Source organism: Zalophus californianus, chromosome 11 (assembly GCF_009762305.2).
Source record: "Zalophus californianus isolate mZalCal1 chromosome 11, mZalCal1.pri.v2, whole genome shotgun sequence".
Classification (NCBI taxonomy): Eukaryota; Metazoa; Chordata; class Mammalia; order Carnivora; family Otariidae; genus Zalophus; species Zalophus californianus.
The window spans coordinates 112,413,321-112,540,715 of record NC_045605.1 but is presented as its reverse complement, the minus strand read 5'-3'; the positions used below and the strand labels follow the sequence as shown (position 1 = coordinate 112,540,715).

General features: G+C 58.5%; 2 protein-coding genes across 5 annotated transcripts; both read right to left on the bottom strand.

Moving 5' to 3' along the window:
- Positions 1-5,923: 5,923 nt before the first annotated feature.
- MOB2 (MOB kinase activator 2) lies at positions 5,924-83,285 on the bottom strand. 2 transcript variants are annotated; one of them, XM_027581512.1, is made up of 5 exons: positions 83,173-83,285; positions 15,987-16,147; positions 15,326-15,419; positions 7,672-7,796; positions 5,924-6,976 (listed from the first exon to the last, which is right to left on the bottom strand). In XM_027581512.1, exons 1-5 carry the CDS (start codon positions 83,187-83,189, stop codon positions 6,678-6,680), a joined length of 696 nt encoding a protein of 231 aa, XP_027437313.1. In that variant the 5' UTR covers positions 83,190-83,285; the 3' UTR covers positions 5,924-6,677. The 2 variants fall into 2 exon arrangements, with proteins under 2 accessions (XP_027437313.1, XP_027437312.1); XM_027581511.1 differs by lacking the exon at positions 83,173-83,285 and adding an exon at positions 23,446-23,566.
- A 22,510-nt stretch (positions 83,286-105,795) lies between these two features.
- On the bottom strand, positions 105,796-121,554 carry DUSP8 (dual specificity phosphatase 8). 3 transcript variants are annotated; one of them, XM_027580934.2, is made up of 7 exons: positions 121,425-121,554; positions 115,138-115,477; positions 113,337-113,475; positions 108,477-108,643; positions 107,781-107,940; positions 107,463-107,586; positions 105,796-107,192 (listed from the first exon to the last, which is right to left on the bottom strand). In XM_027580934.2, the coding sequence occupies exons 2-7, from the start codon at positions 115,366-115,368 to the stop codon at positions 106,133-106,135; spliced, it is 1,881 nt and encodes a 626-aa protein (XP_027436735.1). In that variant the 5' UTR covers positions 115,369-115,477; positions 121,425-121,554; the 3' UTR covers positions 105,796-106,132. The 3 variants fall into 3 exon arrangements, with proteins under 3 accessions (XP_027436735.1, XP_027436736.1, XP_027436737.1); XM_027580935.2 differs by lacking the exon at positions 121,425-121,554 and adding an exon at positions 119,756-119,948; XM_027580936.2 differs by lacking the exons at positions 113,337-113,475; positions 115,138-115,477; positions 121,425-121,554 and adding an exon at positions 110,977-111,483.
- Between the last annotated feature and the right edge of the window lie 5,841 nt (positions 121,555-127,395).

Below are 127,395 nucleotides of genomic sequence, written 5' to 3'. Positions count from 1 at the left end.
CACAAGCCCCAGGGCTGCCAGCCCCATGTCACATGGGAGCTTCTGGGAGTCCACCCACCACACAGCCTTGACTTGACAATGGGTGAGGAGCAAACCACGCCGCCCGCAGAAGCCCTCCCAGGCCCCCCACACGGGCACCCTGTCCCCGTATGTGAAGGAGATCAGGCACAGCGTGGCCACGGGGCTTGGCGGCAGGACCTGACTGCACCCAGGGGTCTCTCCAGAGCAGGGTCCCACCAGCACAGCACTGACAAGTGGGGCTGGATGGCTCTCTGGGGCGGGGGCTGACCTGCGCTCCGTACAATGTCAGCATCGTCTCTGGTCTCCGCCCAGCCCCCCCACTGGCACTAGATGCCCATAGCTGCCCCCCAACCCTGCGTGACAAAACTAGTCCCGATGTTGCTGTGGGTCCCCCGGTGGGCAGAATCCGCTCCACGCTCTTACCTCCTGTGCCATCTTGCTATAGAGGGGAGCGCTGGCTTGACTCTTAAGTGTGGCGGCTCTGCGGGGACGGCGGCTGCCTCCAGCTCTGCTCAAGGCCCAGCACGTGAGGAAGCATCGGGGGACCTGGGACTGGGTGGGCTCTTCCTGGATCAGCTGTAGAGCGGCACCCAGCCTTTTGGGAGGTGGGCGCCCAGAGGTGCGGAGGGGCCAGGCTCCGCTGCAGTCACTGAGCTGCATGCGTCCCATTAGCTTCAGCTTAAAGACCGGCTGGAGGAGGGGGTCTGGTTGCTGCAGTTCAGCCAGGCCTGGTCATACAACCGCTGGGCTCCCGGGTTGCTGGCCACGGGAAAAGTCTCCCTGACCGGTGGTTCTGCACCTGCATCCGACACAGACTTCATCTTCCTCTACTCGGCCCTCTCTAACACCGGCAACGTGTCAGCCTTCACGGCCTACACGGCGGGAACCCCCCCGAGTATCACCGCACACCCAACAGACCGGCCGGCCTTCCGCCTGCCCGCCGCCACACCCCTTCCGCAGGAAGGCCACGCCTTGCAGTCCCACTCCTGACACCAGGCTCTCTCTCGGTTGTAAGAAACAGAAACCAAGGCAAGTGAAGCCAAAAACTGTTGGTATTAACATCCACTATATAAAGTATGTATAAAATAAAAACCAACCCTAAAAACTATGTAACAGACACTGTCCTGAGCACTTTACACTGAGCATTGAGCCAAATGGTCCTCATGCTATTTCTGTAAGGTAGAAATGGAAATGGGTACTTAAACCCAGAACGATATGCTGGTGGGTCTAGCACCCGGTGAGGGGCTGGCCTCTTGGGCCTGACGCGTTCCTGGGCACTGCACACTTTGGGTGCCGGCCGCTGCTGGCCTGGGATACTGGTGAACAAACTGGTGGTTGCACAACCACCAGAGTCACGGCAGAAGGGAGGTGGAGGAAGGGAACCTGACGTGTGCCCATCCTCAGGGGCTCTGGGTGCCGGCAGGTGGCAGAGGCAGGGCACAGACACCCGCGAGGGGCACGTGCTGGGCTCTGCGGAGAGCCGGCCCTGACCCTCTCCCTGCTCTCAGCTGACGGTGGAGGCAGAGGGCCCCCCAGGCTCCTGAGCTGAGGTAGAGCGACTGCTGGTGTGTGAGGCCAGCTTCAGGGAGGGGCGCTATGGCACCCCTGCTCACGCATCTCCCACGCCAGGGCGCTCAGCACCAGAAGTGGCCAGGCCCTTGCCGGTGGTTCTGCCCTCCCCCTCTCCCTGGGGCTCAGGGCCCATTCCCCTCTGCCCTCGCCCCAGGCCACCAGGGGTGCCATCGAGTCCAGTGCCTGCCCCTGCCCCCGGCTTCGCCTCCCCATTCATTCTTCCCCCTCCTTCATCCAGCCCACTCCCCACCATCAACCCGAATTTCTTCTGGCGTGATTCCTCGAGGGGTGGAGGTTAGCAGGGAGCAGAGGAGATGGCCAGGGACAGGAAGAGCATCAGGGCGGTGATGTGGGCTGGAGGAGAAGGGCAGCTAGGGCTGATGGAGGCAAGGGAGGGAGCGCCTCCGAGCCGGGGGACGTGCCAGCCTTGGGGCCCGCGCGGGACAGCAGAGTCTACACTGCTGGTTACGAGACCACGTGCTGCTCTGTCAAACTCCTCCTCCGTGTTAGGCCCTGGACTAAGTGTCTTAGAGGTCATGTCCTTGTGCCCCCAGAATGACCCCACGAGAGCTCTGTGGCTCATCTTCAACATGTATTAGTGCCCTACCGCGGCCCTCACAGCACAGACCTAAGACACAAACTGCTATCTTAAGTTCTGGAGGTCGAGCACTGGGTCTCACTGGGCTAAAATCACCGTGTGGGCAGGGCTGGTTCCTTCTGGAGGTTCTGTGGGAGGACCCACTTCCCGGCCCTTCCCAGCTTCCGGGGGCACCTGCGTTCCTTGGCATGGGGCCCTCCGCCATCCTCACCGCCAGGGACGCCAAGCTGAGTCCTCGTGCTGCCTGCTGGTCCCTCTGGTTCCTTCTTCTGCCCCCCCTCCACCAGTTTTAAGGAATCTTCTGACTATACTGGCCCAGATAATCTCTGCATTTCAAGTTAAACTGATCAGCAACTTAAGTCATCTGCAACTTTAACTCCCCTCTGCTGTGGAAGGTGTTACGCTCACAGATTCTGGGGACTAGGGTGTGGATATTTGGAGGGGGCATTATTCTGGGTGTGGAACTGCCCTCTAGCAAGTTCCACATCTATCTCACATGGAAAACACACTCACTCCAACCCGGGTCCCCCAAACTCTCAGCAGCATCAAGTCAAGCCCCAAATGTCATCTAAGTCACCCAAATCAGGTAGGGGTGAGACTCTGAGTATGATCCATCCTTGTGCAAAACCCTTGCCTTCGAAACGAGAAGTGCTACCTGCTTCCAGAATGCAAAGGTTACAGACATTCCCATCCCAAAAGGGCGACAAGGGAAGAGGGTGCGCATCACAGGTCCCAAGCAATTTCAAAATCCCGCCAGGCAAACTCCACGAGGTGCCGACGAGGCCTGGGAAGCGCCGTGCGGCTCCAGGCCCTCCCCTCCGGGCCATGCTTTCTTCTAGAGACTCGGCGTCAGTTTGCAGCTGACGGTTCGCCAGTGCTCCTGCCCACGGGGCCTGGGCGTCCAACAGCCTTGTACTTCATCCTCCCTCCGTGCCCTGCGGGCCCAGCTGCCGGGGTTTCTGACGGGGTGGCTCTCCGTGCCCTGCGGGCCCAGCTGCCGGGGTTTCTGACGGGGTGGCTCTCCGTGCCCTGCGGGCCCAGCTGCCGGGGTTTCTGACGGGGTGGCTCTCCGTGCCCTGCGGGCCCAGCTGCCGGGGTTTCTGACGGGGTGGCTCTCCCGTGTGTGTCACGGGGGTCTGCTCCGTAAGACCGGACGCACCTCCAGATCCTTACGAGGAAATTGTCTTTTCTGTTGTGGCTTTTGTGGAGACGCGTGAGGTGCCTACTAGTCACACACACGGTCTCTTCAAAGTTCCCTCCACGTGACTGACACTGAGCTGAGGTATCAGCAAAAGGCTGTCCAGCTACGGCCTCGACTTGTTCTCTAGAGCACATTTTTTCTGGCCATGAACCTCCTGATTTTAGTGTCTTCTGTCACTTGGCTTGGCTACGAAGCTCCCAAGTTGTCAAGGGTCAGGCCCCTTTTGTTCAAGAGCTCTGCCTTCTGATGGGCTTCCCTCTCCCACGCCACATGAGCAGCAAGAAACCAGGCTGCCCCTTCCACACTGTGCTTGGCAACCTCCTTGGCTAAATACCCAGGCGAACGGCTCCCGAGTCCTGCCCTCCAAGAACGGTGGGGCAGAACTCAGCTGGGCTTTCTGCAACGTGACACTACGCGTCAAGGGTTCCCTTTCCTCCGCGCCCACGGACACGGTCGTCCCTTCCCTGCGCCCGTCCCAGCAGTGCCTGTCACATGCCTGTTTCTGCGGACAGGTGCTCATGACGGTTTTAGGCGTTCCTCAAGGTGACTCTGCCAGGTCCCCCTCTGTGCGGTTTACGTGTGAGTCTTTGGTAGCGGCGTCAGGAACACCCATACTTCCTCCTACTGATCATCTGCTTCAGAAAACCTGGACTTTTTCTTCCGTGCCCCTCAAAATTCTTCCAGCCTCAGCCCAAGGCCACATCTACGTTTGTGTTTGCTCCGGTGGCGCCCTACCCCCGGGACCACAGTCTGCAGTCAGTTCCTGTCACCGCTACGGCAGGTCACCACAAAGGTAGTGGCTTATCTCAGTTCTGGAAGTCAGGAGTCTGAACTGGGTCTCACTGGGCTCCAATCCAGGTGTCGGCAGGGCTGGTTCTTCTTGAGGCTCAAGTGGGGGAAAAAAAACATGTCCTTCTTCTTCCAGCTTCTCAAGGTTTGGCACCCCCTGGCTCATGGCCCCTTCTCCCAGCTGTGGTGGCCAGGTCTTTCTCATATGCCACACACTCCTCTGCTGACAAGGACCCTTGTGCTGTGTCTTGGCTGCCAGGACAGAGCTAACAAGTAGGCGGGGTGGGGGGTGGGAGGGACAGGGGGAGATGGGCTGTCCGGGCAGAGCTGAGACGCCACTGAGAGTGCTCACCAGCAGCTGAGTTTCAGCACTGAGCCCAGCTGCCGGCGGGACCCAGGAGCGCCACATGCAGCCACCTCACTGGGTGGGCCCAGAAACTGCTGCAGAGGCCAGGAGGCCTCCCCACAGCCCAGGTGGGCCAGGATGCTCTGGCTCTGGCAGCAAAGAGCCCGCTAGCTGGTGGAGAGCACCGGGCATCGCCCTCACCCTCGGAGGAGTACAGGCTGCTCCTCACCCTGGCTGCCTGTCCGTTCCTGGGAGACGTTCTGGGGCCTGGTGACCAGTGCTGTACCCACGACCCCCATGTGCCCAGGGAGTCCACAAGTCCTTCCTGAGTCAGAGAAACATGACCAGGTGTGCCCCAGACACCTTTCTGCAGACACGCACGTGCACGTGCACACACACTGTACCTCCGACTCCATCGAGCAGCTTGAGCTAGAAGGCCCCGTGTCCTCCCCGGTCAGCCACAGAGCCCCCGCCTGCTCTCGGGCCCAGTCCTGCCACCTCAGGCCTACACGCAGCGGCAGGTCCCCACTCCTAGAGACACACTGGACACAGGTGTTGCCTGGCCTGCTCCCTACCCCCAGCCTGGGACACTGCCCAGAAAGGCCAGTGGAGCCAGGCCCTGGCCTTCTGCCTTCCCCCAGGAGGTGGTCCTCAGCGCCTCAGGCCAAGGAAGACCCCTACCTTTGGCTCCCACACCCAGCCCTGTGGTCAAGTTCCTGAGGCCTCTACTTAGGGCGTGCATGCCTAGAGAAGCGAATGACCTGCGGGGGAGGCGGGGGAGGGGCTGGGGCCCACACAGCCCAGCAGGCTGAGGTCACAGTGAGGCCCAGACAGCAGAGGGGAAGAGAGCATGAAAGGGACAGGGGTGACCTGAAGGTGGCGCCGGGGCCAGGCCTTGCTCAGGAGGGGCTATGACCTCCCTGCTGGTCACAGAGCCAGCTTCAGGGTTTTGGGAAGCAGCGGGGTAGTGTGGCTACGCTCGGGTCAGAGGAGCCCAGCCCTCTGGGAGTGAACATCTGCTGGCTTCTGTGGGAGACGTCAGGGCTAGTGAGATAGTGAGGTCTCCTACCTGGTGACAGGTGCGGCCTGGATGCTGCAGACGTGTCCAGTGATTAGGGGACAGAGGGAAGGAGGCTTCCCCACTACCTGGAGCTCCTGACCAGACAGGGACAGAAACATGAGCTCCAGTGAGATGGCAGCAGACCCTGAGGGGTACAGCAGGGCCCAGGAGCCTTCCTGCAGGGCAGGCAAGATTGCCCAGGGGTTCAGAACATGAGTGAGTTCAGCACATTAAAGTCATGTTGAAACAATTCTGATGTCAGGCCGCCCTTGGTATCACACCAGCCCTGGCGCCCTCAGCACGGGTCTCCGAGACGCCGAGGATACACACAGGCACTGACCTGAGCGAATTCTTTTTATTACGACCGAACAGGTGAGCGGAGTGGGGACACCCAGCCTTCCGCCAACAGCCGCGTCTCCACACAGGCTGCCCGCCCAGGCACCTCGGTCCTATAGGCCCAGCTAGTCCACGGGCCCTCGTGGGCAGCAGGGCAGGAGAGGGGGGAACGAAGCCACAGGGTCAGGGCCCCTATGGGGTACCCCTGGCCACGCCCACCCCACCTGCGCTGAGCCACTGGCAGCCAAGATCCAAGCAAGGCCAGGAGAGGGAGGCCTGGGGGGGGCGGTGGGGAGGAATCTCTAAAGCAGCCCCACCCTGGAAACAAACCAAAGTGAGCCCAAGTCTCTCCTGGGAAGGAGCCCCAGCTCCCACGGGTGTATTTCTCTCAAACAGCAGAGCCCCGAGGGGAGGAGTGGGGGCCACATGGAAGACCAAGGAAAGGAAAGCCCCACAGGAGAAGGAAACTCAGACCAGCAGTCCCATAAACGTTTGTTGAGCGAATGAATGAAATCCAAAGGTCCTTCTTGACAAGCGGCACTCATCCGTCCAACAGGAAAACCCCGGCAGGGGGCCAGTCCGATGCACGGCCTGCCAGCGTCTGGGGAGCCCACACTCAGCGCGCCCGGGCCGGGTGGGGGGCAGCGGCAACCTCTCAGGCCTCCCGCCGCGCGTGCCCGGTGCGTGTGCGCACACACACAGGCACACGCACCACCGTCTCTCTGCACAGGTGCGCGCCTGTCCGGCCGGGGGCTCACCTCTCCTTCCCGTGGTTCTGTGCCCCCGCGCCCCCGCTGCTGGCCCCCTCCCCCCCGCCCCCGCCGCTGCACAGCACCTCCGTGAGGTCGTCCATGACGGCGGTGTCTTTGGGGTCGAGCAGGTTGAACTCCCTGGCGAAGAGAATGAAGTGGACGTAGAGGGTGTTCAAGTGTCCGTGCAGCTCAAGGGCCAGGGTCTCCTTGAAGTGGGACCAGTAGATGTGCGCCAACACGTGGAACAGGTACTTGCAGATCTTCTTCACCAGAGACTCGAAGGAGCTGGGGAATTCTCTGCCTGGGGAGAGAGTCCACAGCATCAGCCTGCACTGCACTCCACCCACGACGCGGTACCTCTCAGGGGCCTGGGCTCCCACCATCAGGAAGGAGATCATCTGCAGGACTAGCCTGGAGGGCTCCTGCCTGCCACACCCTCCCCACTGAGCAGCCCACTGGCAGGTATACCCGAGTGACCTGTCACCCTGGGCCTGGCCCCAAGAGGTAATCTGCGTCAAGGGGCCCGAGACCCTGCCATACACCACCCAAAGCCTGGACTCGGCCCCGGGGTCACATGTCCTTCCCTGATGGATGCTCTTGGGCCTCTACATGGCCTGGGCCACAGAGGAGGACAGGAACCAAGGTGCACGGGTACATCCTGCTGGCTCCGTATTGGCCTGGAGCCCCCCACCAGGACCCGCCCAGGTCGGGACACAGGGCGGCTGTTACTGCTTGCTGGCTGTCAGGTCCCCAGTGAGGTGGCCTGCAGCGGCCCCACTGTACTGGGGGTGGAGCGGGCAGCAGAGGGAACAGGCCCCAGAGCCTGGGGTGGGTGTGATCTTGATCTAGGCTGGGCTGACCCCTGCCAGAGCGCACCTGCCTGGCCTTACAGCCCAGGTCACACAGCTGCCCCCCCTCCATCCCGCAGGTCTGGCACCTTCGCATCGGCAGCCACAGCCGCCCAGCAAGGAGGCGCACAGCGGGGCAGAGACATACCGTATTTCGTGGGGAACACATCCTCGTCGGTCACCAGCTTCTGCACGGAGCTCATGACAAAATCGACATACTGGGGAGCAGTGCACTTGACCTTCTTCCCCCGCTCATCGTACCAGTAGTACTGTCTGTGGGGACAGAGAGGGCCGGTCACGGTGCCCCAGAGACACCCAGCGACTCTTACCCGACCCCACTCCGCCCCGGTCCCAGGGGTGGAGGTGTGGCAGGTGTCCAGTTCTCCTCCCAAAGCCCCCAGGGGAGACACACTGCTTCCCACCACCTGGAGACCCTCAGCTGCATCCCATAAGGGGTCTGCCTGCACCGATTCTGAACGTCCAGGACAGAGCATGCCGTCTGAACGCACGTGTACAACGTCAACAGAAGGCGTGTTCATTTTCTCTACCGCGTGCCTGCAAGTTTCATTCCTTTAGAGGGACGCGTGTTTTGTATGATTTGAAGAGGCATGGAGGGCACGTTGTTCACTGCTGCCCTGCCTCTTCCAGGGACACTGCTGTGACTTATCAGCCAGGCCTCGACCCTTGGGAACACCCCTGCTGCCCCTACTAGGAGCCACATGCCCTCCACTGGCCCAGTGGGGCTGGGTGACCAGTCTTCAGTGAGAACAGCTGGAGCACCTGCGGGCAGACACCCAGGATCTCTCACTGTGCGAGTCTCCCAGCTTGTGTGAGTGCAGACTGCCCCCTGCCCCAGCGCTTCTCTCCCCAGCAGAACACACACAAGTGCCCGATGGGCACTCATCTGGCAGCCACTCTGCTCTCCCCACCCCTGCTCCCGTCTCCCCCAGAGGGCTGCTGTGCTCCTGCAGGCTGGCTCACCAAGGGCTGGACCCGGAGCCACAGGAGAGCAGAAGTGGGGGGGGGGGGTGGCCTCTAGTCCGCTCAGGGGTGTGGTGCATGTGGGTGTGGGGCTTTCCCCGTGAGTGACTGAGTGGCCTACACCCGACCCTCTCAGCCCCCTGCCCCAGCCAGATGACGGGCCCCCTTCGGGCACAAGGCTTCACACAGACGTTTCCCTTTGTCCAGCACCACCCACACCCCCCTCACCCCCCTCACACAGCTGGCTTTACTTGGCCTCAGAATCGGCTTAGACTAGGTTTCCCCAAACCTCAACATCCCACCTTGCTCGGGGACCCCAGACTGGCTCAGAGTACCCTGCCCTGATTTGTTGAGTGTACCAAGTACTCCTGGATGACAGCCATGAAGGCTAACCCACTCCTACCACACTCTGTCAGGCCTGTCCTCGGGACAGTGGGGGTCCCCATTTCCCATGGCCAGCCTGACCCTGGCCAAATGACCTCAAGACAGCTCCACGGCCACTGCCTCTGCTCCAGCAAGCCCACCTCCACTGAGTAGGAACTGGGGCTCCGCTCCGCCCCAGGCAGGGTGTGGGATTGGCCAGGAAGATCGGGAATGCACGGTCTCCACACTAATGGACAGGCCCTCGGAGGAGGCCAGCCCTTTGTGGATAAGGGGACATGGCCCGACTGCCACTCAGCACCAGACCTGCCCACTTGGGGGTGGAAGGTCTGGGGTGTGACTGGGGTGTCGGGGCTTTGCAGAGGGCTACTTGGCTACTCCTGGGCACTGCCATGCACCCACAGGGAGGCCGGGCTTCACAAGAGCCTGGTGCCAGGTGCCCCACAAGGCCCAGAAACATGAGCAGGCAAGGGAGCTAGTTTAGACAAAGCCCTAAGAAGCTTGCCAAATTCCCTGCTTGCCCCCAGGAAGTAAAAATCCAGCACGGCGCTCCTGTCCATTAGAACACCTGCCCTAGCACCCTCCCCGCCACAAGGTGGCTCTGCTGACCCTCCTCCCGCCTGCCCAGACACGGGCACGGGCACAGGGCGGGTCAGATCACCTGAGGACGAGAAGGCAAAGCCCCTTTCTGTGTCACTCTGCACAGCCTGAGGGGGTCCCTGTGCGGGGAAGTGGAGCAGCCCGGCCTCTGGAGCCAGGCTGAGGCCCACATCTGCAGTGAGGTCCAGAGGTCAAGGCCCAAAGGCCAGGCGGGTGTCACAGACTTCCGTTCCACCAATCCCCCCGGCACCGCATGTGGATGCTGATGCACCTGGCCAAAGGGGCCAGAGGGTCAGAAAACACAGCTGCAACTAGAAACTGGGACACGTGTCTCCCCAGCGTGCGGCCCAGAGAGACTAGCTCCTGAGGGACAATGAGGACCGCCCCTCTGTTTGAAAGACGAGACACTGTGCTCTCAACGTTCCGCTTGTTTTCATTTTTAAATTACCGTGCAGTACAGAGGACATGTTCTGGCAGGCAGGCCTACAGCTTCACCTGTCCAGAGAGCCAGGTAGCTCCCACCCCCTCTCCCAGTAAGTCCCCAGCACACCAGGGATGGCCCCAGGGAAACGCCACAGGACGTCCTGAGCCGGGTTCCGTGCTCCAGCCACATTTCCATGTGCGCCCCGCGGCCCCCGCCCCCACCAGCGTGGAAGGGCCAGCGCGCCCAGCCGTTCGCCTGCTGGAAGACACCTGGCTCGTTTCCAGTTTGGGGCAATTATGGCTCCGACTGTTATAAATGCTCCTGGGCAGGTTTCTGTGTGAGCACAAGCTCTCACTTGTCTAAGAGGAATGTTCACGATCTGCACTGCTGGGCCCGTAAGAGGCCACCAAACCACCGTCAGACTGGCTTGTGCACCGCTCCGCCGTCACATCCTTGCCAGCATGGGGCCCGCTGTCCCCACCTGCTGCTCTAGGGGCTTGTCTGCTCTCCTGGGTCCTCTCTGCTGACCTCTCTGTGTCGAGGCCTGGACCCACTGGGGACCAGCTGCTGTTCGCACGCCTGCATTGTGAGGGATACTCACACGCTGGGCGCCGGTCCCTTCTTGGGTATATGACTATAGCCCGTAGTTTGTCTATTCTTCCTCCTAACAGCGTCCTTCTCAGAGCAAAAGTTCTAACTGTTGATTATGCCCGACAGTATTACTGATTCTTTCTCATCAATGAGCGTGCCTTGTGTCACGGCCAAGAGCTCCTCCCCTAGAGCTAGGTCATGAAGATTTCCTCATCTTCTTCCAGAAGTCTTAATAGTTTCACAATTTAGAATCCATTTGGAGTTAATTTTGGCATAAAGGTTTCGGTCAAGATTCACTTTTTTTTTTGCACACAGATGACTGGTTTTTCCACCAGCATCGGTTGAAAGGACTATCCTTTCTGCACTTTCTTCTTCATCTTTGTCAACAATCAGAGGGCCGCCTTTGTGTCCTGAATAGTGGGACCAGGGACTGTGCCCGTCCACGCACAGTCAGCCAGCTTGTCTCATTCTGCAAAAACTCTGCTGGAATTCGGACCGAGAGGGCAGGAAGGGGACAGACGAACCCGGCAGAACTCCCACTTGGCACCCGGGCAGGCTTCTCCACGGCTGCTCCCCAGCACCTCGCCCTTCGCAGTGTGCAGACGTGTGTGTGCTTCCCCGGGTTTATCCCTGAGCATTTCGTCGTCTGTGGGGCTGTTGTAAATGGTGCGGTTCTCTTAGTTTGGGGCTCCAACTGTACACTGCTCGGGGTTTTCTACACAACCATGCCGTATACAGTAATTGGGGCACTTCTAGCTCTTCTGCACCGTGGATGCCTTTCATTCCTGGTTTCTTGCTGTACAGCACTGTCCATTTGAGTGAATTTTGGTGTTTTGTTCCTACTAAGGAACTGGTCCGTTCAAACTGTCCAATTTATGTATGTAGGGATTTTTGGTATGTTTCCTTAATATCCTCTTAGTATCTGCTGAGTTTACAGTGACATCCCTTTCATTCCTTATACGGCACCTTTTCTTTGTGATCTTGTAAAAGGCCTATCAATTTTATTGATCTTTTCGAGAAATCAGCTTCTGGTTTCATTGATTTTCCTGTTTTCAGAAATAAATTTCAGTGATTTCTACTCCATTATTTCTTTTCTTCTGCTCAATTTGGGTTTATTTTTTCTTTTTCTAGTTTCTTAATATGGAAGCTTAGTTCCCGATTTGAGATCCTTCTCCTACAATAAACACATAACCCTATAAATTCCCCTCAAAGCTTTGCTGTGTCCCACAAATTCAGGTACGCTGCGTTTTCATTTGTGCTCAGCTTAAAACGTTTCAAATTCCCTCTGACACTTCCTCTCTAACCTGGGGATTATTTAGAAACGTGCTCATTCCCAAGTGTTTGGAGATTTTCCTGTTATCTTTCTGTTACTGATTCTAGTTTAATCCCATGACAGGCAGATAAGGAACGTAGTATGATTCTGATTCTTTCAAATTTGCGAAGGGCTGTTGTGAGGTGGGATGCCATCTCCTTTGGTGACTATTCATTCCATGCGCACTTGAGCAGAACGCGTCCTTTGCTGCCAATGGTGAAATGCATCCAGCCCAGCTGGCCGACAGTGCCATTCCGTCCTGTATCCCTGCTGACTTGCTGTCCACCAGCTCTGTCTTGCCTCCAAAAGAGGAGAGCTGAAGTCTCCCACTCTGAGGTGATTTCTCTCCGTTCCTCTAAGTTCTGTCCATTTATTTTGTGTAAAAGCGGCTACTTGGTGCACATTTAAGATCAATACTTCTTGATTAACTGATTCTTGTAAATATGCAATCTTCTTTATCCCCCGTGGTTTACTTTGCTCTGAGGTCTTCGGTATCTGGGATTCACAGAGCCATTGCAGCTTCCTGCTGTTCTGTGCATACAGCTTCTCTAGCCTTTTAGTTTTAACCTACAGACGTCAATGCGCGTGAAGCATTTCGTGAACGCTTACAGTTGGCTCAGCTCAGAAATCCACTCCTGCACAGTGGAGCCCCTTCACCTGTGGCTTCACTTTCCCTGGTCTCAGTTCCTCGTGGCGGCCGCCGTCCAGAAGCAGACACTGCTCCTCCTTCGGACGCAGCGTCAGAGGCTGAGAACGATAGAATGGCGTACCACGCCGCCTGCCTCAGTACCCCCCTTCGCTGCCCCATGTGGGCATCTCATGGTCGCACGCTATCACAAGAAGAAAGTGGGTACGGTGCAGTAAGAGACCTTGAGAGACAGACCACGTTCACGTAGCTTCCGTGACGGCACCCTGTTGTAACTGTTCCGTTTTATCACTACTTATCTCTGTACCTAATTTATCAATGCAATTTTACCACAGGGTCTGATGCAGTCCGGAGCTTCAGGCGCCCGCGGGGCTGGAAGCACAGCCTCCACGGCTGGTGGCCGACTCTGGGAGCTCTATTTGGCCCTCTGACATTTATGGGATTTCTGGTGTGTTTGAATTTTTTACCATCTTTTGTTTACCGCTTGTCCCTTTTGCTTCTCGTCCTAGTATCTCCTCTTTCCTGCCTTCTTTTGGGTCATGTTTTAGTCCTTCCTTTCAGTTTACCCATTACGACTTCGACTACATCATTTACACAACTTTTCAGAGGTTGCTCACAGGAGTATAAAATACATACTCCACCTGCTTTCCACACTGTCCGTTGCACCAACTTCCCACCACTCCGGCAGGAGCACCGAGAGCCCAGCCCACCGCCGGCTCCTCTGCTGTGACCCAGCACATGGGTGTGGCTCAAAGCGCTCCAGAGGGCCAGTCCCCAGGTCCATCCCTGTCGCTCGTCCTGCACAGACAGTCCGGTCCCCTCGCTCTGGGACTCCCTGCAGCAGCAGGTCGGCTGGCTGTGGATGCTCTTAGTCTTCCACCATCTGAGAAAGGTCCGTATTTCACCTAAACCCTTGAAGGACATGTGTGCTGGAAGGAGGACTGTGGGGTGGACTGCTCCTTCCTTTCGGCGCTTTACAAACGTGGCAGGGCTTCCTTGTGGCCCAAGGCTTCTGATGAGCGCTGCAGTCACTCGCCCGTGTTCTCGAGGGTTGGCTCTGCTCCGGGAAGGCCTTCTCTTTGCCCAGTTTTGTGATGACGTTTCTGCGCATGGACTCCTCAGTTTGTCCTACTTGGAGTTCATTCAGCTCCTTGAATTTGTAGGTTTGTGTCTGCCAAGCTTGGAAAGCTTCAGCCATTATTTCTTCAAATACAGTCTCCGCGTGGCCCTTTCACGTCACCTCTGGGACTCCAACGCGACCCTCTGGTTTCCATGTCTAGGCCCCACTCCAGGCCCCAGGCAGACATGTTGGTCCTGGGGCAGCACTCAGCTCTGGGACCCCTGGTAAACCCGTTTTCTTCTCTTCAAGTAATTTGACATCAAACAACTGCTAGGAAGGCAGTACAGTACGCCAGGCTCCATAAGCCTAAAGACCCTGTGAAAGCAGCTGCAGTCGAGAAGAACGAGAAGTGGGCACCCCAGTCTCACACCAAGCTCTGCGTGCTTTCCAGGAGTCTCTTCTCAAACACAGGGATACCGAAGGGCACATGGGAGCAGAGGAGACGAGCTTCCCCACCCGCCTGCCTTACAGGCCACCTCTGATACCTCTGGGTCGGGCAGGGCCAGCAAGTGTCCTCCTGAGCGTGCCACACACACGGCAGCTCTAAAACACTGTCCTCACCCGCCTCCAGCATCTGCCGCTGGGCAGTCTACTCTACCGAGGGCACTTCCCTCCCATGTCACTGTCCTCCAAGCTCACCAGCCCCAACCTCCGCTGGGGCATCCCTGCCTGTGGCCAATGGGGACACATGTAATGCCTGGGCTCCCATCAGTGGCCTTTTCTGGGTGACAGAGTGGAGAGCCAACTACTGTCTACATTTGCTCACACGGGACCTAGCCCTGAGCTCTGACCTGCTGGGGCCACAACAGTGGGGCCTGGCGGGGCTGAGAGCCAGGCCTGTGCCAAGGCTCAGTGGGCTCTCAGTGACAGGAGAGCTCCACGTGCCTGCGTTTGAGCTGGGTCTGTGCCCAGGAGCCTGGCCAGCAGCATCTGTGGGCAGGATGAACTCAGGACAGCACACAAAATGTGTGTTCGCCAGCAGGGGCTAGCAGCTCATGCGTACTTGCATTGGCCCCTGACCTGCAGCCCCGACAATAAAAAGGAGGTGTGAGAAAGGAGCTTCCGTGCCGCCTCCTCAGTCACAACAGCCCCAGGCTGAGCCCCAGCACACCTGGCCTCCCGTCTGAAGCCACCTGCCATCCCTTCTGCTATGAGAGGCCAAAGGCAAGCCTGTGCCGTGCAGGGGCTCTCCTCCCCGCACCCCAGTCAGGAGCTACTGCAAATCCAGTGAGGTGCCTCGAAGCCCCACTGGGGTACCTGCCTACTGAAGACACGAATGTGCACAAGCCTCCAGAAGAGAACGAACAGCACCCAAGGCCCACTGAAAACTCACCGCGAAGGCACCCCGGTCCCACAAAACCAGCCAACGAGGAAGGCAGCGAGTGTCCTCCTCCACCCCGTCCCTCGCTGTCCCCTTCTTCACTCCCTCCCACAGGGCGGGAGCTCTCGGGAAAAGCCATCCTTCAACTAAGTGAATTCACGACGCTCTGCTGTCTTAGGAAACCAACCTAGGCGTGTTCACCCCTACCCCCAAGGAGCTCGGCCACCAGCCTCTGGCTGGCTCCTGGCACCCCGTGTCCCAGTAGGACCCACACCACCGAGTGCCTCCCCTTGCTGGGCTCTGCCTCCTGTGTCCCTGCCCCACGGGGACAGGAGGTGCAGCCCCAGCCAGGACACAGCAGAGGAGACCCCGCACGGGTGCCATGAGATGGTGCAGGGGCTGGGCTGCAGCCCGGCAGAGACTCACGTGTTGCACACGGCCATCGTCTGGCAGGCCTCTCCCGTGCAGAACTCTGAGATGGTGCTGTACTGTAGGTTGACGTGGTGGAAAAACGTGGTGGCTGTGAGAGAAGAGAAGGACCAGGCGTGAAAACCACCACTGCAGCACTGCTGTGTATCCCAGTGCCCTGCAGGCCCAGGAGGCCCAGCACTTCTTCCTGTGGGCCCTGGGGCAGCCAGCACGCACCACAGACCAGAGACACACGTCCCAGTGCAGAGCACCGGCCCTGGAAGACGGCCACCAGCCGCTGTCTTGTGGGCTGGCATGTGTTTGCACAGCGCCAAGCTGGGCAGAGAGCCAGCGGCCATCCAGACGGAGTCCCCTCCACAAGGGGTGGGGCAGGCAGACATGCTGTGAGCCCTGAGCCCCAGGCCGGCCCAGCGCGTGGAGGTGAGAGCCACCCTCCCCTCCCACGGGTCATGGCCTTCCCATGACCTTGGCGCTGCCGGCCTTGCAGCTGCACACCCGCTCCACAGACAGTCCCTGGCACTGGCGGCCCATCCCTGGTACCCTCCCCGGTGGAGACCCTAAGTGCACTGCAGGGCCGGGCTGCAGCTCCGGGGAGTCCTCGAGGAGGTGACCACCTGCAGCCACTGTGGTGCCCTTCCCCACCCCATGCCACACGCACTGTTGCTGGCCAGCCACTCGTTGAGGTCGATCTCCCGGGGCAGCACCACCAGCTCCTTGAAGCCGATGTCGGTGATTCTGGACTTGGTGTACTCTGGCTCCAGGTACATCTTCTTCTCCTCGGCAGCAGGCTTCTTTCCATTGGGCTTTGCTTTAGACTTTCTGCCAGAGAGAAGGGAGCAGAGGGTCACTGCACGACAAACACAGGCATGGAGGCCACGAGCCAGGTCCTAGGACATGAGCGGGGCTGTCCCTGCCAGTGGGACAACCGGGGGGCTCTTCCTGAGACACCCCAGGAGATTCTGTTCCCAGTTGGTGCCAGGAACGGAAGGAAGCTGCCTTTGTCCTCCCCTGCCACTGTCAGGGGCCCATGGCCTGACCAGCTGAGCTCCCTGCCACCACAAGGGGCAAGTGGGATGCAGAGACACATGCCAGAGGCCCAATGCCGCAGGGCCAAACCTGGAATGTACGACAGGCAGGCAGCTCTGGGCCCAGTGAAGGGCTGGGGTGGTGACCACACTAGTCAGGTTCCATCCCCATGGATGACACTGCAGCCACCCTGGCCCGCGGGGTTGCCGGGTGGGACACAGGGGTGAGTTTCCCTAGCCCAGGGCCCCCACCCTTCTGTGCAGCCGATCTGGCTGCCTGGCCTTCCAGAGCCCTTGCCGTGTGCCGACACGGGGCTCCCCTGCACAACCCTGTCCTGCTCACCTGGGTTCCGTGCCAAGCACACAGTGCAGGATCTGGGCAGGGACAGACAGGTGGGCATGAACCAGGCCAGGCATTACAGAGATCTGCTCAAATGACCACTCTGCACCAAAAGGTTTGTTTGTTTGTTTGTTTTATTTACAAAAATAGTTACTTTCCATGAAAATATACTGTCATACAAACAGAATGGGCTTGTTATAGCTATTTTTATAGGACTAAATACATATATTTGAAATGTCTGTTTTCATTCAAATCCAGTATCGGTACCTAATTAGCCCACAAACCAAAGTTCTCGGTGCTGAAGAGGCCCCCTCCTTGGTGGGGGAGCCGTGGGCCCCAAACCAGTCTCCTGCCAGCCGCCCAAAGGCCGGAGCCAGGGCCATGGTGTGTGCAACCTAGGTCCACAAACAAGATGGAACGTCCCCTAAGAGGGAAAAGTGACCAACACGGTGGCCCAGAGCCCCCAGCTGGGAACACAGCCCAGGCCGGATCTGTCATTAAGTCACTGAGTGTCACACTGGAGCCCACACTGGGCACACGGGCCTTGGAACAGAGGACCCAGTGGAGGGCCGTGTGCAGACATGGCCCTTCCCAGCAGCAACCGCCCAACAGGGAGGTGTAGCAGGGTATAGGCTCCCCGCCATCTGGGGAGCAGCTCAGAGCAACGCTACAGTCCTCCTGCACATGCAAGGACTCCCCAACCTTTTAAGGGTTAGAATTGGGTTCCTGGCGGAAAGTTTGAGAAACTGAAGGAAAATGCCTAATAACATGAATGAGTCTCTTGGTTCTTAGTTGGACGACTAAATTCTTTAATGGTACACACTGTGACTTGTAGAAACAAACTGCAAATCAATACTGTCAGGACGTCTTACTGACCAGAAAAGGCCACCTTTGGCTATAAACTCTCAAGGAGGGGTCACCCCCGCGCCGAGAGCAGAAACTCAGGGGAAGTGTGTACACCTGCCCTGGGGACAGAATAAGGCAGCCAGGGGTCTCGGAGTTCCAGGAGACGCACCCTCCAGAGCCCCCAGTCCTGCTCTGCAGTGCGGAGTGAGCAGGCCCCCACCACGGCAAACCCACAGGCACCACTGTTGGGATGGCCACGGGCCCCCTGCACACCTGGGAGGGCTGTGGTCAGGGTGCTGGCTGGGCCGGAGGGCTGGGGGCAGGCAGGCTGAGGACCTGGACTCGGGGGGCCGCCACACTTGGCCCGGCCCCACCCGCCTACGGCGTCTACGGAGGGAGCAGCAGACCAGCTCACAGCTGGCCTCGGTCTGGCCCAGCTGCCCAAATGGGAACGCTCCGCGGGTCTTGGCTGGGGCCCAGCCTAACGGTGGCTGAGCTGGACACGGCCATCCTAAGCGCTCCGGGCACCCAGCTCCCTGTGCCCCCCTCCCCCGCCAGCCCTGCTCCAGCAAAAGGGCCAAAGGTCCCCGCAGCTCCCTGACCCTGTCCTTTTCTTCTTGTTTTGAAAAGTTGCTAGTGGTTTATTTAAGAGAAACAGGAAGGAAAAATGCTCCTTGAATGCCAGGGAAATGTTTTCCCTCAGCTTCTCAGCAAATCTTCTCCTTAAAAGGCGACGTGTTCTCAGCCTCCCGGTGCACCACCGGGAGTGGCCAAGGCCACGCAGGGCCACAATGTCCTGGGGACAGGGTGGGACAGAACCCCTGACCCGGAGCAAGGGCGTGGATGTCTCTGTCTCTCTTGATCTCTGTTAGATACACAACCGCAGTGAGCACTTCAGGGGTCCCCTTGGCTGGGGGTGGGGGGAAGGAGGCTGTTCACTGGGGGGTATGGCTACAAGCGTGGACACACGCTTCTCCGGGCCCTGTGGTCCCCTGGCCCAAGACAGCGAGGCTCCCACCCTTCCCCAGAGCATGGGAGGGATCAGGGAGCCCAGGGGCTCTGCTGATGCACTCAGACGCTCCACCAGGAAATGGGTGGGCAGGCCGTTTTGCTCCCTGCCCCTCGCCCTTCTCCTGACCCTGGTCTCTGCTACTGAGTCACACGCCGACCTGTCAGAAAGCCTGAAGTTGCCTAGAAGATGTCCTGTGCCTACAGCCCCAGGCATGAGGGGCCAGCCCACGGGACGCACGTTCAGCCTGAGCCGGTTCTGCTCTGCTCACCCCCCACCAAGTGTCCATCTGCTGGGAAGGTTCTCCACTCTGCATCCAGGCCCAGTCTGACCCCCGCCCCTGCCTCACCTTGACTCACACCTGGCTAGGACCACCCCCGAGCTGGCCACACATGCTGGGCCTCAGCTTCGGGGTCTAGAGGATCCTATGACCACACGTGTAGGGATGGGGCCCGTGGGGGCCTGTTGTCCAGGAGCCATGTCACAAAGTGACGAGGACCACACATCAGAACCAGCCCAGGGGCAGCTGTTAGTGGAGCAGCAGCAGGAAGCGGCCTGGTGCAAGACGTGCCCAGGGTGACACACAGGCCCACTTGGGGATGCCACCCTCGTGCTGGCAAGTCCATCTCCAGGGGAGACCGGGAGCCCCTTTGGGCCCACTCTATCCAAGGGCCAGGCAGGCAGCCATGGGAAGACGTGGGCTGTGATGTGTATGTGGTCAGAAGGCCTCAGCCTCCTCACCCTTCTCCCCTGCTGCTGTCCGCACCTGTTCTCCTGCAACAAACAGGCCCAACAGGCAGGTGCACACCAGGCCCGCCAAGCTCGACTGCTCCAAGCTGGTTCCCCTGAGCTCCCCTGTCCCCATCATCCAGAGCCGGCCTGGGACTCCTGGACTGCCGTGTAATTTGGGATGACCCCTGTGCCAGGCCAGCCAGAGCAGACGTCTATGGAGTCTGGTCATGGGCTCCTCTTTCCTTCAGTCCCACAGGCAGGCAGCAATGATGGGCAATGACCCAAAGGCAGCAGGACAAGGTACAAGCCAGGGCCCTTGTGTGGAAGTGGTCGCACAAGCCCAGCCACACGGGTCCCTTCCACCCCAAGTTCTGTCCGGGCCACTGCCAAGCCACTTGGCTCCTCTGGGTGGCAGACATGGCCCTGGCCCAGCCCCGCTCCTCTGCCACTGGCAGCAACAAACCCGAGCTTTCAGAAAACGCCCTGTGGCTTCCAGGTGGAACAGGCTATGTAACACCGTCCCTGTGGCCACACGCGTGAGCACAAGACCGTGCACCCCCACCCCACAGGCACTGAGCTCTGGAGCAGGTTCTGTCCAGCCAAGGCCCAGAGGGCTGCCCGGGGGCCACACGCCTGGGCTCCTTCTCTCTGGCTCTCCCCCCACACTGCTTGCTGGGACCCCCACAGCAGCAGCAAAAGGTGGAGTCCCTGGCATGGAGCTGCACTGAACGGACCAGAGGGTGGACACAAGGCTGTGGCCTGCCACAGGGCCTGCTGGCACCTTGCGGGGGGCGGGGGGTATGGCTACAGGCACATGCAGAGAACCTCCAACAGAACCCTACATGCTCTCCTGGTCTAACGGGTGGGCTCCAAGGCTGGACCACCCATTTGGGAGGGGCCCAGGCTCCACCAAGAACATCTTCCTACTGTCTCCTCACCCTCCCCTGCTCCTGACGCCTTTACCACCTCCGCAGGAGTCCCCAGACCCCACACATGCTTGGCCTGACACACTTTCTGTCCAATGTCACACCACCAGTCCCACCAAAAAGGCCCCTCAAGTTGCTCAGTGTGAGCCGGCACCAACATGCAACCCATCCACGCCGAGCAAGGGGACACAAGGGTGCGGGAGTGACGCCTGCCTGACAGCCACAGGAGAGGAGTCTCCCCTAGGGAGGCAGATACACTGTGAGGGATGCACCTGCCCGGGAACGCCTGGAAACACTTGAGTGCCCCGTGCTGACGCTCCCCACCAAGAGCTGGCCCCCACAGGCAGATGTGGGGCTGTCAAGGAGCAATCAGTAACTGTCAGGTTTAGAACACGGATGCCTCCTCAAGGCCTCAGTCATGCTGAGGCAAGGGCCTGGTGGTCCCCAGGCACAGAGCAGGGCCAGCTGCGCCCAGCGGGGGGCACACTGAACCAGGAGAAGAAACTGCAGGATAGATGGAGACCCCCCCTTCCTCAGAGTCCTGCTCAGCCTTCTGTCCCCCAATCTGGCCCCTGCGGTGCTCACTGGATGCTAGCATCCCAGGACAGCTGAGGTTCTGGCCAGGAATGAGGCAGGGCAGATGTAGGAAGTCAAGGGAAGTGTGGAGACGCTGACCCTGGAGGAGGTGGGCAGTGGCGGAGGCAGCCTCATGGGATGGAAACCAAAGATCCGGGGGTGGGGAGCAGCGTTATGAGGAACCATGGATGCGTGAACAGTGGACCCATGGCACGCAGAGGCCCCACAGAAAGTGCTCCCACGGAAACAGAGCCTGTGCTGGTGGTGGTCTGGGAAAGGAGGGGCCCATGGAGAGGGCATCTGAGGACTCAGAAAGCACGAGGGTGCCCACCCTCCTGGGTGCAGCCCACTGCTCCCCACACCAGGCTAACGCAGGAGGGAGCTCCCAGGCCCAGGCTTGACAAGCGCAACTATATGGGGTGGCATATGCTGGGTGCAGCAAGAGCGGCCTGTGGGTCCCGTGTGCACAGGACCCACCTACTCCCCAGGGGGCAGCAGGGCCCAAAGTCCAGGCTCCTCCTGACCTCCTTCCTAGGACACTGATGAGGGCAAAGGCTCCGCAGGGATTTCACTGACAGCCCTGTCACCTGGGTGGTCAGGGCACACCTGGGCCCACCACCAGGGCCAGACATGTCCCTCAACCCCGGGCCGAGTGAAAACACCAGGGCTTGGCACCACTCCCAACCCGCAAGTTTCTGATGCAGCGGGCCTGGAGCGGGGCCTGAAAACCACCTCTGACACGTGGAGGTGCCCTGCCTGCATCACGTTCTTGCCACTCCTAGCACCCCGGTGTCACTGTACTCCCTCCTGTTGCAGAGCCTTGGAAACCAAAAGCTAGGAAACACCCCCATGGGACCCCCATCAAAGCCCCACGGGCTACGGCCAGCCGGATGCTGTGGAGAGGGACGAGCAGGTCATTTCTCTTCTTGGTTTAACTGCCTGGAGGTCAGCACCCCCAAACAATGCATGCTTTCATAAGCCTTTGTGTCCCCTACAAAATGAGACCCACCAAGACGGAAAAAGCCAAGGCAGACTGAGAAAAGTAGGCAGACACCATGGACCCAACGTCCACACGTGTCAGGCGCTGTTGCGTGCTGTCTGACCCACAACTGGAGCCACAATGTGGCCAACTATGCTCAGAGTTCAAATTTTACTTTCACTTCTCCATTGGTGAAGTAAGTGCTCTTCCTCTGATGCTGGGCTGAAAAGTCACCTCTGTCGGGAAGTCCTCTCAGATTCCCCCAGTAAGAAGGGCCTGGGCCTCTAGTCTCCCACAGCGGCACGCTGGTGCTCGGCCGGGTCAGTCTTGCCTCTGTCTTCTGCAGAACCCGCTTCAGCTTTCGGCTCTCTCCCACCACGCACACACGCACAGGCGTGCCCGCACCCATAGTACACGCACCCACGGTTCCCTACACGTTGCCAGTGATGGTCACTGTTCCTGATTTGAACCAAAGACCTGGAGGAGAGCACCCACACCTTGCCAGCGGTTCTAAATCTCACACCCTAACATTATGAAAGGACAGCTTTGGCCAGCTGACAGGTGGGATCTCTGGTTTCTACTTAGAATTCACTGTGAGTCCTCCTGTGTGGCACACAGGTGACCAGCTGTGGGGAAGGAGCCCATGGAAGAGACAGGCAGAAGCCAGAGGTGCCCACAGACAGTCAGAGGCACAGACACACACAGACTCTAGAACTGCCTCGGTCACTCCACACGAACCACCAGCTGGGCCTGGCTTCCCCTCAGACCGTCACACCAAGAGGCCTGCTTACTTTGGTTACAATTAAAGACATAATTGGAAAAGCAAGAGACATTCACTTTCAATTTTAAAAATGACCCACTGAAGTCTCAGGCAAATGCAAGATGTTTACTGAAGGAAGACAGATCTGAGTCTACAGTGTGACCCATTCTGGGCTCAGGCTCTGGCTGTGCTCCTGACTCCTGCGAGCACAGGTGTCCGGCGCCCCTCGGAGCCCCACTGCACCAGAACAGGCCTGCCCATCTTTGAGGGTCAGGTCAGCCTGCTGCTGCAGCCCGCCGCCCCCACACCCTCCCACCAGCAGGCTGCACTCGCTCGACCCAGAGCCTGAAGCAGGCTTCTATTCAGACATAGACCCGGGACTGGAGTGAGTTCCTCTAGACCCCTCTGCAGGTCAAAAAAGAAATTTAAAAAGTGGTCGGAAATGGCTTTTCTGGCAGCCCCCAGTCCCTAGAGCAGACAGCTGTGGCCCATGTCAGGTCTCTGGACAAGGCTACTCCTGGATAGGTTCCGGTCATCCCACCTGGGGACAACGGGACAATCACCCTGCCGCTCTGGCAGGCTTGGGAGAGGGCAAGGCAGGACTGCCGTGGTCACAAAAGTGGTTAGCCACAACGAGGGAGACGGGTCCCCTGTGGGCCCCCTGTTCTCATCCAGATCCTCCAGGGCTGCACTCCCTCAAGGAGCATGAGCTCCCTCCCACAAGCAACAGAAGTGCAGGCATTTAGGGAAAACCTGGCTCCAAACGAAGTTCCTGGCCAGATCCAGCCCCCCGGCCCCCAGCGGCTGTACACCACCAGGACCTTAGCTGGGAGGCGCGGCAATTACAGCCACTCCTCCCCAGGCTGACCTGGGGTAGGAACTAGGGACACTCAGACCACCCCCACCACCCCCTGCCCAGTTCACCTGAGCACTTTGCCGACTGCCTGGAGCACCATTTTGCAGCTGAGTCCAGTTTTGGGGGGCTGGCTGAGCAGAGCTCGGTCTGTGGGGAGACTGCTGCGATCTCCAAGCATGGTGGGGCAGTGCAGAGATGGGGCGGGAAAGTGGGAACCAGGGCACCAGAGAGCCGCTCCCTCCTTCCTCCCCTCCCTCTCTCCTTCCCTCCAGGAGACCAGCCAATGAGGACAGCAGGGGGAGAAAGAAGGGCTCCGGCCTGGCAGAGACAAACAGCTGCTCCTTTACAGGCGAAGGCTGGCCAAGTCTGGGTACATGAGGGAGTGTCTCAATCGCCTTTTCAAAGTGGCGCCTTGTGGGCGCTGTGTGGGGTTAAGGCCACTGTCGAGGAGATGGACACCACCCTTGGGAAGGACCGATCGGCAAGGCCCCAGGGTGGTACCACAGAGCAGGAAGCAGCTCTGCCCCAGGAGCTCGGAGTGGGGTGGGGGGCAACACACACCCCTTGCCTGACCCCAGCCTAGCTGAGACAAGAAACTGGCGGCGGGGTGGGGTGGAGGCTAGCTGGGCTGCAGACAGGCTGGCCACGCACCTGCAGAGCATGGACATGGGCTTGAGGCGCACCTACACTGGTACAGCCGTGGAGAGGTAAGGCTGGCTGGCTCCCAGGGCGTCCCAAGCAGGCACTGGGCTGGAACTGGGCAAAGGCTGCTCTTGGAGGGCAGCCCCACAACGCCTTCCTGTGGGGGTACAAGAAGCTGAGTGCCCAAGGCCTTCTTCGCAGCTGTTGTAGACAAAGGAGGCCATGAAGTACTGAAAAACCAAACATCTCCAAGAGGATGGTGCTCTGCTCAGCCCTGGTTTCAGTTCTGACCACAGAGACAGTGACAGCCCATCCCCACGCTCCTTGCGAAGCCCCACCCAGCACAGAGCACAGCCAGAGGTCTGCCAGGCCCCTGTACCCATATGCCCAGGATCAGCTCTGCCTTCCACCCCCGAAAGGCCACATCCCACAAAGGGCCCTGCTGACCTTCTCATCTGTCCAAGTTCAACCCAACTCTGCAGGGACCACCCCAAAGCCACCGAAAGGACAGATCAATGTGCAACGGCGAAAGGCAACCTCTGCCTGGCACAGCTGAGGACACCCGCAACAGAGCTCTGGCCACCTGGGAGGCAGGACAAAACAGGCCCCTTCTGTCCTGGCAGGACAGTGTCTCCGGGGCCACCCTGGGAGTCGGCATGACTCCTGTGCTACTGCCCAGGGGAGAGGCGCTAATGGGGTGACCACACAGCCCCTGGCAGGCAAGATGCGGAGTCCCCGGGAGGGGAGGGCCAGCCTGCAGCGGCTGCAGCAGAGCACTAGAAGGTCGCTCTGGGCTCACCTTGTTCCACTGCCTGCCCTGGCGTCAGAACCAGCTGTTTCTCCAGGAAGCCCTGGTCCCTTCTATTGGAGATGAAAACCTGACACTTGGCTGCTGGGTGGTACTCTCCTCGGTCCTCTCCGCTGACAGAGAAGGGAGACGTGTGTGCGCTCACCTATACACCTAAACCCCCATCTCTGTGCACATCTGCATCTGTATAACCCTGTGCATGTGTTCATCCCAATGCCCCGACAGATCTGTCACCTGTGGATCACTCCAGCCTCCTCCCCTGGCTTGTCTATAACCTCTCCCCCTCCAATCGGGAGACACCTCTGAGAGGCCACCAGGGTCTGAATCACTTAGTCAAAACCACGGCAGGGGAGCTCCAACGCTGTGAAGGCAGCAAAGCAAACGGGCCCAGTACCCTTATTAATGGTGCAGGCAAGCGCAAGCTTCGCTTAAAAGCAAATGGGAAGGGGCGCCTGGTGGCTCAGTCGTTAAGCGTCTGCCTCCGGCTCAGGTCATGATCCCAGGGTCCTGGGATCGAGTCCCGCATCAGGCTCCCTGCTCCGCGGGAAGACTGCTTCTCCCTCTCCCACTCCCCCTGCTTGTGTTCCCTCTCTCGCTGTCTCTCTCTCTCTGTCAAATAAATGAGTAAAATATTAAAAAAAAAAAAAAAAAGCAAGTAAGAAAAGCATCGTGGCTGAGTCCAACGAAACAGAAGGGAACAAGACAGAATAAGCCCCCCACTGAGAACCAAAACACCCCAGAAAGACACATGCACAAGACAGATGAAAACTATAGCCCAACAAATTAGGCAATCTCAGAAATTAAGTGACTTAAAGATTTGAAGAGAGAGGCAAAAGAACTCAAAAGAAGAACCAGAAATGAGAGCCCCTGAAATGCAGGCTAAATCAGAAGGAACACAAAGCCAACATGGCAGGAAACACAGGATGGAAAGGAGCAATTTTTTAGATAAAAAAGGAACGAAGAGACATTCACTTGCATGATGACAGGGTGACAGGTCCCGGGCTGACCTCCACCACCAGCAGCTACTAACTGGGTGAAATACACAAAGCAATGGGTTTCAGATGCCGGACAACATGCTGGTGGTTCAGGACAGTGCCCAAGAGCAGGGAACCCAAGGGTGAGCAGCAATCCACTGCCTGCTGGAGGCTGGGGTACAGGAAGGCGAAGCCCATGCAGGTCCCGCAGCCTCAGATGGAGGCAAGGATTGAAGCTGTAATGTGCAGTGAACCAGACGAGTTGGGCTGCCCAGAGAAGGGATGCCAGAAAGGACAGAGCCAGTTAAGCCTCTGGCCAGCTACTCAGATGGGGGCATGCAGGGCCCCTCCGAAGGCCTGGCAAAGAGCAGCTATGGGGAGAGCTGTAAGCTCAAGGGGTGTTGTCAAGACTGTCAGGCAGAAGACAGGCACAGCCACTCCCAGACTAGAGAGAGAGAGGGCACTCCACCGAGGCTCCACAGGACCTCCACTGAAAGCCACGCCAGAACAGGGCTACAGCAGCCCCAGAGGAAGGTTTCTCTAGACCTGCCCTCATCAGGCTTCACCAAGCCTCAAAGGGTCCTGCTGAACCAACAGCAAACGAACTGCATACTGGAATAACCACAGCACTCTTTAAGGAAGGACAACGAAAACCAGAGCTTTAATAACACTTGCCATCACAATGTCTAACGTGGGCACACACATGCACACACGTATGTGAAGGAGCAAAAAATGTTACCCACAACCAGGAAAAATAAGAGTCAACAGAAACAGACCCAGACACAACAAAGATGCTGCAAGTAACAAAGACTTTAAAGCCACAAGAATAAATACACTGGATGATTCAAGGATTGACAGGCAGTAAACCACTGAATGCTGACAATAATGAGACAGACAAGTTCTTTTACAAATATAAGTTACCAAAACGGACACAAGAACAAATAGAAAATTTGAATTTATAATTAAAAACCTTTCTACAAGGAAATGCCAAAAGCAGGTGGCTTTATGAGTGAATTCTACCAAATACACAGATGAAATAATACCAGGGGCGCCTGGGTGGCTCAGCTGGTTGAGCGTCTGAGTCTTGTTTCAGCTCATGTCATGATCTCAGGGTCATGGAATCAAGCCCTGCTTCAGGCTCTTCACTCAGCTGGGAGTGTGCTTGAGGGTCTGCTCTCCCTCTCCCTCTCCCCCCACCACTTGGGCACTCTTTCTCTCTCTCTCTCTCAAAAAAAAAAAAAAAAAGAAAGAAAAGAAAAAAAGAAAGAATACCATTCTTACAAAAACTTTCCCAGAAAATAGATGAGGAAACACCACCCAGGTAATTTAATGAGGCCAAATAAGAACATCACAGGATAAGATAAATTACAGAATATCATCCATGAACACAGATGTAAAACTCCCTAAGAAAATATTAACAAAACAAATCCAGCAATATATAAAAGGAGTAGTAGATCATAACCAAGAGAGGTTTGTCCCTGGAATCTAAGTTTTGTTTTTTTTTTTAAAGATTTTATTTATTTGACAGAGAGAGACACAGCGAGAGAGGGAACACAAGCTCGGAGAGTGAGAGAGGGAGAAGCAGGCCTCCCGCTGAGCAGGGAGCCCGATATGGGACTCGAACCCAGGACCCCGGGATCATGACCTGAGCCGAAGGCAGACGCTTAACGACTGAGCCACCCAGGCGCCTCCCTGGAATCTAAGCTTAGCTAACATTTAAAAACCAGTCAATATAATTCACCATATTAACAGACTAAAGGAAGAAAAGACGATCATCTCAATTAGACATAGAAACAGTACATGGCAAAATGTTCATATCCGTGCCCAGCAAAAAAGTAATAGAAGGGGACATTCTCAACTGGAAAAGGGCAGCCACAAAAAAAGTCTAAAGTTAAGGGGCACCTAGGTGGCTCAGTCGGTTAAGTGCCTGACTCTTGATCTTAGCTCAGGGTCTTGATCTCGGGCTGGTGTGTTCAAGCCCCATGGGGCAAAAGACTAGCACACTTTACCAAGGAAGCTATTGGAATAGCAGATAAACACAAGAGAAACTTCTCAGCATCACTGGTCGGTACAGAAATGCAGATTAGATCCATCCCTGATGAGATTCCATTAGGCTGGCTAAAATTTAAACACACTAAGAACCCAAGTGTGGGTAAGAAGGCAAAACAACCAAAACTCTGACACACTGCTGGTGAGAGTAGACAACAGCACAACTACTTGAGAAAAGAGTTGGAAGTTTGTCATAAAGTGAAACGTGTCATCTATGCTATGAACCAGCAAGTCAGTGCCTAAGTATTTACCCAAGAGAAACGAAACCCACGTCCTCATAAAGGCACACAAGAATGCTCCCAGCAGCATTACTACAATAGCCAAACACTGCAAACAACCCCAAAATCCATCAACAGAAGAACAGGCTGATTATGGTCTATTCATACAACGAATACTACTCAGCAATCAAATGCCTAACATCACTGATAAGACGCATCATGTGCTCAACCTCACAGACATCATGCTGGGAAAAAAAATGCCAGAAAGAAAATCGTAGGTCCATACAGTTCCATTTATATGAAGTTCTAGAAAGGTGAGGTTGATCTTCGACAAAAAGAAATCAGAATGGTGGTTGCCCCTCGGGAGGGGAGCAGCAGGGAAACAGTGAGGACAGAATTCTCTGGGCTTGGGGGTGTAAAGCACAGGGTGTTCACATCCGTCAAGACTCAGCCAACTGTACACCTGAGGTCTGTGCATTATACTGTCTGTAAATTATACACCAATTTTAAAAGACTGAAAGTTTTTATAAAGGAAGATAAAGCATTTTAGTGAAAGAAGACTCGACACTGCACAGTGAACAGGCCCCCATCAAAAGCACAGCTGCCCACGGAGGACTCACCATCCATCAGTGCACTTGGGACACTGAAAAATCCTTCCAGAAAACCACTAGCTTGCCAGGGAAGCTGTATTTTCATCAGACTCCCAGTGATGCTTTCTGTCAGAAGGCTGTTGTTACAGACAGAATGCGTGTGTGTCCCTCACCCCCCAATTCCTACATTTAGGTCCTGCCAGTGAGGTGCTGTCTGGACCTGTAGCCTCTGGGAGGTGATCAGGGGTGAATGACGTCATGAAGGTGGGCCCCACGATGGGAATGGTGACCTTAAAAGGAGAGAAAGGGATCTCCACCCCCCACCCCCCCAACACACCCAAATCAGCCAGGACCCTGATGTCCAACTCCGGAACCGTGAGACTAAAGGGGTGCTGTCTATGTTACCCATCTGTAGTGTTCCATTCTGGTGGCCTGAGCTCAGACAGCTGAGTGTGGTCCAAGAGGCACAAGGAAAGGAAAGGTGAGCCGAAGACTCCGCATCTATCCAAAGTGTCTTTCAAGTCGAAGTTCTCAGCTGGGGGTGATACTACCCCGGGGAACACTGGGTAATATCTGGAGACGTGGGCCAAGGCCAGGGCAGCGCCCCCCGCCCCATGAATCACCCGGCCGCACACACTGATCCTGCAGAGGCGAACAAGCCTGTATGCAGGTGCAGACAAGGAGCTCGGGCCCCGTGGTGCCCACCAGGCCTCTCTGCACGTCCATCACGGCTTCTCAAGCTGCTCCCAGACTAGCAGCAGCAGCAGCATCTGGGAGCCTGCCCGAAACACCAGTTCTCAGGTCCTCCCGGCCCCACCAGCCCGGACACTCTGCAGTGAAGCTGGCATGTGGCTGAACAAGCTCTCCAGGTGGTTCTGACACAACCAAAGTGCTAAGGACATCCGTGGCACGACCACGTGAGAACACCGAACCAACAACAGGAGAGGAGTAACAGCACTCCAAATCAGGTGTAGGAGGAAGGGGAGCAGGAAGAAGTTTTGGGCTAATTTAACATTTCTCACACGAAGACAACGGGACTGGGGGCTTTACAAAGGTAACTGCAGAAAAATATCAACATTTAAAAAAATTTTAATTTATTTTTTTCTTCCAAAATTTTATTTAAATTCTAGTTAGTTAGCATACAGCGCGATGTTGGTTTCTGGAGTGGAATTCAGGGATGCATCACTTACACACAGCACCCAGGGCTCATCACAACGGGTGCCCTAATTCCCATCCCCCACTCAGCCCATCCCCCACCTCCCTCCATCCACCCTCCGTCTGTTCTCTATCATTAAGAGTCTCCTATGGTCGGCTTCCGTCTCTTTCTCTTTTCCTTCCCCTACGCTCATCTGTTTTGTTTCTCACACTCCACATATGAGTGAGATCATGTGATCATTGTCCTTCTCTGACTGATGTATTTCACTTAGCATAATGCCCTGGGAGCTCCGATTCGGGCTCTGTGTTCAACTCGGAGGCGGCCTGTCCCTCTCGCTCTGCTCCTCCTCTCGCCCAGGGGCGCATGCTTTCTCTCTCAAATAACTGGATAACTAAATACAATCTAAAAAAAATAAAACCTCTCTAGTTCCATCCAAGTCATTGCAAATGGCAAGATTTCATTCTTTTTGATGGCTGAGTAACATTTCATGTAAATATATATGTATTATATAAATATTACATATCATACATACACACTACATCTCCCTTATCCATTCATCAGTGGGTAGAGACTTGCACTGTTTCCATAGTTCGCCTATTGCTGACAATGCTGTGAGCACTGGGGTGCATGAGCCCCCTCAAAGCTTTATGTTTGTACCCTAATGGTGCAACTGCTGGGTCACAGGGTAGCTCTATTCTTAACATCCTGAGGAACCTCCACACTGTTTTCCGGAGTGGCTGCACCAACAGCGTAGGAGGGGTCCCCATTCTCTGCATCCCCGCCAACACATGTTGTTTGTGTTGTTCATTTTAGCCATTCTGACATGTGTAAGGTGGTATCTCAGTGTGGTTTTGATTTGTACTTCCCTGATGATGAGGGAAGCTGAGCATCCTTTCGGGTGTCTATTGGCCATCTGGATGTCTTCTCTGGAAAAGTATCTACTCATGTCTTCTGCCAGTTTCTTAACTGGATTATTTGCTTTTTGGGTGTTGAGTTTGGTAAGTTCTTTATAGATTTTAGATATTAATCCTTTATCCTGCAGGTCATCCGTAGGCTGCCTTTTAGTTCTGCTGATTGTTTCCTTCGCTGTGCAGAAGCTTTTATCTTGAAGTCTCAATAGTTCATTTTTGCTTTTATTTTCCTTGCCTCCAGTGATATGTCTAGTAAGAAGTTGCTAGCGATGAGGTCACAGAGGCTGCTGCCTATGTTCTCCTCTAGGACTTTGATGGTTCAGTCTCACATTCAGATCTTTCATCCATTTTGAATTTATTTAAAAGATCAAAATTTCTAAACAATCTTTTTATTGTGGCAAAATACACGTAAATGTACCGTCTTCACCGTCTCTAAGTGCACAGCTCAGGGGCATTAAGCACATCCACAATGTTCAGCAGCTGTCCTCACCAACGGTCTCCAGAACTTCCCATCTTCCCAAACGGAAACTTTGTCCTCATGAAATACCGACCCCCATCCCTCCCCCAGTGCCCAGCGCCCACCGTCCACTCTCTGTCCCCCCGAGTCACCGACCCCTTCCCTCCCCCTGCGCCCGCCGTCCACTCTCTGTCCCCGAGTCGCCGACCCCCCTCCCTCCCCCCCGCGCCCACCGTCCACTCTCTGTCCCCGAGTCACCGACCCCCATCCCTCCCCCGGCGCCCACCGTCCACTCTGTCCCTGAGTCACCGACCCCCATCCCTTCCCCGGCGCCCACCGTCCACTCTCTGTCCCCGAGTCACCGACCCCCATCCCTCCCCCCGTGCCCACCGTCCACTCTCCGTCCCCCCAAGTCACTGACCCCCATCCCTCCCCCGGCGCCCACCGTCCACTCTCTGTTCCCTGTGAATCTGGAGACTCTAAGGACCTCATGTGGGGGCAATCCTGCAGTATTTGTCCCTCTGCGTCTGGCCTGTCTCACTCAGCATCACGTCCCCCAGGTCCACCCACACTGTGGCAGGTGTCAGCGTGTCCCTCCGTGTTCAGGCTGAGTGACGGTCCGGTGTGTGGACGGACCACGTTTATCTGCTTGTCCGTCGACAACGCTTGGGCTGCTTCCCCACGTCAGCGGCTGTGAATGTGGGTGTTCAGGCATCCACTCGCGTCCCTGCTTTTGGCTCTCTGGGTCAATACCTAGAAGAGGAATCGCTGGAACACACGGTCATTCCATTTTCAGTTGTTTGAGGAACCGCCACGCCGTTTTCCACGGCTGCTGCACCGGCTTCCATTCCCGCTGAGTGTGCGGGAGGGTCCACCCTGCACGTGCTCCCACTCGCGGGGTTTCTGCTTTCTGTGCTCCTCTTGTGGGTATGGCTGGCGTGGAATGGGCACAGGGGGGTGGTATGGCTGAGAACGGGCTTTGCGGTGTCGAGATGCAGATGAAGGGGAGGTCCTGAACCTGGATTTGAAGGACCCAGAAGAACTCATGGGTCCTCTACACTCACACCTTTTCTACCTCTGTCCACTGAGAAGGCCAAGAAAACATAACCAGCTCAGAAGCGGAGAACACACCTGATGTCCAGACTGTGGCCTCTACACGTCGCTGCCCCTGTGGCAGCCAGGCGGGTTCCCGAACACGGATTCCAGGTGTGTACCCTGCCGTCAGGGGAAAGGACTTCCACAGTGTCTGATGCCAGTAGGGTCCTGTCACCATGACTCAGAACTAGCCTGAAGACATTCCATGGCCAAGGGTGGGGCAACTTAAGGATACAGGGAAGGACAACACCCAACCCTTGAAACAGAGCTGTTCAAACCTTTGTCTAATGGTATTTTTCACAAAAACACTTCGTTGTTTACCTTTGGAGGAGGGCAAAGAACCAAAGCCTATTTTGAAGCGCAGTCAATGAAAGGACAGAGTGAGCACTCGTCCCGCTCCTCAAGGAGCCTGGTTAGTTGAAGAGGGGAAGGTTTTCTTTATGCAAGTATTCCATCTGACCAACGGGGAAGAGAGGCCGCGACGTGGCCTTTGTAATGACCAACAAAGGAGTGATTCTGGGCAGTGGTCTAGAGTCCGCAAGCAAGTCACAGACAGCCTGAGAGTACAAGCCTCCGACTGGAGAGACACCACCCTGCCGAGGAGTCCTGCCCCCAGAGCAGAACTCCATCCAACTAGTGTCTCGGGATAGCTGACAACTTACAGGACACACGGAGGAATGTGCTAAACTCTCCCAGAGGAATGGCTGGGAAGCAGCACAGGCAAAGCTGCTGGGTCTCCTCAATGGGCCCACAGGGAGAAAAGAGACCGCGCAGAGCCTGCGGACTGAGCGACTCGCTGAGTCAAGTCTGCAACCTAGTCAACAGTGCTGTGCCAACGTCACCCTCTTATACTGCAGTTGTGTGCAGTGTCACCACTCAGGGGCTGGCTGAATGGGACACTGGATTCTCCGGGCTGTTTCTGCAATTTCTTGTGAGCTTATAATCATTTCAAAATACAAAGCTAAAAAAGAATTATAAAACCTGTCATCGAACTGCAACATATGGACTTTCCTCGACTCCATGAACACTGGATTATGTGACGTTATTATAAGGACTGCGGCTTTGATATAACAAAATGCTCTCTGTTTAAGGAAAAGCAGTCCTGTCCTGTCACAGCGTCCGGAATTTGCTTCAGAGTAGCTCGGGTGATGGGGTGAAGGGAAGAGAACAGGAAGATTAGGGTCTTACTGGGTGTGAGTGAGGAAACAGAGCTTAGAGCCCACGTGCCCACTGAAGCCTCACCCTGAACTACACACTCCTCATTTAAAATCTGGACATGGATCCAGCCTCCAGCCAAGAGACAGGCTTGCTCGTGAACACCCGGGCTCACGGAGTCCTTGGCAGCACCCTCCCTCAGTGCGCAGGGGCTGCCTTGGAACAGCTAGCACGGCAAAGGTGTGGTCACTCCCGGTCAAGCCCCAGGCCGCAGTGCATTAGGATGTCACACACGGTACAACAGAGCCCATGTGAGTGTGAACTGGTGTGCGAGAAATCAGGTCCATAGCGACATCCCTGGATAACCAACAGAGGCAGTGCTCTGCCAGGTCAGGGGCGCCACACTCTTGTCCACAGTGACAGAAAGCATGTCTTCCTCCTTGCATCTCCACAGACAGCAAGGGCTTCTGGCTCTGCACGTGGGGCCTTCCAGGGGGACCTGGGGCACAGAGGCACGTGGCAGGGGTGACGGTGCTCCCTGGGCCCCTCCAGGCATGGTCTGCCTTTGGCCAGTGGCACCAGTGGCTTTCACAACAAATGGAAGGGGGCCCTTTGTGGGGCAAACGCATACTTTTTAAAGCAAAGTCTAAGAACAACTAGTGGTGATTGTCCTGGCTTCCCCAGAACTGCCCAGCGGGTGGGAGGGAGGCATGGAGGGAGGCAGGTCTCTGCTGCCAAGACCCCGTCCTGTCTCCTCACACCCAGGCCCACCTCTGCTTGGCCTGGGTGGGGACTTCCATTCCTCCAGAGAAGGCACGGGAGGGAGACGAGCACCCTCTGGAGTTGTCCCTCTAACCTGCGTGGGTCACAGGTCAAGTCTTGCTCCGCACGTGTGCTCCAGGAGCTTCTGGAAACCCAGTAGTCCTGACTCGTGCAGGTGCTCCATTGGGGTGGCCCTGTGCTGTGGCAGGGTGGGAAGCTGGTGGTCCCGCCAGGCCTGGCACTGTGATCACCGGGTGGCCGGGGGACATGGCTGGAAGCTCAGTGGGACCGCAGGGCAGCCAGTGTGCACCCCACCCCCAAACACACACATCACACCAAAGGAGCGAACAGAAACAGGGCTTTCCCATGCCAAGAGCTGCCTTTCTCTGCCACCAAAGGGCCCACTGCTTTCACACACTGAAGAAAGCAAGAATGGGGAAATAAAAGCAATTTCAAACCTCACTCGGTTTTGCTAAGTGTGCATACCTTTCAAACCAGAAGGTCCTCAAAACAGAACTTCCAATCGGGGCATCCACCCTGGTCAAGGTGCAGTAACAGGGACCAGACTTTACCTCCTGCTTGAAACAACAGGACACCGGATAAAATGTGTGACGGCTTTCGAGACCCTAGACACCAGACAACAGAGCACAGCAACCCTGGGGACGGAAGCTGACGAGGTAAGTCTGCACCACAGGGAGAAGCCCAGTGGGGCCCTGAGTTGACCGGTCTCCACCAGGAGGCTGGGGAGGCCAGAGCAGCCAGAGGTTGAGGGGCAGGGCACCCAAGAGGAGAGATGTGCTCAGGGCCCCAGGGGGGTCCTTGGCCGAGCACTGGCTGGGCTGTGTTTGCAAGGGAACTACTGAGGGGTGGTATGAGCCACCTGGGAGGGGTGGAGGGCCAGTCCTTGAGGCTCACGTGGGGGCTGGAAGGAGTCCCTTCGCCACCGGTCAGAGTGGAAAAACTTGGCCCGTGGTGTCAGGTGTAATACTCAAGAAGGTGTGCATCTGCTAGCAGTGAGAAGCATTAGCTCTACGTGAAATAGCACCATAACCCCAGCAAACAAAGAACACAGACAAGAACTGAAGACGAGCAACCGTTTCCAAAAGGAGTCCAAGCAACACAGCTCAAGAATAGCTATAAATGTACAAAAACATGCAGACCAAAAAAGGCAGAGCTCACATGGTCTTTCATCTATTCGGGAATGCCAAGCCTTCAAGGAAGGAGGAAAATGCAACCCATTGTTAAGAGTCAAGCAATCGATGGAAAAGGACCCCAAAATGACCAGGTGACAGAAGACGAAGACAACATGCGAAGGTCAGCACAGTTGTGTCCCCACCTGCTCCAGAAGCTGCAGGAAAACACTGAGCATGTTAGGGAGAGACAGGGAAGACTTGCTTTAAGATCCAAATTGAGGGCACCTGGGTGGCTCAGTTGGTTGGGTGACTGCCTTTGGCTCAGGTCATGATCCTGGAGTCCCTGGATGGAGTCCCGCATCGGGCTCCCTCCTCGGCGGGGAGTCTGCTTCTCCCTCTGACCCTCCCCGCCTCATGTGTTCTGTCTCTCAAATAAATAAATAAAATCTTAAAAAAAAAAAAAAAGATCCAAATTGAATTTCTGGGTAGGATTAAGAGCCAACCAAACACAGCAAGAGCAAGGACGAATGAACCTGAAGACGTGGCAAGAGAGGCTTCCCAAAATGGAACCTAGGAAAAGACTCTGAAGCAAGGAGCAGCCCCCTCCACCCCACCGTGAGCCCACACCACCCAGCAAGCCGCGTGGGGACAAGCTGCAGGCCGAGGCACACCCTCTTAAAGCACATGTCTGACAAAGGACTTGCATCTAGGTTTAATGCCCCGTATGACTCAACAAGAAGACCAAACCCAGTAGAAAACAGGCAGAGTCTGAGTAGACCCTCCTCACCACAGAGCCGAGCGGGCACAAACAAGGCGCTGGAGGTCATTAGGTTCCGAGGAAAGGCAGCATAAAACCACACGAGCCACAGCCTTGCTCCCTTTGAAGGGCCATGACTGCAGGGCCTGCGGGCACGCACCTGGGGCTGACGAGGGGCGAACTCCGGGGCTCTCACTCGCAGGTGGCACTGGGGCCGGGGGGCAATCGCTGCACAACATGGCTCAGCAGTTTCTTAAAATGTTTAACATACACGTGTCGTTCGACCCCGGCACTCCAGTGAAGAGAAAGCGTGTGTCTGTACACAGACCTGTGCGCACGTACTCAGAGCAGCTTCGCCTGTACCAGCCAACGTGGGGAAATAGCCCTCACGGCCCCCGGCAGGTGGACAGATGGACCAGCTGAGGCCTGCCTGTGCCACAGAGTCCCACCCGAGGACACGGACGAACGACCTCCTGACACACACAACAATGTGGGCAATCGCAAACTCACGCTAGGGGGTTTTGTTCACATAAGTGGCTGGAAAATGTCACTAATCCGTTAAGGAGAGAAGCATGCCGGGGTTGCCTGGAAGGGGCTGATGGGTAGGTTCCCGTCCTTGACTGTGGAGAGGGCTCTGTGGCTGTGTGCACACACGGGAACACGTACAGGCCTGGACCCTTTCAATGCGCGGAAAACGTGTGTCAGGTACGGCCGGCAGACCCTGACGGCTCCCGTCACCCCCCTTGCCCCACCGTGCTGATGGGCTCCGTACACTCAGCCTGCCCTTCCAGTGCGGCCCCTCCTGGCTCCTCAGGAGACACGTGCTCCACTGTCCTGCTCCCGCCCACACCCGTCTGCGAGCAGGGCCTCCGGTCTATGTACAGAGTGCATCGGCCGGGCCGCCCTGGCAGAAGACCCCCGTGCTCTCACTGCAGGACGGCAGTGGCCGATGGGTCTCCCTCCTCCCTCCCATGCCCCTCCAGTCTGTTCTCTCTGTCCCAGGATGTTGCCCAGGTGCTCACTCACCCACACAAGGCAAGATGGCAATGCTAAACACACGCACATGCCTGGAAGGGAGCCACATCCCCTAAAACACCATGTCGCCCCACAAGAGGGCTGATGCAGAAGGACACCCGTGGGCCACGGTGCCTGCCTGGGGCCAGGGTCCTCAGGGGAAAGGTGTATTGTCCATCTAAAGTAAACTGACTCCAGCTGAAAGCAGCAGCAGGCCCAAGGCCGGGAGGTGTTAAGTGCCCGTGATTCCTGCTCTGGGTCAGGCACTGTGACATGCAGCCAGCCCCCCACCCCCCACCCCTGCGTCCTGCCAGCACAGTTGTGTGCTGCCCCTGCCTCCTCCAGGTGCTCGGCCAGGAGCCTGGCTCCTCTCCTGGCTCCTGCAGGTTGCCTCCGCCCCCAGTGCCTCACCAGGACTGGAGCAACAGGGCCCAGGAGCCCCAAGTGCACTGCCACACCGAGCCAGCATCATGCAGATGTCCCCTGGCGCAGCATCCAGACCCTGGCCAGGTGCCTGTGCATGCTCGCTGCTCCTTCCACGATGGGAGACGTGGGGCGGCCACAACAGAACAGTGATTCTGTCTGCAAATGTGGTAGACACCAGGAGGGAGCGAGGGTGCTGGGCGGGCACCACCCTTCCCCCCGCCCCTCCCACAAGTGTGGATGGAGTGCCAGTCTATGCCGGGCTGGGCTGAGCTGCACAGAAGTGCGTGGCTGGCTCTCCCCGCTCCCAGGAAATGCCAGATTGGGGGGCTGGGGTGCATGCTGCTTCCTCAGCGCTACATTCCATTACTTGGAGAGCATGACTGGCACACTGAGGGCACAAAAAGAACACGTGTGGAGAGAGGCGGGCCGACCAGCCTGTTGTTAAATAAGGAAGGAGGACAGAAAAAGGTCTTTCTGATGTGGTCATTCTGGAGAAGACCCGCACCCCATCAGGGCTCTGCTGCCTGCCACCAAAAGCCCCAATCCCCCTCAACTGCACACAGACCCACTCATGTGCGTTCTGCCCGCCACCAATCTGAGGCCTTGCAGGCCACCATGAAAGCCCGTCCTCCACAGGACTGCCACAGCCGGGAGGTTTGGGTCACTCTGCCACAGGGAGGAAGGCCTGACATTCAGCCTCAGAAGAGCCCAGGAGTAAGCGGCGGCCTCGTAGGTGTCCACACACCCCTTTAACTGCACAGTGACTTGGACAGGACAGCATGTGTGCTGCTTGCCAATGTGGGGAAGGTGGCTTCACCCCCAACATGCCCTGCGAGCTCCTGGTGGGGGGGGGTTCACATTTGTGCACACTGGTAATTCTGACCCCTGGCGCTCTCTCCACGAGCCAACACCTACTACAGGCAGCGGACACGTGGCCAGGCTGAGGGTGCCCTAAGCACTGAGCAGAGCGTAACTGCACGGTGGCACTGGGCTTGCTGAAGTCCCCCCTGGCTCCTCCACACCCACGATGCAGCCTCAGGCCAGAGTACTGCTCCCCAGTAAACGGGACCACCTCCTCAGGGAGCCTGTCCAAGGAGTGTGCTGGGCTTACATGTGGTATGTGTGTGTGTGAGAGAGAGAGGTGCACTGCCCACACTCAGGCTCTGCGCATCTGTGTGCCCTTCATTCAATAAAGGTGCACTAGCGCCTAGTGGAGCTCTGAGTGGGGCAGTGAGTGAGCTCACCTAGCCCCGAGCACACATGAGCACCTGACCCCAACATGCTGTGAGGAAGGGTCCAGATGGGCGAGGGCTGAGGGAAGAGGGGTCAGGAGGGCAAGGAAAAGAAGAATCTGTGCAGGGAACAGCCCACGCAGAGCCCTGGAAAGGACAGTGTGCAGAGAACAGACCCTACCCCCAGGAGAGCGACGTGGAGAGGGCTAAAGAGACAGGGGGCAGCGAGGCTGAGGTGTGAACTGTGCCTGAGGCATGTGGGAACCCGTGAAGGATGTGAGTGGCCATGAGCAGAGGCCCGACCTGTGTGGAGAGGGCGGGACGGCCAGTCTGGGATGGGCTGGCAGGAGGCCCGGGTCATGGCACAGGACGGGGCAGAGGACAGAAGCGGATGCAAGTGCAGGGCTCCGTGAACAGGGCTGCCCCCGGGCTGTCACAGAGCCGCCCAGATGCCCTGGGTGACCATGGTGCTGGCACTGTCACCTCAGGTGACATCTGTCTGTCGTGTGGAGGCACGGGACCCTCGGCTCAGTCCAGCGGCCCTGACAAAAGCCCCGTCCAGCCCTGAAGACAGGGATGCAGCAGCCCCCCTCAACCCTGTCCAGGCACCGGTCCGCTGAGCAATGCCCCCAGAGCACGAGGGCGTGCTCAGCCAGCACCGCCTAGACGTGGCCAGCCCTGCACGGTTCCAAAGGCAGGTGAGCCTCTCCACAGGTGGAGGACCTTCTCACACTCAGACGTCTCAGGCCACCCAGGCCAGGGGCACTGAGCCACCAGAGCTGCCTCCTTGCTGTCCCACTGCTTTGTTCCCAAGTGAGGGCTGCACCTGGCAGGAGAAGAGGCCCCACCTGACGAGCCTGGCCAGCGAGGGCCATTCCTTACAAGCCTCACTTGTAGGGAGCTTGGAGGGAGCACTCTCAGGAAGAAATCCAGAACGGGCTGCCACCAACTTCAGCTCCACAAGAAGGAAGCCCCTGCTCACCAGACCTTTCGGATAGGTGGCTCTCCCAGGGAGAGAGAGGGGCTGGGTATTTCAGGAAACACGCATTCTGCCTTGGACCTTGGTTCTACGGACCGCAGTGGCCTTCGAAGCAGGCAGATCCCACGGTCAGAAGCTGGAGGCAGAGACACCACTGCACAGAAAGGGGCCCTCGAGCAGGTAAACAGTGGGGGCTTCTCCCCAGTGTCTCCTGGAGCACAGACCGGCCTAGGCCCGCCAGAAGGAGGGAGCAGGGTTCAGAGAAGAGCCAGGCCCTGGGAGCCGCTCCTCTGACACCCTCTCCCGCTGCTCCAGACCTGTGACCCTGCCTGCCCTCTCGGTAAACAAGGCGAGTCACGATATTTAGTTCAGGCGCGCCGGCATCCTGGGTGAGAAAATCTTTACAGCACTGAACAGTCAGGGTGGAGAGCTCCGAACCTCCCCAGAGGCCTGGAAGGCCAGAGACAGGATTATTGCTATTTTTAAATCCAGAAGAGCTGGCATAATGCTGCCTTCCAGAAGGAGCCCAGTCAAAACAACGGAACCTCTCCGGGCACCGCCCCACGTACACGATCTCAACAGGTCCTCCTAACCCAGCGAGGCGACCAGAGTGGATACTTTCATACCCCTTTTATGCCCAGAAAACCAACGATGAAGAAGATCCATACTAACCCCTTAAAGACATTATACAGGGCAGATGCCAGGTGCATGAACACAAAAATGTCTCTACAAACCCCCAGTCGAGTGGACCAAGAAAGCTTTCCAGCCATTAATCCAATGTGTCTACTGCTTTTCTCTACGAAAGACAAGAGTCTGGACTGTCCAGCCCACACATGGACTCCTCCAGGGGCCACATATTGCAAAGTAGTGTGTATATATTTGCATATGTGTGCACAGTGTGTTCATTTGTGACTGTGTGTGTGTGTGTGTGTATTATACGTGAGTTGTGTGTGTATTCACGTACGAATGTGAATGTATGTAGGTGGGTGTGCATGAGTACATGCGAGTTGTGTGAGTGTGTATGTGAGTAGTTGTATGTATGAATCAATGCAAGTTGTGTGCGCACATGTATACAAGTACGTGTGTGTGTGTGTGTGTGTGTGCGTGCCGCATGTGACCACTAGGCAACTGTGCTCCTTTCTTCCTACGGCTCCTGCCCTCACCTCCCCAGCCCGTGACCCCTGCACTGCTGGGCCACGCCAGCCCCTGACAACGCCCTTAAGAGCAGGAGCTCACAGGCACCTCAAGGCTGAGGCACTCCTGCCCTCCCTCGACTCTTTCTCCTGACCTTTCAGGTTCTCACTCGTCAGCTCCCAGAGGCGCCTCCCCCCACACCACAGTCAACCCCCACTGTTCTCCTCGCTCTCTGCTAGCACACAGCTTACTGGTCATGCCCCTCCCCTCCGTGGCCACACCAGGACTCACATCAGGAAAGCCGGGCATCACCAGATTTGTGAATGGCCGTGTCCCAGCAGAACACGGTGAGGACCCAAGCACTTTCTCACTTCTCCTGTGAACTGTTTCACTGGCTATGACTTCATCTTGTCATCTTCCCAGAGAGCTCTTACCACCACAACTTGCAGACAGAGTTTCATGACTGATGCCTCTGGCATGAGGACATGCTCCTGACAGCCTTCCAGCTGAGATGAAGGGTCACTACCATGCTAACTTCACCCTGCCCTTTGTCTGCTTTCCTGGCATTTCTGTCAAACTGGCACAAGAAGCAATAAAATTTTCAGGGGTGCCTGGGTGGCTCAGTCATTGGGCATCTGCCTTCGGCTCAGGTCATGATCCCAGGGTCCTGGGATCGAGCCCCACCATCGGGCTCCCTGCTCCGCGGGAAGCCTGCTTCTCCCTCTCCTACTCCCCCTGCTTGTGTTCTCTCTCTCGCTGTGTCTCTCTCTGTCAAGTAAATAAAATCTTTAAAATAAATAAATAAAAATTTCAGAACACTGGATGAGCCCTGATGTCTGTGTAAAGACAAGGAACCTGGCAACCAGGCTCCTGGCTGGCTCAAGTGTTTCCACTGCCGGTATATCCACATCCAAAGAGGGTGCAAAAAACAGTTTCAGAGAACGGATCCATAAAGCCCAAAAGCATACGCAGTGAAACAGCTGGTGTCAGAACGTCTCTCCCCTCGCCCCCCCAGCTTTGCTGCGTGCACACCTGCTAGCTTGAGAAGGACACAGAGACAGACAGGTGCTCACACCCAGCCTGGCACCCTGCCTGCCTGACCCTGGCCCCCTGGGAGCTCACATGACACAGAGAAAGGAGCATGGACAAGCCTGGAAATTCTTCTGGGAAACAGCAGGAGCAAGACCTCAGGGTCACACGGAGAAAAGCCAGCACAGTCCCTAGAAGACAATGACGGATGAGCTGGACGTCACCAAACGCTCAGGACATTTGTGTCTCAGAAGAAGCTGGACGTCACCAAACGTTCAGGACATCTGTGTCTCAGAAGACACCGGTAAGGCAATGAAAGGACAAGCCACAGACTGGAAGAGAGGATGAGCAAATCGCAAACAGACACAGGACTTTCGTCCACAACAGATAAAAGACTCTCAAAACTCTAAAATAAAGGGGCGCCTGGGTGGCTCAGTCGTTAAGTGTCTGCCTTTGGCTCAGTTCGTGATCCCAGGGTCCTGGGATCGAGCCCCACATCGGGCTCCCTGCTCAGCGGGAAGCCTGCTTCTCCCTCTCCCGCTGTGTCTCTCTGACAAATAAATAAATAAAATCTTAAAAAACAAAACAAACCTCTAAAATAAAAAGACAAAGTACCCCATTAAAAAGTGGGCAAGGGATCCGAGAAGACGTTTGCCCCAAAGAAGGAAAGGAGGGCTGAGAAGCACGTGAGCAGCCGCTCAGCATCAGTCAGCAGGGAAACCACAAGGCAGCACCCCCTCCCACAGGGTGGGGGTCCGTGCGCTCACAGGGGATGAAGAGGCCGCTGAGAGGCGAGCACTGCCGGCGGGAGCTTCAGGAGCGATGCAGTCCTCCCCGCTCACGCGTGCACCTCCTTGCGACCCAGGTCTACGGCCTCTGCAGGAGAGGCGAAGACGGGATCGGGACGGTTCACGGCGGTGCTGCTGGCGGTCGCCAACTGCTGAAAGCGACCCGAATGCCCAACCAAGGCAGGCGGCTAAGCAAACTGTGTCTCATCTGCGGAAGGGGCTACAGCTCAGCTGCAACGAGGACCGCAGAACAGACACACACAGCCTGGCCGGGTCTCGAGCATCGGTGCCACGACAGAGGCAGAGCCCACACACTTGGCACTCTGTGATCCCGTGGACACGAACTGCAGCAAGAACAAAACCACCATGCTGGGGAGAAGGGCAGTGGTGGCCAAGGGTGTGGCAAAGGGACATGGAATGCTCCATACCGTCACTGCGGGGGAAGGAGTTCCCACAGTGGCACACGATGTCAGAGCACATCAAAGTGCACACTTCAGACTGGCAAGTCTTGATGAATGTAAATACGTGCCCATCACACTGATCAGAGGCACGCATACACAAAGAACACCATGTGCCAACAGGGAAACAGGAGCTGCTGCCTGGGACACCAACTTCGAGTCCCACACAGTGGAGACTACAGGAAGCCATAGACCAAGGTGGGGGGGGGGGGGGTGGCGCTGTGGGGTCTCAGACACCCGGCGCACAATCTAGAGTCAGGAGGGGCGGACAGGAAGGGCCGCAAGGGCCTCTGCATGCTGCCCCTTTCCAGTTCCGGGACATCGTGGGCGGCAATGTGGTCTATTCATCTGAAAGCCACACGCAGACACACTTGCAACTTGCTCTCCCCACGTGCTATGCGGTGATGAACTATTCACACAGAGTGTTTGTGACACCCTGTCTGTACACTGGGCAGCAGCCCCGTCTTCTCAGCCCCTTTCTGCACGACTCCTGCACAAGCACCAGTGGTCCTGCCCATGCCAGGGGAAGGTCCCACCTGCCCAGCTGCTGGTGAGGCCTGGAGAGAAGCTGCCAGCCAGCCAGCCCCCAGCGACCCCCTCCCCAGGGCCACATCCAGGGGCGCAGCAGCCCCCCAACAGCACGCATGGCCAGGCAGGGCCCATCCACCGCACCAGGCTCCTCCCCTGGAATGTAAGCAAACCTTCTGTGGCAGGAAGCTTGCTGCCCCCATTAGTGGAACCGGCTAGGGAGGGACCCGAAGAATGCTACTTCTGTTCTTTCGGGCAGCCGATGTCATGGCGGTTACCACCCACGTGGGGTCAGAAAGAGGGAAAGCTTGGGGCGCCTGGGTGGCTCAGTCGTTAAAGAGTCTGCGTTCGGCTCAGGTCATGATCCCGGGGTCCTGGGGTCGAGCCCTACATCGGGCTCCCTGCTCTGTGGGAAGCCTGCTTCTCCCTCTGCCACTCCCCCTGCTTGTGTTCCCTCTCTCGCTGTGTCTCTAATAAATAAAATCTTTAAAAAAAAAAAAAAAAGAAAGAAAGAAAGAAAGAGGGAATGCTTGAATCGTCACACAGCTAAACCAGGCTGGAACCAGGCAGAGAGCACCTGGGGAACCCTCAGCAGCAGTGGGAGAAGGAGCACTGGAACCAGAGAGGAAGTGGGCTTCGGGCTGGGGGGCGGTGGCTGGCTTTGGGGCAGGTTTCCTGTGGCCAGAGCCCCTGGAGCAGGGGCTGACCCAGTGCCCTGCAGCCCAAGGCCCCCACTCCACACTGTGCAGGACACAGAGGACGGAGGCACAATCCTGCCCACAGTAGGCCAGGTCCACTTAGGCAGGTGCCCCTGCACACAAGTGGCCAGGATCCGTGACACGGCTCAGCGTGCGCCAGGCCACCGGGCCGTAACTTGGGGCACCCTGAGCTGGGTAGAAAGAGCCTTCATAGGCTTCCCCGACACCTTGCTGGGCCAGGCGCCCTGTGCACACAAGAGGGGAAGGACAGCAAAGAACAAGCCACTGGAGCCCTGGGACTCAATGTCCCCACCCCATCCCCACTGCCTCTGCCACAAGGGGCGATGCTGTATCTGGGGGTGATGCCTGTGCACAAGGCCGCAGCAGCCCCCCCCAGCACAGTGCGCTCACCTCCAGGTGTCTGGACATCCCCTGTGACAGAAATCTGACACAGGGAGTCCCCTCCAGAGCCCTTGCTCTGAACCACCCCCACCCCCCAAGAGGGGACGGGCACATCTAGAAAGGAAAGAAGCTTATCTCCATGCCGGCCCAGAGCTCAGCTGTCCGAGCAGAGAGCTGGCCCCAGGCGGCCTTGTCACAGCAGCGCTGCTCCCCTACAGCCCCGGCAGCAGAGAGAGGAAGGAGGGAGAAAGCCCCAAACCCACCACTGCTGCACTACCATCTCGCACCAAAGAGAGGAAATGCCCAACACAGGACACCCGTTTCCTATGCACACCGGCCACGGAAAACAGGAGCCCCTTCCGAGGCTCACCCTGGTGCTGGCGTCTGAGTGGGGGCCAAAGCTGCTAGGGCAACGCAAAAATGTAGACACAGGGGTTGGAGGAGAGCTAGGCCCAGGCCTGGGCCCGTGGCCAAGTGCGGCTCACCCTGCATCCCTCACACACTTGCCCAACACCCCTGTAAACCAGGCTGAGGTGGTCAGGGAAGAACCTCTGGGTGGCAGGCGAGGAAGACATGCAGGGATCAGGCTGGAGGTCAAGCGCTCTCCTGGAGCCCAGCACCAGGGCAGCCATGGATTACCAGGTCACCAGGGAGCAGGTGTGCGGTCAGGCTGAAAGAGCCACCTGGGTGGGAAGAGGAGGCAGGCTGTGGCCCACACAGGGCTGGGCGCCAGGATATTAGCACACATCCAGAAAGCAGAGAAATGCACCACCACACCACCAAAATCGTTCTGTTCCAAGTTCAAGTCAAGCCAAACTCCAAACAATGAAAGTGGCTGTTGAAGCCTGCCTAGTCACCCCGCCTGGCCCCTGGCCACCACTGACCACAGAGGGCAGGGGCGTCCAGGCCACGTGGCAGGCACCTCTGGCAAGTCTTCCCTCCTGATCCCCACACCGGCATCTGCCAAGACAAGCGCCCGCTGGCCAGGGCATAAGCAAGGTGGCCTGCTCGTGGCAGGCTGGCTGAGACCCACTGACTCAACAGCACCCCTCTGATTAGCGCAGGAGAGCCCACGTGCCCCAGCCCTCCCCTGCCCATCTCAGGGCCCAGGTGAGTGCCAGACGTGGTGTTTACAAACAAGGGGCAGGCGCATCAGCACTGACTCCCCCGGGGGGAATGCATGGGCTCAGGAAGGCCCGCACGCTCAAGGCAGGAGACAGGTGACTTCCTCTCTTCACCCCCTAGCCTCTACAAGCCTAAAAGGCATGCAGCCCAGCCTGCCTAAGAATAGGGCACTGTGGGTCCTGCCACGTCGCCCCGCCCTCCCTGCTGGTATAAAAGCCTGGGCTGCAAGATTTAGCCCAGGCTCAGTCCAGGAAGGAGGCTCAGAGGCCACATGGGAGGGGAGCAGAGCCCAGTGAGATGCCGCCTGTGCCCCGGCCCCTCCCAGTGCCCTTACTCCCTGCAGGGACTTCAGCACAAACACTGGCAAGCATGCCCCCCACCCCAAACACTGAAATAGAAGGAACAGCGTTTTATTAGAAAAATGCCAGAAAGAAACAGAAGGCCACCTCTACAACATGGAAAGACAGAGGGAAGCCTCCAGAGATGGGGGTACTTTGAGACAGGCACAGACCAAGGAGCCAAAGGGGGGTGGGGACAAGCTCTCCCCCACAGCACCCCCAGGCCCATGGGTCGGCCCAGTTAGTCAGCTGAAGGGTCAGCCCGCCTCTCACAGCCCTGCACCATACAGCCCAAGAGCACTGCACACCGCAGGTCCAGGGAGGACACAGGGTGCCAGGAGGTACCGAGCTGGCCCAAAAGCCTCACAAGGCAAAGCCAGTGGCACCTGGTTACCCTGTTAATAAGAGCATGAGTGTCAGAAACCCCCAGAACTCCATCCACACAAGAGCACTGCCGGCAGCCACCCTGTGGCCAAGCACCGTCCACATACTGTGGCGGATGTGGGGCCTGGGACAGGCCCGGCCCTGCAGCTGCAGAAGGGAAGACCAAAGCTGTGCTGGGAGAAGGGACCCTGGTCCCCTCCCCCTCCACCTGCTCCCCCACAGCACGTTCCCCTCTAATTGGAAGTGCTGTTTTCTTCTCTGAGATGAGGAGGAAGGCATCAGGTATGGGAGTTCCAGAAAGCGAGAGGAAAGCCAGAGTCTGACATGCCAAGGCCCATACTTCAGATTCCTCAGTGGGAGGCTCAGAGAAGCTGTGGGGAGGAGACACTCAGCACAGTGCGCCGATCTGGGGACAGAGGGTCCAGACAGGAGCCTGGCCTCCTGCCCTGGTGCCTCCTTGGCATGGAAGTTGCTTGCGGCCCCCCACAGCCACGCCACTGGCCCCCCCACCCCAGTCTTCAGAAGGCGTGCCTGTTCATCTCCCTTCTTAGCTCGAAGCCCCCCAGGACCCCAACTGCGGTGAAGGCTCATGGACTCTCAAGGGTCTTCGAGGCCCCTCATGATGTGTGCCCCTGCCCAATGCCCGCCATGCCAGCCTGGCCCCAGGGACACACACAGATGGCCACCTCACAACCCTTGTCATGCTGTGTCCTTAGCCCCAAAAAGGCTCAGAACAGACTCCTCCCTCTCAGCCCAAAGTCACCCTCAACCCTCAACCCTCCAAAACTCACACAGTTCCCTACAGTCTTCCTCTGACTCTGCTGCATCTACATGAGCTCAATGAGAGTGGGAAATGGGCCTGTCATTTTCTGCGACCACCTTGGTGGACAGCACTTGGTCCAGCATCAGCAGCGGTGTTAACACATGCTCCTGAATGAATTAATTTCTAATATGCAAATTAGAACAATTGCAAATCAGCAAGAAAAGCATGACCACCCTCCCTGCCTCCTCCCAGAAAAACAATAAATGGCAAAGAAAAATCCATCCGTAAGAGGAAAAAAAACTATGAATGGTCAATAAACATAATTAGAAAAGATCAATTTTCCTAACTCAGAAGCAACCCCACAGAAGACAAGATGATTTTTTTTTTGTTTCTGATCAAGGACAAGGGCAGCCAGTGCTAGGGTGGATCACCTGAACCCCCCACCCACAGGCTGCCTCACAAAATGTTCTGGAATGCACAATGAGAAGACCCTGTGACTGGAAAGTCTACTTCTAGGAATTTATCACCAATACTCAAACTCAGAACAACTTACAAATAAGGAAATAGAAAGAAGCACTGCTTGAAACAAAGATGCTGGAAACTGCCTAAGCCTGTGCCCGCGGGGGCCTGGCTGGTAAGGCACGGTGTGGCCGCAGTGTGTCTGCACGGGGTGCGCGCCAGCACGGATGGGCCACAGCACAGGGTAACTGGAAGGTGCCAGAAGGTGTGGCCCGGAACAGCTCCTTGGGGGCAACATTTGATGTAGATTTCACTTTCTTTATAAATTTATGCATTATTAGAATTTCCCATATAATCAGAAGGGGAAGAAAAAGTTACTGTAATTTTGGATAAAGTCATACATGAAAATGCCAACAAAAAAGATGCTGATAAAAGGTGATTTTTTTCCCCATGTCTCCAAATATTGTTACCTTACTTTTATAATTGAAAAAAAAGTCACTATGTACATCCTAATAAAGATCTTCAAAAATGAGATGCAGCTAAAGCTTTGGCAGTTTCCCAAAAAGTGAAACACACACTGGGCACCCCAGGACAATGTCCCTCCTAACTAGCCCCCAGGGGCAGAACTGACAGCCACAGGAGGACCTGGAAAGCTGCTCAAAGGAGCTCTGGCCACAATGGGAAGACGACCCCCCACTGGCCACCGGCTGGAGAATGCAGTGCCCCTGCCGAGGCCGCCACACCGCGGACTGCTCGGCACTCGAGAGGAACCATGACCCTAACCACTAACTCACTGCTACACGTACAGCAGGTGACCTCGAGGCAGACACCGGACAGACAGCACCCAGGACAGGCTCTGTAGGCACAACATAACGGGGTGGCTGTGGAAGGCACAAGGAGGTAGTATCCGAAGGGAGAGAAATGCTGACAAGAACCCATGCCTTTGTCAACACTCATCCAACTGCCCTGGGGAACGTGAGAAGTGGGGCAGGTATGGATGCTGCCCACCCGCCCCCCACAATGCACACGCGCACACAGCCAGGCCTTCTGGGCCGATCGGACCCACTGAGCCGAGGGCGAGAAGACAGGGCAGCCACCAGCGTCCAGGGGACTTCCGTTACGACCACCTCGCGGTGACCTCTGGGGTTGTGGGTGAGCCTCCCTCTGCTGTTCCTGCCTCTTCCCAAAAACACGTCTTCAGAAACTAAGCAGCACGCACAGTGAGAAGGGGGGAGCGGACTGAAGGAGCGACAGGCGTGTCGACACCACTCGCCCAGATCTAGGTTTAACGCGGCTTTTTCTGAAAACCTGAAGCCAGGAATTATTAATGAGGAAAGTCAGGGACAGGAGGACGGGGCCCAACCAAGACGTGGGACTGGATCCAGCCCCCTGAGCGAGCCCAAAGCGCCCCTCATTATGTTCCCCGGGGCTTCCTGCCGGCCACCCTGGCAGCGAAGTCTCCGCCCTGTCCTTCAGCTGTGGGCAGGTGTCCCGCCCCGGTGGTGCCCAACGCAGACCATACCCACTCCCCAGCTGTCCACAGGGCTGCACCTCCTCCCCCTCAGCTTCAGGTCTCCTCAGAAACTTCCTAAAAGGGGGTGCAGGGAAGTAACCCTTTGTTTCAGAACGCGCGAGAAGACTTTTATCCCAGCCTCGCAGATGACTGATGGTTTGACGTGAAGCCCATGTTGAAGTCCTTTTCTGACAGTATCTTGAAGACTGTTTTCTCATTTCTAGGTTGGAATTTGTGCTTGGATTCCTGGTGTTTTGTTCTGTCTTGTTCTCTCTGGAAGTTTTCAGAATCCTTTCTGTACCCCTGGTGTTCTGAAATGTTGTGGGAACAAGGGACATCCCCTGTGTGGGGCACCGGGCGAGCCTATTCAATGCGAACTCACAGCCTTGCAGTTCTGGAGACAGGCTGGACGGCTTTGGTAACAGCCCCCTCCTGCTTCCTGCTCTTTCTGGAACACTCCTCCGTGGCAGGGAGCTCCCTGCAAAGGCGCGGACACTCTTGCACTCCGGGGGCCCATCCCTGACTTTCTGTTCTACTTGCTGGGAAATGCACCCAATCTTTCCTCTTATCCCTTGGCCTTTTAATCTGCTCTTGCATTTCTAATTTCCAAGCATTCTTTTTAATTCTTTGGATGTTCCTTTTTTGTGGCATCTACTCTTTTCGGGGCACACAGTCTCTAGCCTCTGAGGAGATGAGTGATGCCCTGCTTTATGCGCTTGCTCAGAATGTGTGCCCTTTTCCTTCCTTCCCTCTCTGGTTCAGGCATTCCTCAGCGTGTCTGTGGGTCCCTGGCAGTCCACTCCCATTTCAAAGGAGGCACCGAAGAAAGCATCGACGGTCCCATGTGCTTCACTGGGGGCCATCTGACTCCCTGGTGGGAGCATGGGGGAAACCCCCATGTCAGGCTCTGCAGGTCTTCTCCCTGAGGCTGCTCAGACTCTCCTTCTTCTGCCTGGAGGTTGGGGTCCTGGAGACAGACCTCGAGTGGGGAGGGGGATCTCGACACCATGGCTTTAGGATGTTCTCAAGGCTTTCCCTGCCTGACAGTGCCCCCTGGTGCGTAGTCCTGTGACTCATGCCCTCAGGAGGGGTGGGGGTGTCCAGTCGCTTCTGAAATACTCCTCCAGACCTCCAATTACCCCTTGGGAGGTTCCTAGACTCCACCAATCAGGAGCCATTCTGAGCTTCCTCAGGACAGCTGGTCTCCTGCCAGCCAGGTCTCAGCTCTGTTGAGTCTGCACCCAGTCTACCAGCAGCCGTCCCAGCTTCTAAAACCAGATGGTTCCAAAACCATCTACTATCATCCCATCCCCCATCTTTGTCTCTGAGGGCTTCTGCCTGTCCACAGTTCCCTTGGCTCTCACTTCAGCAGGGCTGGGGAGGGAGCAGGGTCCATGCAGAAGTCCAGTGCGTCTTATTTAGGCATCAGGGCCAAGTGCAACCCAGGATGCAGGCAGATGGCTCCCGGCTCCCCTTCCCTCGAGAACCCACTATGCTATTCCCTTCCTAAAGACCCTCAGGAGCACCTACCAACTGAGGCCACATCCACTTCTCCATGTGTCTGAGAGGGGAGTGGTGAGGCGTCTGAGCAGCCTGGCTAGTGCTGGCCCATACCATTCCCTGGGTTCCGTGCGGGGCCCGGGGCCTCTGGCACACAAAGGAGCTTGCTGGCATTGTCAGTCCTACGCATCTGTCAGCAGGACTTTCCACCCAGCTCAGGTAGATTCACAGAGGCAGCCCCTGCCCCACCTGGACGCACCTGTACTCAGCGGTAGGGCCGGCCAGCCTCAGGGGAAACGCACCCTGCTGGCCTCCCCCAGGCAGCCCAGTCTGCACCTCGGGATAACCCCTCCCTCTGTCCCGTATCCCCAGATAGTCAGAAAACCATGGGCTTGACCCTACCCTGAGGGTCAGCGAGTTGTTCCCTGTCCAAGGCCATGGGCTATATACCCCAGTCCCGGCCCAAGGCTTCCAAACAGACACCCGCTGTCTCCATGGAGGTGTGCTCAGAGGCCAAGGGCAAAGCACAGATCTGTCAAACCTGTTGGGACCCTCAACCCAGAGCCTGGCTGAGGTTGCTAACTGGGTCTCACATCTGCACAGCAAGAGTGTGGCAGGCAGGGGAAGGCTCAACATGCCTGCTCAGAAAGGGGGTCCCCTCTGACTAGCTTCAACTGCCACCACTCACACTCTACCTACACGGAGTTCCAAAACCACGTGGAGAGTGCTTGTGTGGCTCAGAGAGGTCCCTACCCCATTGCCCCCTTGCAGCCACAGGCAGAGTTCCTATCTTGGCAGTGACCTGGCCCCCCACCCCAGGCCTTCATGGGAGAGTGGGCACAAGTGGATAGTAAGCTCTGAACAGGGTTACTATCTTCATGAAGAACCCTGAAAAGCAAATACTTAACTCAAGGTAAACCATGTGGCAAAATGCAGACCCCTCCTCTTGGCGCCCCCTTAGAAAGGTACTCAAACACTGGCACCTATTATGAGCCAGACACGGCTAGTCACGTGCATGCAGCCAGGGAGGAACATGCACCTGTTCTGCAGAGCTCAGAGCCCAGCGGGGAACCCAACACAAGCACAAAATGCACATGTTCCCCAGAAGACCACCACACTGGCAGGCGCTCCGAGGCAGGGTAGTCACAGGCTGCCTAGACTCTCCCAAACAAAACTGGGGGGGAGGGAGGGGGCTAAAATAAACGAGATCCAAGGTGGACCAGGAAGGACAATAAAAGACCTTTTTCATCTACAGCAAAGAGTCCAAGACTGAACCGTCAACGCCCCCCAGCGCTGGCCGACTAAGAGTGCACGACATTCCTGTGGCTGTGGGGGAGGAGCAGGGACAGCAGGTGAGCCAGCCTCGCAGGGGGTCCTGCTGGCGGCAGCACGCCCTGAGGCCTCTTGTCCTCAGGACAGGTGCGTGCACTCTGGAGGCAGGCTGGCTATTCTGGAGTGCAATTTCCACCAAGCGCTCGGTCGGTTCCAAGCTCCTGGGGAGGACACTGCACCAGTGTGCGCCCAGCAGGACCCCTCTGGCTCCCAGGAGCCCACAGCAGGCATGTGGGGCAGCAGGGCAAGGACCAGTAACATAACAGACACGCACAGAGCGCCTCTCTCTCCAGCACTATGACCCCACTCGTTTTCATGGGGACCATCTGGCCCCAGACCCACCTGCGTGATCACCTGCGCCCTCTGGTGGATACTGGCCCCTTCTGCTCACAGCGGCTCCTTCAAACCCTCGTCCTGCTCCAAGTCCCAGTAAGCTGCCACTAAGTCCCACTGCGGGCCGCATGGTCTGGACCTGCTTTCTCCACCGCAAACGCCCCCTCAGCTCAGAAACACAGCAGGTGTGCAGCTCAAGCCTGTGTCAGGGGGTCCAGAAGGCAGGTGGGGGTGGGCAGGAGTGGGGTCAGCCTGCCAGAAGCCTTGGCGAGTGGTCTGGTGGGCTCCAGAGCAGAATGGGCACATCAATCCCCAGCAGCTACTCAACCTCTCTGGGCCTCCTGTTCCAGTGTGTCCCGAGGGAGCATCTGACCACAGCTCCCGGATATCCCCGGGCACAAGAAGGCTGGCTGCCGCAGAGGAGGGTGCCTGGGCCTCTGAACACACCCGGCGAGGGACGGTCTCTGAAACTAACAGAACTGAGGTGACAAGGGAAAGCCTCTGGCAAAGCATGGCTGTGAGCAGGAAACTGGAGTGTTCCTGCCATGCAGTGGCCAGAGCAAGGCAAACAGAGGGCACCAAGCACTAGCTGCTTCCACGGTCTCGCCACCTCTGTAACACTGCCTCCAGCCACCCGGAGGGAAGTCCTCTGCATGGTGACCACGGCTAAAGGAATGAATAAGAAAAATGTCCTTGGCAGTGACCACACCAATCAACACAGCACTTTGAGACTGCAAAGAGCAAGTCAGAGAAAAAATTACAAAAACTTATGTCAGAGGAAGACATAAAAATTGGCTCAGCCCCACTACCAAAGAAACACAGAAGACAGTGGAATTATGTCCCAGCACACTGGCAACCCCCCACCAAAACAGGCCTCCGGCCACCAAGCAGGCAGGAGGTAACAGAATGTGTCACCAAGGGAGGGGACAGCGGTGACTCCCCCGGTAAAAAATAAGCAGCCAAGACAATGGGCCGAGATGGCCCTGTGACACTGCTCATGACCACCACCCACAACAGGAATGACAGCCGACCTGAGATCAACAGTCACGTAGGCTGGGGGGCGGGGCGGGAGGCCCGCGGCACCAGAAGCAACATCCAGAATACAGTCGCCCCGTTTTTGTTTCAAACAAACAAAACCAGGAGAGAACACTCCATGTGTCCAGATCTAGGGGTGGGTGTGCCCCTGGGAGGGAAGTGGGCGGCGGGGGGATGGGATGTGGTGATCTTCCACCTCTGCTGCTGAAAGGTGACACATGCGTGACTTGACTTTGAGTCTCCTTCTACAAAGAAGAAAAGCATTACATGGAACAGCGTACAGCAGAGCCTCCAGACGAACTTTCGTGAGGCAGGCAAGGTGCCGACACCTCTAATAGCTTATGCTCTTGTGTGGTTCTCAACGACACAAGAAAAAATGCCAAGAAACGCAAGGAAGACAGAGACAAGGAGAAGTGCCCAGTAGGGAAGCCAACCCAACAAGCCCCACTGTCTTCAGCTGTTCATCACCAAGCTTCTGAAAAATCACATCTTCACCCCCTGGCTCCACCTCCTGACCTTCCCTGAGGTTCAAACACTCACTTGCCCATCCCTGTCCCCCAACACACACCAAAACAGCTCTTGCTAAGGTCACCCTCAGCCCCACACTCTTCGGTCCAGTCCGGTGAGCGCAGGCCCCCACGCACCAAGTGCTCCCCACAGCTCCTCCCAACCGAGCACCCAGATCCTTGGAGCCCAGCCCTGCACCTGCCCTTCTCCCTCCATCCTCCCTTCCTCTCCCCCTGCCCAGGCTTCCCAGGCCCACCTCACACCTCTGCTCCACCACACGGACATACCAGGGCACCTCCAACTCACCATACCCCGAAGTACAACCAGAACGTGCACGCCTGCATCTCAGTAACAAGGCTGTGCCCTGCCCGCTCATGTCTATGCAGTGCCTGGCCCCCATCACACTCCCCCAATCCGAAGCTTACTGTCACTTCCCTCAATTAATTCTCAAACCCAACGAGAGGACCTTGGAACAGGCTGCAGCATGGCTGTGCCAGGCTGAGCTCCAGCACCCAGACTCCTAGTAACTCAAGCAGCTTCCTACCCACTCTGTGCCTGTTTCTGTCACCTATAACATGGGGCCACTATGAGAACCCCTGAAGGCATGCACTGAGGAGGGTAGGAACAAGGCTGCCTGCCACACTACTGTCATCTCCACCCCCACCTCAGTCCCCCCAAGCGGATCCTGACACCTGCTGGGACCCTGAGAGGTGTCCTAACTGGCCTCCTTCATGAAGTCCTGGCAACGCAATCCTCTCCCTGCGACACCCGGAGGGTTGTGGAAAAACACAACGGGGCCACACTAAGTCCCTCCGAAGGCTTTCTGATGTGCTTAAAACAGGCCTCACCTCTGAGAGGCCACCTTGAAACCTGTCCCTCCGGCCTCAAGGGAAGCACCCACTCACGCCCTCCTTGCCCACCACACCCCATGCCTCCTGTGTCCTTCAGAACTCATCTCCGCCCAGTGCCTAAACTTCACTGGTTTAAGCATACTTCCTCGGGATCACCCCCAGCCCAAAGGGCCCTCTGGCAGCCCGTGCCTCAGTGGGGCCCTGTCCACAGCACGGTCCACACAGCCTCTCTGCTGCTTGCAGCTCTGCCTCGAGATGGATGCCGTCACCACTCCCATCCACGGTGGGGTCTCAACTGGTACCAGCCACAGCTGGGATGGAGCCCTGGCCCCAGGGGCCCTGACGAGGCCCCTCTTACCATCCACTCCCCGCCTGGGAGAGTGCCAAGGGCGGCTTAGCCAGCAAGACTCGCCATGGAGGCCTGGCCCCAGCACAAAGACTGGCGGCCTTGGCAGTGAAGGGAGGCCTTTGCCATCCCGGCCACCCACAGGCTGATGCACAGCAGCAGGGAGGCCCGGGCAGGGCCGCGGGGGACCAACAGGCAAGCCGATGTTCACTCTGCCTGCACCACACTAAGCACTACAGACACTGTGCTTGGACTGCTGTGGTGTCAGGAACGTGGCTGAGTCAGTCATGTTGTGTTACCTTCCGCTACACTGTGCAGCCTTCCCCGTCTCCAGGAAACGGGACGTTTCCAGGGATGGAGACAAACTTGGAGAACTCTGGTGCTCTCCGGTTCATATGTGCCACAGAGAAGAGAAGGGTGAAGAAAGGTGGCGATAGTAGGGCAGGGAGGGAGAGTTTAGTGGAAGCAGGAAGTCAGGGACAACGTCCTGGTGAGGGTACATCAGCATTGAGACCTGAGTGATGTAAAGGGACAAGCCAAGCAAAGGTATGGAGGAAACAGCAAGTGCCAAGACCCCAGGGCACAGAGGAGCCGGCCATGCAGTAGGCAGGAAGCCAGCAGAGCGGTGCAGCAGAGCGGAGCAGGGGGCGAAGGCCTGAGAGTCCAGAATCACAAGCTGCCACGGAGTCTGGTGCAGCAGAATCCCAGGGGGCCCTGGAGGCCGTACCGTGGCCGATGTGCTGCCACAGAAGGCCGTCCAGTGCAAAGGGGGAGAAGCAGCAGGGCACCAGCCACGATCCCGTGGAGGTGGCCCAGGAGCAAGACGCCAGGTTCATGTGCATGGCCAGAACCCAGCAGACCTGGGCTGTGCCTCGGCGGTAGAGCTGACCTCCCAAGGTTGGGGGGGGGGGACCAGAGACGCAGGCTGCAGCTGAGTGGGCCAACGAGCAGTACTTGCTGAAAGAAGGCCCACAGGGGCACCTGTGCCGGGGAAACAAGGAGCTCGCTTGTAGACACACCGAGTCTGAGGTGAAGACTGGCCACATGGGTAGAGACACGGGGGGCAGCAGGCACAGGACGGGAACTCGGGGCATGTAGGAGGCAGCGAGCCTGGTCCAGCCAGGGCACAGGCACACCCAGAGAAGAGTGCAAGGCTCACAGACGTGGGAAGAGAAGGGGCCTACAGAAGTCCTCCAGAGAACTCTCAAGAGCCCAAAACGACACTTCTAGAAATAACCCCTAGCGACTCACTACTGAACGCCTAGCAAAAGCGGGGGGGGAGCACTGGCTCCTCCACTCTCGGACAGCTCTGAGAGTAACAGCAACCCATCCCTGGGAAGGCCCTCCACCGAAGTGGAGATGGGAATCATTCCCACCCAACCCTTCCTGCTGCTCTCATCCCCCTTCACGCTGCACCCGAGCAGAGGCCTGAGGCTGCTCCCTGCTCTGCTGATGTCTTCCCAGCAAGGCTCTGCATCCTGAGCACCCCCAAAAGAAGAGCCGCCCCCACTGCAGAACAAGACATGGCTCTGGCACTGGGGCCACCTGCACGGCTGGCGGCTACCTGCTGCTGACAGCAGGGACTTCTCTGCCCTCAGGGCCAGACACCCAGGCATGGAGGGGGCCCCCCACTTCCAGGCAGGCACCACACACACTTGGGGGAAAGGCCTGGCCCACAGAGGGATGCCAGGTAAGACTGTCCTGCTTGAGAAAAGCCTTTGCGCATTCACTGAAAGCTGGATGCTCATGACAGAGAATCACACCTGCACTAACAATGTGAGGGCCTCATCTTCTCAAAGGAGTCCTGACTCTGGTTGCTGACCATGGCCTCATCACTCGGTCCCCACAAGAAGAGGAAATAAAAGGCAGAAGCTGCTGGGCCTGCTGAGGGTCAGGGTGAGCTGGGGACAGGGAGTGGAGGGAGCTGCCTGGGAAGGGGCACAGAGAGAGCAGGGGACACGGGAACCCACATCCTGCCCTCTGCAGCCCAGCAGCAACCAGGGACTGCAGTGAAAAGCCCAGGTCCTGGTACTTCAAGAGCCAGGGACCCCGACCCAGGGGTGAGGCTGTGCTTCGTGCATGCTCTTCCCTACAGCACTGGCTTTAGGACCCCCACCCCCACAGTGGCGGTGGGGAGTCTTGGCCCACCCCAACCAGCCACATGGCACAGATCACTAACTCAGCAGCCCTTCCAAGAGGCACCGCCCACCATGCACGGCAGGTGCACAGCCCACACACCACGCCCGTGCACACGGTGCACACCCTCCGTGGTGCGACGCAAGGGTCCGTGCACAAACTCCTGCGAGTGCCTCAGTGCACTCCACTCATAGGGTCGTCCCCATCTGTCTCCTCCTTTAAAGTACAATGTCCTTTTTTGTTAGGAAACAATTCTGAGTTAGTAAGCCTGCATTTTCTCACATTTTAAACAGATCTCCTTGCATGTGTGATTTTTCTTCCACTTTCTTTTTATTTCAAAGTGGAAAGGACTCTGGAACTATGTTTCTCAAACTATAAGCTGAACCCACTAATGTGGGTTGTAAAATTGCCTTGGTGGGTCAGATCTTTAAAGAACACACAACAGAAATGATCACTGGCACATGCACCAGACTAGTCTGTTTCAGTTGTACACACAGACACCCCCCCCACACACACACACACAGCGTATTCTAAGTCATTATAAAATGAATTTCATGATCACAAAGTTTCAAAAGACTGTTCTGGAACAAATGGTTGCTGTGTCTGGCCTATCATCCGGGATGATCTGTGTGGGACACAGGGCCTCGGCAAGCCCAACTGTTGAGATCCATCTACTGGAAGGTGTACATATTTTCGGAACAACAAAACGTCCAAAACGTACATATTTTGGGAACAACAAAACGTGGCTGAAGAGGCCATTCCGGGCGGCAAGAGAGCAAGCACGCACGGGTTGGCCACAGTCCTGAGGAAAAGGGATTGCTGGACAAAAACAAAACTACACTTACAAATAAAACCGATGGAAAATGCTTTCCAAACACAACACAGTTAAGTGTGTTCACTGAATCGGTGTTTTTACAAGCTAGCCATAAACTTTAAATGAGGTCTGCTATTTTTAGAGCTGCTTTTCAAATTCTGCTCCAGTTATTCAAAACTTCACTTAACAGAAGTTATTCTAAAACATGTCTTATAGAACGGATACCCCAACACCACCCAGGCTCCTAGCCAGCTCTGCAGTCGAGGTACCCGTGGATTTCCTGCTTCTGTGGGGGCCCTCAAGCATCATCCCATGACTGAATTCCCCATCCCTGGAACTCTGCCTATCCAACAGGCTGTGGCAGTTAAGAGAGAAGCTGCATCGGTGGGGATGCTCAGGGAGGGGATGCTACCCAGGGCCCAGGCCCCTTCCTCCCATGTCCTCATTCCGTCCTAAGTGGTTATCAAGAAGCATAACACCCTGCCTTTCATTCAGGTGGCCTCAGCTCAGTAAAAGTCTGGGATCTGCCACTCTGTGCTTTGGCACCGGGACGTGAGCACCTGGGGCAGCTGCTCTCTCTGCTCTGAGCCCAGCACCCAGCTCCTGGCCTCCTTGGATCGGGTCCCTTCTGATAACCAAATCTGGCTCCTAACCCAAGTGATCCTGCTGGGGTCTTTCCCCAACACAGACGATCAGAAATCCTGGTGTCGCAAACCCAGGGCCCGTCCTCCATCAGGTTAGGAAGCTATGTTCCCAACAACTACCCCAAGCAGAGCAAGAGGGAGGGAAGCTAGACCACTGTTCACACACAGAGAAAGGAGGAAGCTGAGACAGGAGGGGCGAGCCAAAACCAACAGCAGGGCAGCAAGGGGACGGTCACTCAGGGCTCCACGGCCACCCAGGACTCCTCGCCTGTCCCGCAAAACCTCCACGGGACAGAGGACACTGCCTTGTGCTGCTGTCCTCAGAGAGCTTATACAGAAACATATGAGGAACATCACAGGGCAAACACACAACGGTTCGTTCTTCACATTTTATTGTATAATGTAATAAATGACTGGCCAAGGATGTCATGACCAATGGTTACCCTGCCACACCCAGGAGAGAGCCACTCAAGAGTCGACGCCTCACTCCCAGGTGCAAGAGCACCAGGATTCTCCTCCCCAGAGGCCAGCCTGGGCCCAGGAGGTGGTGGTGAGGCCACACAGCCCCCCAGACTGGAGTGGAGGGCAGAGCAGTCCACTCAACCTTGCTGAGGGGGTGGGGTGGGCACTACTGACCTGCTGTGAGCAGGCTGCTGCCGGGTTCCGTCTCGGGGCCAGCGTCTGGACTATAGTCACAAAACGGGGCAGCACGTGCCACAGGGGGGAAAAGGGGGAGGCCACCAGGCTTTGAGTAACAGGGAGTCAGCCCACTGTTGACAGCAGGTGCCCCTGGAAAGCAAGGCAGGACAGTCTGGGAAAGGAGTCCAACCCGGGAGGCAGTCTGCAGCCCCCAGGCCCCAATGCAGCAAGGTCTGACGGTGCAGAGCCATCGCACAAACACTAACCACAGCTCCTTTCCAAGTCGGAGCCTGGACAGAGGACAGAAGACTCAGCTCAGACAGAAGCAGCAAGGAGGTTAATCCAGACAACAGAAGAGGGGGTCCTCTAGAGCACGAAACTAAAAAAAAAGACATTTTAGGTGCTCCCCCCACACCACCAAAAAAAAAATTTAAAAAGCCCAACCAAACAAGAAAACTTGTTTTACTTAATTAGAAAGAGGTCAACAGAAAAGGGTGGTGGGTGAACTGTACTTGGTCACTGAAGGACAGAAGGAGCGACCAGGACGGGAAGGACGCCCTGCACCATGAGACGCCTGCGCCTCAAGTAAAAACCGTAACTCACAATTTCAAAGCCCTTCTAACAATTAGGAAAATACAAGCAGCCTGAGAAAACTGTGCTGACACATCAGAACTAGAGACTCAGCGCCTGAGGCAGAGGAGCTCAACCGTAGACCCGGGCCTCGCTGTTCCCTCCAGAAAGGCGCGCGAGTGGCTGGTGCGCCTGGACTCAGAGACCAAGACTGCTTCAATCCATTAACTCTTTTTGAAATACGTAGGACTGTAAACCCTGCCGGCCGCCCAGAGCAGATGCTAGGGAATCAACTCCTTAATTCTGAGAGCTGGTACACAGAGGGAAAAATCAAGCATTTATCCTGAATTTCCTATGTTGATTTGGGATATCTTGGGGTAACCAAGTCATTGACAAGAGGTCTGTGGTCAGAGCGCTGCGCTCCAGCCTGCCTGGACACAGGCATGCGACCTTCAGCAATGCGTCTACACCACCTGCTCTCTCCCTCTCACCCAAGGAGGAGAAACAAGACACCAAGTGAACAACAGCCTGTGCCCAACTCGGACCTCAGTGGCACGTGGGGACCACGCAAAAGCTGATCTCTGCAAAGGGAGGTTTTCTGGCCAGCACAAGGAGAGACTCATGACACCAGATGTGTTCTGAATCGCACTCCCTCCCTGCCCATGGCCGCTGCCAGAACCTATCATCTCTTGTGGGGTGAGGCCAGACCCCTCTGCCGGGCCCAGCACCCTCCTGGAGTGCGGGAGGAGGAGGTGCTCAGTGGCCAGACAGGGCCTCATCCATTCATCTGTCCACTCACTCTGACGGGGCTCAGGGTCTGTTTCCGTCTCCCGGGCATCATGACTTCAGGGCGGCATCCCCAGTTACCCGGGGTGGGTCAGCAAGCCGGAGGCAGCACGGCCACAGTACCCACTACAAAACCACAGCTCCCTTCACCAAGTGGCTGCTTTGATGCCCCAGACCCCAGCCTCTCAGACACCTCTGCAGGGGCCTGGGTGACTCACCTCCACACAGGGAGCACAAAGAAAGCAGCCTCAGGGCTCTTCTCACTCATGCCCGACCCAGGAGCCCCGTGCCCTTGCAGGGGCCCCTCCAAGACAGATATGGTCAGGCAGGCCTGTGCTCCCCGGGGCCTGCGGTCCCTGGCGAGAGGTTGGGTGAAGGCAGCAGAGGAGGCTGAGGTGGCCCAGTGCACGGGGCTCTGTGCACCCACGGGACATGCACCGCCGGGCACCTGCCCTGGGCCAGCCCTAGAGACCCTGGGACATGGCACCCAAGAATTCACTGCCCTGCCTCCAAGGGGATGGCCAGCAAGTGGAGCCGACAGAAAGGAACAGAGGCTGGAGAGAATCCAGCACACTGCGGGACCCGAGCAAGAGACTGGGGCTGGGACCTGGAACCTTTCTGTCCTGGGCAGCCTCAGCCACCTTGGTGGGGAAACGGAAGACAGGCTGTGGCACTGATGGGGACGTTGCCCCAGGAGAGGGGGCGGCTACTGGTGGGGCCCGGCGAGGGTTCCGGTCACGTGGGCCTCACGACGAAAGAACAGGTTTGTTTTAGGAAGGGACGCCAGAGCCCAGGCTCACCGAAGGTCACGGCGAAGAGGAAGCTCACTGGAACAAGGACCAGCTCCCGGAAGTCCCAGCTGACCCCTTCTTCCACTCTGCAACCCCAGACTCAAGCATCTCCAACCTCACAGCTGAGGCGAGCAACACAGAAGCCAGAGGGACGGCTGCAGATGAGCAGCAAAGGCGATCTGATGTTCTTTCTCAGCAGCCTGAAACAAAGTGCTACTGAGCAGCAGAGACAGGAAAAGCAAGGATCCTACTGATTTTTGTTAATAAAGGTGGCTTTAAAAATCTCCCAGAGGAAATCCAGGCTGTGACAAACACTCAACGAATGCATTTATTTGGGAATACCTACTGCTTTGTGTTACTGTGCCTCTGACCCCAGAGCCGACCACCAAACTTCCCCCACAGGTCCCATCCATTCCCTTTCCCCTGCCTCCCAGGAAGGGTCTGGTCTCTGTGGCCTCAGGAGCTAGAGAGTGGACACACACCTCCACGTCAGTGGGGCTTTCCGAGGGCAGACCGGCTTGACGACCCCCAGAGACCTTGGCCCTCCAGGGCCCCTGCCCCCGCCTGGACTCTGCTCCATGGGCTTCAGAGGCTAGCAAGCCCTGAACTGTTTTGTGTTTTTTTAAAGATTATTTATTTGGGAGAGAGGGTGAGAGTGAGAGAGCAGAAGCAGGTTCCCCGAGGAGCAGGGAGCCCGACGCAGGGCCTGATTCCAGGACCCTGGGGTCCTTCACCGAGTGAGCCGCCCAGGCGCCCCACCCTTGGACTGTTTCTCACCCCAATACCACATCTCCCTCACCTCTGCCTCCCCCTTCCCTGTGGCTCTTATCCAGTGACTTCAGACCCTGTTTCTCAGCTACACGGAGTGGGGCAGAGGCAGCGGCCTCCTTCACTGCGTCTTTTAGAGCAGCGCGGCCAAGCGCCTTCAATGTGAAAACACGTTCTGTCTTATTTTGGGTTGAAGAAGCAAGTCACTCTCAAACTGTTAAGAAAAAAAATATGTGTGGGGGGAGGGAACGAGAGCACACACCTGCATGTGATGTTCGGGAGTCTGGGGGGAGTGTTAGGAAGTACTGAAAGCATTTCTGCAACCTAACTGTGAAATTACTGAAAATAAAATCTAAACAGTGGCAGCTGGGGGTGGGAGAGCGGCTCATGTCCAGAGGAGCAGGAGCTCCCTGGACAGTCGGGTTCTCAAAGCAACACCAGGGACCGGAAGCCAGTGGACAGACATCTAAAACGGGCAGGAAGAAAGCCAAGCAAAACTGCCCCATGCAGTGAAAACGTGTGTCAAGAATGGAGGCAGTTTCAGGCTGACAAAGATGGGGAGCCCCTCACCAGTGGCCCAACACTGAAGAAAGAAAATGGAAGGGACATCCTTCAGGAGGGAGAAAACCAGCCATGGATGGGAGCAACAAAAGCAGCAGATCCACAGAAATCTGCTATCAAGAAAATACACAAATCTAAATAAATACCAAGCATATGAACCAGAGATAACACTTTCGGGGTTACAACTCATTAAGTGAATGAGCGTGTCCGTGAGTGCACGTGAGTCCCATGACCGCACAAGGGTCTGAGGGCTGGGTGCCGCAGGGAGGGGGACAAAGTGGCTCATCAGCATCAGGTGTTAAGTTTAGGGTCTGCGTTGTACGTAACCTCTAAGAGAAAGGAACGTTGAGTGCATAGCTCCCAAAGCAGAGGGGGTTAGGAGGAGGCAGGATTTAGAAGAGTGAGAGGTGCCCAGATGGCACAGTCGGTTATGTGATTTCAGCTCAGCTCACGATCTCAGGGTCATGAGACCGAGCCCCACGTCAGACCCTATTGGGCATGGAGCCTGCTTGGGATTCTCTCTCCCTCTGTCCCTCCCTCCCAAAAATAAAAAATTAAAGAATAATAAGCATATTCAAATGAAAGGCAGATGAGCAGCACTGCGGGCAGGCCTGGCGAGGTGGATGGTCTGCCCACACATCCAGCCACCATCATACACATTAAGGGGAAATGGGCTAAAAGGAAAGCCGATCCGTGTGCCACCCACTTATTGTGACCATTACCAGACCTACGAAGTCTGCAGTGCAGAGCCTTGGGGCAGCCCCCGCTCCAGGACTCTCCCACCTGTTTCCTGCTCTTCCTCAAGGTCTGGCTGCGCCCCTTTCGTCCATGCCGCGGGCCACCCGTTTCCCTGGGGCGCTGGCCTTTTCATTCTTCTGGGGCTAACTTTTGATGAACAGAGCTTCTCAGTCTTAATGTAAACCAAATTCTCTTTCCCTTTATGATCAGCACTTCCTGGCCCTATTTAGGAAAACCGTTCTTAACCCAAAGGCCAAGAATAGCATCTTCTGTGTTATCTTCTAGAACAGTGCTGTCCGAGAGAAATACACCACAAGCCACAAATGCCAGCCACGTCTATAATTTCAGATTTTCTAGAAGCCACATTAAAGAATAAAAGGAAACAGGTGAAATTAATTTTTACTAAGTCTGCCCAAGTTATCGTCAACATGTATACAAAACATTTTACATTATTTTTTTCCAACGTCTAGGTGTTGTACACTTCCACACATCTGAAGTGCTCGGTGAGCACGCATGGCTCTAGAACTTTTATATCTACACTCTTCCTGGCTCAATTATTCTTTGTGTGGTGTGAAGTATGGACAAAGATTTTTTTTTTTTTTTTACTATATGGATATGCAGTTGACCTAGCATGCTTTCTTACAAAGACTCTCTGGACCTTCTTTTTTTCTCTCTTGAACACTCTTGCCAGAGATTTTCACTTTATCCCTAGGTTTAAAACATCAAGCTCTGGCCTTGATGACTCTGCTGAAGATCCAGTTTCTGTCGCATCAGCTGCCGCTCCCATGCTCCCACCCTGCCGTCCGGTCCTCCACTTCCTCTGGCTTAGACCACTCTGCAGGTGACCCCCTTCCTTTCTGATCTGTGCATCCAAGGCTCTGAACTGCTCTCCGGTCTACCTGCAGCCCAAAAGTCTCAATAGGTAGTATTTTTGTTATCTTTCAGCTAAAAATATTTTCCACTTTCCATTACAAATCATTCTTTGTCCCCCTGGTTACTTAAAAGTATACATCCTAACGTCTAAATATAGGGAGATAGCCTCTCTTTGCTGTTGATTTCTGGTTGGATTCCACTTTGGCCAAGAACACACCCTGGGTGGCTGCAGTTGGCTGAAACCTGTTGAGGTTTCCGTCAGTCTGGGAATGTTCTCTGAGCGCTTAAAGAGGTGTGTAGCCTGCGTTTGTTGGGCTCCCTGTTCTATTGGCTCAAATGTGTGAATCGTGGTTTTCAAGTATTCACGCCGGCTGGCATGCATGCTTAAGGTACAGCTAAGCTGAGCTGCTGTGACAAGGACCCTTCTGTCCCCTGATTAGTGCAGGGCAGCCTCCCAACACCTTCCCAAGGCCGCAGGCCAGCAGGGCGGCTCCACACCCTCCCCAGGAGCTGTCGAGGGACCCGGGAATGTATATAGGAGCAAGAGGAGGGGCAGAGCCAGGACAAGCATTTTCTTTCCCCCTAAAATTTTGTGTCCTTTTACCAAACTCTCCCTATCTCCCCCAGGCCCTGGCACTACTCTATCACTCTGTTCCTGAGTCTGACTCTTTCTTTTTTTAGATTCCACATGTAAGTGATACCATGCGGTATTTGTCTTTCTCCATCTGGCTTATTTCACTTAGCACAGTGTCCCCCAGGGTCACGCATGTTGTCGCCAATGACAGGATTCCCTTCTTTGTTAAGGCTGAATGGCATTCCACTGTGTAGAGATACCACATTTCTCTGTCGACCCACACAGGTTGCTTCCATACCTCGACTGTCGGGAATAACGCTGGAACAATGATGGGAATACAGACATGTCTTCAAGATCATGATTTTGTTTGGATAAATACCCAGAAGAGAAACTGCTGGATTATATGGTAACTCTGGTTTTAATTTCTTGAGGAACCTCCATACTGTCTTCCCCAGGGCACCCCCCCACTGCACCAACTGACTTTTCCATCAGCAGGGCACTTCTCCCCCACCCTCACCAACACGTGGTATCTCCTGGCTTTTTTATGATCCCCACTCTGACAGGTGTGAGGTGATAGCACAGTGTGGTTTTGATGTGCATTTCCCTGATGATGAGCGATGATGAGCATCTTTGTAGGTACATCTAAACAAAGGTCTATCTTTGTTGGCCATCTGTAGGTCTTCTTGGGAAGACAGGCAGATGGGAGGCTCTCCGGGCCATGAACATCGCGTGAGCATAGGCCAGGGTTCTCAGCTGGAAAGGGCACATCAGAGGGTTGACCAGGCTGCAGGCACCCCTGGGGTGGGAATGGGGGTGGGGCTGGAGGGAGATAGGAAATTTGGACAAAGGGTCTTTTGAGCAGGAATATGACACGAAAGCTCTCTGGTGGCTTTGTGGAAGGCTGGACCCAAGCCGCCCCTGGTACCTGCATTTGGGAGAGCCGGGGGCCCCAGGGCCCGCCTGGAGGGAGCCCAGCAAAGCCGTGGCCCTGACGAGGTCCTGCAGTCTAGACTGGCCCCTGGACCAGGCCCGCACCCAAAACCATGAGGTGTTTGAGCAGCCAGGACATGGCCTGCCCTGGCACACAGGCCAAAGAGTACAGTCTTCACCCTAGACCCCTGCAAATGTCATTTCAGGGGACGTTTTATTATTTGTATTAGAAATCAAAGGACCCAGACTTCTGGGAAAGAAGGGACACATGGAAAACAGTAGTGCTCCTATGGACTGCTCCTGGCAGGGACATCTGGCTCTGGGGGGCAGATTGGCCCCATAATTACTATTCTCCCAGCTGCCGTGTTACCAGGAGCACTCTGTGACCCCAATTACAGCAGAATTAGCGTAAAGCACTACCAGGACAACTGGGGATATCTACAGGCACCACATCTTGATCCTACATCTGAATCACTGGTCTGAAAACAAACCATCAGAATAAACTCAAAGGCCTGAGTCCCGTGGGCCCTGGCTCTGGCCCCTAGCGCTCCAGCTACACTCCCACTGCCTGGTCCCATCCTTGCTCCCCCAGGGGACAAGCCAGCCCAGGCCCGGCACCTTCGTCACCTATGGCACTGCAGGTACTGGCTGCTGGAGGTTGAGAAAGTACCTTGCCAGGTCAGCACAGGGCCAGGACACTGTGGAGACCCCAGCCACCGAGTCCCACACAGCAGTGCCTGCTCCTACAATGTGGTCACCACTGCAAGCGAACAGAAACGGGTGCCACCAGAGCCAGACACCAGCACGTCGCCCCAGCCGCCAGGGTACCACGGTCCTCCCACGTGGGTGTGGCTGTAACTCCGGACCCAACAGGAGGGCCCACATACACACCGCTGGTGGCAGGAAGGGGCTGCAGCTAGTCTACGGCACAGCAAAGACAGTGCCTCTGACCACACCGAGCCTGCCACCAGCGCTGGCCCCTGGTCAGCCCTGACCCACATGTCCCTCCTGTACTGACAGGAGCAGGAAGCATGCTGCACGCAACGGGAAGCAGACTCGGGGCAGCAGAGAACATGGACAGCAGGACCCCTCAGGCCCCTCGGCCTGTGTGTTACTCCAGCAACGCCCCCAGGGCTTGGCCAGACGCCAGGTACAAGGACCGCCAGCACATGGCTGAGGTGCTCCATCCCGAAAAAGCACGGCAGCTCCCCTGAGGTCTCCATCTGGGAGTTCCCCTGGAAGTGTCCAGGGCCGTGGCACAGAGCAGGGAAGGACCTGCTGGGCAGGAGGTGGTCTGGGCCCCAGCGCTGGCTGGTACAGACCCACCTTCTGAGGCCTCCTGGGCTCCCTCATCCATCTCAGGCCCCAGTGGTCCAGGGCGAAGTCTGAGTCAGGGCTGGGCAGGGCCCTGGAACCCAGCTGAGAGGGATGTGAGCTCCATCCACAAAGGCCACCAGCAGGGCAGTGGGCTGTGCCCTCACATGGAGCTTCAGGAGAGAGGACACTCTTCAAGCAAACCAAGGACCACCGCCACCATCCTGGTGACAGCTCAGACCGCAGGGGCCAGCAAACCACAAACACTACTCCTTTAAAACCATGAGTCCAATGAGGAGACCAATATGGAGCACAAACCCCCCACCCACCCAGGAAGCAGCACAGCTCGCAGCCGCAGCCCTGCTCCTCCCAGATCGCCCTGAAGACACTGAAACACCTCGGGGGGACCATCCGCATCACTGAACAACAGCTGCTCTCAGTCGGCCTTGGAGGAAGTACACTAAAGCCAACAAGGTCACAACAAGACAACACATTTATTTTCACATGAATTATAAATGCCAGGAACTCTCAACAGAACTCAGCTGAGCCCAGCACTTCTTCAGCCAAAAAGGTAGAAGGCCTTCCCAGCAGGAACAATAGAATGTACTTGAAAACAAGGATTTTAATTACAAAGCGTTTCAAAACCCTGGCGGGCAGAGAAGAGGCATGGGTCTCCACCCTGACAGCCAGGAGCAAGCGTGCATCCCAAGACCAAAGCCCAAGGCAGAAACAAGTCCCCTCTGCCCATCCCCATACAGAGCTCAGCCTGGATGCCCGGCTCCCAGGAGGCAGCAGGGACAGCCTGTGTGGTGACAGAGTGACCCATAAGACACACGCCCGTGTGCCCTTGGTGCCTTTGAGCTCTCTGGGGCTTAAGCACGTCTGTCTCTCTGAAACCAGAAACTTGATGACAACAAGGTGCATGCCGACCACACACCAGGCACCTGCTACAAATTCTGTCCCAGCCAAAACCATCCTGTCCTGCAGGGCAGGAGCTGTGACCCGGGTGCTGAAGCGCAGGGGGCAGTCGTGATGCCCGAGACCACCTGGCCTGCAGATGGCACACTGAAGGAGCACCCAGGCCTCTGTGCCGGCACCCCCTCCCAAGAGCGGTGCCTACAGGACACGTGCCCGCTGCCAACTCACCTGGCCAGCTGCCCACTGGCAGGCGCGGGGTGCCCCAGCATGGCCTTCTCCCTGACCACACCATGTATGGCAGATGCTCCCTGGGGGTCTGGGGAGAGAAGATAAAGCCCAGGCCCTGAAGGGGCAGCACTCATAACGTATTTTATTCTGGGTGTGGGAAACCCAGTGCAGCACAAAACGCCCCTCTTATGGAAGGGAGGGAGCACAAAGGTGCCAGCTCCATTCTCCTGCTGAAGCCACAGTCCTCAGCTGCACAGCCCGTATTAGGGACTCTCAGGAAAGCTCAGGCAGCCTCAGGCCGGGCGCACTTTCCGCCCTGGGCCACTACCCAGCTCACCCCAGCATGGGAAGGAACGTCACATCCACAGCAAGAAGTAAACACGCTTTGTCCGGCACTGCCGAGAGGACACCAGGCCTCCTAGGAGGACTCCTCTCTGCAGCCCATCGTCAGCTGGAGGCCAGGGCTGGGGGGTGAGAACAGCATCGGCGGCCTAGATTCCTTCTCAGCCCTTCTTTGTTCATTCACCAAACAGCCAAGAGGACACCGGGCAGAGGGACTGGGAAGAGGGCTGGGGGAGAGCGGAGGGGAGGGAGTGTGACTCGCCCACGGTGTGAACAGTTCGCATGATGATCCTCCTGGGGACTACTCAGAGCCAGGACTCCTACTGTCCACTGAGCTTCCAAGAGGACCCCAAACTCATCCAGCACCTCAGAGGATGAGTACTTCTTGAGGGGCGCTTTGAGAAACCCTGTTCTAGGTTCTCCACGTTGCCTTCTCAATACTCTCTGCAGCCTCAGCGACCAAATGCAGTCCCAACGGGCACTGGGCAAGCAAGGGGCTCCTGAACAGTTCATGACACCAACGTGAACTGAATTTCTTCCCAAGAGAACAAACCAAATGGTACACACACTTCCAATAATGCATGCATGGGTGTGAGTGTGCGTGTGGGGGGGCAGTGAGGATAAAGACTGTACGAGAAAGTATGGAATATGCTGAGATCACCCCGCACACACAAGCCACAGGAGGAAAAGGGCAGGGCACAGGGCCGAGCTCCGGTCTGTGCCTACGGCCCTCCCCAGGCTATGCCCCGGAGCTGCCAAGCCAAAGGCTTGGGGCTCACTCTCTCGGCCCAAACACGCTCACACCCTGAGGCATCGCTGCTCCCCAGCCAACGCTCTGGTCTCCCAGCACACACTGGACTGCTCTGGGTTCTCTGGCCAGGTTCCAGTGCAGCCGAACGCACACTCTGCTCAACTCACGAATGGATGCCCTCGGGAAACACAGCAAGAAGCAGAGTCATGGGGGTAGTCCCACTTGGGCGAGTCTGAGCATCTCCCCCACTCTGTCTTTCCTCTTGTTCCTTTGAGAACAAACTCTAAAATCTTAATACTTGGGATTAATACCCCTAAAGTATACAGGCCTCAGGCCAGTCATAAGAAAGCTAGACCACTCTGCACACAAAGAGCAGACAGATGATTCACTGAGGACACAGGGTCCTCAGTGAATCGAGTACGAGAACGTCAGCCTCAGCCCTCTTCAAGGAAACGGGCACTAACCAAACACCCCTCCTTACTTACCAAAGCGGCAAAGATTTTTTTCATAAAAGAGTAACACAGGCAGCTGGTCACAAAGCGGACATGAGTGCACGCGAGTGCTTTCAGGAATGTGAGTGTGCAGAGCCTCTCCAGGAAGACGCTCACGGGACCTCTCTCGGAGCCCACCAGTCCCCTTCCAAAACCCTACCGGAGGAAATGCCAACGTTGGGCAGCAACTGATGTACACGGATGCTCAGAACCGCTATCCGCTGGGAGAAGACACCCTAAACACCCCGCCATGGAGGACTACGGGAGTTACGGCACACCCACAGGGGCCACCCTAATCTCCTGCCACAGACACTGACTGCTGGGGGGAGTCCGCACCCCGTGTGACACCAGTTTTCAGCGTCAAGTCACAGTCTCGAGGTGGTGGGATCACTCACTTTTTGATTTCTGCATTTCCTGTGTTTTTATGTTTCTACAATGGACTTGTGAAACCAAGTACCACGGGAGCAGGGACTGTCTGCTCCCTCACGCCACGCCAGCAGGGGCCACAAAGGAACAGCCGGAGGCACTCAAAAGGCAATGCAGGAGTACGCGAGTGTCAGCATATCTATACTCAGGAAACTCTTCAGAGTGTTTAATTAAGATCTTGGGATTCCTTAGAGTCCCCGGACATCCAAGTGGACCTCCACCTTCTTATGCACTTTGGTGGCCCAGCGCCCCAGTGCCCCCTGCACCTGCCCCCACTACTCTCTCTCCTCCCTAGGCCTCAAAGAGCACTCTCCGTAGAGGTCATGGTATTGGTTCAAAAGGGTGCAGCCACTAGAAACAACAAATGCACACATGTCCACTCTGGTGGCTCCGGGCAGAGCCCCCCCAAGACAGCCCCCACAGCACATGGGAAGCCTTTTACCCATCCACGTTTCCCCTGTATATCCCAAACCAACCAGCGGGGGAAATGCACCCATGCTGCTGTGACAGGCCCCTCTGGTCTGGTTCTGCAGGGCTCTCTGCCTGCCAAGCCACACACATGGCACTGAGGATCACCAGCACTCGCAGACAGCAGTCAAGGCCGGGGACAGCCCTACACCAGGGCCGCAGCTGCTCAGGGCACCTCCCGTGACTCATGGCCTGCAGCCGTGTGGTCTTGGCCTGGCCCAGGCTGGCTCCCCTGCACAAGGCTGACACCTGGAGCCGGATCGTTCCCCCTGTGGGGTCATCTTGGCAGTACGCGATGCTAAGCAGCAGCCCTGGCCTCCACCTACCAGGAGCCAGAAGCCCCCATCCAACCCCTGCAATGTCCCCAACCAAAACCTCCCCAGCAGGTGAGATCACTCCAGGATGAGACCCACTGGCAGCCTGCTCCATGCAATGCTGCTGAGGGCAACAGGAGCGTCCCTCACTTCACGCAGGGACTGGGTCCTGAGTGTGCCAATGCACCAAGCTCTGGGGAACTGAAAGCAGGTGCGAGTCAGTCCCCACTCTTCAGAGGTACAGCCTGGTGGGCATAGAAACCAGGCTGGTGCTGCTAGCTCGCGTCTGCAGTGTCAACGCAGGGCCACCACACACGGTTGGTCTGAGAAGACAAACTACAACCCCAAGGAGACCAACACCACATGCCCATCCTTCTGAGCAGCCAGAAGGGACTGAGAATGCCCCAGGAGCTCCCGGTGCAGAGCCTCCCACCCTCTACTCCCAATCAACTAACGACCCGTCCTCACCCACCCTCGCTGGCCACCCCGGCCCCAGGCACCTCCACGTGGGCAACCTCAATCACATATAACCATGGCCGCCACGCTGTAAGGAAAGAAAAATGGCTCACTCCCACTTCTATGGAAATGAAACAGGCTGAGGAGGATAAGGACCTTAGGAAGGCCACACAGGACCAGCCCTGCTGCCCACACCTTCACTTCCAGCCCCCAGCAGCGGTTAGGAAGGCACTACCAAGATAAAGCACACAGCTGTCCCCCATCGGCCTGCAGTGCCCTCTACGCTGCTGGACCTGCTGCTGGACCTGCTGCTGGACCTGGGGGGCCCACTTGGTAAATATCACCTCCCAGGCACCCCCTCCCACCGCCTCTGCTGGGAACGCTATGCTGATGTCCCCATTCTTTGAATTGGAGACAGTCCTCGTGAACCTACCAAAGGGGTCTGCTTCGGGGAGCCAGGGTTAAGCAGAGACAGGGTGGCTGAAGGGGTAAACTGCCTTGAAGGAGAGGCCTGCCCCAGGGGCTGGTGGCTGGGGCTTCTAAACCACTGCGTAAGTGTCAGAGGGGAACGCTGTGTGCTCTGACGCCTGCTGCCGGATGGGTTATTTTTAGTTTGTATTGAAATCCCAGTTAGTTAGCCTACAGTATAAGGCTAGTTTTAGGGGTACAATCCAGCCGCTGCACACTCCCATACATCGCCCTGTGCTCATCACACTCCCTAATCCCCATCCCTGGCTCCCTCCCCACCTCCGGCAGTACCTTCCCTGGGGAGTTCAGTCTTCCCTTCCTTTCACTCAGAGGCCTGGCTGCAGGCAGGGAGGCCTGGCTGCAGGGTTAGGGTCTGGGGCATTCACGGCTGCTCAATGGGCTGGGAGCGACCCCTCCCCAAAGGCACTCCTGGGCCAAAGCGGCCTACAAGCGGGAACACAATGGGCCAATGCTCTGCCAGGCAGGTGCTACTCACATTCCAGAGTCCAGCTCTGCCTCCAGAGGGACACCAGGCTGCGGGCTGTGTGCCCTCAAGGACATGTGGCCACGGGCAGCCATCTGCACCCCAGGAAGCGACTCCCAGTCAGCCCCCCTCCTCCGTCCCCGCACCTCAGGCTGACAGTAAGGGGGAGACAGCCCTAGCAGGTAGGGAGCAGCCTTGAAATGAAAACAGCCACAGCCTGGAAGCATATTTGTTTTGGAAGCACCTACTTAATGAGCAGCTGGGGCTGGGTGCAAATGCCCACCTTCTCCTCTCCCTCCTGGAGGGGTGATCCTCTATGCGCCTCTCCATGGCCCCACAGTTCCCAAGGAACCCACAGGATGGGCCAGAGGGCCGCAGTTGTGTGCAGGAGCCAGAGCCTACCCAGGAGGCTGGACTGAGCCGACGGGCCCTGAGCGTGGGATCTGGGAGCCTACAAGATTGGAACCTGCTTGTTGGCTCCGTGTCCTGTGCTGATGGACCACATGTGTTCAACGAGGGAGCACAGTCTCCGCCCCGAGGAGTGTCGCTGGCATGGCCTTGGTTCTCACCAAATCACCTGCTTGACAGTAACTAAAGCACCAAGTTGAGGCCAGGTCCCCACGGCCTCCTCAAAGGCCTGCCCAGGGAGGGGCAGACAGGGAGAGAAGGTGGCAGCCCTCTCTGGAACAAGCAGTGTGAAAGCCACAAACTGTCCGGGACACGTGGCTCCTTCTGTGCTGCTGGCCCTCACAGGGCTGGGCCTGCTTCTTCATTCCGCAGGTGGAGAAGCAGTCAGAAGAAATGGTCACCCAGGTACAGAGGCAAGCCTAACCTCAGCTCAGATAGACCCCTCGTTGCTGCCTCAACAAGCTGCTGAGAGAAATAAGGCCAAGGTGAAAAGCCATGTCGTGCATCCTGGAGCAGGCTCAGGGCAACGGCTACCCCCACCAGAGGGCCAAGCTGATGGAGGACAGACACCGGGGCGCTGCTCACTCGGGATCAGACAGCTCCGTGGGGGCACGTGGCTCATGCTAAAGCAGACGCCTCCTTTTCGAGGCCACTCGCGCACAGGCGGGGGCACTGGGCATGGTCTCTGCTCCTGAACTTCCCTGCCTTGCCCTGGCACTGCCCCCCAGCCTGGATGTGGAGGGAAAGAAAGGGGTGGAAGGGCAGAGGGAGGAAGGACGGGAGGCAGTGGGGTCTCGGCGCTGGGACGGCACCAGGGGGGTGGGCGAGGCACCCGAGCCCACGAGGGGAGTGTGTGAAGAAAGTGGGTCTGGGTGCGGCTGCCCCCAGCAGGGAGGCAACAGGAGAAGGAAATACAGAGCTCTGCCATGGGAAGAACAGTCCGGCCAGACGGTCGTGAGGAGGGCCGGGACGGAGGGGAAAGATGAACAAGGTGGGTGCGGGCAGGAGCAAGGACACACCTCTCAAACGCTCTTGGAAGAACTAATGGGTACTGACCAAGAGCTGGTCTCAGTGAGGCCAGGCCAGGGCCAACCGCACCTCCCAGGCCGGCACCAGGAACACTCTCGCAATGAACAAGGTGGCAGACCCCAGGGAATAAGGAGCCACGGCCCCATGCCTTCAATGACAAAGGCGGCCGTGCCTTCACTACCCGGTGCGGCAGCATCCATGCGAGCTGTCCCGCAAAGGCATCAGGACGGGCTTGGGGGACAGAACCCAAGGGACGGCCTGGCAAGCCCCAAGCACAAAGGTGGAGGTGGGAGAGCAGACAGGGTTCGCCAGCGCCTTTCCGACCACACTGGAGTTGTCTCAGCAGAGGTGCTGGCATCTGGCAGGGGAAGGCAAGCCTGGCATGACGACATTTTCCCAGCTCGGGCCCCACAGCTCTGGGAATGGGCAAGCCACCGATGGAAGGTGCTGTCCACTTGGGGATGGCGTCAGGCAGCCTCAGAGAGTGCCAAGCCCCTGGACTCCTGCTCTCGGCCCGTGGGCACCCTGGAAAGCCAGACCTGCCACAAAAGCCCTGGGCTATGCTCCGGGTGCCAACCTTGCCGTCCTGAGAGCAGCTGGACCCACAGGACAGTGTGGCCGTCAGGCTGGGCTCTCCTTAGGGACCAGGACACCAGGGCTACCTGCACACAACAGCAGCTCTCCAAGAGCAAGCAGACGTGACAGTGACGAAGTGACATGCTGGGTGACAGCCCGGCTCTAGGGGCTGCAGCACCGTGAGGTTCTCAGTGAGGACACGCTGAGAGGGAAGGCAGCGGGATGTGCCTTGCACACACCAGGCCCTGCCCAGAGGTGGCCGCGGGTACTGTGCTGCTGTGGGCGTGGGTGCTATGCACACCAGCCGCACACCACAGCAGGCCCCAGGTCAGGGCGGGCAGGAGGAGGACAACTCCCACCCCAACGCGCCCAGGGTTCCAAGCAGGAGCCACAGGCCAGACTGGCGCTAAGCCCCAGCTCAGCTGGGGGAGGGGGGTCTTCCACAACATCCCCCTGGGGCGCACTCACGCTGTGTGTGGACACCTCACAAAATCCCCCAACCACGGCTAGGAAGGGGACTACTGGGGCCGTGTTGCAGATGAGCGAACTGAGGCTCAGGGAGCCCTAATGAAGCTGCAGAGTCAGGATTCAACCCTGAAGCATCTGGTCCCTGAGCCACACTGTCCTCAACACCTCTGTGCAGAAAAGTCCAGCTGGGCACGCTCTCCTGACAGAGCTCACCTGGCACCCCGAATGAAAGGCTCAGAGCTGTTACAAACACCAGGACTGCCAGCGATAACAGACCCGGCGTTCCCACCCACGTGCCTTGGTCTGCAGACGGGGCTGCCAGCCACGGCCCCTTCCCCACGTGGGAGACCCTTCCTTCAAGAAGTGGCTCTGTGACTTACTTGTCTGACCAACACAGCACAGCAGAGGTGACACTCATCTTCCAACAGCTTCCACCATGGCTCTGCTCTGGAGCAAGGCCACGCAGAGAGCCCTCGTCTTGGCGTCTGAAGTGTGGCCTCGGGGCCAAGGTTAAAGCTCTTTTCCTAACCACACGAAGATGGAACTCGCCTCTCCCATTCTCGCACCCATGCACGGCAGAGCTTTCCAGAAGCGACGAGACTTGTAAGATTATAACAGAATGAACCCAGAAGCAGATATAAGGATCTAGCTCACGAGATTTGCAGAAAAGTCAGACCATTCGCATCATGCTTTTTATTCTACAAAATAGTTATCTTTTCATCAAAAAAAATTTTATGCTAACATACACTGTTTATTATTCTTTTTAAATGAATTAAAGAATATTTTTACAAATTTCTTGACTTCAACTTTTTTTTTTAAAGATTTTATTTATTCGACAGAGAGAGACACAGTGAGAGAGGGAGCACAAGCAGAGGGAGAGGGAGAGGGAGAAGCAGACTCCCCGCTGAGCAGGGAGCCCGATGTGGGGCTCGACCCCAGGACCCCAGGATCATGACCTGAGCCGAAGGCAGACGCTTAACCCACTGAGCCACCCAGGCGCCCCCTGACTTTAACTTCTAATATGGTAAATGTTGATATAGCTATCACCCATACAAGCTCAATAATTTTTAAGAATGTAAGGGGGGGCTTGAGACCAAAAAGTTTGAGGACCCTGCTCCAGAGTCCATGTGCAGAGAGGCCATATGGGGAAACTGAGGCCCCTACCCATCAACCCACAAAGTTGGGAGAGGTGGTGGTCCTCGTTTGGAGCCACTAAGTCCTGGGTTCATTTGAGAGCAACAGACACCACCCAAAGCCCAAGCTGAGAAACTGCTAAGACAGGCCCTAGAAGAGAGACACGTATATCTGGCACAGTGGGGCCAAGTACAGTGGACCCCAGGACTGGATGTGGGGCACACACCTACAACCTAGCTAGGCCTCCCATACTATTGCTGGGAGTCGAACCAGCAAGCCATTCAGGGGGGCTCTCCCTGCTGCCCGTGGAGGACACAGCCAATGAAGCGGGGGCTGACCACTCTGCTGGGTGCGGGCAATGCAGGCCAAGCCCCAACACAGTGGAACTCCAGAGATGCCAGGCTCTTGGAGAGAACATTCCGCTAGCCCAGGGCCAGCCTGGTGCAAAGGCTGGTGGAGAAAGGTTTCTTTACCCTAAAGGGAAAGACGGCATACATCCATGCTTTCCAACATCAACCTGCCTTCTGGGGGAGAAGCTGCATGCCTCTGTGGGAGCTCTGTGCCCTCACCCTACACAGAAATGCTGAATTAACACTAACCAAAAATCACCACCAGAAATGCTCAATTAACACCAAAAATTGCCACCATTACCCAACATACTAGCAACATGCCAAACAAACAAAAAGATGCGTTAAGTCGTAGGTCGTGACTACACACCACGCTATCCCTGGGATGTACCCAGGAACAGCTACAGGAAGGAAAAGAATGAATGTCCCACCCCAGCAACTGTGCGTTTTCAGCTCTTTCAAGCTAGCAAAGGAAACCGTCTTCAAAGAGAAAGGAACCTGAACATGACAACGTGAATGTGGCCACAGCCCAAAGCCACACAGTTCCATGCAAGAACCGTACCACAGCTCCCACGTGGCCTGGACACCCCACCCACCACCACCTCCTTCTCTAAGCTTCCACAGTTCACTCCTCAGTTTCGATTGTTCCTACTTCCACGTTCCCAGGCAGGGTTCTACAGAGCAGCACTCAACACGGATGGGTGTGCCCCAGCCAGGAGAAATCCTGTACAGAAAGAAAAACAAACATGGGGAGACAAAGAGCAGGAGGCACTCCCGCCAAGTCATACAGGAACAGCACCCATCTCCTCTTCTTCCGGACAGGCCGACACCGGCAGGAGGAAAGGCACACACGAGTCACCAGCGGGGACCAAGACCAGCTCCCTGACCAGCTCCCAGTGTCCAGGTGCCTGAAAAAAGTGCAGAGCGCACCTCACCAAGTACCTCAATTGCCACACAAGCACGTTCACAACAAAGTCAAGAGCATGGGGTTTGGCTGTGTCTGAGTTTCTGGGACCACTACAAGGGCGATGCAGGAAATGCCGGAACAACGGGAACGCCAGCACAGGCACACAGGCATCCCTACCGAGGCCCCCAACAGCCACCTTCCCAAACCACAGGGCCACAGCAGAGGCCATGGCTCTCTCCCACAGGAGACCTTAGAGCTGACGATGGCCAGGGAACCCCTCCCAAGCTGCGGCTAGCTGTTGACAAGGTCTGGCAGCCTGAGTCCCAGGGCCGTCTGGCTTTTCCAGGACGCTGGGTGGTGGCATGCGGTGCTAAGAACAGCAGGACAAAGGCCAGAGGCAGGACACCAACAAGGGCAGACGCAGGCCCTCCCGGGCTGCAGATGTCTCGGAAGCCCTTGCAATGAAGACAGGCTGCCCTGCCCAAGGCCGGCAACACTTCCTGCCCAACCACCTGCTCCCCGGCAAGGTGTTTCTGCAGCACCTCCGCTGAGCTCCCATCCTATCTCCCACCAGAGGCACAACTTCGAGGACACTCTGCACATGGCTCCTAGGGGACACTCCAAGCAGAGGGACAAATGAGAAATGAGGTGTTGCTGAGAGCTCCCGGGTGCACGGGGCTCATCCCACAAAGGGGTCCATGTGACCGCTGCTCTCTTCAAAGGGAATCTGAATGCAAATCCGCCCCAGGCAAGCACCTCAGCAGACCCAGGCCCTACGGACTACCTGGGTGGAGCCATCGGACCAGCGGCTGTCCCTGGAAGTGTTCCACAATCACAGCTTCCAAGAGGGTCAACAGTGGGAGGACACTTTTGCCACTTATGCCTCCGCACCTTTGCACAGGCCTGGGCCAGGATCTTTCCTCCTTCCTACCTGGAAAATTCCTATGCATCTTCCCATAGGAGCCAACTGAGCACCCCTGCTCTGAGCCACCCTGACAGCCTGGCCTCCCCACCTCCAGCTCCACCTCATTCACTCCTCCAAGCTCCGTCTCCCATGTCCGTGGCCCTCCTGTGCCAGCCTGGGAAAGCAGAAACTGTGTCTCCCTGATCTTGGAGGCCCAGGGCCGGGCCCACGACAGACAGTGAATGCAGTCAAGACCCAGCGGTCTCAGCTTAGGAAGTGGGTCCAGCTCACTGTGGGAAAAGGCTGGTCACAGCAGCATCACTCATGATGGGCAAAAAGTGGGAACAATCCAGATATCAACAGAGAAGCAAAGTATGCAGATCTCCGTACCCTGGGATATCATTTGGCAATGAAAAGGACTGATCATGGGGCGCCTGGGTGGCTCAGTCCGTTAAGTGGCTGCCTTCGGCTCAGGTCATGATCCTGGGGTCTTGGGATCGAGCCCCACATCCGGCTCCCTGCTCAGGGGAGAGCTCGTTTCTCTCTCTCCATCTGCCTGCCACTCTGCCTACTTGTGCTCTCTCTCTCTCTCTCCGTGTCAAATAAATAAATAAAATCTTAAAAAAAAAAAAAAAAAAGAGAAAAGGACTGATCGTTGATACATGTACAACATGAACAAACTTTTAAAACATTATATATGGTAAGTGAACAGGTCACAGAAGACCTTATGTTGTGATTCTATCTGTATGAAATGTTGACGACACAAGGCTCCTTTGGCCTGATGGCAACATTTACAAGTTAAACAGTGTTGACAGCTATGCAACCCTATGATTTTACTAAAAGTCACCTCATTGTTATACTTAAAACACGTAACCTTTATGGCATGTAAATTATCCCTCAATGAGGCTGTTAAAAAAGGGCTAGAGACTCAAGCAAGTTCAGTCGGGGTGTCCTCACCTCAGGGGAGGTCTGTCATTCCAGGCAACGTCCTTCCCTGAGGCAAAGTGCAAAGAAAAAGTCACCAGCACCCCACGAAATCCCCACACAAGTACCTGCGCACAGGATTCGATCTCCTTCAACTTAGCGCAAGATTCCTGAAGGCAAAGCCAGACAGGCCAGAAAGCCCAACGGCCATTTAGAAATACCTGCCCGCTGACCAAGAGCACCAACTTCCATCGCACTCCGCGTACAACTGCCAACCCCGGAGGTGGGTCTCCAGCCAGAGCCAGAGAGCTCTCAGCTACAGACCTCACCCACCTCATCACTGCTCCAGGAGCAGCAGGACAGCAGCAGCTCCAGGAAGGGGGCTGTGTGTGCCTGCCCCTGCCCTGGCTGTGGGCCCAGGCTGGAGGGCACAGGGCGGGCATGTCCCTGCAAACTCCACCCTGTCGGCCCCACCCAGGACCCGTGGGAGGGTTGATCTGCTACCCTGACTCTGAAGTGGGAGGAGGTGCATTTCCTCTTCTATATTCCCAGATGCTTGGAAGCTTCTGGACTGTGCTTTCTGTTGGGTAAAAATTAAACTGCACTTTTATCATCTGCTCACAAATGCCTGTCACTGTCAGTTAAGAATAAGACAGACGTTTTCCCCACACCACCACACCCTGTGCTGTGGGGCCCCTCACTGTCTCAGGCCATGTGGAATCTGACGCAGCTAATGCAGTGTCTCTTCTGGGGCTCACTTCCTTCCCACTGGCAGGGGCGCCGTCCTGTCGTCAGCTGTCCAGAAGGGAGAGAGCCAAGCACAAAAGACACGACCACACCACAAGCGGTGACCCTTTTTCAAGTTAGAAATTACTCCTTATAAAAAGAAAGAAAAACGACTGTACACCTACTTCACCAGCCAGTTCCAAGTTGAGCAGAGGAAATGTACAGTAAAACACATGGATGCAAGCTACACATCACAAATTTTTCTCCAAATAAGTCCCAGCAAACTCCAACAGCAAGTCGTAACATGCTGGCGTTATTCTTGGCTTCCCCTGGCAGGTTTCCTGCAAGACCTCCCTTTCCTCAGATACAGCCGCCTGTGTCACTCAGCAAAGCACTTCCTGTGACAGGGAAGTGGGTCCATGCACTGCTCTGCTGGCGACAGCTGTCAGCAGAGAAGGCGGGAGCGGTGTTTGCTACTACAGTGGAGTCCATACTGTCACCTGAGATGAACCAACGCAGAGAAACTCTTTCTTAAAAAAAGAACAAAAACTGTTTAAAACATAAGAAGACAATCACATTCCAAACTACCTGGTTGATAATAATGGTGTGAATTAATAAAAGTAATCAAGAAATAGTCAAAAATAACACACCTCCTCAATTCTTCCAGGCTGAAAACCAGTTAAAGGGTTAATGGCCAACTAAAGCCCCAGCACAGATCACACAAAAGGTGCCTGGCAGGGGGCGCTCCTTCACCTGCCGCTGGCTGGCTCTCCTCAAGGAGGGTCGGACCACAGCGGGGGGACAGGGGGGCCTCTGCTGCCAACTTGATCTGCAGCTGGAAAGCAGAGGCCTCGGCCTCCTTTTCTACAGCAGACGCTCAGTAAACACGTGGGAGGGGCAGAGGGCACGGGCCCTCCCAGCTCTCACGTCCTGTGATAATACCCTGAAAACAAGCTCTGGGGGAACATCACTACTTGACAACTGAAATCCTATCACTTTTGTTTAAAAAGGGTGGGGGATTCACAATTAAGGAACTGTTAAAGAATTCATAATTCACAATGTCCACTGTGCAATCCACTAAAATTAGAAACACACAAAGATACCAAACTCCATCCTCATCCCTCTTTTGAGATGTCTGGTATCCTTTGGAGCTGCCTATTTTACAGCCAGACGGCAGTAAAGGCTCCTTCCCCTTCCAGGGCCCATGGAAGCAGCAGCTCCAGGCCCTGTCCCTTTCAGAGCTGTCTTCCTCCAGCACCTGGACCAGCCTCCTCAGCACAGGACCCAGGAGGGGAGGGCTCCACAGACCTCACCCAGATGACCGCCTGCTTCCCAAAGTCTTGACCAGGCGGCCTCAAGAACCCGTCCTTGGGGTTAATTTCTGGATATTCACAATGATGACAGTAAAGTCCACAAAGCGCAGAACCCACTCAGTTTAAAAGAGTGTCTGCTGGTCAGCACAGAATACCTGCTTCTCATGGACAGGAACACACACAGACAAAATAACTATCAGCTGCCTCCTCAACAACCCCAGACTTCCGACACAAAGGCCGGCGAATTCAAACCACCCAATCAGTAGTCTACTTCCCTGAAACAGACTCCCTGGGAGGCCAGGTGGCCTCCAACACAGTCCCTCCCAATAAAGTCAGAAAGCATCTGTGATTCAAAATAAAGCACACGGCTGCTTGGCGCCTGTGGGTTACGAAGGCCTCCTACAAAACCCATCTCCCTACTAACAGTGGCCAACACTCACCAATGCCAAGGAGTGTGCGAAGCGCTTTCCTTGACCACCTCGGTTTACCCTTCCAGAGCCCTACACTTTCCATTTCACAGAAGACTTTAAAAGAGCAGGTCTGGAGAGGTGCAGCGCTCACCTCAAGTCACACGGCTCACAAGCAGCAGGGCTAGGACGGCTGTCTGCCTCTCCCAGAAGCCTGCGGAGCGGCGGGCCCACGGGGTTCTGCGAACGCCGCGCACCCTGCCCTCCGGCCCCCGGCCACGCTGGGCACTTCTCTCTGGCCTCTTGACCCCCCCAGCCCTCGTGGGCTCACCTCCCCCGGCTTCCCTTTCGCTGGCCTCCAGCCACCCGGCAGGCCAGAATGGGTCTGCCATCTCCTCGGTTATCCTGGGCACCCTCCCCTCTGCCCTGCGCCGCGCAGGCACCCGCCGCACCCAGAAACAGAACGTTCATCCGACCTTGCGCCTCCCTTCCAGGACTTCAGCGTCACACAAGCGCTTCCACCAGCCCCAGGCCGACGGCAACAGCTCCCACTCGCAGCCCAAGCCCCTGGGACGGCTGCCCTGCCCGGCCCTGCCCCCGGGGGCGGGAGGGGGGAGATGAGAGCTAAGCGGAGACGGGAGCAGGACCACGCCGCTGGCGAGAAGTGCCTGCCCTTCCCGCCCCTCAAACAGAAAAGTTTTGACAAAGGGTCCCTCGAGTCGGAGTAACTTTCTGAAGACGACGTGACGCTCCACCTTCGCTGCTCTAGTTTCCAGCAAGAGCCGCACAGACAGCGCCCCGGCGGCAGAGCCGCCCGCGGCTGCCGGCCCGACGCTTCCTTCCTACTCCACCCTCCGGCCCGCCGCCCGCGGCGGACGCCTCGCCCGCGGCAGCCTGCCTCCCCTGCAGCCTCGCCCCGAGCCCGGCGGCCGTGCCAGCGAACTCGGGCCGTTCGGCTTCTCCTCCTCGCTTCCGCGGAACTGTGCCCGGCCGGCGTGAAAGTTCTTTCTTCCAGAGCCAGTTCCCCGCGGCGCCCGGCGAGAGCGGCTGCCGCCCAACGTCCCCGGCCGCCCGACCTCCGGCGGCTCGGCGCGGGCGCCCGTCCTGCCCAGGCCGGCCCCGGCCCCGCTCCGGGCGGCTCGCATCCGCGACCCCCGTCCCCGAGCAGACGCCCCTCGCCCGCCCAGCCCCTCCGCCCCGGCCCGACGCCCTTGACCGGGGCCTCCCGCAGCGCGCCCCGCGGCCCCCACCGCGGCCCCGGCCCGCCCGCCCGGTCGCCCAGCTCACCCCATGAGCCAGTCCATGGCTGCTCGGGGCCCGCCGCCCGACACGCTCGGCCCTCAGCCCGCGGCGGCGGCGGCGGCCGGAAGTAAACACTCGCTCGCACACTCCCACACGCGCGCCGCGGGCGCCGCCGGAAGTGACGCGCCCGCGCGCCGCCTGCCGGGAAACGTAGTCCCGGCGGCCTCTGCGGCCCCCGCCGCCCAGCCTGGATCTTGAGCCGGGCCCTCCTCCCCGCTCCTCCTTTCCCCTCTTACACCAACCCCCTACACCTCCCATGGCGCCCCGCTCCCGGACAGCCCCCTATGCCGCGATGTCCCCTGACGTCCGGATGTCCCCTCACACCCTGGCTGACGACCCACACGGGGATGTGCCCTCACACCCAGATGACCCCTCACACCGCGGATGTGCCCTCACACCCTGGCTGACCTGTCACGCTCCGGGCTGACCTCTCACGCTCCGGCTGACCCCTCACGCTCCGGGCTGACCTCTCACGCTCCGGGCTGACCTCTCACACCCTGGCTGACCTCTCACGCTCCGGCTGACCTCTCACGCCCTGGCTGACCCCTCACGCCCTGGCTGACCCCTCACACCCTGGCTGACCCCTCACGCCCTGGCTGACCTCTCACGCTCCGGCTGACCTCTCACGCTCCGGGCTGACCTCTCACGCTCCGGCTGACCTGTCACGCTCCGGGCTGACGCCTCACGCTCCGGGCTGACCTCTCACACCCTGGCTGACCTGTCACGCTCCGGGCTGACCTCTCACGCTCCGGCTGACCCCTCACGCTCCGGGCTGACCTCTCACGCTCCGGGCTGACCTCTCACGCCCTGGCTGACCCCTCACGCCCTGGCTGACCCCTCACACCCTGGCTGACCCCTCACGCCCTGGCTGACCTCTCACGCTCCGGCTGACCTCTCACGCTCCGGGCTGACCTCTCACGCTCCGGCTGACCTGTCACGCTCCGGGCTGACGCCTCACGCTCCGGGCTGACCTCTCACGCTCCGGGCTGACCTCTCACGCCCTGGCTGACCCCTCACGCCCTGGCTGACCCCTCACACCCTGGCTGACCTCTCACGCTCCGGCTGACCTCTCACGCTCCGGGCTGACCCCTCACGCTCCGGGCTGACCTCTCACGCTCCGGCTGACCTTTCACGCTCCGGGCTGACCTCTCACGCTCCGGCTGACCTGTCACGCTCCGGGCTGACCTCTCACGCTCCGGCTGACCTTTCACGCTCCGGGCTGACCTCTCACGCTCCGGCTGACCTTTCACGCTCCGGGCTGACCTCTCACGCTCCGGGCTGACCTCTCACGCCCTGGCTGACCCCTCACGCCCTGGCTGACCCCTCACACCCTGGCTGACCCCTCACACCCTGGCTGACCTCTCACGCTCCGGCTGACCTCTCACGCTCCGGGCTGACCTCTCACGCTCCGGCTGACCTGTCACGCTCCGGGCTGACCCCTCACGCTCCGGGCTGACCTCTCACGCTCCGGGCTGACCTCTCACGCCCTGGCTGACCCCTCACGCCCTGGCTGACCCCTCACACCCTGGCTGACCTCTCACGCTCCGGCTGACCTCTCACGCTCCGGGCTGACCCCTCACGCTCCGGGCTGACCTCTCACGCTCCGGCTGACCTTTCACGCTCCGGGCTGACCTCTCACGCTCCGGCTGACCTGTCACGCTCCGGGCTGACCTCTCACGCTCCGGCTGACCTTTCACGCTCCGGGCTGACCTCTCACGCTCCGGCTGACCTTTCACGCTCCGGGCTGACCTCTCACGCTCCGGCTGACCTTTCACGCTCCGGGCTGACCTCTCACGCTCCGGCTGACCCCTCACGCTCCGGGCTGACCCCTCACACCCTGGCTGACCTCTCACGCTCCGGCTGACCTCTCACGCCCTGGCTGACCTCTCACACCCTGGCTGACCCCTCACGCCCTGGCTGACCCCTCACACCCTGGCTGACCTCTCACGCTCCGGCTGACCTCTCACGCCCTGGCTGACCTGTCACGCCCTGGCTGACCTCTCACGCTCCGGGCTGACCCCTCACGCTCCGGGCTGACCTCTCACACTCCGGCTGACCTCTCACACCCTGGCTGACCTCTCACACCCTGGCTGACCCCTCACGCTCCGGGCTGACCTCTCACACCCTGGCTGACCTCTCACGCTCCGGCTGACCTCTCACGCCCTGGCTGACCCCTCACGCCCTGGCTGACCCCTCACACCCTGGCTGACCCCTCACACCCTGGCTGACCTCTCACGCTCCGGCTGACCTCTCACGCCCTGGCTGACCTCTCACGCTCCGGGCTGACCTCTCACGCTCCGGGCTGACCTCTCACGCTCCGGCTGACCTTTCACGCTCCGGCCTGACCTCTCACGCTCCAGCTGACCCCTCACGCCCTCGCTGACCCCTCACGCCCTGGCTGACCCCTCACGCCCTGGCTGACCCCTCACGCCCTGGCTGACCTCTCACGCCCTGGCTGACCTGTCACGCCCTGGCTGACCTCTCACGCTCCGGCTGACCTCTCACACCCTGGCTGACCCCTCACGCTCCGGGCTGACCTCTCACGCTCCGGGCTGACCTCTCACACTCCGGCTGACCTCTCACACCCTGGCTGACCTCTCACGCTCCAGCTGACCTCTCACACCCTGGCTGACCTGTCATGCCCTGGTTGACCTCTCACACCCTGGCTGACCTCTCACACCCTGGCTGACCTCTCACACCCTGGTTGACCTCTCACATTCCAGGCTGACCCCTCACACTCTGGGTTGACCCCTCAACCCCCGGGCTGACCCCCTGCACCCTGGACTGTTTCTGGCCTGGACTGTCCCCCTGGACTGGGACTGTCTCCCCACATCTGGGCTGTTCCCAGCCCCACATCTACACTGCACCCCTGCGCCCAGTATGCCCCCTCCTCACTCTCAGAGGGACCCCTCCAGAACTCCCTTCCCCTTCACGTCTCCTGCTGCCACCTGGCCTTCTTTCCAGACCCAGGAGGGCTCTCAGGTGCCATCAACAGGATGGTTTAAGGTGGAAAGGGATTTATGGACAGGCGTAGGGCAGCTCACAGTGCCGCCGGGACAGCTGGAGGGCTGGAGGACTTCTGAGGCCGTGCATCTGACCAGGGGCCTCTTGGATGATTCTGAGCCGCTGCCCTCCTTCTGTCCAGAGCACAGAGCAGCATGGGAAACCTGTCACCCACGGCCTCCCTGGTAGCAGTGGGAGGCAAACCAGACATCCGTGGGCTTCCCTTCCCGATGGAAGGGCCAAGCCTTGGGCAGAGAGGAGCCGGGGCTTCAGGGCCTGATGCAGGGGCAGGATGCCTGGAAGCCCAAGAGCCATCCTGGCTAAGAAGAAGGAACGAGAAGATGGAGCTGCTGTACCAGTGCAGACTGCCTTCCTCCAGAGTCCTCCAGACCAGAGAGACAGGGACTCCACTGGAGTTCCTGCTAGCGTGGCCGGGTCCTTCCCCCCGACTCCGCCTGCGATACCCCTGGCACCCCCAGATGCTGACCCTGGTAATGCTGACGCGCGGGGGCCTGGACTGTGGTCGCTGCCTCTGGTTCCCGGCCGGCAGGTGCTGCCGGGCACAGAAGCCTGGGGCACTCACCTCTGCCTGGGCTCAATGGGAGGCTGGCAGCTTCTAGAGGCAGACCCCACCTGCCAAGGAGAGGATCCCTGGGAAGGAAATTCCAGTGGAGGAGGTGAGGAGCAGAGCCCGCTGCCACGGTCCACCCCATTTTGCCACTTTACACCCACACCGCTCTCCTCGCACCCATACTTCCGAAAAGGGGGGAAAAAGAAAAGTTCTGTGCACCATAATGCCCCTGCCCCTTATACCCTTGAAACTCGGCTCACTCCTCCCTGATGGGCCTGACTGAGTCTCATGGGCGACCGCCAGGATCTGCAGAGATTTCTTTTCTCCCTTTATTGCCTTTGTGATTGTGAAGCTCATGGAGGGGGGTGGGAATTGCAAACTTTACCACCAACAACCATCTGAGATCAAGCAGTGAGGAAAGGCAATGGAAAGAGGAGAATTCATTTAATATGGAGTACCTCTGAGAGGAAGAACATGCAGATACATGCTAGGGACCTCATCTCTACAACTGGACAAGGGGCTGTGGCTGATATTCATGTCTCTGCCTTCAGCCAAGCCCTCCTCGGGTTGCATCTCCACCTAGTACAGTGACCCTGAGGAATATGAGCTCTGGGTGGTCCCACCTGCATCCAGCTGCTGTATCTGTCCATTAACTGGTACCCTTGGGCTTCGAGGTGCTAGGAAGTGCTGCAGGCTCCACCCATCTCTCTTCCTGCCCCCACTGTGTACCAGCAATCCTACGTCCCCTCCAGAGTCTGGGGGTCAGATCCCTGCTCTTCCACTTACCAGCTGGGTGACTTGGGACAAGTTGTTTAATGTCTCTGTGACTCAGTGTCTTCGTGTAATGGGAATAATAATGTTGCCAAACGTGTCATAAGAAACTTGGTGAGGTCACAGGTGTAGGCTGAAGGTGAGGAGGCAGAGAGTATAACTAGGCATATCAGGAGTATGACCTACCTGCTCATGGCAATTTACCTGGGCTCAAGGTTGGTCTCCTTTGCCTTGATGATGGCGTGTTGCTGGGCACACCCCACTTTATGGCTCCATGTCGCCCAGTCCATAATGGGGAGTTGAGATCACATGGGCCTGTGAAATCTAATGTATAGTCTGCACTGGTGCTCAGTGGCAAGCCGAAACTCGCACCTCAGAGAATCGTGATTTATGTTTTAGGAGGATATGGCTTTGCTTCAAAGCCCTGGGGCCCTCCTATCTTTCTTTCTCTTGTATGAGAGCTCACCGCCATCTGCATGCAGCACCTCATTGAGCACGGCTGGACCAGTGGGCTCATCCGCGGTGAGGGTGGGAGCACTTGTCCGGCAGCCGCGGCTAACCCTTCCCATAGTCAAAGCCGGTCTGCTCTGGGGCCCCTTGCTAATCGGATGAGAACAGCACGATCAGTGAGCACCAGTCAGAGGTGGTAAAGGAACTGCCTCCGTGTCCAGACCCTTTCTCCTCCTCCATTTTCTTCTCTCCCTCTTCCATACCCTCCCCACTTCCTCTTTCTCCCAGCTTCCCATGTGGACAGGGTGGCCAGTGAGGTGGAACTGGAAGTTGTCAGGTGGCTTCCAGGAAGTCCTTCCTCTCCACCCTGAGCCCTGGTCCAATCTCCTGGTTCCTGCTGGCAATAGGCAAGCGACGGCCAAAGATCTTGCAGCCATCTCGGGCCGTGAGGCATGCTGATGACAGCAGAGCAGAGAGATAGAATTGAGGTTCCTGCCACCACTCAGGAACATCCACAGCAGTCCGGAACTTCTTGCTTCCGGACTTCTTTTAACTGAAAAAAATCTGAGGACACCTGGGTGGCTCAATCAGTTGAGCGTCTGTCTGCCTTCGGCTCAGGTCGTGATCCCAGCATCCTGGGATCAAGTCCCACATCGGGCTCCTTATTCAGCGGGGATCCTGCCTGCCACTCCCCCTGCTTGTGCTCTCTCTTTCTCTGACAAATAAATAAATAAAATCTTAAAAAAAAAAGAAAAAGTCTCGATTAAGTCACTGTTCTTTCCCGTTTTTGTTACCTAAAGCTAAAAGCAATTGCCTAATTGATATGCTCATGAAAATATATGTCTTCTTCCTGGTGTTAAGATGATCAAGGTATAAAAACTTGTCCTCCACTTTGCAGGGGATGTCATGACATTCCCAGACCACTGAACTCACGAAATTTCACGTGGGTGTGTCCAAGTTCCTAAATTGTCAGGGGATATATCCCTCTGGCAAGCAGGTGTATTTTATCAGTGTCTAGAGCATCACTAAGTTCTGGGCTCCATGGCCTGTTGGCCGGACGTCATCCATACGATGGAGTGGTGCGAAATCCCAAGGCATGCTGGGGCAGTCAAAATCTGTGTGGACTGAAGCGTGGTGGAAAACATCAGCAATGATCTGACCCTGTGGCATTGAGGTAAAGGCACACCACTGGTCTTGCCAAAGGACAGCACACTGCTCCCGGCTTCTCAGTTTATGGGATGGGGCAGGGCCTCTCTGCATGATCCATGGCTGAGTAATAAGTGTGCTGACTCACTCCAGGAAGGGCCTCACATCTGGAGGGACAGCAGCAGTTGGGGTCATTACGTCTTCAAACTTGCAGGGACACTCGGTCCATCACCGACGCGCCTCCATCCCCTGCACAGGCAATGTCCGAGAGTGACGGGAGCCTTGTCCTCTGCGTCTCTCAGGTCTCGGACGGTGGTGCTCACCTCCATGACTTCTCTGGAGATGAAGGGCTGCTTGCAGTCTACTTGAGCAGGGAGGTGGAAATGTCGGATTTTCAGTTAGCCCTTCCTTCTTGCCATTCCTTCATTCATTTGGCAAATAAGTACCGAGCCCCGATTAGGTGCCAGGCACTCATAAGGTGCGTAGAATAGAGTGGGTAGACAGAACAGACAAAATTCTACCCCCATGGAGCTTACAGGCTACTGGGAGCAGACAGGTGATGAAAAAACAGGAAGAAAGACACAAAACACGCCAGACACAGTAACACCAATGACAGAGACAAGGAATGCTGGCTGCCCCCTCACGACCTCAGAATGGGACCTGACTTGTAAAGAGAGTAATTGCGGATTAAATTAGTCGGGATGAGGACCCAGAGATTAGGGTGGGCCCCTAATCCAGTACGGCAGGTGTCCTCATAAAAAGGGAGGAATCGAGGGCACAGAGGGCAGGCCATGGGAGGAGACACAGAGAAGACAGCCATCTCCCGGCTGGGAGGGGCCTGGGCCCAATCCTCATCCACAGCCTCGGGAGGCACCGGCCCTGCCCACACCAAAGATTTGGGGTTTCTGATTTGCAGGAACTGTGAGACAACAATTTCTGTTGTTTTAAGTCACCAAGTTTGTGTTACTTTGTTACTAATATAGGCTCCGGTCCTCAACCTCACCTCATCCACCAGGCACCTGCCTCCTGCCTGGAATCCAAGGGGCTGTGCCAGCTGGGAGCTCCTGCACGGGGAAACGGGGCTTGGTTTTCCCAACTATGCTTTGCTCTAGACGCGGATCTGCAGGAATCCCCCCAAAGGAAATTGTCCTCTGTTGTGGGGTGGAGGATGACGCTTTGGCATAAGGGTGAATGCGTGGCCAGGACTCAGGGGAAAGATGAATCTCTGCTCCACAGCTGACCACCCTGCTGGGTCCTCTTTCCTCCTTCACTGCCTCTGTCTGGACTGACCCCGTCTGTCCCAGGGGCTTACTCCCCACCCTCCAGCGGGCCCCTCCCCACAGTGTGGGTTGGTCCCAGAGCATCCCTTCCCTGGGCTCAGCTGTCCTGCCAGGAGGCCTTGGCACCGGGTGGGCCTCGTGACACACTCCCCTACCCTCTGGAGGCCAGAGAACAATGGCTCCCTCTTGCCTCCCGCACTGGTCCCTTGGTACAATCCCAAGTAAGGCTGAGATGAGCGACAGCAGTGCCAGGGGGCAGGGAGGGCCAGCAGAGGGTCGGCGTTTGATTGTCTGAGAGAGCCTGGGGGGTCTGTCTTGGGAAGGGTACTGCGGGACGCCCATCCCAGGAGAGCTCCCGTGGTTGGTGGCCCCCTTGTCCTCTCCTGAGGCATCAGCTAAACCCTGTAGACCCCCGTGGCGCCCTCCGCAGACCTGCAGCGCTCTCCCGCAGACCCTGTACAGTCCTCCGCAGACCCAGGGCGCCCTCCCACACACCTTGCAGTGTCCTCCCGCAGACCCCCGCATAGTCCTCCTGCAGCCCTCAAGGCGCCCTCCTGCAGACCCACAGTGGCCAGGCTGCTGTGTCCCCCGCTCCTTAACTTACACTGTACACCGTTTGGGCAGTGATTGTCCAGGAGGGAGACTGAGGCTCTTAGAGGAGCAGGGACTGTCCAAAGTCCCTCAGCAAGCAGCCGCGGGGCGGGGGGGGGGGCGGGGGGGGTGTGTGGTTGGATTCCAGAACCACCTGCTCCCAAGCCCACCATCTTCTCGCTATGTTCTGCGGCCCAGTGGGACTCTCCTCCCTGAGTTTGAGAAACAGTGGCAGTGGTCCCTCAGGGGGACAACCTGCCCAGTGGCCCTCCAGAGAAACCACAGCACAGCTACCTCCAGAGACCTCCAGGCTTCAGCTCCTTCCCCCTGCAGGGAGCAGCAAGCCCCTTTGATGGTGCATTTGGCTTAGGTGCGGAGGGGGAGGACCCGTGCCCGTGGGGCAACTAGGGCTCATGGCCAGGACATCAATAGGGAGGCTCGTAATCCATATCACCTGGGATCACATCTGGGGTGCTACCAGCTGCCAGGCATCCAGGCCCCTCCAGGTGGGGGCCCTCAGCTCCCTGTCTTACAGGTATGGCGTGGCGGGCTGGCCCATGTTAGGTTCTGGGAGGCAAGAAGGCCAGCAGTTCCTGCTCCCAGGTTTCTCACCCTTCCGCTCACACCTGGATTCTAGGTGCTCCCTCCCCCTCCCCCGCAGCCTCCTCCGAGCCTCCCTCTCTGGAGCACGCAGGTGGCTGCAACGGCCAAGGTCAAAGCTCTGGCCGCCTAAGAGCTTTGGACCTGAGAGCCAGTCACAAGCGGAGCCTCTGCTCCAGAAATCCACCTTTGCTTACTTACCCAAGGGGCGGGCGGTTGCCTGAAGAGTGGGGACCTTTTACACCAAGGACGTCTTGTGTTTCCTCGCTGTCTGAAGTCTCATCGTTATGCTTAAGTTCAGAGGCTGTGCCAGTGCCCAGCCCCCCACCCCCCATACTGGCTGTCACTCCCGGGACTTGTGTGTGTGCAGACTTAACCTTTACAAAAACCAGATTGGGATTTGGGTGGGAGGCTGTCTTAGTTCCTAGGGCCGCTGTAACAAATGACCACAAACCACGTGGCTTAAAACAACAGAAGTATATTCTTCCACAGTCCAGGAAGCCAAAGTCCCAACCGAGGTACAGCACATCTCAGGGCAGCATCTCACTAGCATCTGCCAGTATTTGTTGGCTTGTAGCCACCTCACTCACTCCAGTCTCTGCCTCCCTCTTCACACCACCTTCTTCTGGCGTGGGTCTGTGTCTGCCTCCAAACTCCCTTTTATACGGACACCAGTCATTGGACTAGAGCCCACCCTCATGACCTCACCTTACCTTGATGACCTCTGCAAAGACCCCATTTCCAAATAAGGTCACAATCACCATGGGTTTAGGACTTCCATGTATCTTTTTGGGGCACAAATTCAACCCATAACAGGAGTGGTTCCTTAGTCACATGACCCTCAGCACATATGACTCGCTTTCGCTGGGATTTAGAGGGGACTCGGTAAGTCCCCAAAGACTGACAGGTTTGCCAGTTGTCATGAATCTACGTGTGACTTGTCGTGAACCAAACACCGGGTTCCAAGGTGGTCGGCAAGCTTCTTCCTTAGGGATGAATCGCTAAGGCAGAACTTGGAGCTTTCCCACCTGTTCCCCAGCCTCTCGGCTTTCCCCTCGCTTGAATCTCCGGTTGGGATTTTCAACAGCATGGCTAACCTCGGTTCTCTCTGGGTCTTCGCTGCAGGAGAGGAGCACCCCCTTCCTGGACCCCCCACAGCAGAAGAGAAAGCACGGGAAACCTGTCCTACCTGCAGGACCCTGACTGCGCCGCTAGCTTCTCTCCCACAGGAAGGGATGCGTTCCATTTTATTGTTTGCTCTGCCATCCAGCCCAGGTCAGCAAGAAATGACGTCAGGAAGGTAAGTGTCTCCACACAAGTTTTCACACGTCCCATTAGCAAAGGGCCCCCGACCCTGATGCTCTCCCTCTGATTATTGTGCCTTAGGACCCCAGGCCCAGCGCTGTCAGGTCTCCCAATTTCCCCCAAAAGATGAACGTGGGAGGCGCCTCGGCGGCTCAGTCCGGTAAGCGCCTGCCTTCAGCTCCGGTCATGAACCCCAGGTCTTGGGATCCAGTCCCCTATCGGGCTCCCTGCTCAGCTCTCCCTCTCCCTCTGAACGCCGCTACCCGTTTGTGCTCGCGCTCTCCCTCTCTCTCTCTCTCTGTCAGATGAATAAATAAAATCTTGAAGGAGGAGGAGGAGGAGGAGAAGGAGGAGGAGGAGGAGGAGGAGGAGGAGGAGGAGGAGGAGAGGAGGAGGAGGATGAGGAAGACGCGAGCGTTTGCCGGAGGTGTCCAGCTTGCCGCAGCGCCGGGTCTTCAGCCTTCCGCCTGCGATCACAGCAGGAACTGCCCCCCGGAGCCGGTGGTCAATGACCACGTGGCGCGTTAAAGGACACCCTGGGGGCCCCCAGCACGGGCTGGAAGCCGGGTGAATCCACAGGGGAGTCTCTGGCAGGCCACAAGGAGAGGCCGAGGAGGCGCTCGCTGTCAGCGTCGTGCTGGCCGCCTAGGGGCCGTCTCATTGCCTCACTCTAGCCCTCGGCCTTGGCCCCGGGACCCCCTCCTAGACCCTCGTTCAGAAACGGAAACCTCAGAAGCAGAAGGTGGGGAAGGTGCCGGCCTGCAGACGGTGCGCTACCCGGGCCAGGCTTCCCCGCCCTCCCTGGGATCCCGCCTCCTCTCCGCTTCCCGGTGGAAACCCACCCCCCGCTCTTCCCTCCCCGGGACCCGCCTTCCGGGGGGGGGGGTCCCCACCCTGCATTCCAGAGATCCCGCCCTCCCTGGGAGTTCCAACCCGCCTCGCCTCCGGGGGGGAAGGGGGGGAAAATGCCACCTCCCCGGGGGGTCCCGCCCCCGCCCCGCCTCCTGGGGTCTCCCCCGCCAGGCCGGGATGCCAGAGCGCTCTGGAAGGAAGCCTCATATTCCTCCACTCCAGGCAAGGCGAGGAGGCGTTTCAGGGGGACGGGGGATCCTCCCCAACAGCCAGAGCTGGGTTAGGAGGGGGTGGGGTTCAGCGGACAGGGCCCAGGGGAGGCCCTGGCAGGGGGAGAAGGCAAGAGTGATGGGATTTCCCAGGCCACCCATGACCCACTGTCCCAAGCCTGGTAGGAAGTGCCAGCACCCCCTCCCCGCCGTGTCTAGCACCTCTTACTTCTCTGTCCTTCCAGATGCAGATGAGGCCCCCTGCCAGGTCCAGCCCCCACCTCCAGTGAAGAGAGTACCTGGAAGGTGGCAGGTGGAGCCCACTTACCCAACCCCACAGGGTCACCTGCAGGCCACACCTGGGGCAGGGAAGTCACTGACCTGCTGGGCTAGGAATTGCTCCTCCGGTCTGTGCCCACCACTGGTCCTAACCACCTCTAGCCCGTCGGGGAAGCCCCCTAGCTCCCCTTTCTGCGGTGTTGATCCCGTCTGCTCTCTTCATCCTCAGAACAGAATCCAATCCTTAGGGGCTGACACAGCCCCATCCTTCTCCCCACACTAACCTCACTCTGTACCCCAGAGAGTGTCCAGCCCAGGGCAGATGCCTGGTCAATAAATGACTTGTGTTGCCTGAACTAGTAGGCTCTCTCGCATTACAGGACTTTGCACATGCTGTTCCTTCTACCTGCAATGCCCTTCCTTTCTAGAGAACTCCTGCTCATCCCTCAAGGCTCTGTCGAATGCCCCTTCCTCCAGGCACTACTCCCGTCAAGTAGCGGCGTTCCTTGTACGTACCCTGTCATGGGAATGATATTCTCTCCCTGCCCCACCCCCGCCTCACAGACCCTTACCGAGGCCCTGGGAAGGAAGCACTTGCCCAGCGTGGCGCTGTGGGGAGCTGGTGGAGACAGGCAGGACGTGGCTCTGACTCAAGACTCACGGTCAGGAGGGGGCCACCGGCTTCTGCCCCCACTGCCTTTCCCACTGGGGACCCCGAGGCCCATGGGATGGGTACTGGCAGAGGCCGGCTGTGCTCTGCAGGAGGTCTGGGGAGCTGACGCCCACCCCACCCCAGCAGCAGCCCAGAGCTAGGAGCCAGAGCAGCCAGATCAGGTGGGGCAGAGGCTGTCCTGGTGGGACCCTTGGGCCCCGCCCCAGGAGGGGTGCTGTGGAGATGGGCTGGGGGTGGCCTGGGGCTGTGGGGGACTTGGAGGGCCTTGGAACAGTGGGGCCCAGCTCCATCCCCAATTTTGGCTGCGGTTTGGCCATGGCAGGGATGGCTGGACCTCCCGTGCAGAGACCTCAGTGGGGCCTTAAAGGCCACCCTCGGCCCCTCTCCCCTGGGTGGGGTGGGGTCTCCAGGAATGTCTGAGGGAGAAGAGGGTGGGCAAGGTGCTAGGGACCACAGAGGTCTCACATCCTCCCACCTACTCCTTCCAGGGGCTCTCATGGGACCCCTCCCCAAACCCTCCCTTACTGGGTGGCTTTGGGCTGCAAGCAGGTGCCTGGGGTCAGGGCTAGCAGCCACTGCATCGCCAAGTCTCCTTCCCCCCACCCCCTATTCCATACAGCCCTCCCCAGCTCCAGCTCGAGGGTTGCCTGGGGCAGGGCCCTGGGCAAGTAGGAGGGGAAGGAGCGGGCCTGGGAGGGAGACAAGAGGCCGCCTTCCTCTTGGCCCTGCCACTAGCCAGCTCAGGCTCACCCCTTGTCCCCTCCATCCGATGGGTGGGAGCCATGAGACTGGGGGTCCCAGATGCTAGATCTCCCCAGCCACTGGCACAGCTGACTCAGGAGGCACAGGAGGGATTCCTGGGCCCTGTCCCCCCTTAGAGGTGGACTTTGTAGGTCTGGGTGGGGCCTCGGGATCAGCATATAAAGATGCTCCCAGGTGACCCCGAAAGGTGGTCAGGCGAGAAGCCCTGGGCCAGATGGCCCCTCCTGGCTTTTCCTGGTCAACCTCTGTTCTGCAAAGTCTCCAGTCAGCCCTGGAGGCTCTCTCTGCAGACCCACAGCCACAAAGCCTTGTGCCCAGGCGGGTGGCTGAGCAGGTCTGTGAAAGAGGCTGAGGGGCCTCCCCAGATAGTCCTAAAGTATGTGTGGGGTACCTCCCTCCCTCCATCCACTGATACTTGTTATAAGCTGAATGGTGTCCCTCCCACAAAAGATATATGTGAGTCTGACCCCTAGAACCTCAGCATGCGAGCTCACTTGTACATAGGGTCTTTACAGCTGAAATTAGTTAAGATGGTGGGTCCTAATCTCATACAAGTGGTGTCCTTATAAAGAGGGGACATCTGGACACAGACACACACAGGGAGAATCCCATGTGAGGGTGGAGGCAGAGAAGCGGACTCTCAGTTTTAGGCCCTGCTAGACAGCAGGGGGGCAGAGGCAGACCCCCAGGAGAGGGGGGCAAGAGTGTATGCCCCCTCAGCAGCAAGGGGACTCAGGCAAGGCGCTGCATCTAGGGCTGGGGGAGGCCAGTGAGGGCATGGAGCTCGTGGGCAGTCCAGGGGACGGGCACCTTCCAGGAAGAGAAAAAGAGGGTGCTTGTAGACAGCTCCTCGGAGGAGGGGTGGGTGGGGGTAGGGGTAGATGGAACCATCCAGGTGAGAGGTGCAGAGGTGGGGTGGGGGGCAGGTAGGAGTCAAGAACAATAGCTAGTCTGTTTACTGGGGCTGCAGGGGGGAGGGGGAGGGAGGGAAGATGTGGGGCAGAGAAGACAGTTGGAAGGGTTGAGATCCAGCTAGACTGTAGATGACACCCAGCAGCTTGGCATTTCCGAGTCTGAAGGTCAAGGATGAAATTGACTGCAGATACAGTTGGGGCAGTTGACTGCACAGGGGTGTCCCTGAAGCTCCGGGTGTGGCCGACCCTCCTGTGGGGCCTGGAGACCCAGAGCAGGTCTCGGGCAGTTGAGGCTGCCGATGGGCCAAGGGGAGGGCCTCTAGAGGGCCAGGTGGGAGCCACGGGGCTCAACACCGCCGGAGACCCAAACCCCCAAACCCCGGACAGGTGGGACGTGCAGGGACTGGGGCTACTCCGCCGGCGAATTGGCTGCCCCCCCTTCGCGGGCGCGGGCGGCAGATGGCGCTGCCGGGCTGCTTTCTGCCCTCGTGGCTCCGGGAGTGTCGGGTTGAGCGGCCAACCAGGCCAAATCCGAGCCCGAGGCCAAGAGGACGCACACTGCGACCCCCGGGTCTGAAGGCAGTCTGCGGGGGAAGGGGTGTGTGTGTGTGTGTGTGTGTGTGTGTGTGTGTGTGACGCTCGGCCCCCGCTGCCCAGCAGATGTTTGGCCACCTGGGGCCAGGACCGGGGCGTGGGGTGGGGGCGCGATGGCCTCGGGCTCCGACGCGGAGCAGGTGCTCACCGCGCCCGCCCTCGGCTCCAGTCCGGGGCCGGCGAGGGCGCGCGGAGGGGAGGAGCCCGGGGGAGGGGAGCGCTGGCGCGGCGCTTTGAGGATGAAGGGCGCCGCGGCGGGCCGGGCAGGCGGGCGTCCGGGAGTGGGCGCGGCCCTTCCCGGCGTGAGCTCATCGCGAGCGGCGCGGCGCACCCACCGCGCCCAAACTCCCGACCCTCGGAGCCCGGGGCTGGCCGGGCACTGCGGGCGCGGTGGGCGGGATCGGGCCTCTGGGGAGGACGCCCCGGGGGTCAGAGTGTGGTGGGGGCACTTCTCAGGGAGCCCAGAGACCTGCTGTTCACGCTCCAGCTGCGGGGCTCGAAGTGCCCCTGTACCTGGGCTGACGTCACCACCCATCCCGTGGTCCCGCCCGTCCCGCGGCCCCGCCCGCGCCAGTGGGACCGCGCCCGTTCTCCCACTGGCGGAGCAGCGGCCTCCTTCCCCAGCTGGGTCCTTGGCTCCGGGGAGGGTGGGGCAGCCAACCACCTGCAGGGAGGGGGAGGGCCCCAACGTCCCCTCCCCCACCCCTCCCTAATGCCCCCAATCCTGCCTCTCCTGCAGTTTCCCGTTAGGGCTAGCCCGCGGGGACAGGGCTTATCAGTGGCGCCCGGGGACACCCCCTCGTTCTTTAGCCACCAGCCTGCCCACTCTGTCTCCAAGGCTGACCTCAACAGAGATCAGGAGCAGAGAGGGGCGGGCGTCTGGGAGGAGCGTCCCCGGGGTAGGAACCTGGGCAGAAATCATGGGGAGGGTGGGGGTGCAGGGAGGAGGCCCTGGGTTTCAACCTTCCACCTCTGGGCCACACTAAGTCCCCGGACCCCCAGAGAAATAGGTGGAAGAGAGAAAAGATCGCCCTCCCCCCAGGGCCTCCCCATCAGCCACAGCGTGTCCGGTTACCTCTGAGCCGAGAGGACGTTCCTGCTGGGCCTTGCAGGTACTGGCGTGCCTAGTGGAGCCCCCTTCCTGCCCAGCCTGGGCAGGCTAGTTTCAGTCCCTGGGAGTTGTGTGAGGGGTTTTGGAGGGGGCTCCGGTGCCAGGGGCTGAACTGGGAAGGGAGGAGGGAGACGCACAGAAACTCACCCCTGCTAGGCATCAGGAGGAGGGGCCACTGCCACCTGGGACAGAAGGTGGGGAGCTGTGGCCGGCACAGGTCCCCACCCTTCTCAGTCAAGGGCCAGCCTTCTGGCCCTTGGTCACTACCCCCTGCACTGGGCCGGCAGGGTTCTTGACTTCACCCTTCTTCCCCCAGCTGTTTTTGTGTGCAAACACCCCATTAGACGGGCTGGGTGGGGGTGGGGCGCTCTACAACGCCTTGGCTTTGTTTTCCTCCTCTGGCGTCAGGCGCTCTGGCCTTTTCTCCTCTCCACCCGCTCCAGGAGTCCAGCCCCCTCCCCCTCCTCTTCCACCACTTCTATTTCAAGCTCTCCTTGGCTATTTATAGCTACGTCCGCCAATTGCGTCAGGCTGAGTCTGGCTTAGGCCGGCCCCATGCCAAGGGTGCCAACACCCCTGTGCCGGCAGCTACCTGGCCTGCTGGGTCCCAGGCGGCCAGGTGTGTGTGTGTGCGAGCGCACGCGGGTGCACACGCACGCACCGGTTGGGCTGATGGCCCCCTGGCTGGAGCTCAGATGTGGGCGAGGAGCCGAGGGAGCACAGGAGCTGGGTTAGGGGTGGTAGCCCCCTAATTCAAGACCGAGGTGTGGGGGGAGCTTTCCCTTCTGTTCCTGGAAGTACCTGCTGGGCTGCCCTGAGGAAGGGCCTTTCCGGCTCTGGTTTCATCTTTGGAATTTGCAAAGAGCCAGGGAGAAGGCTTCCACAGGGCTGCACAGGTCTGCCCTCGGGGCGGCCTCTGCCTCTTCCCTCTGGAATGAACCGAACCCAATCTGCTCTGGTCCTATCCGACTTCAGGGAGCCCCTCTCCACCCACCCCTTTCCTTCCTGAGACCACCCCACTCCCAGCCCCTCTCCTGGTGTTCCCCAGGAACGGGGTGGTTGGAAGATTTGCTCAGCTTTGAAAGGCTGGAGGGGCTCCCCAGGCACCTGCTTAGTTGGCAAAGCCCCACCCCTGGCATCACCCTGCCCCATGGCCTGTGTGTGTTTGGGCAAGGGAGCATGTTTGTCTTTCCCCCAGCCCACTAAGACCTCCTTGGGGCCCTGGGCACTGGTTCCCACATCTCAGCCTGGGGCCCTCCTGCCTGACCAAGACTAGCTCTGTTTCTGTCCTTGGGCCAGTGCTCTCTGTCCTTCCCCTCACCTCCATTAAGCTACCAGCACCATCGCCACTCCTTCAGAGATGACCTTGTGTCTGGAGCCCCCCCCCCCCAACCCCAGGGCCAGGAACAGATAGATCCTGAGACTGCCTCATCAGCCTAGACCCCCATCCCCCGACAAAAGGATAAGGTCACTCTGGGGGGTCGGCTGGAGGAGCCCTGTCCACTGGGAGGGAGAACTCCACTTCCCGTGTGCTCATGCTAGTTACACTAGGCACCCCCTGTAAGCTCCACTAGCAGTCAGCCTGTTTGTCCAGGACCCAGCAGCCTCTGTGCCCCTTTCTGGAGAATGGGACACCCAACTGCCAGTTTGCATTTTTTTTCAGATCCTTGGGGGTTCTGTGGCGTCTCAGGAAGGACCACTTTTCTGTGAACAGATGACCCCCTCCACCCCCCTTCCATCCAGAGCCAGACACTCCCGCTCCCATTAGACCTTACCTTTGCCAGAGGTAGTCAGCTTCCGCCTGAACCCCGCGGCATGCAGTCCCACCTCCACGGTTTCTCTGTGGCCCTGACTGCAGTGTCCCCTCACTACACATGCCCCAGCCCTCCAAACCCAACCTGGCCTTCAGAGGCCAACCCCCTCGCCCCAAGCCTTCCCGAGAGCCAGTGGCTTCATGCTTCCCCAAATCTAAGCCCCTTTATGTCTGAGCCTCAGAAGCACCATCTGAGCTGGAAGGGGCCTGAGGGGCCACAGAGGCTGGCCCCTTCCAGGACACCTCCACGGACTGCTCAGCTGGGACGAGCAGAGCCCAGGGATCAGGAACTGAGCCCACCCCAACTCTGCCCGGACTCTGAGGGATGTTGGAAAGTCATTTCCCCTTGTTAAAAAATAAAATTCAACTGAATAAATTTGAAGATCTAATTGGCTTTTTTCAAAGACTCATGAATTGGGCAGCATCCCACCTAGCAGGTAGAAAGCAGCTCTGGGGAGTTGTATAGAATGGAAGGTTTTTATAGGCAGAAGGGTTGCGGGGGACAAAGAAGCTGAAAGTGGACTATTTCAGGAAGGTCACCTTCCCTCAGGGAAGGCAGGGATCTTATCCAGCAGATGACCTCACTGGTGCTGACCAGGAAATTCCAGACTGATCCAATCCTGGGAGAGGCTGAAACTGCAGTTAGGTTAGGTGTTAAGTCTTGGTTTGCTGGTGGGGGGCTTAGCACAGGTGACTCCATTCTGGGCCTGTTGTCTCTCTTTCAGCACCTCCTTGGGCCTTGGAGAGGGCTGAACTGGGTCTCTGCAATGGTGTCCAGAGGTTTATACATTGAACATTTACTGATCATCTTCTGTAAGCAGGACTGGATGACCTCCAGAGTCCGGTGATAGGATGGAGGTAATCACACAGCTGTAACATAAGGTAGACCACCAGAAGTGCACTATATAATATGTTAGTACTTACCCACCTTCTTTCCCTTCCTCCTCGCCTTCCTCCCATTTACCCATCCATCAACCTCCTGTCCACCCAGTCACCTACCCACCCAACCCCTAACCCACCCAGCCAGCCTCCCATTCACTCATCTATCCACACATCTACACACTCAACTATCTCCCCACCCATACAGCCATCTCAGCCCCCCATCCATACACTGTTATTCACCTGTCCACTCCCTCATCACCCACCGGCCCAACCACTAACCCAGCGAGCCAGCCAGCCCTGGAGTATAAGTGCCTGACAATTAGCTTTTCTGATGGTTAATATAAGTGCCTGGCATTAATCTTTTGATTGCTGAAACATTCACTCTGAAGACATCCATCTCAAATAAACATGTTGCCAGCTACCCAACTAGATGGAGAGCCAGGCTGCCCCACCCATGCAGTTCTGCTCTAGAAGGTCCTGGGTGACCTGATAATCGACCACTCTAGAAACCCCAGCCCCCACTCCCAACCCCCAAAAGTTAGAGACCAAGGTCCACGCTGCCTCCCTCTCTCCCTGCGACCCTGCTGTGTGGCGCCAGGTGTGCGTATGCCCTCCCGGACCTGTGAGTAATAAAGCTTCCTCAGAGCCCCCTGATGGTTCTTGCTGAAGCGTGTCCTGTCATCATAGGAAGGACCACCAGGGCCCATCCAGCCACAACACTGGCCCCTGTGGGGAAATGCGTCTGGTGGCCCACCACCAGTAGTACGGGCCCAGGGGAGGGCCTGGGCGTCCCAGCATCACTAACCACAGGCCGAGACCCACACAGAACAACACTTTATTGACCATGTACTCACCGATCCAAGACCCATCAAGAGCCTAAAGCTCTTGACCAAGGTGGGGCAGGGGGAGGGAGAGACAGAAGCAGGCAGGGTGCCCAGTGTTTACCGAAGACGCCTTGGGACAGTACCAGACCGTGTGGCCGAGAGCAGGTGGAGGGTCTGCCCAGCAGTGTGCAGGTCTGGCCTCGCCACCTGGCTTCCTTCAGCCTCGGGCCAGTTGACCTCCAGGAGCCTGAGCAACTTAGTAGATGGCCTCCCCCCACCCCACGTGCATTCTTACGCTGCCTCCAGGGTCCTTTGACCTTCTATGCCCCAGCTGGTCATCCTGGGAGAGGCACCATCAGCCTGCGTCCTACGCTGCAGGGGCTCACATGCCTCGGAGTGGGAGGCACCACTGTGCTGCTTGAGACAGCCATCAGCTTTCTTCCAGTCCTGGGTTTTATGGACCCCAAGGGGCTGCCAGAGTTATAAATAGATGTTCTTAAGCTAAAAATAGCCTTGCTTTAGCGACAGCCCCATGCTTCTAGTTTCCGGCCTCTTGAGGGCTCCTAGGGATGCTGGATTCAAGGACCCTCCTCCTCCCGCAGCCCCTGAGAGGGGCCAGCTGAGCCCTTTCCCTGTCTCCTGCTTCCTCTTCTCTCCCAGCCTCCTGCAACACACACATCCTACACACGTGTGTGGGCACTTATGTGCACGTGCGCGTGCACACACACACAGGTCTGGCCTGAGTACCTGGTTTGGGCTCCCTGCCACTTGGAACTAGGGAAGTGTTCCTAGGAAGAAGCAGGCCAAAGCTCCAAGAAGGCTCAGACCCCCTTGGAGGCCTTGCACCGCATTAGCCAGAGGGCCGTGGGGCTGAGGGCGCAGACCTGCCCGGCAGCCCCCCTGGAGCCTGGGAGACCCGTTCCCAGGAAATGCCCGGGTGTGTGAAAGTCGTGCAGGCACACGGTGAGCTCAGCACACAGTGAGCTCAGTACGCAGGAGCCGTCGTTATAGTAACGGCCAGGGAGGCGCTGGAGTGACCCAGAGGAGTCATGTCTGAAGATCTGTCCCAGGAGAGCGTTGCCTGAATGCTGCGAGCAGCGGCCGTCACCACACTGGGCGGACTAAGCTCAACCCCGCCATCGGGGGGCTGCACGCTCGTGCCAGTCGGTGATGCGCAGCCGCAGTCGGGCCGGCGGACTCCAGGGAGCGGAACCCGGGGGCTGGGGACAAAAGTGGGCGGGTCACCCCAGTACCTTCCACAAGATACCCTCATGTGCCTTTGGTCCTTGTAGCACATGCATGGATTCTTTCAACAGATCATTTAATAATTAAAAAGCTAGTTGCAAACATTCTGTAGCCGGACCCCCGTTTCCGTTAAAAAGGCAGGCAATGGTGTGGTGTGCTCAGGCTTGTGCCCACACACGCACACGGAGCCCTGCCGAGATGCGGCCAAGTGTTGCCGTCCTTACGCCCGGGGAAGTGGGTGAGGGGCAAAACCGCATTTTTATTGGACATAGTGGTAACTTTTTTAAAAAATTTTCACTAGCAGGTAACAACAAACAAGGGTGTTCCACATTCTAGGATGCGGTGGGGCCTTACCCACGCCGGGCCCTCCCCCAGCACGGTCCCCTGCCCTGCCCAACCTGCCCTCCGGGTCCCAGGGGCTGAGTCCTGGGGAAGTTGGTTTTGTGGGCCCAATGCCCCAGCCTCCTGGCCTCAGGAAGCCTCCGGGGCCGCTGCCCCACACTCTTCACTCCAGCCTCCCCCCAGCCGGAAGAAAGAGACAGCCAGAGCATGGAGAAAAACGTCCATCTCGGGATTTATTACAACACATTGTCTCCAAATACAAAAGAAGGGGACAGGACAGGGAGCAGAGTGTGGCCGCGCTGGGGGAGGGGTTCTGAGGCAGGAGCGGCCGCCCAGTCCAAAGAGACTGGGAGCCATGCAGGGGACCTGCCACCTCCCCTCTGCTGGACTTTCCAGCAAATATTAGGAGGGGGCGGGGTCCATTCTGGGGCCACCCCCAATGCCAGGGTGGGGTAGGGGGCGCGGGGGGGGGGGGGGTTGGGGAGGGATGAGGGCTGAGAAACTTGGAGAGGGCTGGGGCCCGGCCCCGGCCCCACCTCAGGCAGTGTGTGGAATTGACCGGGGAGGGGCTTGTGCCAGGGCCCGGTCCCCCCCGGGGCTGGAGAGGGGGTGGCGGAGTCAGGACCTCCCCCCACATTGCAGCTGCTCACTTTGGGGTGACCAGTGCCTCAAGAGCAAGAGCCCCCCACACTCCAAGACCGAAGTCACAAGAGATGCTGGCGGCCCTAGAGAAAGGGGCAGAGGGCAGACAGAGGAAAGGACGGGGGGGCTGCGGGACCTGCCTCCAGAGTTCGGGGCCCAACCAGTGGCCCCGGACCACTGTCTCCTGGACAGCACAGGGGTGGGGCGCGGAGGTGGGGACCAGTGCATCCTCCACACCCAGGGTCATCTCAGAAACCCAACGCGATAGACAGACAGAAGGCAAGTTTACATAATCAATCATAATAATAATTAACCAATAATAAATACTTAAACCTCTAATCCATAGATTGCAAACACAACGATGATAGCTTATTTTCTTGGGGAACGGGGCGGGGACAGAGGGAACAGGAAGAGGACTTTTGCTTAAAGGAGGGATGACAGGTGCACAGGGCGGCAGGTCAACAGAAACAAACGGAAGAAACAACCAGAGGGGCAGCTGCCCCGAGGACTCGGCCCCACCCAGCTGCCCTCCTGCCAAGCCCCTGGCCTCTTCCCCAAGGCGACCAGCACCCCCCCACACACTAGACTCTAGGACATCTGAAGGTTGGGGGACACCTACTCCTGCCTCCAAAAGCCATGGGTCCCAATGACCTAAGAAGGTGTGGGGCAGGGGGCAGCTGGGGCTTTTTCCCTGCCTTTACTGCCAGGCTGGCCCACCTGGGCCCAAAAGCCACCTGGCATATCACCATGAAGATCCCAGGGAGGCTGCAGAGGCGAGAGCTCCCCAGGAAAGGGCAGTGTGGGAGTGCTCTTCTCCAAGGACCCCGTGGGGGCTGGGGGGCAGTAATGGGGAACACCTGCATCTGTCCACATCAGGGGCCTTTATCTGTCTGGAGACAGCTCTCCCGAAGCTAAGGACCCCCACCTCCTGGAAGCGTAAGGGTCTGACAAGTGCTTAACTACTCCCTCCCGATGCAAGGCAGCCTGCTCCTCATGGAGGCCCTCCACCTGTAGGAACACACCTGAATTCCAAGTCTGGCCTGGGGCCTGGGGGCTGGCTGGGGGCAGAGCCCAGAACAAGACTCTAAAATCCATCTGCCCTCTGGCCAGTGGAGCCCAGACTGGCTAGCCCAGCTCCTCTCGTCTGATGCCCCCAGGGGCTGACCTCCTCTCCTGTTGTTCCACCCCCCCCCACAGGTGGTGCTAGGCAGCACCCGCAAAGTGGAGTTGAGGGGGGCAGGCTCCATGGAACAGCCTTGCTTAACCTGTGAAACTGGACACGCGCGCAGGCAGGAGCGGGGGGCATCCCACCTCTATCCCTGCCCTGGGGACACACATCATCTGACACTCAAGACCGCCGTTCACCGAGCCCCCATCCTGTTCTCTCCCCAGCCTGTCCGAACACCCTAGCCTCTCTAGGCCCAATGCCAGTCAACACCGACCAGGCAACGGGCGGGGTGGGGGGGGGCGGCAGGGGGCAGGTAGTGGGGGTGTCTCCGGCTGGCAGAGCTGCCTTGGTCACACCCCAGCTCCTGGGACACTTCCCCCACCTGGACTTTGGTGCAGAGCCCAAGAAAAGAGCAGAGGAGGAGGAGTGGAGAGGAGGGAGCAGGGAGGGGCAAGGAGGTTCTGCGGCTCAGTTTGTGGCAAAGTTTTTTTCTCCTTTTTTCCCCTTTTTTCTATGTAAAAAGTGCACGAAAGCTCGGCAGCCTCTTTGCAACCGTCAGCAGTGTTTCCTGGGGAGGGGGGGGGGGGGGGGGGCGGGGAGGGGACCCCAGGCCTGGCACCCCAGCTTGGGACTGAAGGTGGCCTCATATTGCTTAGAAACGTGTGTTTCAGTTTAAATACCAGACAGTAAAAATAGAGCTCCGAGGACCGCCCGCACTGTTGCCAAATCATTGCCAGAATGAACAGCTTAAATAAATAAAAAATCGAAATATTTACTTCTCGATAAAAAATCGCAGTAAAACCATTTACCTTTCTTTGCATTATATATAATATATATTTATAGTGGGCCCGGCGGCTCGTCGCCCAGACCAGGGAGCCGAGGGCAGCGGAGCGCCGGGCGCTGGGTCCCCGGCCGCCGTCAGGACACCTCGATGACCTCCACGCTGCCCGAGAAGCTGGCCTGCTTTCCCAAGGCAGCCAGCTCCTCGCCGCGCGCGCGCCCCTCCACCATGCCCTCCTCGAACTCCATCTGGCAGCTTCGGCGCTTGAACTGCGTCTCCGGGGCCGCCGTTTCATCCGGCCAGCCGGTCCGCGCGTCCCGGGCCTCGGCCCTGGCCGTCTCCCGCCGCCGCAGGTCGCCGCCCCCCGCGCCCTGCGCGCCTGCCCGGCCGAAGGGTGCAAACCGCGCGCCGCCCGCGCCCTGCGCGCCCTCCGGGCTGAAGCACCAGGGCCCATCGGGCGACGGCGTGCCTGGAGAGTCGAGCGGCGGCGCCCAGCTCCCGGGGCCGACCGGCTGGCCGGGGCCAGGCAGCCCAGGTGCCGACAGGGCCGAGAGGCCGAGCCGCGGAGTCTGCCGGGAGGCATCGCCGAAGTTCAGGCCGAGGCCGTGCGCCGGGGAGCGTGCCGGGGAGCCGGCGGGAGGCCGGGGCCGCCGGCGGAGGCGCGGGCGCGTCTCCGGCGCCACGTCCGGGCTGTCGGGGCCCGGCGAGGGCAGGCCCAGCGCTCCCCCGGACGGGCTGTCCAGTTTGCAGAGCTTGGGGGCCTCCCCAGGGTCGGGGGGCCCGGGGTCGTCGGGCCGCCGGCTGGGGGCGTAGGCCGACTTGATGTCCAGTGAGAAGGAGCGCTTCAGGCGGTTGGTGTCCTGGAGGCGGTCGGAGGAGAGGTGCAGACCACGCAGGCCCTGCTGCAGCGCGCTGGTGGCGGGGGCCGCGGAAGGCGCGGGCAGCTCCCCGCCGGCGGCGGGCGCGCCCTCCCTGGCTGCACTGGCCGCCGCGCTCCCGGTGGCAGCGCTCTCTGAGGTAGGTGGTGGCAGCGGTGGCAGTGGGGCGGCAGGGCCCGGGAGGGGCTCGGGCGTCCCTGGGTGGGGCGCCCCGTCACCCTGCAGGGCAGCCAGCAGCTTCAGGCTGCGCTCATACTCCAGCAGCTGGCCCAGGAAGTTGAAGTTGGGCGAAATGGATGGGCGCCGGTCCTTCACGAACCTGGGGGCCGGGGGGGGGGGGTGGGTTGCTTCGAGCGGGGGCTTCCTGCCAGGCAGGGCTGCCTGCCCGACTCCCCCCTGCTCCCCCTGCTCCCCCCTGCCCATGCTTGGGCACACAGCTGATGTGCAGACCCACCCGGGAGGGCTGGAGCCCGGCTCAGGCCTCTCCCTCCCGGGCCAGGGCCATTCTGCTGCTCCTGGGTGGAGAGGGAGCAGGGAAGGGCCGGTTCCAGCCTTAAACTTCAGGGCCCAGGAAGAAAGGAGAGGCTACCTGTAGGCGTCATCGGAGGACATGCCCATGGTCTTCATGATGTAAGCGATGGCGATGGTGGCTGAGCGGGAGATGCCAGCCAGACAGTGGACAATGACTTGGCAGCTGGACAGCTTAGCTTTATCTGGAGACAGGGCCACGGGGCCGGTGAGGGCTCAGCGTGCCGGCGCTTCCCTAACCCAGGCAGGGGACCTCACCGGCCCTACTGCCAACAATCCCAGCCCCATCTCAGGCCCAAGCACCAGGGTCGCAGTGCTTCTCCCCGGCGTCCTGCCCGCCCTCCTAGAGGAGACCCCCACCCTCGCCCCCGCCCCTCACCGATGAACTCGATGGACTTGTCCAGCCAAGGCAGCAGCTTCTCGCAGTAGTTGTCGTTGATGGGAATGCGCATGAAGCGGCTCTCACAGATGAAGTCCGGCTTGGGGCAAGAGTTGCTGGCGTTGAGGACGTAGCTTATTCCGTTCTGGGTCATCAGGTCCTGGAGGGATGGGAGGACAGGCTGCACAGGGGTGCCCTGGTGGTGGGAGCCCCTCCCACTTCCACCCTGGAGCTCAGAGCCTGCGGCGGAGGGCGGGAAGGGGGGGCCGAGGGGGCGGATGGGGGATGGGGATGCTGGTCTGGGGCAAGCGCCACCCACAGCCTGAGGTAGGCTCCCAGGAATGTTATGGCTGCCTGGGCGGTGGCTTTACCCTCTTCCCTCATCACAATTTTAAAACACGGGATTCTTTCAGTGCTGGCCAGGGGCCCGGTGACATCAGCAGTGTGGCATGTGGGCTTCGCCGCCTAAGGGGCTGGGAGCTGCTCCTCCACCCAGCCCTGCTCTGGTCCTGCCCCGTCCGCTCGGTGTCCCCGTGCCCCCAACCCAGGCTTCTCCCACACCATGTTTATCCATCCCCTCATTGGCTTTCAGCTCCCTTCTCCCCACCCCCCCAAACCAGCCCAGGAGCTGCTTCTGAGCTCCTGCCTCCGCCCCCCTCCCCCTGCTAATGGCCAAAGCCCCAGCTGTGCACACACCTTGTTCAGGACATCTTTCTGAGAGCCCAGGTAGAGGTGAGGCAGGATGCGGGTCAGGCCCACACTGGGCACAGGCAGGCAGGGCTGGGAGAGGCTCATGGGTAGCAGGGCAGCAGGCTTACCCTCACAGAGGCCAGGGAAGCAGGAGGAGAAGGTGGCAAAGCCCCCTGCAGGAGGAGGAGCAGAGGAGACGTGGGTCAGGCGGTCGGCTGGCTGGGGCACAAGAAAGAGCCCAGGGCACCCAACCACCCCTACATCTCTGGCAACAGCCTGGACCCCCAGCCCAACGAGATGCCAGGGGGTGAGCCTCTGGCCTGAGCACCTGCAGTCAGCGCTGGGTGCCGGAGGGCTGCTCTCACCAAGTCAAGGCATGTGCTGTGCACATATACAGCCTGCCCCTACACCCACATTCCTCCCCAGGCTAATTAGGAGCTGGTCCTGCTGAGGACGCCGCTGTGATGCCCATAAATGTGGGGTCGAGGCTGTGGGCCGGCCTAGCACGTGCAGGACCCAGGCAGGGGTGGGTTCCGACACCATGGAAGGCTCCTGATGAGGGTGTGGATCTTCTGTGCCGGTGGCCAGGGGCCAGCCTGGGCCTTCCTGCCTCTCCCCCTGGGCTGATGCAATCCCTCCCTGGCTCTAGTTGGCTGGGAGCCCCTGGCCAAGCGTGGGTGCCAGGACCAGGAGGCAAGGGCTTCTGAGGGGCCCTCCTGCCCCTGGGCATGACATCACCTACTGGAATTGGCACACCCTGCAGGGGCACCTGTGCTCTAGTTAGGGCTCCCTTCTGCCCAGAGGACAGCACCAGAGGTTGGGCTAAGAGCTGGGAATGCCGGGGACAGTGAGCAAGCAGCGCATGCAGCGGGCACGCATTCTACACGTGGTGGCGTGTGCCCACTGCCTTCCCTGTACATCCAAGTCCTGGGCCACAGGTCGGTGGAAGGAGCCCCTCCGCTGGCCTCAAAGACCCGAGTGGGAATCCCTAGCACACCTCTGACTCAGTGAGTGACCACGGGCAGAGCTCATTACACCCCTGGCCTGTTTCCGCATCCTGCCTGCCACATAGCACAGCTGTGAGTCTCAAAGGAGACAGGGGCCGTGAAGACACACCGAGAGCTAACCTGCCCACACCCAGGTGGCTGGGTGACGGCCAATCCCTGCTAGGTTTTTGAGGTGACACTCCCTGGTGGCCGCCCTGGGGCTAACCACACTTTCGGGGGCACGAGGCCTGTGGACATTCCCTGCCCTCAGTGGACTGATCCATTACAGAGTTCAACTAGACGGAGGCCTACCGTAGTGCACGGGAGGAGGCAGGGGAGAGAGGCAGGGTCCCAGGCCACGAGACCCCCAGTGCTCTTTCCCGGTTTGCAGACACAGCTGGGGCCAGAGACCTGGCTGATTCCCCAGGACACAGATGCCTGGTGCCCTCAGCCTTCACCCCTGGCCCAGCTCAATGGCCACAGTTTGTACAAACCCCAACCAGAGTGCCTGCCACGTGCATTCCTTGTGCCCCCAAAGACAGCTTGCCTTTGGCAGGGGGCACGGTGATGGGGGACCTCCATGCTGAGGGAGTGGAGGCACTGGCCTTGGAGGGGTAGCTGTCCCTACCTTGGCAACCTGCCGGCTGGACAGGAGAAGTGTCTGACTATCAGCATCGCTGACAACACAGCTCACAGGTGAAAGCTGACCTGGGTGCTGGGGCTGGGCTCCTGTTTACTGGCCAGAGCCAGGGGTCCCCTGGATGTTCCTGATGGAGGACAGCATCCCCCACCCCAGGAGATGTAAGGTCTGCAGGATCTCTGCAAGGACTCATCTCTACCATATTCCTCCCATGCTCTCTGGGGGCGTCACCTAAGCTGAGGGGTGGGGGGCTCTATTCCACCAGGAACTTCCCCCACAAAGGGGGAATCTCTGGACAGGAGCGGTCCTGCCAGTTTTGACTGCAGTCCCTCAGGTAAAGCCCCACAGGGCTGCCCCCCCCTCCGCCCCTGCAGAGCCAAGCAGCTTGTGGTGACCCCACAAGCCCCCTATGGATGCCAAGTGCTGAGCCTGAGGCCCCGCCCCTCCAGCGATTTCAGGACCCCCACCCCCCAGGCTCTGGGTTACAGGAGAGGGCCACCCTGGGTTGAATCAGTGGCAGCAGGCCTGGACCCTCTGCAGGTACTGGCACTCTTCGCAGGGGGGAGGCGCCCCCATCCCCCAGGCATCCCCAAGGGCACCTTCTTTCAGGAGGGATACCAACCTCCCCCCGCCTCACGGTTTCCCAGCTTGCTGCGCCGCCGCACAATGGAATCCCGGATTCGCACAAAAGCTCATGCCCAGGACGCACCGACTCCACCGACTCTATGCGCACCGATTGCCCCCGCCCGCAGCTCCCACCAGGCGCTCTCCGGCCCACATGCGCGCGGCGCGCCCCACAGCCCCCCGGCGCCGCCGCGGTCCCCGTGCCCCAGGCAGGGTCCGCACCTGCCCACCCTCCCTCCGCGTACCCTCCGCGCACCCTCCGCGTAGGGGTCGCTCCCGCCGCGGTCTCTGGCCAGGGTCCGAGGGCGGCGCGTGCGGGGTCGAACCGCGGGGGCGCACCGACCCGGCGCCGCGACATCACCAGCCCGCATTCCGCAGCAACGCGCACCCGGGCGAGGGCCGCCCGCCGCTTAAAGGCACAGGCTCCCTTTCCGGGCTCCCCGCCCCGCTGGACGTCACCGCCAAGCAGCCTGGGGGGGGCCAGCGGTCACAGCAGCCGGTTCTGGACCCCAGCGCGCCTGCCCCACTCTGCCCTCTCCTGCTTCCGCGAGCTCCCCTGTCACCGAGAGGGATCTCCCTGTCCTCCAGCCGCGACATCGTCCTGGCGCTCCTCAGCCCCACCCACCGAGGGATGGGGTCCTCCCTTTCTGGCCTCCGCTGGGCCCCCTCCCCCTGTGCTAGTGATCCTGGAAAGTCACTTCCCCTTTCTGGCAGGGCAGCATCCCTCTGTCCCACTCAGCCTTGCCTTCCCGTTCTCACTGGTTCAGGGGCTGTGCTCGCCTCAGGGGTGGGTGCTGTGGGCCAGGCTCCCAGGCGGCCCCCGAATCTCGGTCCTGATTTGGTGCCACTGCGAGCTCTTCTCACACGGTGGTGGGTCATGACTTCTAACTGGCTTGGCCCTCAGGGAAATGGGGGCAAATACTCTAACCTCGCAGGGAGGGGCAGGCAGGGGAGAAAGAGCAGGTGGCAGCCCCAGGAATTTAGCGAACCAAGTGGGGCACGGCCAGGTCCCAGGTGCGCCCTCCTGGCACATCGCAGCCTAGGCCTGCCCCACTGCATGCTGGGTGAGGAGCCCCAGACTCCAGAGGAGACAGACATTAGAGGTTCTGGGCTTTCTTGGGCAGCCTTGGGGTAGGGAAGGGTGCTGCTCTGGGACCAGTTTCTCAGACTCCCAGAAGGCCTGGTGGCTCCCACTTCTGAGTAGAGAGCATGCGCACGTCACACACACACACACACACACACACACACACACACACACACACACACACACACACACACACCCCGACATGCGCATGCGTGAACACGCACACATCCTAGGGTTCCCAGCTGACCTCCTTTTCTGCCCAGGACATCCATTAAGAAGCCCAGAGCCTCTGGGTCCTCTCTCCCTCTTCTCCCTATCCGCTCAGCCCCCAAATTGAGCCCAGGGGGCAGTGGTTGAATCAGAGTCTGCAATTCTGTGGCCTTGGGTTCTCAGAGTTCACACACATGCATACAAACCCCATATCCCACCACACAAGCAACCACAGATCACCAGCTTCCCAGAGCCGTACATAGATGCATAGACGCCCTCTGACAGCGTAGACCCAGGCACGCGTGTAGATGGCAGCACGCGCACCTGCACACGATGTGAACCCACCAGGAAGCATCCCACGGGCTGTGGTGAAGGTCCATCTTCCCAATGGTGGGAGCCCGGTGCCCACGGATCACTGCACGGGGTGTCCACACATAAGGGGCTGCTCAGGGCAGACATGGTGAATGTACAGAAGTGTCCTACCGGCGGTGGGGGGTTGCTGACACCCTCTTCAGCCCTCTCCATCCTCCGCCCACCTTCCATGGCCCCTGGCAGGAGCACCCACAAAGGCCTCAGACCTGGGCAGGGAGGGTGTACAGCCCTGGGACAGGCCAGCTCAACCCAGCCCTGGGACCTGGGCCACCTCTGGGAGGTGGGTTCTACAGAAGTGCCTCAGCCCCTGCCAAAAGGAGGAAGGGATCATCAAGAACCAGGGTGGAGCCTGTGTGTGTGCAGGTGTGTGTATGGGGGGCTTCCCGGCCTCCAGGCTCCCTGGGCTGCTTTTGGGGAACAGGAAGCCCTATAGGGATCTCTGCTGGCCTCCAGGCAGGGGTCGGGCATCCTGTGCTGCCGGCAGCGTTCAGAGGCACTCCCTGTCTGGGACCAGTTCTGCTCGGATTGGGGCTTGCGGAGGATGGGGGCTATGCCTCCTCTCTCAGACAGCTAGAGGGGCAGAGCACATCTTCGCCTAGATCCCTTCCCTCCTCCCTTGCCACGAATGCATTTAGGGATTTCCTCCTGCCTACTTCTTCACCTGCTAGTGGTGGGGTAGGCCCATGGTGGAGGGAGTTCTGGAGTGTGGGGGTCTGGGGGGAGGAAACAATGGAGCCTTGGAGAACTCCAGTTACTGGGAGAGCACTCCGCCCCCCAACACCACCCAGTAGCTGCTGGTCTCTGGACTCAGAGAAGAAAACAGAGTTGGATCCAGAACCTGACTCCCCAGATGCCCCCACCCCCCCATAGCTAAGTTCACAGTGAGGAGAGAGAGGAAGGGAGGAGAGGGCGTCCCAGAGCCCCCTGGCCCGGGTCTATCTGGAGCTCACCCGTGAGGATGGCCACGCTGTCGAAGCAGCCGTCCAGCTTGCTGAGCAGGATGGAGAGGAAGCTGTCCGCAGCCAGCACGCTGGCGTCCCGTGTGCTCTGGTCATAGACTACCACGTCCTGCGGCTCTGCAGCCTCCACCTGGAGGCCGTGAGGGCAGAGGTCAGGGAACCGCTGGGCACCTGCCAGATCCCCCATCCCCTGCTGCCACCCACTGCTACTGGTCAGGCTATGGCAGGGAGGGGTTACTGCCCCGTGCTGCGTGGAGGGGAGGGGTGGGCTCTCACCCACCCACCCGCCTCACAGCTCACAGCTGGATGGGTGTGGATACCACACCCCCACAGGCAAGCCCTCAGAGCAAGCAGAAACAGGGGCACGCTCCTCCTAATGCCACGGCCTCATGCCCGGGCACCTGCGCTAAGGGAATAGATGCTATGGACATGCGCTATGGGCCAGGCCCCCATGGAGGAGATGCAGGTGAATGTAACAGGGTCCTTGGGCGCACACACAGGTGGCCACAGTCACAGGGATGTGCCGTCAGGGTGGCCGAGGCAAAGGGAAAACTGTCCCCCGGGTCACTGGGAGGCACATTTTGGGGCTTCTGAGGGTGGGGTGCCTTTGGGTCTGGGCAATTCCCCAGCCAGTGATGGGAAAAGTGGTGGCTGCTGCAAGAGCCCTCCTTAATTCAGGAGGCAGCCAGAAGTTGGGGTTCCACTGCCCTCCTCCCATCCTGAATGCCCAGCCTTGGGACCAGATGCTGAGCAGCTTTTGCTCCAAGTGGCTAATGCCCTGCCCCCCAAGCACACTCAGCCCCTAAGCCAGCTGAGCCGCCAACCCTGGGCTGGATGATGTCACCAGCAGCCAATGGGATTGCGCTCTGGCAGGGAGTCCTCGCTGGGGGTGATTAATCACCGGATTCCCCTCACTGAGGCTGCAGGGAGCTGGTTCTGGCCTTGATGGGGGCTGTGCCACCTGGGTCCTCTCACATCCAGGGCTGCTGGCACAGGGCCTGTGACTGAGACCCCTCCCCAGCTCTGGGCTGCTGGCCATGTCACTGCCCCCACTGGAGGTGCCCCCACCTTCCCAGGTCACAGGGCCAGTGGTCCCTCCCAGTGCTGCACTTGATGCTCCTGGCTAACAGAGACAGGATTGTCCACTGCAGGTGACCTGGGACATTTGTGGGGGAGGGGCACAGAGAGAATTCTGGGTCACTCAGAACTCTAGGGGAAAGAACTGGGAGGCTGGGCACACGAGAGCTCAGCATAAGCCTCTTGGCCCCCCTTCCTGTCTTCCTCTGGGTTCTCACAGCACTCGCTGTGCGCCTGACCAGCTGCCATCCTGGTCCACTGCCCCTCTGTGCCCCCACCCCACCCCTGTGCCCCTCTCTGAGCCCTGGGCTGGGCCCCAGGGACACTGCCCAGTCTTATGTGGGCAGACCTCTCCTCGGGGGCTGAGTGAGGACCCAGACAGGGTCAGCAGGCTCTGAGCGGGAGGAGTGATGAATCGTATCTGGGGAGATAGGGTCAGCAGAGGGCCTTCGGGGGAGGCACATTTGTGCACCCTAAGAGGAAGCTCAGGGAGTGGGGTGGGAGCTGCCTACAAGGCCCAAGGTATGGAATGGCTCAGAACATTCTGACCCTAGGAGCTCAGTTTGGCTTTGAGGACGGGGGGGGGGGGGGGGGGGGGGGGGCGCAAGCAGAGGGCCCCTGTGTACCTGGCTGCAGAGCTCTGCCCTTGCCCCTGGAAGTGAGGGGTGCCTGGGTGGGGGCGGGGGACAGGGTGTGAGTGGCAGGGGCCAGGTACCTGGCCGCGCACGGCTGGCTGGATGAGCTCGGCGATGGTCACCTTGCCCTGCTGCAGCCGCCGCTTCACCAGCTTGGAGCAGCAGATGTTGACGGAGCTGAGCACGTGCCCACTGCTGTACTCCACGAAAGAGCGGCTGTCGATGACCAGCGGTCCCCCAGGTCCGCCCCGCAGCAGGCTGGCCAGCTTCCTGGCATCCATCACTTTCCGAGGGAGCCGGTCCCCAGCCATGGTGGGGCAGTGGGCAGTGGGGTGGGGGTGTGCCCCGAAGTGAACAGGGGCTGCTCTGCAGGCCAGGGATGTGGCCTAGAGTTCGGAGGGACCGGGCATGGTGCCAGACCTGCAGGGAGAGGCAGAGGGTCAGGAGGGCTGCAGGCCCCCAGGAGGGGCACCCGACCGGCTTCCCAGGCAGGGCCAACCTCCAAAGGGCCCATGGTGGGACCCAGGGGCACCGGAATATGGTTGAGGCTGGTAGGCACCCACGGGGGCCCCTCCTCCCTTGGGGCAAATCGGCAGCCCCTCTGGCTCTATGAAAGCCAAGTCCCCAGACATCTGAAGTGAGCGAGGTGGACCACTGGACTGGGAGAGCAGTCACAAATGGTCCCATCCAGCACTGCACTATGCAGGCCGCGGGCGACAGCCTGTCAGTGGGGCAGGACAAGCCTGAGGACAGCTCCCCTGGGCCCTTGGGTTCATGAACACTCGTTCCGATCTGGAACCCTTCCTTCCGCCCCCAAGGCTTCTGGCATCCCATTGCTGGGATGCAGATGCTCCCCCTCTCTGGCCTGCACGTCTTATTCTCCAGAACTCTGGGGGAGGCAAGGTCCAGAACCTGCTACCTGCTCCCTTGCCCCAGCACACGGCCCTCTCCAGCCCCACCCAGCACAATCCCTCCCTGCTGACCATCTGGACCCAGAGGAAGGGGGGTGGGGCTGCCTCCCCACGTTGCTGGGCTCCTGGGGCAGGCACTGGCCAGGGTGCTGCAGAGTCTCGGGCGCGGAGGCGGGGGTCCTCTGTTGCTGTCATCGTCCAGTCCTGCAGCCCGAGCTTTAGTGCCTGCCACGTGCCGGCTGCACAAATGGTCTGGGGCCAGTGTCTGTCTCCCTGCCGAGCGTGTCACACGCTCACAGAGTGGAGGGGGCAGCGTGGCAGGGTGTGCCAGGCACGGTGCAGGCCTGAGGTCTGGGGGGACCCTTCTAGGGGCTGGTAGGTCCCAGGATGGGGTGGGATGGGTGGCGCCCAAGGATGAAAGGCAAAGTAGGTGACCCAGATGTAGGACTCTTGCGGGTGTGGGGACTCTTGGCATGGCCTGTAAGGGATCTTGGCAGAGGAAGTAGGAGTAGATGGGGACAGGGGGACCCCAGATCCTGGGGTGGAGACCCCTCTTGTGGGTTTGGTGCTAAGCCTCTGCCACACACCTCCCACCCCCACCCCACTCCACCTGCCAGGCCCCACCTGCCCTGCCGCCTGCCAGGACTGGCCTTTCTCAGGCCCACCTAGCCTCCCAGCCCACCGGGAGGCGCACAGTGAGGACGATGAGTTTACTTTAAAGATGGGGAGACGGAGGCTTGGGGAAGGGGTGGGACCAGCCTCAGGTCACACCACGGTCAGGACCCAAGGCCTCTACCACTGCCATTCAATCGGGGTCTTCCCTCCACCACACCCCCACCCAGCTCAGGCACGGGAGAGGCTAGGGGACAGATGTTAGAGGGGGGACCCCCTCAGCAAGCCCCCAACCTGCAGCTGCAGATGGTGTTGGGGTGAGGCCCCCTGAGGTCACTCGTCACACTTCAGGCGAGCTCCCTGGGTGGGGACGGCAGAATTCACAGAGAACTAGGTGCCAGGCAGGTGTAGACTGCCGGCCATGGGCTGCCTTAGGCTGAGCCACTGGAGCTGGACCACAGAGAAGTGCCCAGGATGGCCCTGGCCAGTGGGCAGGGCCTTGGGATCCCATTCACAGACTCCCTGCTCCCCACGCAGGTGCCCAGGCTCCTCCACTACACAGTGGGGGTGAGGCCTGGGGTGCAGCTGGGGATGCTGTCCCTCCTGAGGGCCATACCAAACAAGGTCAACAGCAAAAGGGCCCGTCTGCCAAAAGGGGTACCCCACATGCTGGGGGGGTCTTCACTGGCTGGGCGGGTCCTGTCTGTGGAGGGGGTTCCTCACCTGCTGAGGGGGGGTCCCAGCCTGTGTGGTGAGAGATCCCCAATTCGACTCCTGTGTGAGGTGTTTTGAGAAGCTTCTGAGTTCTATGCTGCACCTTGTCAAGACTGTGGCAGACAGGTCACAGCTACCAGGCCCCCTCCCACAAGCCTCCTGTCCTGGATGTGTGGCCAGGAGCCCAGCTCAGAGGCCCAGTCTCTGAGACAGATGCAGTGGGGAGCAGAGGGGCGCTCATGATTCCTATCAGGTGAGGGCTGACTGTTTCCCACCTAAAGCAACAGAAGCCAAACAGCACTTCAGGGCAGGGACGAGGGAAGGGGCTGGGGGAGAGGTCCTTTGCCCTCCCTGCAGCTGCTGGGCACAAACACTGCCCTCGGGTCCTTAACTGGCCAGGAGAGGAGCTGGGGTGTGGAGGGGCACCCGCTCCATCTGCAGGACAGGCAGGGAGGCAGGCTTAGGATGAGGGTGGGGAAGAGCCCAGCTGGGCTGCAGGGCTGCAGGACAGGGGTGCAGGGGTGCGGGGGGCTGGAAGGGTGGGCCGCTATGCTCCCTTGCCCAGTACCTGGTCTCAGCCCCACTCCCCCAAGGAACTCTTCAGCTTGGCCCTATTACCCGCTGTAGTATTGTTATTTGTAGCCGAGGGGGACTCATTAGCAAGTTAGCACCTCCGTCGTTGCCATGGCAACCACAGAGGTGCCAGGCAACCGCAGCTCCTGCGGCAGGGCCGCCGCCGCCGCCACCGAGCAGGCTGGCTCTGCAGAATGGCTGGGCCCACTCCTTGCTTCTTGCAGGTGCCCAGGAACTGGGGCCTGGGATGACCCTGGGCCAGGTCTCCATGAGACCCAAAGCCCAGGTGTGACATTCCTGCAGCCCTCCCCCCCGCCCCCCTGCCCCACCTGGTCCCAACCCTCCTTGCTTGCCAGGAGCACCCATGTGCACAGGCTCCCTTGCTCCCACCTTTGGGGACACCTTCTCCAAGTCGCCAAGGTCTGGCCCAAGCATGCCTCCGGCAGGAGACCCCTTCCACTGAGCAGGCCTCCCAGGTGTGCAGCCTCACCCCCAGGGCCTCCCTGATCTAAAGCTCCTGGGGGCAGACCCTCACCTGCCGGGGGTGGCGGGGAGAGGATCGGGGCCTAGAACTCAGGTGGGAGTGGCAGAAGCTTAGGACAGTTTTGAGCCTATGAGTGGGGCTAGAGCAGGCCAGGCGGGCACAGAGGAAACATATTGTAGGGTCTTGGGCCTCTCTGATTTCAAGGACCCACTCCAGGCTCAGCCCAGACCCCGTTCTTGGGAACTGAGGGGAAACGGTACCTATCACCTGCTATTGCAGAGCCTGGGTACCAGTGGGACAGAGACACAACCCCGTACACCCCCAAAGGGCTCGTTGCTGAGGGTACTGGGCAGTTCCCAGTCGAAAGGCCGGAGGCCCTTCCGTATCTGGCTGGGCACCACCTAGGAGGTGGCAGGCAGCCCCCCTTTCCCTGCAAGGCCACGTTTACAGTGCAGCCTGACTTCTGTGCTGCGCGTGCCAGGATGTGCCCCTTCGCACACTGTCCACACACCGTCGGCTCACCTGTTTTCCATGATCCACGCCAGCCCCTCATGCAACTACTCACACACAGACATGTATGCACATACATGTGGTCACTGGGTGCAGCCATCCTCACCCTCTGCATACCAAATTCCCCCAAACCCCAGGTGCCAGCTCCAAGATCTCTTTACACTGTTGGCTCCCCGGGCCTCCATGGGGCACACTCTTGTGCCTGAGCGTGGGACAGGGCATGGCCAGAAAACTCCCAACTCCCCACTGACGGCGTCTTCACCAAGGCCTTCTGCTCAGCACCTAGTGATGGGGAACTCACTACCTCCAGAGATGACCGTCAGGACTGTCAGCCATGGGTGGACTGTGGCTCTCACTCAGAGCAGTGCCCCTAGCCTGAGTGGTGCCTGGAACACATAGGCAGGCCCTTGGGAGGATCTGGCAGTGGGGGCCCCCACGATGCTGAGATGTCCAGCTCGCTGTGACCCAGGGGCACCTCAGGAGGCAGAAATTCCTGCAGAGAGGCCAGGACAGAAACTGGCAGCTCATTTTCCCCTCATCTGCTCTCATCAGGGACCCCAAAATGCTCTCACCCCTGCCCCCCTCATCTCCCTAGGCTGAATGGAACAGGGCCCAAGCTGGCCTTTACTCTGTCCCGGAGGGGCCAATGGCAAGGCCAAGCAGAGCCAACTTGGTCTGGGGAAGCCACGGGCCTGGGAGACAGTGGGGTGGGCGCCCTGTCCCCTCTGTTCACAGGGGTCTGGGCAGAGCCTGCAGTAAGAGGTCTCAGCATGTGGGTCCTTAGAGGGGCACGCTCAGGACCCTACACACCTAGGTTTCTTCTGTTCCTGCCTGGCTTGCTCTAGTCATACTGATCTGCAGGACTTCTGGTCACTGTCCCCCAGGGCTACATACCTGGGCCATCCCGGGACATCTACCAGTCACTGCCTGGAGGGCTCCAGGCAGAGGTGGACTCAGCCCATGCAGTCCTGGTGGTCGGAATCTGACCCATGTCCCTCTTGCTGTGGGTTTGGCTCCTTCCTCTCCTTTCCCCCTGAGCTGCAGCCTCCAGAGATGCAGCCAGGATACCCTCTGGCTTCCACGCCCCCTTGGGCCCTCTGTTCAGTTGAAACATCTGGGCCCCAAGGTCAGCCTCAGCTGGAGAGGAGAGGATGCTGGGTCGGGTTCTGGAGCAGAGGATGACTTCAAGCATCTTTCTGCATCTGCATGCATGGAAGCCACTGTTCCCGGGGGCGGGGGGGGGGGGGGCAGCCCCTGGGGCACAGGAGCCTTCCGGAGGGCTGAGGGCAGCAGGGGACTAGAACCTGCCCGGCAACTCTCCTGGAGCCCTTGACTGACTGCAGGGGGAGGTATTCAGTCAGACTTCAGGATGAACTCCCAGCTCCTGGTCACATGATCTGTCCCACTGGGCAGGTGCTTATTAAGCATCTGAGGAGTGAATTCCTGGGACATCTGTCCTCCCTGAGCAGAGTGGGGGCATTGGATGCTACGCTCCTTCCCTGAGCTGCCCTTGGAGCAAGGTCTGAGGGAGGCAGTAGGGAGTGCACAGCCCCTCAGACTTCCACTCAGACCCCCAGGGGCAGGCGACACAGCAGATCACTGCTCCCCTAGCCGGCAGCACCCCCACGCCCACCCCAAGCTGCACCACAACACTGTGGGGCCACATTAGACACTGCCACCTCTCTCCACCACCCCATGGAGTCCCCTGCACCCTGCAGTCACTGCAGCACCCAGGCCCCCAACTCACCCCTGCAGAAGCCCGCACATTTTTACCGCAGGAAGTCAGGAGGCAAATTCTCCCAGCAGGGGTGACCTGATGGGGGCTGGGCCCACTGTTGCCCCCTCCCCTCCCATCCAGACTATTAGGTACCCCTCCCCACCAAGGTGGGCAGATAGGCTGAGGGAGGCTGGTTGCACTCAGCCTGGCAGTGCCAGCCCCTCCCCCAGCACCCGCTGCTGCCTCTGCAGCAGGCTGGCGGATGGTCTTTATTCTGCAGAGGCCAGCTGAGCACCCTGAGGTGGGGGTACCCGTGGCGCCCTGGCCAGATAGGGGCCATGGATCTGCAGCTCCTCCCCACCAAACGCGGAATGGGCCCTTTCCTGAGCCTCCCACAGGCTAAAACCCTCCGCTCCTTTGGTCAAGGCCTGCATCCCCAACCCGCGGGGGCAGGAACGACCGTCTCCAATTTGGGGCCTCCATGGCGGGGTGGGGGGCATCCTTGGGAGTCTGGGGCTCTCGCAGAGGTCCGTACAGGTCCACGCTGGATCGCAAGGGGCCAAGGTGCTGGGTCCTTACTGCATGCCCCTCCCCCCCCACAAAATAAGCAGGAATTTCGAGGAAAAAGGCGGTGAAGCGGGGGGACCAGCGTGGACCGGGCCGGGGTCCACTGGGCTCTGTGGGAGGCGGGGGAAGCGCTTCCCGCGCCGGGCCGCTCACCTCGGGGCTCCCTCCTCCTCCCGGGCGCCCGCCCGGTGCAGCCGCCCCGGCGCTCCAGACGCGGCGCCCACCGGGCCGAGCCCCCTGCCCGCACCCCGCGCGTCCCCAGTCGGCGCCCCCGCTCACCTCGCCGTCGCTCGCGTCCGGGGCGCACGAGGACCCGCGCCCGCTCAGCGCGCCCGCTCGGCCGCGCCGCCCATGGGCCCGGCGGGGGCCCGCGCAGCCGGGGCAGGGGCCGGGGGAGCGCGCGGGCCGCGTCGCCGTCGCCGCCGTCGCCGCCGCCGCCGCGGGGAGCGCTCGCTCGGGCCGGGGCGCGCGCACTGCGGGCGGGCACGCGCGCTCGCGGCGCGCATCCCACCCCGGGCTCGGCGGGCGCGGCCGGTGCGGCTCCGGCGCGGCTCGGGCTCCGGCGTCCGGGCGGGGGGCGCGGAGCCGGCTTGGCCGCCGCGCTCGGCCGCGAGTGACAGGCCCGGGGCGGAGGGCGGGGCCGCCGGCGGGGATGAGGTCATGCCGAGCGAAAAAGGCCCTGACGTCACCCGCAGCCAATCAGCGCGCGCGGCTCGAGGGCAGGTGACGTCAGTCGGAGCTGGGCCGCGAGCGCAGATCAGAGGCGCGGCCGCGGGGGGCGGGGGGCCGGGCAGGCCGCCGCCCTCCGCCCTCTGCCCTCCGCCCCTCGCCCGGGCACCGGCTCTTAAAGGGACCGTACGGCGTCCCTCCCCTGCCGCCAGGGACCCCCACCTCCGGGAAGCCTTCCCAGCTCTGGCGCCCGGCCCCACCACCCGGGGACGCCCGGCCTCGCGGCACTCACGCCCGAGGAGGGGCCGGCTGAACGGGTCTTGGCGCGAGGGTCTTCCCCCCGCCGCGGCCGGGCGGGAGATGGCGCCGCCTCCCCCGCCCCGCAGCCTTTGTTCGCGCGGGGCCTGCAGGCCGGGGAGCCCTCGCCAGCCTCGGTACCCCGCCGTGAGCGAGGCCCGGCGAGCACTTCACCTGCAGCACCTACGCTGACCCTTTCCACGACCCCCGGGGTGGGAAGCTGGGTTTCCACGTTCCTCGGCAGGAAATTGGAAGCTCCGAGGCGAGATGGTTTGTGTCGGGTCACACATCTGTCCTCCGGTGAGGGGGTCCCCAGTGCAGCGCTGTCCCCCGAACCCCACCGGATCACCTCCAGCCCCTGACGCTTGCAGTGAAAAGCCGCCCCTACACAGCGCTCATCGGGGTCCACCCTGACAGTGTGTGTTCTCCCCCACCTCCAGTGAAGGCTGTTGAGGGTCTGCCCCCCCAGGCGACCTCGGTGGGGAAGCAAGCCCTGGGGGCCGGGGCGCGCGGAGTCCAGAGGAGGAACAAACATAGGTAATTACACCTTGAGCAAGGTTGGGCCAGAAACAAACAGGGGCCAGACACAAGGCGGTGGGCGGTCTGGAGGCCACCCCAGGAGGTGACATGCAAGCAGCGACTGGAGGCTGTGGAGGCACCCGTGGTGCAGGAGGGAGGCAGGAACGACCTGGAGGAGGTCAGGGGGCTGGAGCCAGGAGAGCCCGGAGAGGAGATGCACTCATGCATTACCGATTCATCAGGTAACTACTGAGCACCTTCTGGAGCCAGGCCCTGCGCTGGGCACCGGGGAGTTAGCTCTGAGAAAGAGGACAAAGACCCTTGCCCATGGGCTGATGGGAGCCTTTGAAGGTAATTATTTGGGGGGGGGAGTGTGACTAGACAGCTCCGATGTTTCTAAAACCTCTCCTCCAAGACTGCCTGATGGAGAGTGAGGGCCGTCTTTCCTCCAGCCTGGAGCCCCCCTGGCTTTGGCAGGTCTCCCAGGGCCTCCTTGGGGCTCTGTGAGGAGCTTCAGCACCCAGGGGAGTGCAGCCCCTTCCCACGGAGCGGGGGGGAGCTGGGACGCAACTCTTAGCCATCCCTGGTTGAATGAAGGGTCAGGACCCCAGAGCTGTGTGGGAGGGCACTGCCGCAGGTGGGCCTGGGCCGGGCACTCTGGGGGCCCCTTTTCTGATCCTCAGTTCCAGAGAGCAGGCAGTGTCACCTGCAGCCTCAGAGCTTTGCAGAGGAGGTGTTTAGGAAGTGCCTGGGGCCTCCTTCCTTGCTGGCCTGAGGAATGTCAGGGTAGCTGAGTATATGGGGTGTGTGGGGTGGGGGTGGGGAGTGCGTTCCTGGCACAGAGCCAACACTGCAGACACACAGTCCTCTGGGGCTGTCCTGGAAGGAAGCGCTGGTGACCCAGGGGCTATTTGGGGCTGGAGCTGGGTTCAGGTCCTTCCTCTTTCTCTGCCTGTAGATGGAACCCAAAGGAAGAGGGCCCTGCTGAGAAGAGAGGTCCTGGCCAGGGGCAGCCCCTGAGCTCCAGGGAATGCCCAGCCCAGATGCATGGCCAGGTCAGTGCCGGGTGAGGGATGCAGTGGGGCCTCCCTATGTTTGGGCTCACTCCAAGTCCGAAAAGTGCTGGGCCCTGGGAGGGGACACAGGAGGGTTCAGGCTGAGCTTCAGATGGGGCCGGGCGGCTGCAGGAGGCCCTGGGGGAGCAGAGACAGACCCAGAAGGGCTTGGGGCTGGCAGGAGTTGGGAGGCTGTCAGTCTTTAGACTGAGGAGCTGGGCTTGCTCCCTGGCCAGGCCCAGGATGAGCCCAGGAGAGGAGGAAGGTGGAAGGTGTGTAGGTGCGCTCCTCTTCTGCCCAGCCCAGATGTGGTCGGGGCCCACATGTGGCCTGGGAGTGCCCCGGGCCCCAAAGAACTCTGGGTGTGCCCTGGGCCGCTCTTCGCGAGGCCTGAGCAGATGGCAGTAAATTGAAGGGCAGGCGATGGTGTCCTCGCTTTCTTCTGGAAGCTACAGGAGATGGGTGGGTGGGGGCGGCCTGCAGCTTTCGGCTCTGCCTGGCTAGGGAAGTGTGTTTGGGCCATGATTATTTTATAATCCTGTCATTTCTCCTGCAAATGAGCACTTAAAACCTGGAGTTTTGCAACAGTGGAGCAGAGGGTTAGGGAGGTACTGTGATTTTCCCAAGGCCACTAGCTCTGCCCTAGGTTCTTTCCAGCCCCCGGACTAAATTCTATCCTCTGGCTCACCGCCCCGGGCGCTGAGACCCCGGCTCCAAGGAACCGGATGTGGAAGGGCGGGGGCGGCTTGGGGAGGGCCTGCGGTTGGAGCCCTGGGCCGTGCGTAGAACACCTCGCGGGGTTTCCAGCTCCCCAGCCAGTAGCCGCCCGTGTCAGGCGGAACCAGGTCCGAGCCCGGCTGCCCGCTGGGCCCTGACTCCCCGCCGGTGATCGCAGCTCCGTGGGCCCGTGCCCCCAGCTGTGGAGCAGGACCCCATGCGGGGCGGGTGAGGCGCCAGGGCAGCGTCTGGGTCCGGTCCGCCCCCGGGGACGGCGCAGGGGTCCGGCAGGTGCGGGTGCAGCGGGACGGTCCGTGCGCGCCCTCTGCCGCCCGCCTGCACCCGACTGGCCGCGGGGAGGACGCCTAGGGTGGACTTTCCTTAAAGCATCCTCTCCGCGCAAAAAGAAAAGCGGGGTCCGCTTTGTCGTGCTGATTTGCAACTCAGGGTTTCAACCGATAGCTCATAGTAAACGTGTATCCATGCCATTACTTTTCCCACAACCTGACTTTTTTTTTTTTTTTTTAAGTCGTCATTGTTAACAATAAAATGCCTATCTCCGTTGTCCAAGGAGGTGGGCTTGGACAACTGTATGCACCCGGTTATCACCACCCACATAAGGCCTAGAGCATTCCCTTCGCGCCAGGAAGCTCCCTCACCCCCTTCCAGGCAGTTGTCCCCTGACCTTCTGATCTAGCACTCAGCGGGTGCTGCCTGTCCCTGAACTTCACGGAAAGGGTAGCCTGCGGTGTGTATTCTTTTGGGTCCCGGTTCTTCAGCTCCAGGAAGTGCTTTTGAGATTCATCCAGGGACCTGCTTTCCCACAACTAGGTGATAAATGTCTGTGTGGTGTTGCATTTTATGCATGTACGGTGATATTTGAACGAATTTTCTATAGTTATATGGCAGATTATCTCCATATTTTGGCTATTACAGCCAGTACAGTGAGCAGCATCCTTCCATATGTTTTTCATAACACATTAAAGATTATTTTCTTTTCTGGGTTTTAATCATGATATTAAAAAAAAAAAAAAAAACCCGGCAAACACAGAGAATGATATAACAAACATCTAGCTCCTAGACCCAACATGTCAGCAGTTTTCTAGTTTTGTTTCAGATTGCAAAAACAGCAGTCCAGGTCCTGGGGGCTCCCTAGGTCTCTCCTGCCCCCCCTGTCTGGAGGCCGCTGATGTTCAGAGTGGCGGATGTCTTGCCGGCTCTGTCTTTATCATTTAACGGTGTGTATAGGTCTTGCATACAGCACATGTTCTTATCTTGTGTGCCTTTAAAAATTCACGTATAAGTATCAGAGCACAACATTAGTCCTTCAATTTGCTTTTTTTCCACATTCCAGCCTGTTTATCCTTGTTGATGCGGGCGAGCCTACCCCATCCATTGTAGCTGCTGTACGGGTTGGTATTGAATGAACAGACCCGTTACTTAGCCATTCCTTTACTGATGGACATTTAGCTTGCTTGCAAGTTTTTCTACACGCAGCAGTGCTGCGAGGAACATTCTGGTAAATGTCTCCTTGCACCGTGTAACTCATGGTCATCCCCACCCGCTGTGCCAGCACCACCTGGGACTGTGTGAGAAATGCAGACTCCCAGCCCCCACCCAAGCCTGCTAAGCCAGAATCTGTGTTTTAACAAGTTCAGGAGATTTGTATGCACATTCAATTTTTGGTTTTTCTTTTTTGCATCATTTTATTTAATTTTTCAAATTATCATGTAGTAACATTGACTCATTGACTTTTTTACTGTGGTAAGATATGCATAATACACAAGTTGCTATTTTGACCAGTTTTAAATGTACAGTTCAGTGACATGATGTACTTACGCATTGTGCAACCATCACCAGCATCCATTTCCAGAACTCATTCATCTTTCCAAACTGAAACTCTGTCCCCATTAAACGCTAAACCTCATTGTCCTTTCCCTAGCCCCGGCCCCCACCATTTTACTTTTTGTCTCTGTGAACTTGACTCCTCCGGGATTCATGAGTGGAATCCTGCAGTATTTGTCCTTTGTGTCTGGCTTCTTTCACTGAGCATCCTGTGTCCTCGAGGCTCATCCGTATTGTAGCAGGTGTCAGAATCTCCCTGCTATTTAAGGCTGGATAATATATTCCATTGTGCGGCCAGATCACATTTTGCGTATCCATTCATCTGTCGACAACACTTGGGTTATTTCCATCCTTTGTCTACTGTGAGTAATGCTGCCATGAACATTTGTATACGAGTATTTTTTGTTAAAGATTTTATTTATTTACTTGAGATGGAGCGAGAGCTAGTGAGCGAGAGCACGCGTGTGAGGGGGAGGGGCAGAGGGAGAGGGAGAAGCAGGCTCCTGCTCGTGGGACTCGATCCCAGGGCCCCGGGAGCACGACCTGAGCCGAAGGCAGCCGCCCAACCGACTGAGCCGCCCGGCGCCCCTGTGTACCAGTATCTGTATCAGGCTCTGCTTTTCCACTTTTTTGGGGATATACCCAGATGTGGAGTGACCAGATCCTATGACGTACATGTGTAGCTTCTGAGAAACCATCAAACTGTTTCCCACAGCAGCTGTACTGTTTTATAGTTCCACCATCAGGCCCATGCTCAAGGGTTCCAATTTCTCAATATCTCAACAAAATTGACTCTTTTGGGTTTTGACATCTATGTAGATTCAAGCACCACCATCATCATCAGAATACAGAATGGTTCTGTCACCCCAAGAATATCCCTTATGGGGACATTCTCCTCCCACTCCTACCCCTCGCCAGCCACTGGTCTGTCCCCATCAGTACGGTTTCGTCTTTTTGAGAAACATCAGAGGAGTAGAATCACACAGAATATAAGCTTCTGAGACTCCTATTGCCTTTGAGGTTCATCCGGGTTGTTGGGTGTATCAATAGCTCATTCCTTTTTATTGCTGGGAAGTATTTGATGGCGAATTTAAAACACAGTGTACCCAGTCACTTGCTGAAGGACATTGGGGTTGTTTTCAGTTTTT

Coding starts and splice junctions, on each gene's coding strand:
- MOB2 (XM_027581511.1), bottom strand. CDS start 23,555: ATGCTTGGAGATCGCAGCAGTCTCCCCACAGACCGAGCTCTGCTCAGC. Junction 16,148..23,445: donor GCAGTCGGCAAAGTGCTCAG/GTGAACTGGGCA, acceptor TCTCTCTGGCAG/AAAGTCTAAAGCAAAGCCCA. Junction 15,420..15,986: donor CGAGTGGCTGGCCAGCAACA/GTGCGTGTGGCA, acceptor CTTCTCTCACAG/CCACCACGTTTTTCCACCAC.
- DUSP8 (XM_027580934.2), bottom strand. CDS start 115,368: ATGGCTGGGGACCGGCTCCCTCGGAAAGTGATGGATGCCAGGAAGCTG. Junction 108,644..113,336: donor CAGCGTGGCCATCCTCACGG/GTGAGCTCCAGA, acceptor CTCCTCCTGCAG/GGGGCTTTGCCACCTTCTCC. Junction 107,941..108,476: donor AGAAAGATGTCCTGAACAAG/GTGTGTGCACAG, acceptor CCATCCCTCCAG/GACCTGATGACCCAGAACGG.